Here is a 144,179-nt window from a genome sequence, read left to right as displayed (position 1 = left end):
TGTCATAGGGATAAATGCTTATTTGTTGCAGGAGTTGAATCTTTCATACTTCCCATCACCAAGATGAGACAACAGATGGAGGTAAAAGTTGAAAAATGTCTTATACCCTATATGGATGAATCAAAAGGAAGATGACTACTTCATCTATATTGTCTTCAGCTTTAAAATGGGTCTTGTGGTTCAAATCTACACAGGGAAGGAAATTCTAAAAAGTGTGGTTCCAGTTTAGCTAACTTGACTCAGAACAAAAGCTATGATGCTTTTGTATTAGCTTTCCATTCCTATAATACACATCTGAGCTTGTGAATAAAAGTGGTTTATTTTGATTCAGTTTTGGAGGGTCCATTCAATGATACCATTTTTGGGTGCCTGCCATGATGGACTCTTCCCCTCTGGAGCCATAAGTCATAATAAATTCTTCCATAGTTGAGTTCTGTCATTATGTTTTATTAGAGCAACAGATAATAATATAAATAGCAATAATACAAAGAAGTAGAGTCCAACACAAAATCCAATGCAAAGCAGTAGGATCCAATACAAAGTAGAAGGATCCAATAAAAAGTAGTGGGATTCTGCTGTAGGACACTGGTCTTGTATCCTGTCCACTTGTATTATTTTAATAAAATACTGACTAGCCAGTAGCCAGGCAGGAAGTAGAGGCAGGGTGACCAGGCAGGAAGTAGAGGCAGAGTGACCAGGCAGGAAGTAGAGGCAGGGTGATCAGAACAGGAGAATTCTGAGAAGAGGAAAGTCAGTCTGCAGTTGTCACAGAGGAAGCCACACACAAAGGAAGCAAAATGAGAATGCCTCCCTCATGAAAGGTACCAAGCCACGTGGCTATCACAGACAAGAATTATGGGTTAATATAAATTATAAGACTTATAAAGAAGCCTGAGCTACTACGCCAACTAGTTTATAATTAATGTAAGCCTCTGTGTGTTTCTTTGGGACTGAATGGCTTTGGGACCGGGCAGGACAGAAACCTCTATCAATAGGATACAATACAAAGTAGTAGGATCTAAGACAAAGTAGAGGGATCCAATACAAAGAAGTAGTATCTAATACAAAGTAGTGGTATTCAATACAAAGCAGTGGTATCCAATACAAAGTAGTAGTATCATACAAAGTAGTGGGATCCAATACAAAGTAGAAGGATCCAATACAAAGTAGTGGGATTCAATACAAAGTAGTAGTATCCAAAAATACCCTTCTAGGTTATGACTTCAATGACCTTCAGACTTTCCACCAGACACTCTTCTTAAAGGTCCTGCCTCTTCTTAGTAGCTCAACCTAAGGCCCAAGGATTGAGCACTTTTCTTTAGGGACAATTCAAGATCCAAATACAGCCACTTGTGAAAACAGATCATAACTCTCAATGAAGAAATTATCTTTCTAGTAGCAATTGATTTAATCAATGATGTAAAAAAAATCTCGACTCTGTAAGGTTCCTGTTCCCGACAAATGGCTAAGAGCAGAGCAGCTTCAAGCCTTTCTTGCTTCCACTGCTTCTTTATAGCTGAGATCTCAACTGGAGCTCGAAAATGCATTTTTAACTTAATGTGATACCCTAAATAATTAAAGAAATAAAGCTGAAATAATGCAATTTCTCAGTTCAGTGACATAAAGTAGGTCTATAACTCATGAGACTAACCTTTTATGTTTTCATGGATTGTGGTACAGATTCATACATTTTTACTACAACAGTTCTCCTGTGAAAATTTCCCCTTAAGTAATGGGAAATGGAGAAATCAAAAGGGAGAGAATTGCTTTGCATAAAAACTGGTCTTCCTTCATGGATATAACACCAACTTTCTAAATTGGACTAACAGAGCAAACAAACATGGGATTACTGATACTCATCTTAAGGCAGTTTCCTTAAGGTGGTAACTTAGGAATTATGTATACTGAAAAAAATGAATGTACTTAACATTACCTTTCTCATTTCCTTGTTTCTTTTCTTTGTGGTCATTGTTAATGAATAGAAATATAAACATAGCACCACAGCAAAAATTAAAAGTATATAGCCCTGGTTTTGGATGATTATATAAAACTAGTGTAGGGTTTGAAAGGATTCCAAGAATGAAAAGAATTATAGGCTAGCCTTGCAAATTGTCAGATGCCTTAGGCCAAACATGATTTATAAGTGCAGCCGAGGATTCAGAATTCAGTTTATTTCTCATTCTACCCTAGGATTCCATCTCTCTTCTAGTAGCTGATACAGCCTCCTTCCATACACACAAAATCTTCTCTGTCACCAATAAGTTTAAAAGAGAAAGGCCGAACTTTACAAAGCTTAAATTCAAGAAATATTTTAGGCTTATTTCCATGAAACAGCCTGGAAGAGCTTTCTCAACAATCAGTCCAAGCCTATTTTGATGTTTGTCAGAGTGAAAAACACAAGTAAAATCATAATTTACTGATTTAAAAACAAATATATATTCTTCACTAAAATCTATAACAACATAAAATCTAATTCAATACCCTTAGATAAAACTGATGCTTAATTTTCTACAATAATATTTTCTTTAAGCACCGATTTGTTCTTAGTAATAAAAAATAACTTAAAACCAGAACTTTGTTTTACCCTTTTACTGAATGAACATTTAAAGCGGTGGTTAAACTTTAGTTTTGTATGTTTTCCCATTGGACAAAGCTTCTACTTTTTTAAATAATAAGGTGTTACTTTAACCATAAAAATCTGTTAGAAAGTTATGCCTGTTTAGAATATTTCTACTAAATTGTAAAACTTGTTTTAATGAACAACTATTTAAATATGTTTACTAAATTTGGGCTCCTAAGTTAAAAAAACACAGAGTTTTGTAAAAGACTTTTAACTATGATGACTAAAATTCAAAATTAGTTACAAAGACTTTCTCAGAGGATAAAGAACAGATGATTTTATCATTTTTTAAAAGGTATCACATCAAAGAATCCATTCTAATTGAAAGATCAGGACTGTGTCTGATCTGGACAGTATCCAGGCACTTCTAACTCTCTCCTACGTGATGAAAGTTGAGGCAGTGAACTTTCTCACTTCCTCACATTATCTGATCACATGTGTATGGACTTTGAAAAAGCTGGATAATATTCATCTTCAATGCCACAGATGACAAGTAGCCTCAACGTTTGTGCTTCTTAAATATTTTTTGTAATTAGATTTAATTTGTTTATGATATATTTCAAAGTGATAAAATAATAGTAATTTCCATTTTAATGAAGTTATAAATGAAGATATTATGTCCTTTTGTTTGATCATGCACTCTTGGGTTTTTGTCTTGTTTTGTTTTGTTGATCATGCCCTTTTGTTCTATTTGCTGATCCATTCAAAACTAGTGTTTAAAAGATTCAAGTGTTTTCCACCTGACCTGAGCTAGTGCAGCTCACTGACTCCAGACTGACAGCAGGGGAGCCTGCATAGGCCCAAACTAGGCCTTCTGAATGTGGGGGACAGGTGTGTGGCTTGTCCACTGGCATTGAGACCAGGACTTACCCTAGTGCTTGAACTAGATTTTTGGAGCCCATTCTCTTTTGAGGGATACCTTGCCCAGCCTAGATATAGGGAGGAGGGCCTTGGTCCTGCTTTAAAGTTATGTGATAGATTTTGTTGACTCCCCATGGGCAGCCTTACCCTCTCTGAGGCATGGATGGGGGTTGGGTCAGGGGAAGGTTGAGGCAGTGGGAGGAGGGGAGAGAGTGGGAACTGGGATTAGTACATAAAATGAAAAAAGATTGTTTTAAAATAAAAGAGATTCAAGTGTTTTCATAGTGTGTGTACCTATGTATATATATATATATATATATATTATACACATTCATATATATATAAATATATTCTGATTATTCTGTATAATTTGGATAAAACAAAAGAATCTAATTCTTAAGCAGCCAAAGATTTGGGTTAACTTTCATCCAAATTATACAAAACACATCAATATTTAAAACAACATTTATGATATTTTATACCTTAAGTACTGATGTTTTTTAGTATCCAAAATATCTTATAGTGCGACTAGCAGTGATTAATAATTAATTAAATAATATTTGTATCTTACTAATAGAAAAGGGTGTGGCAATACTGAAGTGATTCCTTCCAAAGTTCCATTTCTAACCATTTAAATTAAATTAATTTCTAACCAATTAAAGCAAGACAGTTCATAGATTACAAATAACTGTAAATATCGGGAGAAAACATATAGTCAATGCAGTTAAAATATGTAAATTTTGGTTCTTTTAAATATGTTTTTCTTTCATCTGTTAACTTCACTCCACTAGGGCCACACTGCTGTGTTCTTGATTGCTGAATGTTAGGTATAGTATGTGTCCTATGTAAATGTCACATCAGATACATAAGGATAAAAAAATTTAGACCTAGGTCATGATGGCGAGTAGTTTTGATATGATCCAAAAATTTCATTCCTGATGGCCTTTACCAGTGTCTTCTCTCCTGCAGACTGTTGTCCTGACCACTGTGCAGCATCCGCTACATCATATTCTAGAAAATGAGCCCTCCTAGCTATGAGGGAACGAATCATATTTTATAAATAATACATCCCATCTCCATGCACAGAATGTGGCACTTGTCCTACTGGAAGAGCAGTGAATGGCACCTACTGGAAAGACTGTGTGCCTGCAGAGACGGAATTACTAATTAGAACTGCAGCACTGTGGAGAAGCTGGAACGTTGCGGGTCCAGAGGCTGCTTATGTTGGGTTATTTCTAGCCCTACAGAATGGCCATTTCTTGCCCATCTGTGTCCAAACTAACATCCTGTGACTAACAGAAAAAAGTCTTTGGAATTTATTAACTTAGCAAACCCAGTGGCTTCCACCAACCTAAAAGCTAAGAATATCATCAAATAGCATCTTAGGTCTATAGAAAAATCTCCCCATCTTGCTGTAACCAGCTCTCTGATGTACATACCAATGTATCTTGAAGTAGATTGGTGCTGCCAGGAGCAGACGTGTCTCATTGTCATGAAAAACCCTAAGTTATTAAAACATTAAATGCCATATTCTGCAGTCTTTGAAAGATATGAAGAATGTCTATCTAACTGAAATATATCTACATATCTAGAAAATCTAATAACATGACTACAAGCTTAACCATTATCTATGATTAACCATTAACAACCTATATTTCCTAATTATACATTACAGTTTTTAAAATGAACTACAATCACAATAGCTTAATCAAGATCAGAAATACATATACATATAACAAAATTGACCTTAAAATCTATACCAATGCAAATTCATATCTATATCATCTCCCCCTTTAAATGTAAAAGAACATTTATAAACAATATTTGGGAAAATGGGCGCAGTTTTTTCTCTCCAAACTGCTTCCTGCTGAATGGGGGCGCTGTTATTTAGGTCTTTCATGGTGTAACCTGTGTGCTAGGTTCCTCTCAGTTGGCAGTTCAGTGAAGTAATTTTTTGAAGATGTTCATAGCAACCTTTCAGGAGGGCGTGGTCTATCATACCATATTGGGATAGAAGCAATCCACAGAGTCTCGTCCTCTGTGAAAACAAAAGAAGAAACTCTTTTCCAAAGCATCATGTTCTTAGATCCAAATCCTGAAGTCATACCATTAAGATGTCCATTCTGGTCTAGCCTGGCAGCCCATATAATGAAATGTCTCTCTGTACTTAGCTCCTTTACAGTCAAAAAAATCAAAGAAAACACAACAAAATACATAATCCAGACTCTCTGTGAATTTTCCATTTTTATGCGGCTTATTTTCATTCTATCACTTTACTTTATTCTGTCTCTTTAAAGACTTTAGCCTTTTTTTTAGGCATTAACTTTATTTTTTATATTTTCTTCTTCTCTCTCTCTCAAGCCTACATACATTCATCCAACACTGTGACTCATTTAAAAGTCTTTTATGTCTGAATCTGTCCTATTGTGAATCTGTAATTTTTTTACTGTCGAGAAACTTGTTTGATTTGAGCCTTTACATTGCTAAGCGCTTAAGACTCTAAGCTGTGACATTCCTAGGTCAAAAACAGGTACTGTGAGCTTGCCACGCCCAGTCCAACATGGTGGAGCCGCTTATGACTCTGAATCGGTTGCAGCTCTGAGCTGCAGAACAGCATGCTGCTCTGAATGTTGGCTCCACCTCTCTCCAATTTCAAAATGGAGGACGTACCATTTTCTTCTAGCTCTGGGGCCTCCAGGTAGGAGCCACACTCAGTACTTTAATTCTGAGACTGAGTGTGCGGCACAGAAACTCTTTTCATCCAAGTTACAGCCAAATCTGACGCGCAGAGCACCACAGCCTGGAAACATCGGCAGAAATCTGCCATGTTCTCCCGCTCACCTAAGCCTGATTCCGCCATCTGCCCAGGTGCAGGCGGGGAATAGGGAGCCATTGGCATGGTCTCAGAGCACTTTCTTTCCGATCCCAAGCAGGCACACAAACATCCAGTCCATAAAAGCCACTGAAATGCTTTAAAGCCAGAGTTCGCACTGGCGGCACAGCACCAGGAAGCGGCGTTTTAAAATGACTCAGCTTTTTCTCTGCCGCTATTGCCGAAACAGGAAATCTCTCTATGGCACGTGCTAGCAAATAGCAAAAAGCTGTGTTAAACTCTCTCTCTCCTTTATCTAAAGCCCTCTCGGGTTTTTAAGTGGATTTAGTCACCACATTCGCCATAGTGAGTCTCCATGCTGCTCCTCTCCGAGATGGACGCAGGTTAAGATCTCTCCTGGTAAGCCACACCTCGTGGTGCTACCCAGATTACTAAATATGGGTTAAAGGAAGATGTGAGAATTAACCAATAAGAGGCTGAAACTATGGGCCAGGCAGTGTTTTAAAAGAATACAGTTTCCGTGTAATTATTTCGGGTGTAAAGCTAGCCGGTGGACGCAGCCCCGCCGCTTCACACTACACTTGTTACCTCACAGCTCCTTTTCTCCTTTCCAGATGACAACCTCATCCTATAATGTCAGAAGATTGCACACCTTGACAGACATGGCTCGAGCTCCTGGGTTTCTAAATGCTTCTTGTGGCTCTAAAGGGATGCTAAAGTCAGGAAACACTACAAGGTACGGTACCATGAGTAAGGACTTTTGCATGTGTGCCTTAGGCTTATGTCTTGGGATACCTGTTTAGGTTAAATGCTGACTGGTAAAGATGTCAGCACCCCAAACTTCAGTAGACTCAATAACAGGAGGGGAAGGATTTAAAATAGGACTGGATAACCTGAATGTAAATCTAAGCTATATCACCCTTATGCTACATGACACGAGGCAGTTCATGTCTATGTCAATGTCCAGAACAATATGAGAGCCATCATTTTTATGCACTGACTGTAGACTAGTAATTATACATTGTATAGCCATCTAGCACATAATAACAAGGTAGACAAAATTATACTGTCTCACAGCAAAGGAGACAATGCTGGGGAAAACCCCTGAGCTTCGGCTTTGGGTTTTGTCCTCCTAACAATACGGTCACCTTAAGCAGTTTACTTAGCATCATATTAAACCATACAATGGAACTATTATCATCTCTTTCTGTAGGATTGTTGTGGATTACAGATAATGGACTTGAAGAGCCGGCGTAACTTCTGACATTACAGCTTAATAAAAGCAGCTACTGCCATTTTCAGCTATTCACATCTCAACCGACTGTGCTTCCCTCTATTAAGATTAAGCACTATTGAACTTGGAACTTAGCATTATTTCGATACGCTCAAGATTCAGTATAAGGTCTGTCTTATTAAAAAATGTAATTTTCACCTTGAAGTCTATTGATAAATATCCTGGACAGGATTCAGGCAACCTCCCTCTGGGCACTGGCTCAGCAACTAGCATGGACAGGTCAATTAACTTTTCTGGGGTTCAGTTGTCTGCAAATGCGAGATTTGAAAAAGACGATGTGTAAGGTCTCCTCTGGCTCAGACATGTGATAATTGTATAAAGCTTGCTTCTGAAAAGAAGATTGCTGTATTTCCCATTATAGAAAATAACATTTTTTTTCTGCTTTGGGTACTTTATCCTGACTTAGTAAAAATCAACTCAGCCTTTCTCAAAAGGAAAATCATGAATGCAGTGGAGGAAGGTGGTGATAAAGATGGCCTTAAAACAGGAGGGAAAGAGTCACAGTAGAAAGTGAGGTCTGTGTTTCCTTTCTTTTCTCCCTCTGCCTTCACACTGTCCTATTTATTTTTTAGGGCAAGAGATGAAAGTAGGTTGGACAAGGAGCGGATGGGCAAAGGGGCATCCTGCAGCTGTCATTTCCTTTCATGGCCCCCTTAAACCTAATGACAGAATGAAGGAAAATCCAAGAGAGGTGGGAAGACTGCCTGTGCCTGAGGGTCCTAAGCCCTTTCATCTTTTCTTTCCCTCTGAATGCTTAAAAAATCTGCATAGTGACAAACACAAATGCTACAATCCTGACCAGGCTAGTCTGAGCATCTTCTACTAAAAACTCATGATTTTTAGGCTCTGAGGCTTGCAGGAGTTTGTGTATGTGTGTGTAAGAGGGGAGGGAGGGAGGGAGGGAGGAGAGAGAGAGAGAGAGAGAGAGAGAGAGAGAGAGAGAGAGAGAGAGAGAGAGAGAGAGACTCCTAAAAGAGATAACAATTGCAGTCCCTGAGAGATGCACTATGGGACTGTCTGAACTAGTCCCAGAAGGTTCAAGTGGCATTCCCTCCTTCAATTGCTTCTTTGAAGGCCTGAAGCTCTGTCATACAAGACAATATTCTGCCGACTGAATGTCCAGTTGAAGTGGCAAAGGGATCTCTGGGTTCCTTAGCAGGCCAGAGTTTGCTTTTGTTTAAGCACTGACGAGCCACCTAGCTTCTCTCTGGGTTATGTGGACTTAGGTCTGTATTTTGTTTTGTTTTGATACTGCATGTGGTTAAGTGGGAATGCTCTTTGAAAGGGGCCCCCAGAGCTCCCAGTTTCTTCATTACGTTGGAAAGCTTGTGAACAGAAGACTCTAATAAGTAGGTGGCTCCGGTCACTTGTAATAGCATCCACTGCAAATGATTACCCTTGACCTCTTTGCCCCAGACTGGATTGGCAGTTCAGTGCTAGCAAAGTACTTCTTTTTCAAAGCTCAGTTTCCCTGCAATTAAAAAAAACGTGGCATCGAAAGAGCTGTGAAGTAAACAGTAAAGCCAATTGGCAGATTCTTACCCTTCCCAGCACCATTTCTCTCTTGGGACTTGTCTTCCCCGTCCCTTTACAGGCCCCTGACCACCTTTTCTTAACTTTCATCATTTTAATTCTTTTAGATAAGTAAGAAATTCACATGCTAACAGCATGGAAAAGTTGTAAGAGTGTTTGGTGTAGAGTCTACCTTTTATTCTTATCCTCTAGCCTTTGTGAGCTCCCCTCTAGAAGTTCCCAATGCCACTGGTTCCTTATAAATGCTCCTAAACATACCACACACTTATACAAGCAAATATGTATATAGGTTATTTTTTTTTACTCCTTCATAAACCTTACTGGCAACTTATTATACATAGCTGGACTCTGTACTTGATTGATTTATGTGTCTCAGAACTTTTTCAATTGTTAATACTTTAGATGGATTTCATTGCTTTTTATACCTGCGCAGCACCTCACGTCTTCAGAGGTGTCCCACTCTCTGTTCCCACTATGTCACTATGTTTTACCAGCTACGAGGAAGGATAGCTTTAAGTTTGAGAAATCTGCTCATAAGACGTTGCTGCAAGGAGAAGCATCACTGTGGTTTCCTCTTCACCTGCTCAGGTAACTAATACGATATCTGTGCCATGTCCCAGGGCCCTAAATTTGGTGCTGACCTCCCTATAGCCTGAAGCCTGCATGCTCCTCACTTCTCTGCCACCAAACTCTTGATGCCTGCGATCCATTTTATTTTCTCTGGTGAGAAGGCTGCATTTCTAACCCCTTAACCTAGAATATTTTATTAGCAATACCTACCTTTATATAGTTCTCGCGCTATGCTCTGGGAATGATACAAATTTGTTTTATCATTTCTAGGTCACTAAGACTGTGGCATCTCACTAGGTTGTAACGGCAAATAATTGCCACGCTATCCTCTTCCCCTGTGTCATGCATGTGTGTCATCTTGCATCTGTGTTATACCAGAAACACATCGCAGATTACAGGAAAATCCTGGTGAGAGAACATTTATTCTGGGAGCTGGGATAATGCCATTTATTGTATGCAACTGTGCATATTGGGAGCTTAGCATGTATACTGGGGCCCAGGCTGAGCTTCGCAGGGCAGGAACCATCTGTCTTATTTATCTTGTTTTCTTCAGTGCCTGCCACAGTGATTGGCATCTGGTAAACATTCGCTTGACACTAAAAGATTAGAACATTTGGAAAAAAATGTTATATTCTATCAAAGAAGCAAAAGCATAAGCAATTATGCAAAATAATGAATTTATTACAGAAATTTCACCTCACACAATCTGGGAAGCTTGTGAAGCAGTTTTTGTACAGCTATTTCTGGCTGGTAATAGGTCTGAAGTCATCAGGAAAGGTAATTGGGAAGGAAAGAGAGGTGAGAAGTAGGGGAGGACAGGGATAGACTGGAATTCAAAAGGACAAGCCGGAGATCTGATATGCGTCATAGCAGCTCCATAGCCCTCAAGTTTATTTTCCTTTGTGACACTGAAGATCGAAACTAGGGCCTGGAGTCTGCTAGGCAAGCGCTCAATCACTGAGCCACATTTCCACTCCTTCCAAAGAATTCCATTTCAGTGATACAGCGATGTGGAGGAGAACTTGGGGTCCTTCACACAAAGCTCAACTCAGAATGAGTGGGGGGGGGGACACAGGTGCAGCCAAGAGACTGCAGATCTGACTGCTGTTCCAGAAGCTACCCATGATTTCACAAGTCAGAGAAGCTTTAAAGAATCTAGAAGGAAGCCGGGCAGTGGTGGCGCACCCACGCCTTTAATCCCAGCACTCGGGAGGCAGAGGCAGGCAGATCTCTGTGAGTTCGAGGCCAGCCTGGTTTACAAGAGCTAGTTCCAGGACAGGCTCCAAAGCTACAGAGAAACCCTGTCTCGAAAAACCAAAAAAAAAAAAAAAAAAAAAAAAACCCAAAACCTAGAAGGAGCCAGAGGAACTCTGGGCCTATCCAACAAAGGAGTATACAGCCCCTGTATTGTTCTTCCTGGATACTCTTTTGCTTTTTGTTTTCACTGCCACATCTTATCCAAAATATCTAGAGTAATTCAAGGTAACAAAACAGTATGCAGGGGGGTGAATGCAGGGAAACACGGGCCCAGGTTAGCTAAGTTGACACCCATCTACTATTGGATAATGTTAACTTTCCTTAGCTATCACTCAAAATTGGGAGTTCTGAAAGGAAACAGTCACAGACTGTAAATTAGCCTCCCAAATAATCTTTAGTATCTACAGGCACACAAAGACGAATACTATTTCTACTACTCCCTAAAGATAGTATTTTTAGTCTCATAGGAAACCCATGAATTTTCTTGGAATATGATAAAAACACTTCCCCTGGAAGAATCTATTTCACAAAGTACAAGTGTTCGTTTCAAGATTCTATCACAGAGTTCAGTTCACGTAGGAGGGAAAAAAAAGACATGTTTCTCAAGTAGTTGTTCTTCTCAGTTCAGAACTTTCCCCCAGTCTCAATGAACAAAGTTAAAAAGAAATGTTATAGATGAATTATTTTCTGAATTTACATTTATCTTAATCTTAAATATTCTAAAAACTCTAGAATATCCTACTAATAAATCTCAGAGACTGTAAATGCTTTTAAATGCAACCATTTTTCATCTATTCCAAAGTTGCTCAGCTCCCTTCTATTCTGACATGTTGACAGAAACAGCAGTAGCTAGTTCTGAGTCCATTCTTAAAAGAGCATTGTATCTTTTATTTGCCCACTGACACTGTGCCATCCTATGAAAAGAGCTATTTCTGGGTAGTGTGACCCCTTGCTCTGGGTCCTAGTATAATTAAACATGGGATAGAACTGTTTCAAATGACCTAAAGATGTGAACAGAGAAATTAAAACCAATGAATTTTCACATAATTTGCTGCATAATACTTTTGTGTACGTATTTTGCTATGGAATAGAGATAAGTTGTGTAAGGAAGGAGTCAATGTCACAGAATCTAGAATCACCTGAGAGATGGGCCTTTGGGCATGCCGGTGGGGATCATCTTGATTACATTGACTGAGGTAGGAAGACCTGGCCATGGTGGGCCACACCAATCCCTGGCTGGCATCTTGGGCTATATAAATGGCGAAAGAGAACTAAGTAGCAACATGCACTCCTCCCTCTCTGTTTCCTGATTGAAGATATGAGCCAATCTCCTGCTGCTTTGACTTCCTTGCCACAGCAGACTGCACTTTGAACTGCAACCTAAAATCCACCCTTTCTCCCTTAAGTTGTCTTTGTCAGAGTATTTATTACAGCAGTAGCAAAAGAAACTAAAGTAGCAACTATCACCATTAAAAAACCACAAGACAAAAAGAAATTTTATGACTTGCAATAGCATTTGTTTCCCACAGTCCAATAAATAAAGAAGTTCAATAGGAAGGCCTCATCTCTCCTATGCATGGTACAGCTGAAAAGGTACTGGAAGTTCCAGTTCCAAGACAGCTCACCCATTTGACTGGCAGTTTGCATCTGGCTTGCAGCTGGAGCTCACTAAGATCTTTCTATAGGGACCTCTTCTTAGGTTGCTAGTTTCCTCACACATGCTGGCTGGGTGCCAAGAAGGAACATCTTAAAAACAGGAAGTAGGAAGTTACCTTTAATGAACTATATCAATTAAACATTCACTGTTTTCAGGGGCAGAGAATATAGACTCTCTTTGAAGAATGTATTCTCAAACTGCTACAGTGTTTAACTAATACAGACACCCTTCTGGTCTAAACCTTTCTCCCAGCTGTGGAACATGTGTTTCTAAAGAAAAAAAAAAAACGAGAGCATGAGAAAGGCATACGGGGTTTCTTTGGGGCTTAGGGGTTTAGAGAGTTAGATTCCATGATGTTGAAACAAAGACTGAGAACTCACATCTTGACCTGCAAGTAGGAGTCAAAGAGAGGGAACACCGGGAATGGTGTGAGTCTTTTGAAAGCGTAAAGCCCATCTGCAGTAACACGTCTCTTCCAACAAGAGAACGCCTCCTAATCTTTCCCCAATACTTCCAGCAACTTGGAAACAAGTGTTCAAACATATTAGCCTATGGGGGTAATACTCATTCAAACCACCAAAATTACAAATCTCACATCTATCTTCTTCAGAGTTTCCCAGTTTCTAATATGGGAACAAAGCAAACCCAAGACCATTGCATGAAAAGAACTTTGGAGTTAAGGAAGTAGGAATTTGAAAATCTGGGTCATTGTGATGTCATAGAAAGAAAAATAACTTTAATCAGGTAATCTGGCTATGCCCCTATTTCTCACTGCCTTACTATGGCTTCTAGCACATTTCTGAACTTCTCTGTGACTGAGGTCTCTCATCAGTAAAATGAAGTGAACAGGGTGGTACTTAAGATTTCTTTTTGTTCTGACACTTTATGAATCATTGTCTTTTTTATGATTCTGACATCTAGATGATGGCCTGGACTTTCTATATTTAACTTCCCAGAATCTATTTTTGCTTCATGTCCTCGATAATGAATGGGATTCCTTAGTAAAACTAAACCTTACAAGGTCTGAACAATAATGAATTTCAGAATAACAGCGACCAAGCTGAGTGGAACAGCAATCCTAGTGACTAACTATTCAATTCTCCCTGTGATTAGAAGAAAATGGAAACCTTTTCTAATTCCACTTGAGCATGGAATATAAAGCCAATATTTTCAAAAAGAATTTTACTAAAATCTGGGAAACAAAACAGATGAAAGTGCTTCCTCCCTCAAAGCAGTGTAATTAATACCCCACTTCCCAAATTACAGGAAATAAAAGCAATGAATTATTTTACTGTGCTGGAATCTTTTGTTTTGGGGGGTCTTTTTGCTGTAATCTTCTTATGCTAAGTAGCTACCTCCTTTCCCTGTGGTCTAGTGTGTTCAATGTGATCAAGCCTAGGTTCAAATACCATATCTGCCTTTTTAAACTATGACATGGGCTGTTATCTAAGCACTTGTTTTAATATTAAAAGATGAGAATAATGATATACATTATTCACAGCTGTTGGGGTTAAATTAAATGGTGTAGGCAAAACAATGGGCTTGGGAGCTCCTCAAAAGTAGACCCATGCTTGCTGAGGGAGTGTAGAAAATATAGGGAGGAAATTGAGGAAGTAAGAAAAGACAAAGTAGCCAAGACAGTGAGAGACTATTAAGACTGCTGGAGTGAGGCAAGTTGAGTGACTTTGAGAAGCTCTGGGAACTCATAAACAATCACAGTTGATGTAGGATGCCCCTCTGCATGCTGTGAGTATGTTTTATTACCATTGGTTAATAAAGAAGCTGCTTTGGCCTATGGCAGGGCAGAATAGAGCTAGGTGGGAAAACTAAACTGCATGCAGGGAGAAAGAAGGCGGAGTTAGGCAGATGCACCAAGAAGCAAGATGTAAGCAAACCACGAGCATCATGGTAAAATATAAAATTATAGAAATGGGTTAATTTAAGATGTAAGAGCTAGCTAGGAATATGCCTAAACCATTGGCCAAACAGTGTTGTAATTAATACAGTTTCTCTGTGATTATTCAGGTCTGGGCAATGGAAGCACAGCCTCCATTTATGTACAGTCCAGGACAAAAGTATATACCCATGTCTGTGAGTCATGATCAAGGGCTACTCTTGGGATTAATAGTTCCCCAATGATTACAACACACCATGAGAAGGTATAAGGGCTCTCTGGACAAAACAATGAGGTTGAGGTTATCCAGAGCATTTTAATTCACAAAGTCTGAAGAATGAGAGTAGTGCATGGGCAGAATCTGTTGTAAAAATAATCATCAAATATTAATTCGTGGTTTTGTTACCCAGTTCCTAATACACATTGGTAGCATTAAGCTTGACATCCATTCTTGCATTACTTACATGCTTTCTGCTCAGAGAGATAGCCCCATTTCACAGCTTAAAAGTCAACGGTGACTAATATAAATTTGTTGAACTTGGTTTTGCTTCTGTCCTACTACCCCAGTCCCAGGCTCATGAGCCTGATACAGCTGAGCTAAACCTGCAGACTGACTCTATAAATCCACACAAAGCACTCCAATGTACAGTTCTGATGGATACCCAAAAATTCTATGTACCTTTTCTATTGGTCTGTTTTTGAAACAGGCATCCTCATGTAACCCAGGCTGATCTGGAATGCATAACTCTCTTGCCTCGGTCTCCTGAGTGCTGTGGTCAGAAGCATGAAATACCATGCCTGGCCAAGAATTTCACTTCCAATGCTAAGCAGTGGGATGTGTACCGTGGCTGCTCTCTTGTCCATGTTAACTTCCAAATGCCTCTGTGGACCCCCATTCTTACATGTGCTCCCCTTATACATGCTTTTCTGCTCCCTCTCCCCTGGTCCTCATAAAAGCCATGCAGCCTGGTATTACTATGACTTCCTGGTGGTCAATGTACAAATATCAAATAGAGGGCAGATACAATGACCCAGTAGCTCAAGGTGCTTGCCATGCAAGCTTGGCAACCTGTGTGTTTCATCCCTGGATGCACATAAAGCTAGATAGAGAGAAGAAACTAAACAAAGTTGTCTTCTGACCTCCATATGCACTGGACAGCATGCCCCCCTACCACACACTGTGTGTGGAGAATAGATCCTTAGCTTAACTCTGCCAGTTTGCTGGGTCTTCCTGGTCCATGCAATTTTTTTTCATGAATGTTAATTTTTTCATACTCCCGACTTTATCCTTGACCATTATTCTCAGCAAATAATTTTGCTTTCAAATTTCCAAAGGAATAATAGGTCACTGATCAAAACTTTGTCATATGTCTTTTCTTCAACGCAGGCTTCATCCGTTTTCCAGATGTGCTGCAGGAGGCTATCAGTTGTGTCTCCCTATTGTCTGGATCTGTTCTTACTGACCTCAAGAATCATACTTCTTAACCCTGTCTTCTTTCTCCTAATTTGAAGCTTTCCATTACCATTTATCTGCAAGCATACCCTAAACCTAAGTCATTCGAAGAAGATAAATAAACACACAACAAAATGGTATCTCAATCCCACCGCTTGGTATTTGCCTTTTAATAGTGAAGTCTGGCCTTTGTCCCCGCCTTCTGGGAAGTGAGCTTGAAACCACTGGAATTTCTGGAGTGACAGGAATGTCTTTGCTGTGAGAGATAGGTCCCTGAAAAGAACTTTCAGGGAGGGAGAAACTGGAAAATGATCTCAACCATGTGCACAATCAATCAACCAATCACACCTCTATAATGAAGCACTAATACAAACTCTCAGCAACACAGCTTGATTAGCTTCCCAGTAGGCAACACTCTAAATATTTTTACACATAAATACTGGGAAGGCAACACACCCTAAAGCAGTTGAAACTTTATAATTAGAAATTGCCTGTCCCTGAGTCCCCACCCCCCCCTCTCTCTCTCTCTCTCACACACACACACACAACTTTGGTTTATTTTAATTTAAATTCTTTCAGATAATGAACCATAGCTGAATATAATAGGTATTAGGGAGTTTTGCTAACTTTTCTAGAGAATATTTGAAACTCCAGGGTTCTTTTGGGAAACCTCTAAACTTGCAGTTGGCACTAGATCACCTATGAACTCTTCCCATGAAATTTGCAGTTCAAGGGTGTCTGCTCTTTGCACTCAGATTCAACGTTATCCTCACATCTACTCGGAAGTGTTTCCTTTCATTAATTTTCTTTCCCGTTATGTAACTTCAGTTTCTCCTCAAATTTTCCCCGTTTTCTTCCATGCTTATAAAGAAGACTTAGTGCCTCCAAATGGAAGCATACCTTCAAATGCAGAAAAGCTCCACTGACTTATTAAAGAAGCTTGAGTTCCTTCACATTTAAACTTCTGTTGACATTAAATTCCCTGTGCAACAACTGTATCAGCTCTTGTTGACCTTTGGAGCACTCATTGTTTATACTTTGCCACTTTCAACTCATTGCTCATCGTTCCTCTAGTCTGTCTCCCAGTGTCTCCCTTCTGCAGTTATCCAGATCAATACAGACTCCTGATAGCTCTTACTGTCTTCATGATGATAAAATTATTCTTTCAACAGTAGCCCCCTACATTCAGTTATCAACTACTACTACATTGGCATCAGCATCTTTTTTCTTTTGCTGTCCAAACATCTATATCGCTACTTCCCTGGTTTGAGCTTTTACTGTTTCTCAGCTGGAGATTCTGAGTCTTATAGTGTCTTCTAGCTTTCAGTATTGCAGTGTTAAAAATGCACTCAGACTTCCACCACACCTAAAGGTGTTATCTATCATAACATCTGACTAAAATCTCAACTATCTCCACTGTGCATGGAAAATAAAGTTTGAGCTTCTGATTATGGCATATAAAGTCTCGTATGATCCAACCCTTGCCTGTCATAAAACCTTTCATCATTTCCTTCCTCATACTTTGTTCTTTAAAAAGTTAAATAGCTTGGAAGCACATATATACAAAACACACAGTCTATGACTTTTAACTATATACCTTTAATAATACTGTTTCTCCCATCATCAACCTTTTTCCCTTCTTACTTCACTTAAGGACACTTTTCTCAAGATTCAACAATACTTTGACAATATCCCCAGATAATATTATGTTCCATCTTAATAAAATTACACATCTACTTTCTTGTGCCCCCACTAGATTATAAAATCTATAAAATCTTTAAGGACAGGCATCCTGTCCGAACAGTTAGAAAAGTACCTGAGGTCTGTTGAGGCCCTAACTTTTAAGAAAATGACTATGGAGAAATTGTATCTCTTAGGAAAATGATTATGTAGAAATTGTATCTCTAATAGTCATTTAGTTATTCTTAAGCAGTGACTCTTACCCTCACAAAATGCCTGCTACAACAGGAACTGAGATAATGCAGTTAACTGTGGTGGCAGGTAATTTCCATCTCAAGTGGCTTTATTGTCAAATGCCTTATAGTGCTTTCACTCTAAATTGATATTATTTTGGCAAGAACTGGTTTAGGAATGTATGTTCATATGCATTTAAATTTTTTACTTAAATGTTTATTTTTTATTCCTAGCAATGTCTTTTTGAGAAAAAGTTTCTCAAAAATTTAGCCCAAAATAACGAAAAACAATTTATTACACGGTCATAGTCACCATGAAAATATTCACAATATAAGAAAGCTAGAAGAAGTTTAAATAATTGTTAAGTAAACTATATTGCACATATAAAACTTCTTAGATTATGACATTTTCAGTAAAAATTTAAGATATAAATTTTTTCAAATTCAATATAATCTTAACTATACAAAAATGTTTCAGTAAAAGCACAGGAAAGAAATGGTGGTTAACTGTGGCTATAATCTTCTCATTTTATTGTTCAAATTTTCTACAGTCTGCGCGCATCTTTTATATGAATAATTGCAGCTTTTGTTTTGCTCTGATTTTTGTTTGGTTGTCATTATTGTTGCTTTAAAAAACTCTTTCTCATATGAAATAAGAGGTAGGATGAACTCATTTAATTTCAGTAAATTAGTTTCAAACAAATGTGAACTGGGCTTTATCCAAGAGTTGAAATTAAGCTGTAGATAGGACAGATCTACTGAGGTATCTACCAAGACAAACGAATATCACAGAAACTACACAGAAGGATCCGAACTTTAGAAACTAGTTCATCAGGAAGCCTCACCCTCCGAACATACTTCCATTACTTCACTGTAGAGGCGATGACAACAGAAACACAAGACTCACTCTGACTTGAACTGTTTGGATTTCTCATAATAACCCTTTGTTAGTCTTTGACTTCTACATTCCCTTGATTTACAGTGACTCACCTCTCTTTCCTACCACTTACTTCATTTCTCTCTTAAGCATGACCCAGTGGATCCAATCTATTTTTTTTTAAGACTGGGGAATGTTGAGTGTGTTAGCATATATGCATAGACATATGCATGGGGTTGCCCATGGAGTCCAGAAGAGAATGTCAGGCGTCCTGGAGCTGGAGTCATGGAGTTATAGTCAGTCCTGAGTGTAGTTTTCTGTGTATTCTATTCTCTCCTCTCCCCTCACTTCCCTTCCCTTCCCTCTTTCTCTCTCCTCTGCTCCCTCCCTCTCCTCTCTTTCCCTTCTTGCTGGTAAGCTGTGTGCCTGTGAGTATGGGAGTATAGGTGACAATGAACGCAGCTGAAGTCAGGGAACAACCTCAAGTGTTCATTGTTGACTTTCACCTTATTTGAGACAGGGTCTCTTGCTCACACTAGGACCCAGGGGCCACAAGCTTCTGGGACTTTGCCTCCCGTCTTCCCCTAGAAGCACCAGGATGAGAGATGAGCACCTTCACACTTAGCATTACATGAATCAGAACTCACCTCCGCAGGCTTTACACACTGAACCATCTCCCAGCCCAATTGCTTATCTTTTTTGTCTCATGCCTTGTCATACTTGCCTCTTTTGAATTTGGAGCATATCAGCCCCATTTCTCCTATGAATGGAAATACATAGTTTTTTGTTGTTTTTTACCTTATAAACAGATATGGGTAAATTACAGTCCCTGCTCTAAAGGTTCATCATAAGAAAAGCCAGTCAATATATATCCAAGATGAGAAGACAGTGGAGCCTAATGTTCTTCTGGGACATCAGAAAGGCTTCTCTGTAGAACTAGCAAAGGGATACTTCCTCTGTGATGAATTACAGAATTCTATTGTTTTGCTAATATAGAACTATGAGGAGTTCAGAAAACACTTTTAACCCACCATCTTAATTTATAGGTGGGAACATGGAGCTACTCGGAACATCCATGATACACTCAAGGTTTCATAATGGATTTGTCAGAGGCTCAGAACTAAAACTCAGGCCTTATTAATACCATAGCAACAGTTTCTAGTATCTACAACTCAATTTGCTAAAGAGAAGACAGCTGCTTTCTTAAAGTGTTTAAGTATTACAAGATCTTCAACTTCAACTAATAAAAACAGGTTCTGTTTTGGAGAAAGATTTAGGGACCCTGAGAACTACTTTGACCCTGAGGTTATTCCCAAAGGATGTGTTGGAAAAGCAAATAAGAGTCAATTACTATTTTGACTTAAATTAGCTGGGGAAAAATTGAAACCATTGCCTCCTTTCAGCTCTTAAATGCTGTTGACGAAAGGAGAAGCTGATTAGAGCTCTTAGTCTGGAATGCTGAGCAGCTCTGGGCAAGAATCCTGCATTCCAAGCTGACCCTGCCCCACCAGGAACAACAGGGTATAAACAGGCATTGATCACACATTCCCAACTCTTTACTACCTCTTGGCAAACAGAGTGTGTTTACTAAGTCGCTATAAAAGGTATTTATCTAATTAGAGAGTGTTTTTCCCTTTTACTAGTGAGCAATTAGACCATACTTTAGTACATTAAGGAGTTTTTGTAAATCCAACTGCAAGCATATAAATTCTGTAATTGTGTAATTGTACATTGGGCACAAAACCATGTTTTCTCTTCTATTTTGGCTTGACCATTTTTAAAAGCAATTTAGGGTTTTCTAAGCTAATGCTTATGTAGTGAGTGTTTTTAAAGCTTGGGGTAATACATATAATTTAGCCATTCTTAGGTCTTAAATCTGAACCAGAAAATGACATAAATTCTGCACAAACATATTAACTACTTATTCTGTCCTTTATCTCAATGCCTGGAGATAATTCGTTTGTTTTGTAATATTTTTAAGTATGGCAGTAATATCATATTATTCATTAGCATAGAAAGCACAAAACTATTATGGCCAAATAATTTCACACACCTTCATTTAAGCTGCGTACAATTAAATTTATCTTAATTAAATTATATTTGCGCTATAGGAATGGTGAAGGAAAGTAAAGATCATGAAAAATTCTATACTAATATGAATCAAAGCAAATAAATGAATGTGAAATATGAAAAGGAAAGTTCATATCAGTTTGAATATCAGATTGTTAAACTAAATATGATAGTAGGTCCAAACATATGCTATTGCCAATATTTGGCCTTCTTTTTTTCTTAGTTATAAAGGTAGAATTGTAGGCACATGGAATGACAAAAAGGGGAGAAAAGAGGGCAGAGGAATAAGAAACAAACTGAGGGCATGAACACAAAATACCCTAGCAACATTTTGTAATGAAATTCTTTACTTCATACAAGTAACATATGCTAATAAAAAGTAATGCCCAGTTTAAAAAAAGAAGGTCCAAATGAGGAGCAGAAGGAGGCAGAACATGAGCAAGGAAGTCAGGACCGCGAGGGGTGCTCCCACCCAACGAAATGGTGAGGCTGATGTAATCGGAGCTCACCAAGGCCAGCTGGACTAGGACTGAAAAATGCACAGGATAAAACCAGACTCACTGAACATGGAGGACAATGAGGGCTGCTGAGAAGCCAAGGACAATGGCACCGGATTTTGATCCTACTACACATACTAGCTTTGGGGGGGGGGTAGCCTGTTTGGATGCTCACCTTCCTAGACCTGGATGGATGGGGGAGGAACTTGGACTTCCCACAGGGCAGGGAACCCTTACTGCTCTTCGGGCAGGAGAGGGAGGGGGAATGGAGGGGGAATGGGGAGGTAAATGGGAGGCAGGGAGGAGGCAGAAATTTTTAATAATATATATATATATATATAAAACCAAAATGATTCAAATTAAAAAAAGAAAGGACTAATAACGCAGAGAAGTCCTCCTAAATTGAATCATACATTAAAAGTGCCAAGAAACTTTATCCATTACATAACTGACATGCTTTATTATTTGTTTTACTATATTTGTAATAGTGGCTAGGTTTAAAAGCTAGCTCACAAAATTGCTGAAGATTTACCTTTTCATGGGTCCTACCATATATGAGACTGATTTTGCTATGTATTTTCACTGTAAAAAGGGGAATATTCATACACAAACGTTAAGTAACTTGTAAAAGTTATATGGCAGTAAATTAAAGTTATGACTTGCCAGACTAGAAACTTTAGTCCTCAATTTTGAAAATAGCTTTCATATAATCTAAAAAGTGCATTTTTAATTGTAGATAAATTGGTTCCAAGCAAGGCTAACAGTAAAAAACAATTTGTATATTTAAAGTTATGTCTTCTGGGAGAATGCCGGCTGGGAGAAAAGATGCGGATCCTTGGTGGAAGGTTTCTGTTTCATGACATTGTCTAAGATAGGAGGAACTAGTAATTGAAAAGGGAGAAGTCAGAACATGAACACACTAATCTATTCTTAGACATCAGCCAGGCTCACTGAAGGGTGAAAGCCCTATGGGAGGGCCTTACTAGTTCAGAACATTCAAGGAATTCTGTCTTCTTGATCTGTCTGCAGAGGAGTCCCTGTAGACTGTGACAGGATGACCGACAACACATTCTCCCAATTGTTTTTTTTTTTTTTTTCAGGTAAAGGAAGTAAAACCCTTTATAATCCCTAGGTAATTGTTATCACTTCCTTCCTTCCTTCCTTCCTTTCTTTCTTTTCTTTTCTTTCTTTCTTTTAGTCTCAGCATGGGTGGACATAAGAGGGCAACTTTCAAGAGTCTTTTCTTGCCTTCCACATTGTTGAGATAGGGTCTCTCTTGTTTCTGCTGGCCTCTGTACTCTCAGGCTAATGGGCCCATGAGTTCTGGGCAGTTTTTTGCCTCCACTTCCCATTTTCTCATAGGAGTGCTGGGAATACAGATCTGCACCACTGCATCAGGATTCTTATGTGGGTTCTGAGAATTGAACTTGAGTCTTCAGGCCTTTATGGATAGGGCTTTTACACACTTAGTCATCTTCCTGACTCAATAGCTATACTCTTATTACAGAACAGCTGTGTGTCTATTTCCCAGAGCAGAGTTCAAAGCAATGTTTTATGAAAATGATTTCTCTGGAAATAACTTCTATCATCAATTCTTGTTTTATAATGGGCTTCAAAAATTCATTATGGTACTTTTTCAGTATTTACATATTGTATATTACACATTCAATATTACATATTCAGTATTGTATAAACTATTAGCTAAACTTATGAACTATTTTAGAATTGAAAAATAGAAATAGCTTTTTTGCATAATAGACAATAAGAATAGTAACTAGCCTAGGGAAATTGTCCTTAGAGTTTTTGCCTCAAACTGAGAGACCTTTCAGATATATATGGTATTTTACTATTATGTTTTATGATTATCCCTTATAACTTGTTATTATATATAAGAACATATTATAATTTGATAATTCTATCAAATTCATGTGTGTCCGTGCAGAATTTTTTTTATTTTTGTATGTCATATGCATACATATGTGTTCATATTTGTGCAGATGTGTGTGCTGCTGCACACAGCTGTATATGTTTATGGATGTCACAGATTGATGACAGATCTGAGATGAGGTCTTTCTTTCTGCATGCACAGTAAGCTCTTTAGCTACTGAGCCATCTCCACAGCCCTGACAATTTTAACTTTGCAAACATATACTTTCTGATCTTTATAACATCATAGTAGCCATTTCAGATAACATCCTTTCAGAGCTGGTAAAGGCTCTTGGGTTCACTTAACACAAACTACAGAGGGCTGGGCAGTGGTAGTGCATGCCTTTAATCCCAGCTACAGAGAATCCCTGTCTCAAAAGACCAAAAACTCAAATGGGAACAAACAAACAAAAATCAAAAACTACAGAGAAATCCAGGGTCAAAATGAGGTTAATACCTTACACATAAACTTCTTAGTAATTTTGAACATGACATTTATATGGTATGTGAAATATCACCTATTTGTAACATAAACAAAGTTCTTGTGGGCAATTTAAGCTTCCTAGAAATAATTTTTCAACCTGGCAGAAAAATGACATCAGTGAAATAGTCATTTTCTCTTGATAGGTAGCAAAGCCTTAGGTGGGTAGTGACCCACTGATGAGACAAGATGAGAAGGCACAGTACTTTCTATCTACATATGTATACTTTAAATTTTAAGTTACCTAAACATCCAGTTAAAATTTATTTCTTCAATCCTGCTTTTTATATTTCATATTTTCTTTTTTTCTTTTTGGATTTTCGAGACAGGGTTCTCTGTAGTTTTTTGTGCCTGTCTTGAAACTAGCTCTTGTAGACCAGGCTGGCCTTGAACTCACTGAGATCTGCCTGCCTCTGCCTCCCGAGTGCTGGGATTAAAGGCGTGCACCACCACTGCCCGGCATTTATTTATTTATTTATTTATTTATTTATTTATTTATTTATTTATATTTCATGTTTTCAATAGCCACATATGACTGTCATCTTAGAGAGCAGAGAATACATAGATACAATGCTTCTATCCTCTCAGATAGATTATTTTTGGATACCACTGGAAGGTATTTTGTTTTGTTGTTTTTTTGATGCTGGAATCAAACTCAAAACCTGGTATATGCTGAACAAGCTTCCTATCACTATATCTCAACATCCAGGCTCAAAAGACTGGGTTTCCTCTCCACTGAGCTTCCACTTTCGTTAGTCTTCTCAACGATTATGATCCTTTCTTCAGTCTTCATTGAAATACACGTGGGTATTTCAAGGATGAGTAAATGCTTTCTCCATTAACAGTTTGCTCAGTTCTTACATTGCCCCATTGCATCCTTAGAGAAAATTAGTCTATTTGTCTCTGCTCCGAGCCTATATCATTCTTGCCCTGTTTGGGGAGTCAATATGCAGGAAAAGCATGAAGGAGAAAAGCCCCGGATTTTGCATATTGAGACCAATATCCTAAACTTTCATATTTTTGCTTAACTTTCAACTTGTGAATCCTATTTTTTATCACCAACCCCCCAGTTCTTCCACTCTCAAGGAGGTATAGCTTTGATGAACTCAAGCCCTTTCCTTTTTCTCTCCCTAATGTCCTAGCCTGGCTTTTTTTTTTTTTGACAGATTTAGGAAGGAGAGGTATATGAAGGCAGGAGGCTCCTTCAGGCTTGATGAGGTCCTCAGCATATTCATCTTAACCAGCAGGAAACAACAATAATGATGACCACTTTACAGTATTTTTGTTTCCTCCAGGTGCCCTTTTCATTTTGACTCCTTTGGCCTGAAGGATCAAGGTTAGGCTTGGCCATCTAAATGTTGCTGCGCTGCTTCACTCTGCAGCAGCTAGTCTTTCCCACCCTCTAGTGAAACACTCGTAGAGTTTACGAGAAGGGACTGGTGAGTTAGTGGGGCAGGCTTACCAGAAGTATTTAGATTTCAAAACCCATCTCTATGGCTCCCCTCTCCCACCCCCTTCCATGCTCCCACTCTTTACTGTGCAGTGAAACTGTAAAGTTTGAACCAACTGATTTAGAAGTTCCTCCTTAGTACGCAAATTGTTTGGCTTGCTCATTCCGGCAGACAATAATGCTTTCAGCTCAAAGGAAAGCGAATCCAGGCAGTTAGCTGAATCACCTGGTAGTAAAAGTGCCTTGTGACTTTTCAGCTGCACTCTCATTCAAATTGCAGACTTCTTTATTGTCTTTCCCTCCATGTTTATGTAGCTTTCAGAGTTAAAAGATGAAAGGTTTAGGTTTTGTTTGTTAAAATATGGATCCTGTGTCTAGGGGTGCAGCTAGGTTGACTGTTTGCTTAGTATATATGAGGTCTTGGGTTTGTTCTTCAGCATAAACAAACGAACAAGGATTTTGAAAACACATGAGGAATTCTTAAGGAATGTGGAGTTTTGGGGGGCGGTATGGAGAGTATTTAGTGGGTATTGGGAGGTCATGGGAAAGCAGTGGTATGGGAGAGAGAGAAAGACAGAGACAGAGACAGAGGAAAGGGGAGGGGGAAGGAGGGAGGCAGAGGCTGCATCGTCAGCAGAAGATGGACAGAGAGAGAGAGAGAGAGAAAAGAAGAGAATAGTGTGACTCTTTACAAACCTCCAGCTCATAGAAATTTCATAGAAACACTTGACACCCCAAGTGTTTCTCTCAATAACAATAAAAGCTGTCATTTACTGCATGACTATTTCATGCCAGACATGCCTGCATGACTCATTATACACATTATCTCACTTTCTTCAACTCTAAGACTATCTCCAGTCAAATGCTGAAAGGGTCCAGAGAGTCCCTAGTAATTTGCACTGACTCATACAGCCAATATTTTGGAGCCAGGATTAGCACAAGACTTCATCGATTGCTTCAGTCCATCTGTTTTACACTATGTCATTAATTTTCAAATTATGTTCCAAAGGAATTCTAAATGTCTCCTGGAGCTGATCATTATCTTGAGGAGGGGGAGGCAAGAAGGAACAAGTATAATGGGCTGTACCCCTGTCTGTCTCTTATTCGTCCTACTCACCTGTCAGTTTTAAGTCTTGATGCCATTTCCTTAGTTATGTTCTGGGATTCTGTGAGGCCATTCTGACACCACTACAGCCACAGAACTTCTGTGTATGGGAATTGACCATGCAACTGAAAACTGGCTAACAAAAAGCAAATCATTTTGCATCATTATGCTGTCCGGGTTATATAGATTCAGAAACGTTCTGGTAGAAGCTGATTATTCAGAGGCTTGGAAAGGAGAATCATCCCGAAAATGAAAAAAAAAAATAAAGCTATCTGGACCATGCTGCTGCTTGCTTCCTCTCAAAAAGTGAATTAGGTTTAGACAAGATGATCATTTGATGTGTGATGGCCCTAGGCTGAACAAAATATCTTCTTTCATTTCCTTCCAAAAAGATCATTTTCTCAATCAAAGGTAACAGGTCTGACTTTCAAAGAGAGGATTATTCACCTTTTTCTCATTTATTAAGAACCTAGAGAATTCACAGTTGCTTTTTTTTCTATTAGGTATAACTACTTAGAAACCTGAACAGAGATCAGTTTCAATTTGTTTTTTTTTTTTAATTTCCTACAGTGTTCTTTAAAAGAAGTGAAGACATTCCTTAAAGGATTTTTTACTTTTCTCACACATTCTTTGAGAGTGACACGTGCCTCCCATCCTTGGTACAGTCAAAGAGAACTCTGGAAGATACGACCTCCAGTGTTTTAGATGACCATCCTGGAATAACTGCCATTGTGATGGGATTCAGAGCCTGTCACCATAAATGTTTCACCTCAACATATTGAATAGTTTGAATGGAAAGAACTGGTAAAAGCCACCGAAGCTTCCGCTGATGTTTCTTGTCCCCTTCTGAAGCGGCTTGTAATAGCTGGGAGAGGTTTTCTGGCTTTCCCCTAAAGGAAGTCAGAAGATATTCTTGTGAGATGTGGTTTCCTTACACCCAGAGGAGAGCAGTGTCCTTATTGGTGGATGGTCATGGAGGAAGAATCTGAACAACCAGGTCTTCCTAATTTTTCTCAGTCTTTCTATCACTCACGCTGTACTTAGCCAGGTATACAAACCCACAGCATCAAATCCAGTAGAAAAGCCACTAGAGTTTAACTGTTTCTTTGAGTCTCCACATCTTTATAAAGTTTCCCAAGTCACACAAGCTCACATTCATAAATTTTTAGGTTTTCTATTGTTGATCTGTCTTTCGTTCTACAGATGTCAGTCATGAATCTAAGATTGGCAGATAAAAGAATTATTTTTTTCCTTACAATTGCCAAGTGACATAGAGCAAGAGCAAGTTGCCTTTGGGGAATCTGCTTGTTCAATCCATTTACTAAGTAACAATCATGATATTAATCCAAAGTCTTTTATGGATAACAAGAGAGGAAATTAGAGATATTTAAAAAATTGAATGATTTCTTGGCAAAGACATTATAAAACAGATTCCAGCACAGAGTATAAAATCATAGCTTTAGAAAGTTAGACTCCTGTTGATTTTGGCATTCTGTATTAGAAAACCTAAGATTTGGATCCCATCCAGTAATGCCCAGAGAGAAGATGAGATGAGACGTTTAGCTCACGGGAGTAGTTGGCTGTTTCATTAGGAGTGACTCTGACCGGTATATTTAGGAATTGGATCTTTATTAAGAGCAGAAAGCTACCAAATAGAGGGATCTATAGGGTTTTGTGTGGTGTGAGATTCTCAATCTTATGTGAAACCGAAAATACATTTTGAAGAGACAGGAATATACTTTATGTAATGTGTGTTCATGGTGATTTTGTGGGATGGGTATCTCAATATTCCATATAGGGAAAGAGGGGGGGGAATGGCGGGGCACTCTGGAGGGAATGAATGGTCACCGAAGAAAGGCACCAGCCTGACAACCAAGTTTGTCAGGACTGTCATAAGAATATCAAAGAGACAACCTCACAGTCTTACCTGCTTCCAAAGATGCTCTGAGAACATCATACGGCAGGGAACTGATAGACTATAAAAGCAGCAACACTCCTTTCTTTGAACGACACTTTGTATGGCACATTTTAAAATATATGTGAAACCTGATTGTAAAACTAGAGCAGTAGGTGTGTATATGCTTTTCCGTATGCAGGAGTTGGGGGTTCTCAGTGCCATGGAAATAGTGATATAAAGTCATGCCACTTGTCTTTTTCAGTAACAAGTTAACTAAATGACTGAGAAAAATTAGTCACCAGTGCCAATGAATGAGTATACTTCAGTGTGGAATATTGTGGATAATGAACACAGGTTCACTTACACTGACTACTTATAGTTTTCATCTGATCCTCAAAAGAAGTCTCACGAGGGAGAAAAAAAACCTCAAATTTCTGGAGATAGAGTTACTTGCTCATACTGACCAGCTTGGGATTACAATTGAACACGTAAATGACAGGATTCATATTTCAGAACCTCTATTAGTTTGTTATTAGCCTTGGAATATCAAGGAGGGAAGACATAGGAAAGTTTGAAGTAAAGCTAAACTTCATGGTGGCATCAAAGTATAAGGTTTCCTTTGATTTAGTACTACAGAATTAGAAAATTGTTCTAAGGCATTCACTCATTTACCATCAGAAAAGAAAAATACGTTTTATTTATAGGCCTACAAAAAGTATTAATTTATTGAAAATTAAAATCAATATTTAATAATCATAACCTATAATGAAGATTTAACTTTCAGATAATTATTCTTTGCTTAACCCTGGCTAAAGAATCAATATTCCCCCTGAGCAAAGGGGCAAGGAAAGCAAAATTATCAAGAACCAACAGCAACTTAATTTAATATCGTTTCTATTTTAGTACAAAACACTCACTTTGCCCAGTTTTTAATTTAAGTTCAGAGAACATTTTCTTCACGAGAACAAAGCGTACTTGAACTCCTTTTAAAGACTGGGAAGGTATCTGATACAGTAGAAAGACTGTTTGAAAACGGACAGAACTTACCCGTATTTGACAAGTTCTCAGTGGGCTGTACTTCATCCTCAGCTCTGGCTTATCTTCAGGAGCCTGAGAAAACTATATGGCATAAAACCCCCAAAAGAAAATTGAGGGTTTGTGTTTTGAGAGTTCCACCTTATGGATAAGGAAGTGAAGTTCCACTCAGAGCAAGTGACTTGCTGGCTATAATACTTGCTGGTCCATAGCATCGTGAAAGAGCACTTGGTTTAGAGATTGACATCCCAGGTTTCAGTATCCTTCTCCAAGAACTATACATGGACTCAGGTGAAACAAAGGCTCTTAAGAAGCTCTGATTTTACAAACTGTAATTAAAATTCTCATACCCACTATATCATAAGTGTGCTGAAACTAGTAAAACAGCACATATAGGTAAATGCTTTGAAAACTTGAAGTTCATCAGAAGACTAAAGCAGTTGTGCTAATGGCGCTGATAATAGTGATGATTATTAAGTCCCACTTGCTCTAAAGTTCTAGTTGAAAGAAAGCGCCTCCATTGGAAGAAGTGTTAAGAGTGATACTGTGAAATGATGAGATGTGAACTTTGATGCATTTTAAAAGATAAAGGCGTAGTTGGCAGGGCTGTTGAATATGATAGGATGCCCGGTTAAATTCAAATTCCATGTAAATAGAAGATAGTATAAACATATTCCAAATATTACAGGAGGCATATTTTATGCTGGCAAAGGATTTGGAGTTTATATTCCAGTGGGCTTCCTTGATTTTTATTAACTCTACCATAAAACCCCAACAATGGGAAAACATCTTGGTTTCGTTTGTGTTGTCAGAACGAAAAATGCCATGAAGTCATTTATAAGCATCAAAAACTATTAGTGGTAATTGTGGAGTCTGAGGCGGCCAAGACCAAAGTGCCAAGAGCTTTAGCGTCTGTTGAGGGCCCAGTCTGTGAGTTCAAGATTGTGTTTCTTTTTGTGTTCTCATGAGGTAGAAGAAGCAAACAAACCCCTTACACTTTTTTAAAAGTGTCACTTAAGGTAGCTCTGAACCCATGATTTACTGATTTCTCTCGAGGTTCTACCTAATAATACCAGTGGCTGAGTTTAATACATGGATTTTAGGTGGTAGGGGATACATTAAGATTACAGGAAGGGAATTCTGAGAAGTATAGAAAAAGTTATGTGAAGGCAAAGCCTTAAGGTAATTTACTAGTCTTTATTGTAGCCATGTGGGACTGTAAAGAAGCAAAAGCAAGAAGACTATTTTAATGTGGATGCCTTAGAAAACAGAACCTATAAAATAAATTACTGCTTTTAAGGCAATTATCTCCCTGTATGGTGGCAAATGCCTATATTCCCAAGAGTTGTGAAGGTGGATCAGCAGTTCAAGACTAGCTTTGATTAAATAAAGAGTTCAAGGCTAGCTGGGATCATATGAGACCCTGTCTTGAGAAGAATTAAAGAAAGGAATGAAAGAAGTAACGAACAAAGGAAGGGATGAAAGGAGGGAGGATGGGAGGGATGAATAGACAAGCAGTAATTTGTGTAGGATTTGAGGTTAATTAGTTTGGTGGGGAAAGGAAAACATTGAGAGATACTAGTTTCCCTGACACCCCTATACCATATCTCCTAGAAGAGAGGGAAGGACCATTTATCCTACAGCTTTCAGCCTTATACCCATTAAGAGTTGTCCCTGGAGAGGGGAATAAACTGTATTACAATATGCCATTCCAATTTGAGAATTTAATATAATTCAAAAAAAAAACAGTCCATAAGGAGAAAAGTTCTCTCCCCATCTTTTTGCTAGGCTAAAATCAGGGCATAAACCCCCCATTTGAAGGTGCTTCCCCTCCCCTCTCTCCTAGCAGGAAAAAAAAGACTCTTAATCACAGGATTGTTAATCACCAAGACAACTCAAGGCTCTTATCAGCTCAAAAATAACATGCAAAACAAACCTTACTAAATAACCTTTATCTTTCAATAGGCCTCGGTATTTGTCTCTGCACAATTTACCAAGCCTAGATACTCAAGTCCTTTCCCTTTGTCTTGTCACTGCTCCTCAAACTCACTGCCTTTTGTTCAAATTATATTTGAGCCCGTGTGTTTGACTGCCTCTTTGTGGGTTTCAGTTCCTTTTCTATGAGATCTTTATGCCATGTAAAAATATTAACATCAAATAAAAAGTGTCTTTTCTTTTGTTAATCTGTCTTTTGTCTGCTGAAATTGCAGGGCCCTGTGTGTGAAGCATCAAAAGGTACAGGAAACGGGTTTTCCCTACCCCACAGTCTTATTAACTAACACTTGCACACTGAAGCCACAAACCCTCTTCAGATGAACTCTTTCTGAAAGCTTCAGAAAAAGTTCAGAGGCAGTAAGAGAAGCTTAGAGCCCCTTAAATGTAATGCGGTGGCAAAACTATGACCCCTCACTTGCTGTGGATGGTCTGAGAAAGGGATGAAAGAGATGGACGAGTTGTGATATCAGGTACCCCCAGCATCTACCAAGACGGTCACTCCATGAAGCTACTGGCATGGTACAGAAATGACATAATCATCTTAGAATAGGATCAATTATTATCCATTGGCTCCAAATGACTTATTGACCACTTACCGTATGGCTCTACGCAATAGAAGGCTAAAAGAATGGTGCAGCTCCTGCTACCCAGAATGCAGTGTTTATTAATTAAATGCACGGGTGCATTTAGAATAATACCAAATGGGCCAGTGAGATGGCTCAGAGAGTAAATGTACTTCTTGCCAAACTTGATGACCTGAGTTTGATCCCTGGACCCACATGGTGAAAGGAGAGAACTAACTCTCTCATATTGCCCTCTGACTTACACACACACACACACACACACACACACACACACACACACTGTGGCTTGGCCATCACCACCATACACATAACAAACAAACAAACAAATGTAATAAAACACTACCAAAATAAGGATAAGTACCAAAAAAGAAAAAAGAACAAATAAATCAACTGAAAAACAAAACCAGGAGTTCATAAGCATCTTCAAGACCAACCAATGGGTGGCAGGGCATGCAGGCAACTAGGTAAATCCAGAAACATTCGCAGATGAAAATCATGGGACTAACTCAAGTATCTGCTATATGCAAACTCGATGTGCAAGGTTGGACTTGAGAAATTTAGTCAATGATAGCTTTACTAAGATGAAGGTGGGGAGAGGAGACCGATCCCTTGGGATATCTGAGGTCTAGAGGAAAACAAACCTTACTTCTTTTGTGAAACTTCTTAGTAATAAACATCATGTGTTTGGATTAGTTACAGGGACTATAAGGCAGTTGAGATAAGATGCTTGAGATACCTCTAGTATTTCAAACTTTGTGACTAATTCCTAAAAATTATTTATTAGCCATCCCAAGGTAGTCAAAATATATTTAGTGCCTGAGTCTACTCCTATATAATTCACTTGACAGATCATATAGACTTATTTGCTCCTTGCATGAAGTAACATGACATCCCTTTATCTCTATATTAGAGTTCTTACAGACAAATAACTAGTCTTTCTTGGTTCCTCAGAATTTGATACAGTACTATGTAGGAAGCCTTTAGTAAACATTTGTAGTTGATGAAACGTCTGATGTCTACAAGTATCATCAAGTTCTGAAAATGCTATTACACATGATCAATCCTTTTTTAAAAAATTGATTAGCCAGTCAAATTAGATCAATCAATAATTGTGTCCTGTCTTTTACGGCTGACAACCAAATGTGAACCCAAGATTTTGAATGAGGAAAGCTGAAGGATAACAGAATAAAAATATAACTAGGAAGTCAGAAGTAAGTTTGCTTACTTCTTTATCATTAAGAATGATAAAGAAATGTTTCTAGATGGTCTTAAGTTGGATGCAATTAGGTCCTCCAAAAATATCTAGATGTCCTGGAAGATAAAGTGCTGGTGTTTGGTGTAAACACTGGTACTAGAAGTAGTCTGAGAATCTAGTAAGCGTGGAAGAAAGTCAGAACATGGCAGGACATGCTATTTATACAAACCCAAGGCAGCATCTTTGACACCAACTTAGAGAATCCCTGTGACTAAAGACTAAAAGTGAGCAAAATGACAGGAAAGGGGACTGAGATGAGAATCGGATGTGAATGAGAAGCTGATGGAAGAGTTTTAAGAGGCAGAAAGTGTTGGAAGTTCAGCTGATTCTTTTGTAAACACCAAACCAGCTTGATGACATTAAACACGGCAGATGACAGCATATTAGTGATACTTGGGTGTTTATAAGACAGTTTAATAACTGAATATAACGATTCAGTTGTTAGCCTTCAGCAATGAGCAAAGGGAGGTTAAACAAAAGCAAATATGGCAAAAATACATGAGTGGAATCACCAGTATAAACTGCTGACTACCAGGAGTTATCAGTCTCCAAGCTGTATTTTATATGGGTAGAGGGCAGACATTTGGCCTTTGAATGGTTCCAGTAACCACGTGTAATAGATTCTGCGATGCACCCTACCGTCCAGTTTCTCTCTAATGAAGAGCTTCTCTCAGTTGCTGAGAGTGCTGTCGGCGTCAGGGTTTGTCTAAGGTTCTCAAGGTCATGTTTTACCCAAAGAGATAATTCTGAGTGAGGTAACCCAGACCCATAAAGATGAACATGGGATGTACTCACTCATATTCGGTTTCTAGCCATGATTATAGGACATCGAGCCTATAAGTTTGGGATCCTTGAGAAGATAATAAGAAGAACCTCCACCTGACGATAGATGAAGAAAATGACAGAGCCCCACCTTGGAGCACCGGACTGAGCTCCCAAGGTCCTGATGAGGAGCAGAAGGAGAGAGAACATGAGAAAGAAAGTCAGGACCGTGAGGGAACCTCCAGCTGGCGACAGATGGGGAAGGTGACTGAGCCCCACATTGGAGCACTGGACTGAGCTCCCAAGGTCCCGATGAGGAGCAGAAGGAGCGAGAACATGAGGGAGAAAGTCAGGAACGAGAGGGGTGCGTTCACTCATGGAGACGGTGGGACAGAACTAATGGGAGATCACCAACTCCAGTTGGAATGGGACTGATGGATCATGCGACCAAACCCGTCTCTCTGAGTGTGGCCAACAGCGGGGGCTGACTGAGAAGCAAAGGACAATGGCTCTGGGCTCTGATTCTTCTTCATGGACGGGCTCTGTGGGAGCCTTCTCAGCTTGGTCGATCACCTTCCTGGACCTGGGGGGAGTTGGGAGGACCTTGGTCTTAGCATAGAATGGGGAACCCTGATGGCTCCTTGGCCTTGAGAGGGAGGGAGGGGAGGTATGGGTGGAGGGGAGGAGAGGGAAGGGGGAGAAGGAGGGGAGAGAAAGGGGAGAAGGAGGGGAGGGAGGGGGGAGGAGGAGGGAAGGAGATGGAAATTTTTAAATATAAAAAAAAATAAACCATGAGGAAAAAAAAAAAAAAAAATTCTGGTTCTCTTGGTCCACCTTTTGACCCCTGGCTCTCACATTGCTTAGTTTACAGTTTCACTTCTACCTGGATCTGCTTCTTTCCTCTGTCTTCTCCAAGATACTTCTTAAGAAACCTCCCGTGAGCCTAACTCCTTCCTAGTATCTGCCTCTCAGAAAAACCTTTCTGTGGCCTCACACAGTCTCCATCATCAGTTAACCGTCTGTAAGTTGCAGACAGATGCATGAATCTCAACAGCTTTGACAAGGGCCTATTGTAATCTCACATTCCATAAAAGTCTAAGGTAGAAAACTTTTAGGACTAGTTCGACCTGAGTCTCAGGGTTTTTCTCTTTTTGCTTTGCCATCCTCAGCATGGTGGCTTTGGGGCCGATGTTGGTACTTTTCATAGTCACAAGATAACATCATGTGTTGGAATGAAAATATCCCGAAGAAGAAAAAAAAATACACTTCTCATGTGGATCTCTTTTAAGAGCCAGACACCCTTCCTCAGAAGCCATCTGGCCAACCTTTCCTCAGTTATTGGCCAGAGCTGACGCTCACACTTCTCTCCAAACAAGGCACTGGAAAGGAAATGAGATATTTGAGATTTTCAGATACCATTTAGAATCTGCTCTTGAATCCTCTGAAGGATGGATGTAACCTTAAAGAATTCAGGGTAACTATATCGCCCCAATCCTACAATGTGTTTATTCAACATTTTCCTTCCAAGCAAATCATTTTATATAACCTAAAATCTAGGTTAGGTAGCTGGAGGGAGCTGTTATTTTTATATACAGCACCTGGATGGGCCTTCTGTGAATCTTCTCGCAATGACAATGAAATGATGTGCTTTGGCCACAGGGTGTGAGATGCGTGTTCTTGCTCTCTAACCACCGGTGAACCGAGCACTGGGCACTGGGCATGCATGCCGTCTCACTAGAGTTTGAACTCAGTACAAACCAGCAGTACCTCGCGCCCCACATTAATTTAATTGACTCGAGGAAACACAGTTATGATGCCCGATTTCAAAGCCAGCCAGTCACAACAGGACACAGACTGTATGGTTATACTTCTCTTACGGAGCTGGAGCAGTGGGCTTGGGTTTTCTGGAGAAGGAATTAGAATGGTGGCTGTCAGGCACTGGGGTGGGACGATTGAATAAGAAGTCACTAATAGGCTCAGGATTTCAGTTTTGGAAGATTAAGAAGAAGTTCTGTGTGATGGTAATAGTTGCACAATAGTGCGGTGATTCTCAAGCACTGCTGAAATGTACCCTTAAATGGGGAAAGTAGTAAAACTTATCTACTTTTTTTTTCCAGGATGAGAAGAAGCAGGGACAGGTGATGTAGCTCAGTGGAAGATCATTTGACTAACACATGCAAGGCTGGGTTCGAGCTCCAGGACTTAGAAGAAGAAGTATTTTTAGAGAATGACTATGGGAAGAAGACCCCAAAAGCTTGGATTTATGGCAGTTTTTACAAATGGAAATATAATTATACCTTTTCCTTCCTCCCTCTCCTTCCCCTAGCCCTTCTCCCTGACTCTTCTCAAATTCATGGCCTTTTTTTTTGGCTTCAATTATTATTGTTGAATACACACACACATAAATAAATGAAACATCAATCTGCTGAGAGTGTGTAGTGCTGCTTGCACATATATGATTTCAGGGCTTACCACTGGTATTAAATAACCAATTAGGAGGCTTATCCCTGGAAGCATCTCTTTGCAGCATACAGAGACCATTATAGAAAGCCACAGTTTGTCAAAATGTAGTCATTTTAATCACCCACTAGAATTCTTTTGACTTATAAATATTTACTTCAAGAATATTACACTGTAGTAAATACTTCAAATCTTTTTAAAAGGTTATTTTATTTTATTTGTTTGTGTTTGCGTGTTTGCCTGCATGTATGTATATATACCACATGCATACCTGGTGCCCACTGAAGTCAGGAGAGGATGTAAGATCCCCTGGAACTTGAACTAACAGTGGCTGTGGGTCAGCATGTAGGTGCTGGGACCCAAACTCATGTTTTCTACCAGAGCAACAAGTGCTCCTAACCATTGATTTTAACCACAATATTAAATGGCTGTGGCTTTAGCTCAACATATAGAAAAATTACTTCTAACAAGAAATTTGACTTGAAATGGTCAACTGTTTTCTAAATGGTGATTGCCTTAATAAGAACTGGACCAGTTCTAGTTAAGAAAACAAGATGCATGGCTACTTTTCTAAGTTGTTATCTTACCTATGTACAGATTAGTGTTGTTTTCTGAATTAGGAGATTTAATAAACTGTGTGGGGCAGTAGTGATCAAAATTGTATGTGCATATAAATGTATTTTGATAGCTTGACAAAGAATGACACAAATCACATCCCTAACCAAAGCATGCCAGCTTGTCTCCTGTTAAGCAAAGAATATTCCCCTGAAATATTTTTAGTTACTTAAAGCCCAAACTTAATGTTCATTTATTAATGTTGAACAAATTTACATTAGGGAAAGAGTGTGTAAGACTATATAAAAGTAATTTCCAAGGACATTTTTCAACTTCATGATTCTATGGTATGCTGGATATCTGAAAATGACTCATTAACATAGCATGCAGAGATGCATCTTAAGGAAATTTCAACACCATTGTGGTTCATATCAATACATTATTTCTCACCAGCTATAAATTCAGAGTTCACTATTGTGAAGTCAAATGTCCCTATTAAAGTGATTTGTCCCACTTTATCCCAAAATGACACCTCTGGAACACCTGAAATGCTACCTGACCTGCACAGTAAATTTGATTGGTGCCCATTCATATCTTTTTGTATTCAGTATTCACATCAGTAATGTCTTATGGCAAGTGCAATGGATCTTCTGCTGGAGGGCTTCCCCCAAGTCACAAGAATGTGCCCATCTCTTGCATGGGGCAGACTGAGAATGACAAATAGTTACCATTCCTACTCTTCACCAATAATGATTGGAAGTGGCAAATAAATATCTTAGCTTCCATTCTCCTGGAGTAGATGACTCTCAGCTGTCCTTTATCCTATATCCCAGAGGCTCCCACTATGTATGAGCTCTGTTGCCTATATCAGGAATATCCTCACTAACACTGAAATATTTTTCAATCTTCCTTCTCTCATTTCTCCACTCCCTTACTAGGATGTGCTGGCATAATCTCCCAAATAATTCACTTTTATGCAAATCTGTGTCCTTAGGTCTGCTATAAGGGGAGGGGGTAGAATTCATACAGGATAATAAGTAATATAGAAATGATATCATTGGAGTCCAAGAAAATGTACGCTGGAATGAGACTTGGTATCACAGTAAGTGAGATCTCATAAGTATTCACTATGAATTTTTATTACGCAAAGCTTGTTGGTTTTCTCTGTGAGCTTCTTCTAGTTCCTCAAAATTATGGTAATTCCTCATCACCTCATCTGTAGATCTTGACTCGGATTTGGAAATCCAACTTCTTCATCAATTTGAATTACTCATAAGGTTGATTCATCCATGGCCTATCATGACCCTCCCACTTCTCTCTCCTTCATGAATTTTTCAGTCTCTGTTAATCATAGAAGTCTAATTTTATTTTCTGCTCTAATGGGGAGAGTGAAAATTTTACTCTATTCAGTTTTTGAGCAGACAGTAAGTTAGTGATACATAGTTAGATATCATCTAATGCAAGGTAAGACGTATGACACTAAGAGGGGGAACTATTAATAATTAAACTATGGCAGGGCTAGTAATATGGCCCAGGGCAGTGCACTTGTCTAAAAGATGCAAAGCCCTGGGTTGAGTCTGAAGCTCAAAGTAAAATAAACTTGGAAAATATGAGTTACTGCTATTCTGGAAAATTTATGCTGGCTTCACTGATATTGGATTCATTAGGACTCTAATAACACATGGCCTCTAAGCATTTGCATGGGTAGGAATAGTAGCTATCACATGATTTGTCCATAGAGGAGTCTGGTGGTTTGCTAAGGAAATGAAATGAAAATATGGCCCTTGTTAAGTTATAAAACACTCCCATTGTAGGACTTCAAAAATACTTTTAATTATCAGTAATCATGGTAAGCCCCTAAAATTCAACATGCCAGAGATCCAATCTTTAACCTCCTATAATCAAATGGCCTCTTACTATACTCCTTATTCTAGTGAATGACATAGTATACATTCAGAAATCCTCAGAAACAGATATTATCCTAGACATCTAGTTTCTGACGTAAATTTGTCCTTACTGTCATACTCTATAAATTTGATCTTCTAATATACCCTCATTTGTTTTCCTTCTCTGTCTAACCTGGGACCAACATAGACCAGACTGTAGTCATCTCTTGCCTGGATTATGGTACAATTATGGATTATGGAGTATAGTGAGAGGCCATTTGATTCTAGGAGATTAAAGATTGGATCTCTGGCATGTTGAATTTTAGGGGCTTACCATGATTACTGATAATTAAAAGTATTTTTGAAGTCCTACAATGGGAGTGTTTTATAACTTAACAAGGGCCATATTTTCATTTCATTTCCTTAGCAAAAATTTTCTAAGTCCTCTCTCTATTTCTTGAACTCTTTTCATCCATTCTTCATAGGTAGAACATATTTACATTTTCTAAAGCTAAATATGACTTTCTTATTTATAAATAAATATTTATAATAAGTAGTAAAAATATTGTAACTAGTAAAAATATTTCAGACTATATTATCCTCTGTATAAAAAAATAAACTACTTTGCATGGCCTGCAATGCCCTATGTGTTTGGTCATGTCCTAACTCCTTCTCTAATCCCATGACATCTCAGATACTCTTCTTAGTAATTTAGTTACCATGTTCTACCATGGCATGACTTTTGGATGTGCTGTTAAATTTGTTTGAAACACACTTTCTGTCTAAAACAACTGTTTTGGTTACTACCCGATTATCTTTCAGGTAGTTGTTCAAGAGTTGGTACTGTCCAGAAACTAAACAATTCTTATTCTAGACCACCCCCTCCTCCTCCTCCTCCTCTTGCTGCTCCTCCACTTCTTCTTCTGGAACTAGTTTCATGTAACACTCTTTTATAATTTTTTTCCTTTTGTTGAAAGTGGATTCTTTTCTCATACAATATATCCTGATTATAATTTTCCCTTCCTCTGCTCTTCAGAGTTCCTCCCCCATCCCCCCCCCTCTCCAACTCCACTCCTTTTATGTTGCTCATTAGAAAAGAACCAAACCTGACAAAATAAAATATAATAAGCTAAAGAAAAAATATATCACATCGAAGATGGACATGGCAACCCAACAAAAGGAAGAGTCCTAAGAGCAGGAACAAGACTCAGAGATCAACTCATTCTCACAGTCATGAGTCCCATAACAAATAATAAACTATCAGTTACAATATATACACATAGGACCTGGTGTAGACCCTTGTAGGCTCTGTACTTGCTGCATCAGTTTCTGTAAGCTCATATGAACTTTGCTTCATTGATTCAGAGGGCCTTGTTCTCCTGGTGTCCTCCATCCCCTCTGGCTCTTATTATCTTTCCACCTCCTCTTCCAAGGGATTCTCTAAGATCTGATGAGAAGGATTTGATGTAGACATCCCATTTAGACTCTTTCCACATTATGTATGGCTGTGGATCTCTGCATCTCTGTTCCCATCTGCTGCAGGAGGAAACCTCTCTAATGATGACTGGATAAGACACAGACCTATGTGTATAGCAGAATATCATTAGCAGTCACTTTATAGATACCTTTTTTGTAGTGTTTGATTTTTACCTAGGTTTCTGGGCAATCTGTCTCTAGTTCTTGGTTACTCAAGCAGTTACATTTTGTAAGCAGAGGCTGCTCATTCATTTCCGGCCGTGAACACATGATGAATAATCACACAGAAACTATATTAATTGAAACACTGCTTGACTTATTAACTTGAACTTCTTATTAACCCTTACATCTTAAATTTAACCCATTCCTATTATTTTATATTTTACCACCAGGCTTGTGGTTTACTGGTAAGATTCCAGGGTGTCTCTCTTCTTTGGCAGCTACATGGCGTCTCCTAGACTCCACCTACTCTCTCTCTCTCTCTCTCTCTCTCTCTCTCTCTCTCTCTCTATATATATATATATATATATATATATATATGTTTGTATTTCCTGACTGGCTTATTCTGCTAAGCCATTGGCTGAAACAGCCTTATGTATTAGTCAATAAAAGTAACACATATACAGAAGGACATCCACATCAGTTCCAGGTATGAGTTGTTTCTCATGGAGTGAGCCTAAATCAAATGAGATATTGGTTGGTTACTCCCACAAGTTATGAGCCACCATTGCCCTGGCATATTTTGAAAAGCAGAACAGACTGTAGGTCAAAGGTTTTGTGGCTAGATTGGTGTCTATGTTTCTCTTTCATGACGTCACTTTTTATAACAGCTGAGTAATATTCTCCACTGTATAAATTTACCACACATTCTTTATCTAGTCTTCTGTTAAGGGACATCTAGGCCATTTCCAGTTTCTAGCCATTATGAATAACGTTTAAATGAACAAGGTTGAACAAGTGTCCTTTAGGTGTATGCCCAAGAGTGGTATAGCTGGACCTTGAGGTAGACTGATTCTCAAGTTGCTAAAGAACTGCCATATTGATTTCCATAGTGGCTGCACAAGTTTTCACTCTTTCCAGCAATAGAGGAGTGTTCCCCTTGCTTCATATCTTTGCCAGCATGAGCTGTCACTTGTGGTTTTTGATCTTAGCCATTCTGACAGGTGTAAGATGGAATCTCAAAATAGTTTTTATTCACATTTCCCTGACAGCTAAAGATGTTAAACATTTCTTAAGTATTTCTAAGCAATTTGAATTTCCTCTATTGAGAACTCTGTTTTGATCTACTGTCCTCCATTTTTCAATTGGATTGTTTGGTGTTTTAATATCTAGTTCTTGAATTCTTTGTATATGTTGGATATTAGTCAGCTATTTGATGTGGAACTGGTAAAAATCTTTTCCTATTCTATAAGCTGCTGTTTTGTCCTATTAATGGTGTTTTTGGCCTTGCAGAAGCTTTTCAGTTTCATAAGGTCCCATTTATTAATTGTTGATCTTAGTGCCTCTGCTATTGGTATTCTGTTCAGGAAGATGTTTCCTGTATTAATGAGTTCAAGGCTATTCCCCACCTTTTTTTCTATGAGGGTCAGTGTAACTGAATTTATGTTGAGGTTTTTGACCCACTGGTACTTGAGTTATGTGCAGAGTGATAAGCATGGATCTATTTGCATTCTTCTACATGCAGACATCCAGTTTGACCAGCATCATTTATTAAAGATGCTTTTTTCCAGTGAGTTTTTTCTGGCTTCTTTATTTAAAAAAAAAAAAAAGCAGGTGTCCATAAGTGTGTGAATTTATGTCTGGGTCTTAAATTCAATTCCATTGATTAAGGTGTCTGATTTTGTGCCAATATTATATAGTTTTTATTACTATAGCTCTGTAGTACATCTTGAAATCAGTGATGCTGATATTTCCAATAGTTCTTTTATTGTTCAGTACTGTTTTAGCTATCCTGGATTTTTTGTTTTAGGATTACTTACATATACTGTGATATCATCTACAAATAACAATACTTTGACTTTTTCTTGTCCAAATTCATATCCCCCTGATTCCCTTCAGTTGTCTTATTGTGTTATTCAAGTACTATATTGAATAGATATGAAGAGAGTAGACAATCTTGTTTTGTTCCTGATTTTAGTGAAATTGCTTTGTGTTTCTCTCCATTTAATTTGATATTGGCTATAGATTATAGTAAATTGCCTTTATTATGTTTAGGTATGTTCCTTACATCCCTAATCACTTCAAGTTTTTATCATGAAGAGGTGTTTGGTCTTGTTAAAAGACTTTTCTGCATCTAATGTGATGATCATGTGTTTTTTCTTTTAGTTTATTTATTTAGTCAATTACATTTGCTGATTTTCACATACTGAAACCATTCCTGCATCTCTGGAATGAAGCCTACTTGATATGGAGAAAAATCTTTTGATGTGCTCCTGGATTCGGTTTGTAAGTATTTTATTGAATAATTTTGCAGCTATGTTCATGAAGGAAATTGCTCTGTAATTCTAGTTCTTTGTTGAGTATTTGTATGGTTTGGGTATCAGGATGACTGGCCTCATACAATAAATCTGGCAGTGTTCCTTCTGTTTCTATTTTGTGGAATATTTTGAGGAGTATTGCTGCTAACTGTTCTTTAAAAGTCTGGTAGAATTCTGTGCTAAAAATCTTGAGCCAGATTCTTTTATTTGTACTTTTTAACAATAGTGTTTTCCTTTATCAGCTGAAATCATTCTTCTGTATGTCTGTTATAATACTTGAATGCCCCAGTAATTCTAATCTCCATGGGAATGAGGTCATGGCAAATTTTTATTTTCCAAAGATAATGGCAACAATACCTTTTATCTTACATAATTTAGTATACTGTAACCTTGTGACTTTCCCCATCACGAGGTAGATGCTGATTTCTGACTGCTTTGGCTAGTAGAACATATCAAAAGTGACATTCTGTGATTTCCAAGACTGTAATAAAATCAGAACTGCTGCCTCTGTATTCACTAGTGCATTTGCACACTTTTACTTTGAACATTGAACTTTAATGTTATAAAAAATTAAGCTAACCCAAGGTTTCTGAGCTGTGATGAAGTTCAAGAATAGGGGATAGCAGATTTGTTCTTCATGTTATTCCAGCCAGGCACCTCCTCATGTTAGCATGTTTTTCAAAAAAGAAAAAAGAAAATCTGCCTTGTCTTCATTTCTGGCTGTTCCAATTAAATGCTGAATGATAATGTGTATAAAAGAAGTTAAGGCAAAGAAAAACTCCCAAACCCAATAGGGGTAATTCAGCAGTGGTTCACTGTGTAATAGCTCAATCTGAGGAAAGTAAAGGTCAGGCTGAACTGGAACAGGTCGTTGTGAAGTTTGGAGGAAACCAATCTGCCAGGAAACGAAGATCTTGGTGAAGGTCATCAGTAAAGCAATAAGCTCTCACCTGAAAGCAATGTATGAAATACCTTTGTTATGTGGTTTAATTGTGTGGCAATCACATATAGAGAAATGACTGTGAGAGTCTAGTCATCTTCTATACACAAAATTAAGGGAAATTCTAAAACTTAAAGTCTACCTTCTACTTTTCAATGCAGTTTGCTTTATTCTTTCTAAATTATAATTCTATTTAAAAAATGAAACAGTCAATATTTATTACTGAACTGTGTTGTAGCTGAGTTTCCTATATGCTACCCCCCCCAATAATCACATGGAAACGGCTACAGAAAATGACAGTGGGGTTTGAAAAATCATTCAAGAAACAAGAGGCTGCCACATATTCTTCTCTTTTCATCTTTGGCTCCAGATTTCTTTTCATTTTTCTCTAGACATGTTTCTTGTCAATTACTTTCCAACACAAGAAGCTATCTAGCTGGAGATAGTGGTAGAGGCTTGGGTGTTAAAGGAGGGAGGAAAGTTCCCATTCTTTTTCTAGTTTGTTCATTTCCTTTGGCAGCAGCTAATTTTTTTCCTTCTGTGGTTCTGGGTCCTATCAGCAATTTTCTCACTCCCTAGTCCCTTATGTCCCAATCACGGATGGCCATCAATAACCTGTTTACAGTCTCTGCTGGATTTCTATGACTCCTGACCTCTAGCAGGCAGTACCACTTCCATCCTCTACTAACACTGCCATTCCTCAGCAGAAATCTCTTGAGTTAGCTCCCCCTCCCTTGTTTGCTTCCTTGCATGTTGATCAATTCTGTGGGAAAACTCCCGAAATTGAATTCGTCTTATTTGAAATGTCCAATATTGTTTGTATTTTCTTTTTCATGAGACTCTCTGATACAGGTCTTAACATAAGAGCAGCCCCATAAAATGAACCCTCAAAAAGAAACCCCAAGATTAAACATAATACTCTGCCCTAGGAATAAAAACTGAGGGAGCTGTGATCCTGGTTATCATGACACAGCCAGAAATTTAAGTAAAATCTTTTGCTACTTGAAATGATAAAGTTCAGACATATGCTTGATGCCATAGACTAGATGTGAGTATATTTGTGTGTTATATATTTTAAATGAGCTTTTAGTTTATACTACATTAAGGCAACTCATAAATGCTTGGTCTTTTATTTTCTTCTTAAACTAAAGAGAATTTTTTCAGGTGAAAATGGTAGTATTAGAAGGACTTTATTTTTAGAACACTTAAGGCCTATTCTTTAATTCTATTTTAACATGAGAAAATCCTGGCCCCTGTATCTCAGACATGAGCTGTAAGAGGTATATAAGAATAGGGCAAAATGTACTAACATAGCATGAACATCTTTATTTGAAATGCCATGCTTTGTCATCTTATTACATTAAAGAAGTTTCTTTAACCTACATGCCTTTTAAGTGTAGGAATGCAGAGTGAATGGCTTTTCAGCTGAGTCAGTGAAATAACTAGTTTTGAGAACTATATTGATGGCCAAGTGTGGTGGCTCATGCCCATAATCCAAGAGGTTCTCTGAAATAAAGCAAACAGGAAAATGTGATCCTATATGATAATATAGTTACAAAATCTTCCCTAAAGAACAATATCCAGTGGATAGGTTTTTTTTTTCAAATTAAAGGGTTAAATGTTTAGACATACCCAAATCAGGTTTCTCGAGCATATGATAAAATGGTATCCTTTATATCAGGAATAGGGCATCTCTACCCATCATTGGGCCTCACTTATCAATTCTGAGTCATGACAAATTATTTCACTTTTATTGCAAAATGACTCATAAACAACCTAGATCCCAGGAGATTGTTTTTGCAAGCTACTTTAAGTTCATTTAGCTATCTTCCTTATTTTAAAAAATCAATATCTATATGGACCTTGAGAAAAATCCCTTCCCAAACAGGTAATGTTGGCAAATAGCCCATGAAATTAGAGCATTTGTAATGTATTACATGACAGAATTTCTTTTTAGTATGGCTCCGATTTTTGTTCAACTGTAACTGCCTCTAGTTTCCTTAATCTTCTCTTTGAAAATCAGACTACAGGTATGCTGGGGTATAGGAATCAATGAAAATGTCCTGTAGACTATTCTTAGATTAGTCCCTAATGTAATTTAATAGAGGATGAGGGTACAGTGTAGAATTATATTTTATGTGCTGTAATATTAAATATTTATGTATGTGCGGGAGTCTTTCATACCTCAGATAAGAGCTGCAATAGGAAGTTCCTATCAATCTATTGCCTTCAAGGTTAATGAGAAGGAGAAAAGAAAGGGAAGCCTGTTTCTCTGTTTGCTGAAGGTGAAGTGATATTTAAAGTTTGAACATTCATTATCAGATTTACAAATATGAGCAAAGCTAACAAGGCTCGGTGTGGGGTTTGAATGAGAATGAGAGTGTCCTCTAAAGGCTAATACAGGAAGAATTAGGAGGTGTGGTCTTTTTGGAGAAGTGTCACTGCAGATAGGTTTTGAAGTTTCAAAAGCCAATGCTATGCCCAGTCTGTCTTTGTCTCTCTCTCTCTCTTTCTCTTTTCTCTGTATTTCTCCTGCCTGCAGATCTGTAAGTTCTCAGCTACTACCCCAACACCACACCTGCCTGCCTGCTGTCATGCCTCCCATAGTGATGGTCATGGACTCACCCTCTGAAACTGTAAGGAAGCCCCCACACAAATGTTTTCTTTTATAAATTGCCTTGGTAATGGTGTCTTATCACAGCAATAGAACAGTAACCAAGACACTCAATGTATCTTGAGACACTGACAACTGCCCTAAATGACAATTTGATGTCTAAAAACAATCTTGAGGGTTTTATCATAAAAATAATCTTACAAATATGATAGACCCTCAAATATTTAGCAGGTCACTAATAAGACACCAGTTAAATGAAATATGGTAACTTATTTCTAATTTAGATCCTCCAAATCTATGTTGTATAAAATTGTGGTCACTCAACACATACAGCTAGTAAACAGTGAAATGTGGCTTTACCTCCTATTTCCTCTGTCCCTACATGGCCATACATACCCGATTTTGAAGATACAATATGAAGAAAATGTAAAATATTCTATTGATGATTTTATTTGGTCCTATATTGAATGACATTTTATACACAAGGTTAAATTAAATATACTATTGAAATTAATTAATTCCTCTTTTTTTACTTTTCACTTGTGCATGTGTGCATGCAGGTGCCTATGTGCACACACTTGAGGGGGCCAGAGGATGATAGAAAATCTCTCTCTCTCTCTCTCTCTCTCTCTCTCTCTCTCTCTCTCTATCACTCTCCACCTTATGTTTTGAGACAGATTTTCTTACTGAACTTGGAGCTTGCCGATTTGCCTAGACTGGCTAGTCAGTCAGCCTTGGGGTTCTCCTGTTTCCACCTTCCAATACTGGGATTACAGACACGGACTGCTGGGCCCTGTTTTTGACATGGGTGCTAGGGAGCTCAGGTCTTCATACTTGCACAACAAACACAACTTGCACATAATACCCATGGAGCCATCACTGCAGCCCTTCTTCTATCTTTTGCTGTGACCGATAGAAGATTTAAAATTATATACACGGCTCATGTTCTTGCCTTGTCTTTTATTTCTAGCCATAGCACTGCTTGAGAGCTGAAGCTTGGGGAAAATCTGTATGCCATTGATTTATTGAAAGAAGACTTTCTAGAAAAACAACTGATAAAAGACTGGGGAGAGGAGGATAGGAACCGGAGGCAGGGGAATGATTCAAATGATGGCTCAGTCTCAGCCTGGTCACATGAGACCTTTTTATTTCAGAGTTTGTCCCATGTTGAGGCTAATGTAGCTGGGTTTTCAGCGCATTCTCTTTGTGAATCACTCTTTGGCGACAGGGATATCGAAGAGCACACACAACACTGGGCATTCTAGCTCTCCCTTACATTGGTGAAGTAATTCCAGTAGCCTGATAGATGGATACGCCACCAAAGAGTACAAGTTCAAACCATTGGAAGTAAAACATAAGGAAGTTATAGGGATCTAAGGGAATGATACAGTCTATTCGCAGTATAGTTATGCTTTATGTGAGAAAGCACTATATGATGGTTTTGTAGATTTGGGTTTATGAACAAAGAAAATTCTCATAACTTGCAATAGTTGAAACAACAATTTTATTAGATGTCACAGACAGTGTGATTCTAGTTCATCCAAAATTGAACACGTATTTGTATCTGCTCTGCTTATAAGGTTGTTAAGAAAATCTCATCCTAGAGCACTTAGGTTTTCTAAATTTTGCATTATGTGTATGTGTGTGCATCTGTGAATCGATATGTGCATGTTAATGCAGTGCCTATGGAGGCTAAAGAAATCAGATCCCCTGGAGCTGAAGTTACAGGTAATTGTGAGCTGCCTCACTCTGCTCCTCGGAGAGCCATAAGCTCCCTTCCATGCTCAGCCATCTCTCCAGCCCTAGTGTTGTTTTTGGAGGAATCTCCATGTAGATCTTACTTTCCTAGTCACTGGATAAACTTATATTCCCACCAACAGTGCATGAAGCCTGGCCAGCATTTGTTGTCTTCTTTATAATAATAGCCTTTCTGACAGGCAAGATGGAACCTCAGTGTATTTTGAATTGCATGTCACTGACTGCCAAAGGTGTTGAACCCTTTTTTCATATATAGATATAGATAGATAGATAGATAGATAGATAGATAGATAGATAGATAGATAGATAGATAGGTATAGGTATAGATAGATATAGATATAGATATAGATATAGATATAGATATATAGATATATAGATATATAGATAGATATAGATTGACCACCTGCTTTTTAACCTTTGACAGCTGTATGTTTTTCCACTATTATTTAGATTATTTGCTCTTTTAGTGTTTAAATTTTTTATATTGTTGTATAGTCTAGACATTAATCCCATGTCAAATGAAGAGCTGGTAAAATTTTCTTCTATTCTGCCTCATTTTACTGATTATTTCCTCTGTAGCACAGAAGAAGCTTTGTAATTTCATGCAATTCCATCTACCAGTTCTAGCTATGATCTTATAAAAACAGTAATAAAATTTAAATCTATATTGTGAAGGCTGGAGAACAATGACTACTCTTCCAAAGAACCAGAGTTCATTTTCTAGCACCCACATGATACCTCACAACAGTCTATAACTCCATTCCCAGGGGAATATGATGCCACCCTTCCCTGTTTCTCCAAGAACTGCCTGCATGTGGTACAGAAACCAACATGCAGACAAAACATACACATAAAATAATGAAGTATTTAAAATTAGAAAATAAATCTAGATTGTAACATTTTACTGTTGTTTTGTTCTTTGTATTTTAAATTGGGTGACATGTCTCTACAGGTATTTGAATGATCATATTTGTTCTTTGATTGTGTTGAGACATAAGGACTTCCAGACCCGTTAGAAACCATTGACAGAGCAATAAATAATTTTACTGTCTTAAAGATAAAATAAATATACAGTCATATGTATGTCAACAGTGAGAAATCAAAAGTGAAAAGCATCAAAAAGAAAAGTTGTTCATATAGACCTAGAAGTGATTTTGTTTTTTAAGAGATAGTGGTCATGAACTACAGTAAAGTAGCTAGAGCAAAAGGTCTTTGCTAGAAATTCTAAAAGTCATTCCTGATTTCGTGACATCTGTGACATCTTGCATTAAGTGTGATAAAAATAAAAAATCAAATGTCAGGGCATTTTTGCTATTGTTTATGATTTTGTTTTTATCCAGATAGCTAAGTTCCCTAAATATGGAGTAGGCAGAGAATTTTAATACATTGCAATTTGCTGATCGCATTGCCTCACTTAGTCTCACAAATACTTCTTGCATAAAATCCTTTCCTTAAATAGTTCAAACAATCAGTGTTAAAAATAGCACAGGTTGAGGATGAAAGTTGTCTCTATATGCTGACTTGCTCTTGAAAACTTTGTTAAACTTTATGCAGCTATACAATAATTATTATCCCAATATTTTTATGTCATTTCCACTCAATTTTATAAGAATGCATATTTCAAAGCTGTTTTTCTAATGTAGATTCTAGATCTTAAGCAGATCCTTTGTTCTAAATAATAGTGATTTGTTCCTTTGTTTACAAACAGAATTCAATAGAGCTGATTAGTCATGTAGGAAGTAATTTAGAATATATATTGTTTTTCCACAGCAGAAATAAAAGAAATGTTGAGTTACATTTGTGATCTTTGTTTCTGTATTATGATCTTAAAGGGACTAATTTTGAATTATGTAACTCTTAGAGCAGAACAATGATTATATACCTATTTAACAAGATCAGTACAAGCATAAAATATCTTGGGGTAACTCTAACCAAGGAAGTGAAAGACCTATTTGACAAGAACTTTAAGTCTTTGAAGAAAGAAATTGAAGAGGATACCAGAAAATGGAAGGATCTCCCTTGCTCTTGGATTGGGAGGATCAACATAGTAAAAATGGCAATACTACCAAAGGCAATCTATAGATTTAATGCAATCCCCTTAAAGATCCCATCAAAATTCTTCACAGATCTTGAGAGGACAATAATCAACTTTATATGGAAGAACAAGAAACCCAGGATAGCCAAAACAATCTTATACAATAAAGGAACTTCTGGAGGCATTACCATCCCTGACTTCAAACTCTATTACAGAGCTACAGTATTGAAAACAGCTTGGTATTGGCATAAAAATAGAGAAGTCGACCAATGGAATCGAATAGAAGACCTAGATCTTAACCCACAAACCTATGAACACCTGATTTTTGATAAAGGAGCTAAAAGCACACAATGGAAGAAAGAAAGCATCTTCAACAAATGGTGCTGGCATAACTGGATGTCAACCTGTAGAAGAATGAAAGTAGATCCGTGTCTATCACCATGCACAAAACTCAAGTCCAAATGGATTAAAGACCTCAATATCAATCTGAACACACTGAACCTGTTAGAGGAGAAAGTGGGAAGTACTCTACAACATTTGGGCACAGGAGACTACTTCCTACATATAGCCCCAGCAGCACAGACATTAAGGGCAACATTGAATAAATGGGACCTCCTGAAGCTGAGCAGCTTCTGTAAAGCAAAGGACACTGTCACTAAGACAAAAAGGCAGCCTACTGACTGGGAAAAGATCTTCACCAACCCCACAACAGACAAAGGTCTGATCTCCAAAATATATAAGGAACTCAAGAGACTAGACTTTAAAATGCTAATGAACCCAATTAAAAAATGGGGCACTGAACTCAACAGAGAATTCTCAACAGAAGAAGTTCGAATGGCCAAAAGACACTTAAGGGCATGCTCAACCTCCTTAGCAATCAGGGAAATGCAAATCAAAACAACGTTAAGATACCATCTTACATCTGTCAGAATGGCTAAAATCAAAAACACCAATGATAGCCTTTGCTGGAGAGGATGTGGAGTAAGGGGTACACTCATCCATTGCTGGTGGGAATGCAAACTTGTGCAACCGCTTTGGAAAGCAGTGTGGAGGTTTCTCAGGAAATTTGGGATCCACCTACCCCAGGACCCAGCAATCCCACTCTTGGGAATTTACCCAAGAGATGCCCAATGATATTACAAAAGCATCTGTTCAACTATGTTTATAGCAGCATTATTTGTAATAGCCAGAACCTGGAAACAACCTAGATGCCCTTCAGTGGAAGAATGGTTGAAGAAAGTGTGGAATATATACATGCTAGAATACTACTCAGCGGTAAGAAACAATGACATCTTGAATTTTGCATGCAAATGGAGGGAAATAGAAAACACCATCCTGAGTGAGGTAACGCAGGCCCAAAAAGATGAACATGGGATGTACTCACTCATAATTGGGTTCTAGCCATAAATAAAGGACATCGAGCCTATAATTCGTAAAAATCCTAGAGAAGCTATATAAGAAGGTGAACCCAAAGAAAAACATATAGTTATCCTCCTGGATACTGGAAGTAGACAAGATTGCAGGACAAAAAATGGGAACATAGGGGTGGGGTGGGATGGGGGGAGGGGGGATGGGGAGAGAAAAGTGTGAAGTGCAGGATGGGAAGAGCTTGGGGGAATAGGATGGTTGGGATATAGGAAGGGTGGATATGGGAACAAGGAATTATATATCTTACTTAAGGGAGCCATTCTAGGGTTGGCAGAGGCTTGACTCTAGAGGGGTTCCCAGGTGTCCAGGAAGACGCCCCCAGCTAGGTCCTTGGGCAGCTGAGGAGAGGGTGCCAGAAATGTCCAGATCCTATTGCCATACTCATGAATATCTTGCATATCACCATAGAACCTTCACCTGGCACTGGATGGAGAAAATGACAGAGCCCCACATAGGAGCACCTGACTGAGCTCCCAAGGTCCCGATGAGGAGCAAAAGGAGGGAGATCATGAGCAAGGAAGTCAGGACTGTGAGGAATGCGTTTACCCATTGAGACGGTGGGACAGATCTAACGGGAGACCACCAAGTCCAGTTGGAATGGAACTGATGGAACAGGGGACCAAACCGGGCTCTCTGAATGTGGCTGACGGTGGAGGAGGACTGAGAAACCAAGGACAACGGCAATGAATGTGAACTCTACAGCATGGACGGGCTCACTGTGAGCCTTAACCTTCACCTGGCGATGGATGGAGATAGAGACAGAGCCCCACATTGGAGCACCGGACTGAGCTCCCAAAGTTCTGATGAGGAGCGGAAGGAGAGAGATCATGAGAAAGAAAGTCAGAACCATGAGGGATGCGTTCACCCACTGAGACGGCTGGACAGAACTAATGGGAGACCACCAAGTCCACTTGGAATGGGACTGATGGAACATGCAACCAAATCAGACTCTCTGAGGGTGGCTGATGGTGGAGGCTGACCGAGGAGCCAAGGACAATGGCGATGGGCTTGGTCTCTACGACATGGACGGGCTCTGTGTGAGCCTTGTCAGTTTGGTTGCTCACCTTCCTGGACCTGGGGGGAGTTGGGAAGACCTTGGTCTCAACATAGTGTAGAGAACCCTGATGGCTGTTTGGCCTCAAGAGGGAGGGAGTGGGGGTGTGGGTGGAGGGGGAGGGGAGGGAAGGGGGAGGAGGAGGGGAGGAGATGGCAATTTTTAATAAAAAATAAATAAACTGGAAAAAAAGGAAAAAAAAAACAAGATCAGTACAGCATGAGTGCTAAATGACACTTGGAAATATGTGTGCTAACATTTATTGGGTGACTCTTTTTAGCATTGCTCATTTTGAAGTTGAAAAGAACCTACACAAGAGACAATGAGCTCTGTAACAGATGTGATTGGTGTTCAGAATACTGGCCTTTAGCACATATTTTCTGTGAGTGTCAAGGCCTAGCCAGTGACAAACAAGAGCGGGAAAATGACCTAGCTTCTTTGCTCTATGGGGGTGGAATAGAGAGTAGACAGCACAGAGGATTATTCTACATTGGCTCCTGAGTGGATGTGAACACCACAGTTCTCTAACGACAACTTGTTTGATTAAGAACCCTGCATCCTTAATGTCTGTGCAGCTGGGGTTATGCGCAGGAAACGGTTCCCTGTGCCCATTTGTTGTAGAGTACTTCCCATTTTCTCCTCTATTAAGCTCAATGTGTTCAGACAGATGGGGAAGGTGACTGAGCCCCACATTGGAGCACTGGACTGAGCTCCCAAGGTCCTGATGAGGAGCAGAAGGAGCGAGAACATGAGGGAGAAAGTCAGGAACGTGAGGGGTGCGTTCACTCATGGAGACGGTGGGACAGAACTAAAGGGAGATCACCAACTCCAGTTGGAATGGGACTGATGGATCATGCGACCAAACCCGTCTCTCTGAATGTGGCCAACAGTGGGGGCTGACTGAGAAGCAAAGGACAATGGTGCTGGGCTCTGATTCTTCTGCATGGACGGGCTCTGTGGGAGCCTTCTCAGCTTGGTCGATCACCTTCCTGGACCTGGGGGGAGTTGGGAGGACCTTGGACTTAGCATAGAGTGGGGAACCCTGATGGCTCCGTGGCCAAAAGAGGGAGGGAGGGGAGGTATGGGTGGAGGGAAGGGGAGGGAAGGGGGAGAAGGAGGGGCGGGAAGGGGGAGGAGGAGCAGAGGGAGGGGGGAGGAGGAGGGAAGGAGATGGAAATTTTTAAATATAAAAAAAAATAAACCATGAGAAAGAAAAAACAAATAAAAAAATAAAAATAAAATAAAATAAAATAAAATACAAAATCAAAAAAAAAGAACCCTGCATCCACTTCTTTCCCTTCTCTGCTTCAATTCTCACTCTCCTGTTATGGCTTCCGGATTTTCTCTCACACTATATGACCTTGAACAATTGACACAGTCTTTTCCTGGTAGGATTGCAAACTGAGACCACCTCCCAAAGGAAAATCAATAAAGAAATAAATCTAGTAATGAATTCAGATGGGTCACTCTACAGCTTCGCAAATGCTTATGTGATAAAGTTTTCCCAGGACATCCATTTCCCGTGAGCTCTGCTGTCTCTTATCCAAAAATAAAAAGATAAAGAATAAAAATATTATAGATTTTCTTCCCTTCTTCCCAAAGTTCTCGGTACTTGAAAGCTCTCCAGTTTAGGAGTACATAATCTCGAGTTTTAAAAATTTAAGCACGTACTTTAAAAAGTGAGTAATTTTGAACTAAAGTTCTCAAAACCTTTGCCAAACAACAGCTTGATGACTCAGTTTTGACAAATAAAAAGATACTCTGCAGTCCAAGTGTGTACATTCACAATAAACAATTGAATAGCTCAGGAAGGAGGAGGTGTTTTTTTTTTTTTTTTTTAAAAAAAAAAAAACGAACCGGCCCACTGAAATGAGTGTGTTAACAGTCATTAGAAACCTTTGGCATTTCATTTGGACTTACATATGTTTGCCAGTGGGACTGCATTAATATTTGAACATCACATTAGACAAATGTGGGTGCAACACTCTGAGGAAAAAAGTACTGAGACACAGTCTTTGGCTGTGTCTCAGTAGCTCAGGAATGCCGAAGAGTCTAGATACGTCTGTGTCCTTCCTCAGCTACAGCACACAAATGAAACTCATTGCTGTCAAAACCAGAGATCTATGCAGAGCCCAAATTAATCCCTTCAATTCCTTCCTTTGAATTTGAATGGCCCACCCATATCCCCCCATCATTGTTTTTGTAACATTCACCACTGGAAATATAGGGTATTATTCAGATGTCAGCCTCAGTATACTTTAATTCATACCAGAAAATAACAGGTGTTATGAACATGAGAATTCTCTCATGATAGCAAAAAAAATCCATCAGTGACCCAAGTATCTATCACGAAGTAAATCATGGTCAATACATGCAATGAACTGGTACACACGATGAAATGGTATGTCATAAATAAATGCCAAAAACACTGCTTTTAAGGGAAAGAATTCAGATGTAAAAGGTTGTATATTGCCTGTTCTATTTAAACAAAATTCTAGAAAAGGAGGATCTAATCAATAATAGAAACACATCAGTGGTTGCCTCGTGTCAGGGGAGGATTAATTGTAAAGAGGCATGAGAGAAAATGCCGATATGTTCATTGTGATTTTGGTTACATAAGCTAACATATGTCCACTTTCATTGAACTTGGTATTGGAGTTGGCACATTTGATTGTATGAATATCAATTCCCAATAAAGTGCATTTAAAACAAAACTTTTCTGAATGTTCAATCACAGTTTTATTTAACAATCAATTACTGCTTTGAAGTAAGTAGGACATAAAAACAGAAAGAATTAAAAAGTTATATTTTGTCAGGATTTAGACAGAATTGAGTGCCTGCTTACCTATGAGGGACCTAGAGAAGGCCTGAAAATTAAGAGGTAATTGATACTAGGAAGGATGAATTTGGAATACAAGATAGAAGCAAGATGGGTATGAGGGAATGAGCAGAAAGGAGGTGAGGAAAGCAAGCATACACCAAACCCATCACAGAAGTTTGCCATATAACACACTGTACTCTGTTATCACTGTATGGCTATACCCAAGGACATCACTCTACCTTGTATGGATAAGTGAAGAGGGGCAAAGGTACCAAAATATGTCTCAGTAGATCAGGAATGCCGAAGAGTCTAGATATGCCTGTGTCCTTCCTCGGTTACGGCACACAAATGAAACTCATTGCTGTCAAAAACAACAACAACAACAAAAAAATACAGAGATCTACGCAGAGCCCACATTGATCCCTTCAGTTCTTTGAATTTTAGTGGTATGTTTAGGTCCAATTTTTTTCTTTTGCTGGGTGTGGTGGAGCTAAGCTATACCAGTATTTGCCAAATATCAATGGACATTGGAATCACCCACAGAACTAATAAATAAGCAGGTACCTTGGCCTCACTGTAGGAATCTTGATTTAGGAAATATGGAACTGAAATCCTGCATTTCCAACCATCTTATCACATGGATCATACTGATGTCAAGAAGCCATGCTTTGAGTAGACCCTATTTAAATTTCTAGCAGGATTCAAAAACAAAGACCAATGTCCAGACTTAGTTATTTCTGAAGTTAGTTTTGTTTTCATAGCTAGACCGTGAAGGTTCATGAGTTTTGTAGTAAAGAGCTTCAAAGTCTTAATTCAAGTGATTTTTTTAATTTGTCCCTTGTTCCAAATTTGGACTGTCTTGAAAGAAAACCCCTAATGGTTTGTTCATGAGAAAATGTAAATGAGTGTGTGAAAATATATCTTGCTTTCATATCATTTCAATCTTAGAAATTTCCCAGTGTCATCTGTCAGTGTGGTTAGCCCCCTCTCATCTTGTATGTAGTCAGAATATGAGCTGACTGAGCCTTTTCAGATATAAGTTAATGGTTTAGCAGTCCCAAGAATATGCAATTAATGAGTTTACCATACTGACATTTTTAATGTTAACATTACCAACAACAGATGGGAAATGTCTGCATTTGGTGTCTGTTTCCAATTAAGAGCTTTAATTTATGATAAATGAATACATTTCAATCACGTCTGCCATACATTCAGTGTCTGCTTGGTTGATCAACAAGAACTTCTGGGAATGTTTTGGTACATAATGAGAGACTGAGTCAGTCCACAGCAACAAGGTTTACTGTTTTAATAATTTCTTAAGCATTAGCAGTAAGTAAAAAAGGAACTCAGTAAAAGGTAACAACTGCTTTATTTCTCTGTGTGTATGTAAAAATTTGGGAAAATAATGAGCAAAAGTATCTAAAGATATTGCCACGTTTACACAAGCTTCATGAGCATATAGATGCTTTCTTCTTGTCTCCAAATCATGCATAGAATCATTTAGATGGCATTATTGCACATCGACTCCTAGTTTTTCACTTTTGCCAGCCTAAGCTCTATTTTCCTCGTTTTCATGTAGTCTTCTTCAGCTAAACTAATGCTCTATAACAAGTCACCTCAAAATTTAGTGACTTAAAGCAAGAAGATTAATTTTGTTTAACAATCTGCAGTTTTGGCAGGACTTGTGAGGGACAGCTGGACTCTTCCTCTCAGTACTAACTGGGGCATTTCAATGACTGGAGGCTGGAGTCATCTGATGCCTTGCTCACTCAAATGGCTCCTGATCCATGCTGCTTGCTGGCTGAGACTCCAGTTTAGGCTGTTAGTAGAAACATCATATGTGACTTTTTCCTGTGGCCTGGACTTCCCCAAACTGTGATGACTGAATTTCCAAGTATAGTTGTCTCCTAAAAGTAAGTGAGTGGGATCTGTATAGCATATTATAATCTATCTTCAGAAGTCACATAGCATAACTTCTCCCACTTAAAAAATTGGTTGTGTAATAGTCTATCGAGTGAATATAATAAGTTTAACATTTAACCTATGGTTCCATTTTGCCTGTTTGTATTGTTAGACTATCATCAATGGTTTTATCTTATAAAACCTACAGAAATTGCTATATATTGTATTCCACCAGCTTGTTTCCAAACGAGAATTTGTGTTAATGCATATGGCATCTTATAAAGGTCCTTTGATTTTTAAAGGTCTGATATAAATAGACCTTAATGAGGAAAAAAAGCTTTGCAATAAATAGGGCTGCCTGAACAAGTGATATAGAGATGAGGAAGCAGATAGATTGAAGTAGATGTTCCTAGTTTAACAATAGGCAAGAGAACGGACTATATTCCAACCTATTAAATTAATGCTATGCGTCATAGCATTTTCAAATTTAAGACAGTCAAAGCCAGTGTTCTAAGCTTGTTTGGCATTGGCATATATAAGGACTGAAAATGCAGTATGGTCTCCTGGGAAGGAGTGGGAAGTACAAATGCTTGGTCACAAATAGAGTTTCACCTAGCATACATGCGACCTCTGAGGATATATTTTCCAGGGTCCTAGACAGATTATTTTTAGAATCCAAATACATAAATAGTTTGGTTAGAATTATATAACAAAGGGCTGGGAAGATAGACCAATTGGTAAAACACTACCAACACAAGCATGAAGACTTTCATTAAATCTGCAGACCCCCCCCCCCAAAAAAAAACAGCTTCATGTCAAGGACCTGGAGACAGATGCATACCTGTGGCTTACTGGCCACCTAAACCAGCTTCATCAGCCAGCTCCAGGCCAATGAGACCTCATCTCAAAAAAGAAAGTGGGCAGCTTCTGAAGAACATCAATAGAAACTGATGTCTAGAAGTTACCATTTGTTGTCTAAACAAGACACAATAAGATTTTTTGTAGTATCTTGGCAAATCTATTTCAAGGTAAGTGTAAAGCCATCTTTTCCTGTTCTTTGCGGTAAAATGTGCCATTCCTGGATAATTTCATACATCTGATAAGAAAAAGTTAGCGAACATTATTTTCTCAGAATCATTTGTATTAAAATAATATTGACCTATTACCTATAGCTTTGTAAGACCTTTTATCGAATGGCGGTTATGATATTTACTGAGGATCCTGCCCCTTCATAGTGCTGTCACTGCAAACTGACTTCCAGCGGTTCCACCAATGATGTCCATACTCGCAACTCCTGCCAAAGTATGTGGTTAAATATGAATGATAACTCATTTTCTGATATAATAAACACCTCTGTCAGATATTAATAGATGCAGAACAATTCATATTCCAAACATGTCTTTTCTTGCATCTTTATTCTGTAATTGCTACAAAGGATGCTCCAGCAGAAGGAGAGCAGAAAGAATATCTGATTCTTGATCTGCCCCAGAACAGACTGCTGATTCCAGTAAGTTCCGGCTACCAGGCAGCCTTTTAGAAAGTTTATAAGGTTGGGAATAATAAAGTTAGTAAAGTGCTTGCCATGAAGGCAGGAACACACACACACACACACAGAGAGAGAGAGAGAGAGAGAGAAGAGATGAGAAGGAGAGATGAGAGAGACGAGCGGGAGGCTGAGCTAGAGGGAGGAGAGAGAGAGAGAGGAGAGAGAGGAAGAGGAGATGAGAGAGGAGATGAGAGAGAGAGAGAAGAGAGATTCAAAGCACTGGGCATGGAAGCCTACAGCAGGGACTCAATGTCCAGGCTTAATGATAGTACTAAAACATATCACAGTTGAAAAAATGTTCAAGAATTCCCACAGAAGTAGACTCCAAAAAAACATTCAGATTAGAAGAGTCATTAGCAATCAATCAGTGAGGTAGGTTCAAAACTGTTCCAACCTCTAATATCTGTGGATTTTCATGACAGCTGATCTATAATCATCTCTCCTGATATAGTAGTAGCATTTGAAATAATTTACCAATATTTCTACCTAAAACATTTCCTTTACATTGATTTCGGATCACTAAACTCACCTAGTTTAGCTCTTAAATTCTGACTGGTCTTCCTCTGACTCCCATATCCACTGCTTTTCAAGGCTTCTAGCCCTGTAATCCCCCAAACTCAGACTTTACTGTTTGCTCTCACCTCTCTCAAGTTTTCTAGTGTCACAGACTTAAATACCATTTCAAGGCTTTTGACTTTCGTGTTCATGTTTCTATTCAAGATGTCTTGCCTGAACTTCAGAAGCACGTACCCTGCTTCCTTAGCTGTCATCTCCAGGTGAATGGCTAAGAATACATCTTCTACCTAGTGGTCCCAAACTGAGATTCTGGCATTCAATCCTTTCTAAATTCCATCTATTTACAGTATTCCCCAGTTTATTTGAGGACTGCACCATTTCTCCGGGTGCCGAGCAGGGATACTTTGACACCACAGTTTACTTCTCGTTTTCTGGCCTCCTGTGACAGGACACAGAGAAGTTAATGGTGTACATCTTTACCAACTGTGTACGCAGTGATGTTACAATGTAGGTTGATGTTAGCTATGATAGGAGCGTGGGCATCATGGAAATCGATGAACTTTACACATTATATATTAGAATACCTACACTCTGTATTGCCAGTCTGATTGGTAAATATTTCCAAGACACTAATGCATAAATATCCCACCTAATTCCTCAACAAAGCCTGCTGGATCTGACTTCTTCCAAATATATTCACATACATCAACTAGTGCTATCTCCCATAGATATCATTCTGTATGGAGTCAAACAAACTTCCGTGCATATTTAACATATAATATCCCAAATGGTTTCTCCACTTATGCTCTTTCCCCAACAGTGTATGCTCCACATGATAATGTGGGTGATTTTGCTAAAATGAAAGACAAATCATCACTATTGTAGTCAAACACTTCTTATACACACGGCTAGGAACATATAGGAAAAATGGGTTTATGAAGCTCATATTTAGGGAAACTGGAATTCCAAACAGATTAAAGGCATGAACCACCACTGCCTGGCTCATATTGAGATCTTTTCTGACATTTTCCTAAAGCTGTAATCCAACACACACACACACACACACACACACACACACACACACGCACGCACGCACGCATGCACGCACGCACGCACGCACACATGCCTAAACACAAACACAATGTACCTGTAGAACTCAGAGACAAACTCAAAGATAATGTATGGAAAAAATATGTCAAAATGAGTATATATTGGCAAAAGAGGAAGTCAAAGGGGAACTGTTTGGAATTCCCATCATTTTCTGACAATGGGCTCCATTAACAAGTGTACTTCCCTGTGTGATGTTTTGTGTATTGTATTTCAAATATAATTCAATTTGCTAAAATGTGCATTGCATGAGTAACAGTAATCGTAGTAATGGTAAAGAATGAAACATGCCATTCTAATCCTATACTCTAATTTCATGTATGGTAGAAACAGAATAACCTAGGTGAAGTAGCATGCCTATGGTTTCACAATTAAACCTCATACCTCCCAAGACTAATATCTAATATAGCCTAAGCAGAGAGGAAGGAGGGGGAGAGCATCATAGCTGTAGTTGGGATAGCACTAAGTACTCTGCCAATGGTTATCCCAGTGGGATGAAGAATTTGATATGAAATTAAACTTCTTGAGAGATATGTTAATACACTCCCAAATTATATATATTAATGGCATGATTAGGAGCACGGGCAATAGACCTATTGCTCAATGCTAATTAGATGAAATATCTGACTCCTCTAATTAAGAAGACAGAACAGTAACCGAATATGTAAGTAAACAAAATTTCACAAGGATTTTAAAATTTAAAAGTTTTAGCCGGGTGGTGGTGGCACACATCTTTAATCTTAGTACTCAGGATGCAGAGGCCAGAGCATCTCTGTGAGTTCTAGGCCAGACTGGTCTACAAGAGCTAGTTCCAGGACAGCTAGGCTGTTACCCAGAGAAACTCCGTCTCGAAACAAAAACAAAATTTAAAATGAAGCATATTACTATGTTGTATGACTGGAAAGAAATGGTTATATGAATAAGGATCAACATGCCACATCTTTAGTGATCAGATAATTTAGACAAAATGAGAAAGTCAATGGATCCTCTAAGCTTTGTACAATCTCTTTCATTTTACAGTGAATTATAGCACTAGTCAATTATTGATGATACTCTCTAATTTGCCTAAAAACCTAAAAATTAGTTGTTGTTTTATGGCACATCTTACCTATCAATCAGATATTACACAAGATGAATTCTGAAAAAGATATCTTTGTGCCTGTGATGCAGAGGCAGGTGGATCTCTGTAAGTTCAAGGTCAGCCTAGTCTGCATAGTGAGTTCCAGGACAGCCAGGAATACAAAATAAGACCCTGTCTCAAAAAACAAAAACAAAGACAAAAACAAAAAAGATAGGTTTTATAAAAATATTTAAAAGTTACTAATGGCTGGTTTGGTTTGTATCCTAATCATTTCTCTTAATTCTTTTTTTTAAGTTTTAAAAGATGATTGAACTTACAGTTATGAAAGTACGTGAGGTTTTTTTTTTCAATCTAATAATCCAAACTTTCCCACTCTTCACATTTTTATTATTGCTTTCAAGAAACCTCCTAAGGGAAAAAATTGCTTGTTTAACTCTTTCACATTAACTTCAGTTTATCTTTAATTTCCAGGAAAACTACTACCATTGTCTCTCTGTATGGCAGAATTGGGAATGATATTATTTTTTCCATTTCTCAAAATTTCTTAATACTGATCAATATTTCAATCAGTATTTGTTATTTTGAATAACTTAAATTAACATAAAAATCCAATTCATGGAACAGTGTGGTGGTACTGCAGGTAAAGGTGCTTTCTGCTAAGCAGAAATCCCTGGGACTCACACAATAGTGTAGGCTGAGAATGCTCATTCATTTTGTTTCCCAGATGCCCAGACCAGAATAAACACACAGAAACTATATTAATTACAACACTGTTCAGCCTATTAGCTCAAGCTTCTAATTAAGTAACTCTTACATCTTAAATTAACCTATTTCTATTAATCTGTGTATCACCATGAGTCTGTGGCTTACAGGGTAATGTTCCAGCATGTCCTTCTCCTTAGGCAGCTACATAGCATGTCCTTGACTCCGCCTACTTTCTCTCTATATCTCTATTTGGATTTTCTGCCTGGCTTTGCTCTTCTAAGCCATTAGCCAAAACAGCTTTATTCATTAACCAACGGTAATAAAACATTCACAGCATACAGAGGGGACTCCCACATCACGATGGAAGTGATTGAAGCAGAGAATCAACTCTGCAAGTTGACCTCAGTCCCTGAAGGTACTGCATGTGTATACACACACCCCACATACACACGATGTGGGATTTGCCTCTGTATGTTATAAATATGTTTTATGACCATTGATTAATAAAGAAACTGCTTTGGCCTCAGGAAGGGTCGAACATATGTAGACAGGAAAACTAAACTGAATGCAGGGAGAAAGAAGGCAGAGTCAGGGAGACACCATGCAGCTGCTAAAGGAGAAAGATCTCAAAATCTTTCTGGTAAGCCACAGCCTTGTGGTGATACACAGATAAATAGAAATGGTTTGATTTAGGATATAAGAACTAGCTAGAAATATGCCTAAGTCATTGGCCAAACAGTGGTGTAATTAATATAGTTTTGTGTGATTATTCACGTCTGGATAGCCAGAAAATGAAGAACACTCTCCGTTTACAAATGGCACCCAAACATTTGGCAAGAATATCCACATAAAGTCTGAGAAAACTTAAAAATAAAGGGCCTCTAGACCCACAAAAATAGAGACAATTGTACCTTCTTCATAGTTGCAGTTTTTTCAGATAGGCTCTACTTGCTGGTGGTGAGCAGGGCCATGAGTCCTTTAAGAGTAAGTTTTCTAACTCAGCTTTAGCAGCAAAAATTGTTTGGCTCCTTTATGAGACAGCTTCCTGGTTTGTATTGGTGGCACAAATGGCTCTAGCTATTTCGGGAGGTTCTACTCCAAAATATTTATGGGGTTTGTGAGCAGCATACAGCAAGTTGCTTAATGGTGACAACATAGACCTTCTGGGTCCCTGGAGCTGGGGCAGTAAACATGGCTAACAGAGCTGGTGGTAAACCATACCTCTACCATGTTGAAAGGCTGAGAGAGGCAGAGTCAGCATCCAGTGCTACAGCAACCATACTGCTTACCATTTTTTAAAAATGCTCCTTGTCAGAAAAGGATTTCAGATACACAATAGGACAAATTCAGACATCAAAGATCTTTAAAGGAATTAGTGTGTTTAAAAAATATATATATATATATATATATATATATATATATATATATATATATAGGTTTGAGAGAGAAAGAGGGAAAAGAATATAGGCATTTATAAAAAGAATTAAATAGTTGTAAAAAACAAAGTCTTCAGAGAGACAGTAAAATTAATATAAAACAAATAAGTCACATAAAAATGGAAAATACACAGTCTGGATTATGCATAATATTGAGTTCCCTTTGAATTTTTTAACTGAGGAGAGACACTTGATTCTGGGGCTGCAAAGCTAAACCAACATAAAGTATCTTGACTTCAAATTTTGGATCTAGGATATGTTACGTTGAAAAAGAGGTTCTGCTTTTCCACAGAAGATGAGAACTTATGGATTCCTTCCAGGCTAATGTGGTTTGATAGAACAGGACTCCTTGAAAAGTCTCCTTGAACCCTAAAAGTACGTCACCCAACAAACAGCAGGAAGCCGTTTGAAGAAAAACTATGCCCAAATTCCCCAAAATGATTATTTATAAATATTATTTTCATTTTAAAATGATTAATTATAAATGATTAATGGTCACAGTTAATTTCTAAAAAAAAGAATAAAAAAGAAGGAGGATATGATGTAGAAATGAATACTTTGCATTGGTATGGATTTTGGTCTATTGGTAAAATATATATTTCTTCTCTTGTTTAAAAATGTAATGTATAATTAAGAAATACAGATAAATAGATAGTCATCTATAATAATAAAACTTTTAATTATGTTAGCTAGCTTTTCTAGATATACAGAGATATATTTCAGTTAGATAGATAATCTTCAACACTTCAAAAATCTACATAATATGACATTTAAAAGGTTTTTAAGAATTTAGACTTTTCTTGACAGTGAGACATGTCTGCTTCTGGCAGCACCAATTACTTCAGAGATGCTGACGGGCGTCAAAGAAACTCATTATGGAATTTGTCTTCAACATGACAAGGCTAGGCATTTGGGCAAGAAACTCCCCTTGTCTGGACTGCTTAACGGTATCCTGGATGAACTGGACATATAGGACCCACAGAAAGATGACTGCTGAAGTTGCCTAAAGAAAGTGAGATAGTCCTTCAGGGTTCCTGCTCCATGAAAGAGTCTGTGAGACATTCTGCAAGACACAGAAGAAAGTGATTGACAGACTTCCAATACAGGCAGAACTGTCTTTGAAAGTTCCTGCTTTGTGGAAAAGTCTGCTGAATACTATGGGTCTGTGAGCTAAAGATTGGATGCCCCAACAGTACAGAAGAACTCTGGGTGACTGTCTAGGCAGCAAGATGTCTCTGTCAATTCTAGAGTTTTGGAAGTTGCTTACAATGTACTTCCTATTTACTTAGGTAATATTATATCCTTCGGAGGTCTTTAATGGAGTTGAAAACAGATAGTTATAGTTTTTCTTAGTTATGATAAAAGATAAATTAGATAAGAAATTTTAGACTCCCAAAGAAATATTGCAACTGTAATTCTTGCTTGATACCTGTTTTGTTATTTGCAATTTTCTGATGTTAAAGTTAAAATCTTCCTTTATATTTAGACAGAAAAGGGGAGATGATGTAGGATTCCCCATCTGTATGCTATGAATGTTTTTATTGTCATTAGTTAATAAAGAATCTGCTTTGGCCTATGGCAGGACAGAATATAAGTAGGCAGAAAAACTAAACTGAATGCAGGGAGAAAGAAGGCAGAGCCAGGCAGATGCCATGTAGCTGCCTAAAGAGAAAAACGCCAGAACCTTATTGGTAAACCACAGTCTCATGGCAATACACAGTCTAATAAAAGTGAGTTAATTCAAGATATAAGAGTTAGCTAGAAATATGCCTACCTAAGCTGTTGATCAAACAGTGTTGTAATCATTACAGTTTGTATGGTTATTCAGGTCTGGGTTGCCAGAAAATAAAAGAACAGTCTCTATCTCCATTTATACACACACATATACTTCAAAATAAGTAAATGAGTAAATGAATAAATATCAAAACATTAATTAATTAAACAAAAATATCAGAATGGGCTGGAGAGATGGCCCAGTGGTTAAGAGCACTTGTTCATTTGTGAAAAGAATATTCAGTTCCTAGCACCCACATGGTGGCTCACAACCATCCATAACTCCAGTTACAAGGGTTCCAACATCTCTTCTAACCTCCTTAGGCACCAGGCTCATATGTGGTAGGCATACATAAACATAGACAAAATGTTTAATGCATATAAAATTTAATAAATCTAAAAATATTTTTTAAAATATTGGCATATATGTGCATGTCAATAAGAAAATGAATTTTAATATTGTTTGCCACTTCTGGTTTTATTTGACAAAGAAAATCTACCTCTCCTGATAGTAATATAGATAGTAGCAGAAAGCAGTATGTGGGGGGAGGGATGCTTTCCTTTGTTAAGAAAGCTTAGAACTGTCCTTTCCTGCCCAAGAAATCTATTAAGATCAGTGAACTCTTCCACTGCTGTGATGAGCTCATTTACCTTAACAGCCACAAGACTGGAGAGGAAACTTAAGCAGCAACAGCTTCAGGGACTGCTAATGCCACAAAGAAGCAAAGGATGCCATGGACTGCCCCAGCCCTCTTGTACAGAGCTATACTTGATGAGAAATTTTCAGGGAGCGCCTGATTTCAGCAAAGCAAGCTTAAAGGGCTGATACTGATTCCCAAAGAGATTCACCTAGCATTTCTCTTTTTTTGTTGTTTATAAGGAGCCAGGACTTGCCCCCCAGGTGCATGGGCTGACTTTTTGGAGCCCATTCCCTATGGTGGGATGCCTTACTCATCTTTGATGCAGAAGGGAGTGGCTTGGTCCTGCCTCAACTTGGTACACCAGACTTTATTGACTCCCCGTGGAAGGCCTTATCCCCTCTGAGGAGTGGATGGGGGAGGGGTATGGGAGAAGTGGAGGGAGAGGGAATTGGGACTGGTACATAAAATTTTTAAAAATTTAAATTAAAAAAAATGAATACATGAAAAAAGTAATTTAAGGCCTGCTAAGGGCAGAGAACCAACTTAAGATATGTGTTTCAATAAGAAAATATGGAAGACCAGAAACTCCGGAGCCTTAAATGAATGCCCTTAAAAGAAGAAATTTGTGGTATGGTAGTCCACATATGAGGAAGGTATTCTGTGTTAGCTATGTTACATAGGCAGTTATTGAACTTAGGCTGTTACTATTTTTAAAGAAATAAAAGAATTTGTTAAAAAATCATCACAGAAAAGTAGAGCAAAATACACAGAACCATTAAGTACGTTGTTTGATCTCCAACATGCCCACCATACAGCCTTACCTTTGCCTTGATCTTAGGGAGTTTTGTTTGTTATTACCTCTATGTTTGGTTTTAGCATTTAATGCTTTATAAATAATTTATTTTTCTTTTTTGCTTTGCTTTTAATCTGGTTCTCTTACTGTTATCTTTAAGGATCATACAAGTCTATGTCTGACACTTCTGATTACTAATAACAATATATTTCAAGGTTTTGGAAGACTGACAGAAGTAAAACACTTTGTAACAAGAGCATAGCAGATAAAAGGAAAATTGATAAACTGGCTTTCATTAAATAAACCTTTCTTCTGGTTAAGGTGGCTTGTTTTGCTTTGTGCATTGATGCCAAATTTTGCAAGAATGATTTTGCTGCAAAGTTGATCTTTCTTCCTCTGTTAAATTGTTTTTAAACCTCTGACTTCTGTCAAAATTCAATAGAGTATATTTATAAGTATTTGTTTTCTACTTTGTTCCATGTTTTATCTTTGCTCTCTGTTACTATCTACCCTTAACACCACAGAAGGCAAAGATTCTCCATTAGACCAAATCAAATTAAAGCTCAGTTTCTTATTGATATACGTATTTGTGATTTTTGTTTAACTGAGTTATTTTTACTTACTAGCACATTACTTGAAATTATGTCAGATATGAAATTATATAGGCTAATAAATTTCTTGATTATAAAATTAATAAGTTAAGTGGTGAGTATGTGTCTATTATTCTACTAACACCACAATGTTTGGTTACTGTAGCAAGATTTAACACTAGGGAGAGTTAGTCTTTATACTTTTCTCTTTTTAAAAAAGTTAATTAATGTTTAATACTTTGCCCTGTAAATTTTACAATAGCCTTGTCTGTTTCTGTAAGAATAAAATACTTGCTTGGATTCTACTAGAAATTTCATTAAACTCAAGTGTTTGTTCAAGAATTGACATTCTCCCTATGTTGAGTCTTCCAGTTCATGAACATGGTAAGTTTTTTCCCTCATTTCAAAGGTCCTATTTGATTCATTTAATTAACATTTTATAATTTTAAGAATACAGATGCTCTAGGTTTTGGTAACTTTATAACTAAATATTTTATATTCATGAAATAGTTGTAAATGCCATTTGATTTTTTTAAATTTCATCCTTTGTGTGATCCTTTGTCCTGTAGCGTTTCTATAATTGCTAATTATTCTATGTGGGGCTTAAGTTTGGGATATATATATATATATACATATATATATATATGTATATACCTTATAGATTATTGGAAATTTCTTAAATAGTTAGAACATCTATAAATAAGGATAGCTGGATTTCTTTCTCTTCATTTTACTTCAAACTTATGATAGACAATAATCCTCACTTCCTAATAAGAGTACTAGAGACTCAGAATATCAAAGGGAAGACAATGGGCATCAATCAGCATACAATGGCTGGTTCTAGACTGAGCCTGTTATAGAACAGTCTTTAAACCCCAATGCATCACCCTTCCTCTCTTTCCTCTTTCTGAGTAATCTTATATGCCATCTAGGAGTTACCTTTCCCTCTATAACAAAAACACATGTGTACTTTCATTCTATATTTTGCATATAGTGTTTGTTTTAAGGCTTTTCAGGCATGTGACCCTTCAGGCAAGATTGACTATTAATGGATTTCTACTCTAAACTTCTAGTTTTTTTGGGGGGGGGTATCTTAGCAGAATTGGGGGGAGGCACCTAAACTAACAGGCATTAGCAGGGGTCTGTTGCTTTCTACTAATCTGTAGCTGGATTTAACCTGGATCCAAAAACTTCGTAAATTATATTTACGAAGATTATATTTCTTACAATATTCTTGTACAAAACCTGGAACTGTTTTTAATATGGTAGTTTTCAGTATTTTCAGTATAATTCTATGTAGTATGAAGAGAGGCTGCTTGTTGGTTCCTGGCCACTTAGCCCCAAAATAATCACACAGAAACTATATTTTTTTTTAAAACACTGCTTGGCCAATTACTTAAGCATATTGCTAGCAAGCTCTTACATCTAGAATTAACTCATCTCCATTATTTTATAGTTTATCATGAGGCTTGTGGCCTACCAGCAAGGTTCTAGCGTCTGTCTCTGATAGGGCTACATGGCTTCTCTTTTACTCCACCTCCTTTCTCCCAGCATTCCATTTAGTTTTTCCTGCCTAGCTCTGTTCCATCTGGTGTTTGTCTCCAGCAGGGGCTACATGGCTTCTCTTCTCGCTGTCCTTCTCCCAGCATTCTATTTAGTTTTCACTGCCTACCTAAGTTCTCCCATATCAACAGGCCAAGCCAGTTTCTTTATTCGTTAATGGCAATCACAGCATACAGAGGGAAATCCCACATCAATTCTAACTGCATTTAAAAAACTTATCTTTATACCCACAGATAAGTATAGCTTTTACCCCTCACCAAAGAAACTTCTCCTTGGAATAGATGCAGATCATTACTGAAAACCACAACTTGTCAAAAAAAAAAAAAAAAAAAGAGGATAAGTGTCACGAAGTGCCCAGACCCAAAGAATACATCTATAATACAACTGCTTCACCTAAGGTTCACGGAAAATGTATGGGGCAGAAAGATTATAAGAGCCAGAGGACCCGGAAATCTCTCATGAGAATGTATCTCCTAGATATGACAGGCAACTATACCCCTGGTACCTCACTCAACAATATGCCTGTCTAAACAAGACCTGAACAAAGAGGACACAACAGACATGCTAACCTGGAAGAGGGAAATCTCAAGACAAAGAATTACAGGCATCTAAGGAATGCTGCGAGTGTATGAATAGTTTCCTCCCCCACTCCCAAATTGGTTATCTAACACTAAATGGTCACCCTTGAAATCATATATACACAAGTAATACCAAACATTAAACAGACTTGGCAGGCTGTATTTATATATTTAGGGGGTGTATGTGTAAGAGTTGTGATTTCAAGAGGTAACAAGAAAGGTACATGGGAGGTATTGGAAGGAGGAAATAGAAAAATGACATATTGTTGTAGTGTATAATTTTTAAAAACAACATATATATACATATATATTTCATATATAGAGAGAGAAGAAGTAAGCAAAATGTATAGCTGCTTACAACATGGTTAAGTAGATAAATAAAAATGTAAGTTTTCCTTTTTTCTCTTGTTTTAAATTAAACTTGACATTTTCATACATGTTTACAGAGCATCATATCTCCTTCTACTTTCCCACTCTCCCTGTATCCCTCCCTCTTAAATAAACCCTTTCTCCTCCCTAGTAATCCCTCTTCTTTTTTCTTTAAAACTAGTTTTTTTCTAATAATTGTTTACTATTTTATAAATAATACCATCCAAAATTTCCACTTCCTCCCCTCCTTCCACTCTCCCACTCACCTCCCTCCCCCTCCAGTCCTAAGAGAGGTCAGGGGGGCTATTCCAAGGCCCTCCCCCTCCATCCAGGCTTAGGAAGGTATGCATCCCAATAGAATAGAATCCCAAAAAGCCAGTACATGCAGTAGAGACAAATTCCAGTGCTATTGTCATTGGCTTCTCACTCTGCCTCAATTGTCAGCCACATTCAGAGGGTCCAGTTTGATCCCATGCTCATTCAGTAATCCCTCTTTCATATTCATGTGTATTAAGTATTTAATCCCCTATTGCTGAATTCCTCTGCCAGTGATGCAATAAGCCAAATCAGACTGAATCAATACGTCCAGATTTAATAAACAGGGCAGTGCAAAGCCGAGCACTCCCAGGTGGCCCTCAGGAAGGCAGAGGACCCATACACAGGGCTCACACAGCTGATCTATGGGGCAAGTCTTAAATAGACAGTAGGCGTGGTCTGGAGTAGCCCTGGGGAGGGACTAACTCTTGGGGACTTTCTGAGAAGCCGCTGTTTGGTGAGCTTTCTGAGGGGGCAGTTTCTGGGGCAGAGAGAAAAGTGGGGCTTCCACCCTGTCATCATGGTTGTATTTTGTTTCGAGATTCAGTGGGGTTAACAGGACTGTCTGTGTGAATGTGGGTTTGAAATGTTCCATTGGAGCTTGATGAGGCAACCATAATCGTTCAGCTAATAGTAGTGACTCCCAATTCCCAGCACTTCTCAGTAGCCACTAGTTCAGTGGGAGTAGGACTTCTTGAGCCCCTCCCACACCCATGGTTGGCTGTTGAAAGACCTATTCTTGTGCAGGTTTGATGGGGGCAATCCAATGCTCCTTGTCATGTCAAAAGCTAGCATTTCTTAGCTCTTTCTATCTTCTGGCTCTGAGATTTCTCTTTCTTTTTCCTTTTCCCCCCCAAGACTGGGTTTTCTCCGTGTAACAATTCTGGCTGTCCTGAAACTCCCTTTGTAGACCAGGCTGGCCTCAAATTCAGAGACCTGCCTGCCTCTACCTCCCAAGTGCTGGGATTAAAGATGTGCACTGCCAATGCTCAGCCAGTTAAGGAAACCCTTAATCAGGCCCCAACTCTGGCATTCTTATTCAGCAGTGGTAAAATCAACAGATCAGAAGATGATAGCCATTCAAAAGATGGTTTCTAGTAACAGATCCACTAGGAGGGTACAGAGTACATGGAAGGGATGGCACATGGAGATTTGCAGTAGTCTCTCAGGGGGTGAAGTAAGAAAGGACATGAGCCAAATACCTTTATTGTGCTTTACACAGAAAGGAACGTGCAAAGCATAGTACACAAGTTCAGGATTGAGTGGGTGTTTTGGGTTGGCTCCGGTGCATAAAGATTGGTCCTAGTTGTCTGATGCGTGTCTTAAGAATGATTAAGGTAGTATATTCTTGACTCTAGTAAGAGTGTGGCTGGGACTGCAGTTAGTTTGCATGAAAAAAAAATCTTTCACTACCTCTCCATATTGGCTAACCACGTTAGGGCTCCCAGAGTCAGCGAGTCCCCAAGGTTAGGGAGATGAAACACAGAAACTAGTACAGTTGTTCCCAGAAGCTCCAGCATGAGTTGTGAATGTAGAGAATATCCTTGCCTTGTTTTTGATCTACAAAGTGGTAGACTTGCAGATCCTCTTTTATCAAGGAAGTTCTCTCTCTTGTTTAATGGTTCTCAACCTTCTTAATGCTGTGACCTTTTAATGCAGTTCCTCATGTTGTGGTGACCCTAACAATACATTTATTTTGTTGCTACTTCATACCTGTAATTTTGCTAATGTCGTGAATCATAATGTAACTATCTGATATGCAGGGCATCCAATATGTGGAGGTTGCAACTGACAGAATGAGAATCATTGTTCTAGGTGGTTGTGGATTGGATGCTAGAGTTTGTTGAATATTTTTCTGCAAAAATTAACATAATAATCTTTACCTTGTTAACAAAGTGGATTCCATTGTCTGAATTTTGAATGTTGAAGGACACAAAGAAACATCAACATTTGAAATAAATCCTTTTTTACACATATCTGAATTTAATTTATTGATGTTTTATTAAGGATGTTGCCTCAATGTTCATAAGAATTATTTGTCTATAGGCTTTTTTTCTCACCTTTCTGCACTGTGACTGGTTTTGATGTCACAGTAATCCTAGGCTCGAAACATGAGTTGTAAAATGTTCTATTCTTTAGAAAAGATTATATAAATTGGCATTAATTCCTCTTTAAATATTTGTTAGAATTCTCTAGTGAAACCATCTGGCTTGGAGATTTCTTTTTTGGAAGATTTTTAATAATTAATTCGCTTTCTTCCATGTTTATTAAATGAATCAAATTCTCTGTTTTATCTTGCTTGATTTTGATAATTTGTAGTTTTTGAGGAATTGGTCCATTTCCCCCTAGGTTTTAGAATTCTTCTATGATCATAAAATTTTTAATAATATTCTCTGCTGGATATATAATAATATCTCCTTTCTTTTCTTATGTTGGTGAGTTTTGCTTTCCTTCTTTTACTTATTATGTGTCTTGAATTTTGTTAATGTTTTTCTAAGAAATAGCCCTGTAAAATTTAAATTTATTATTGTTACACTGTTTGCGTGTATGTGATTGTGCATGTATAAATGCTCAAGAAGTATCTTTACAGGTGCACATGTTACTGTGCAGATATGGAGGACAGAGGATAACTTGTAGAGTTGCCTCCCTACTTCCACTTTTACGTAGAGTCCAGGGATTGAACATAGGTTATCAGGCTTGTGCAGAAAGTGCATTTACCTGCTGAACCATTTCACTGGCCCCAGGGTTTATTTTAATTTTCTATGTTATTTTCAATTTCATTTACTAATGAATCTGTAGCTATTACTTACCTCCACACACTTTGGGCTTATTTTACTCTATTTTTATGGTTCCTTGAGGTAAAATGTTAGCTTATCGATTTGAAACATTCCGTCTTTTCTAATGTAAGTATGTGTTTCTGAGCACTGATTTAGCTCTATCCCAAACATGACCTTATGTTACCTTTACTCACATTATACTAATGTTACATTACCAGTTCTGTAATATTAAGTAACATTTGTGTGTGCATAGAGCTTTTTAGCTATAGTAGTATTATCCATTTATCTTATCCATTTATTTGTTGATAGGCACTTGAGTGACTACCTTGGCTATGGTGAATGCTCCAGCAAACATCTAAGACACTGGTGTCATTTCCTTTCTATATATACCCAGTGGCTGATGAGTTTCAGTCGGTAAAGGTATGAGCCAGCAAGCCTGAGTTCAATCCCTGGGATCCACATGATGGAAGGAGAGAGCCAGTTCCTGCAAACTATGGCATGCGCATGCCCACAAACATATGAACAAACAAACAAACAATGTTTTTCAAAAGTCAAGTAGAATTGTTTTAAATAATATAAATATTATTTTTTAAAAGGTAAAGTAGATACATAGCCAGAGGAGGGACTGTGCAACAATATAGTAGTACTAATTTGAATTCTTGGGGAATTTTCGTGTATTTTCCATAAATGTAGTAACAATGTATATTTCAATTAATAATATAGCAATGTTGCCTTTTAGCCACATCATTGCCAGAACTTGCCTTTCATCTTTTTTTGAGAACAGTTATTCTAGCTTAAGTGCGATGATTGAGATGTAATTGGCTTTAATTTGAATTTCCTTGATGATTAGTGATTCTGAACACTGTGTAGCTTGAAGCTGCTTCCTCTGCATCCTGCCCTGAGGCTACCCTGTAAGAAAAGTCACGTTGTCTACTAGAAGATGAATGTCTCTGTGGAGTAGGAGAGGTTAGCACCAACTGCCAGGCATATGGCTAAAATACTCCTGTCCAGCCAACCTTCCATTCGAATGCTGCTTCAGGAGTGAGTCCAAGCAAGACCAGCTGGACAATCCAACCGGTTCATCCAAGAACGATGAAGAGACAAATGTCATTTTATGTCAAAAGGAAAAGAGACTTCCATTACTTGTCCTTTGGCTGGTGCATTTAATGAAAAGATCCAAGCATATTAATCATCTTTTCTAAGGTCCACTGGGATATGGTTCATTCTAATATAGACCCTGAGAGGTTCAAAATAAAGCTTGCATTCTACATGTAATCCTTGGTAAATCTTGCTCTTTTTCCTTAAAGAACAACTGGAAAACATGGATAGTTGTTTAGGCTGCTGTCACGACTCACATAATTTTAAAAATTCAAATAAAACAGCTGCCAGTGTGCCAAACAGCTGCCTATGCAAAGTCTGGGAAAGGGAGTCTATCTTATGCAGGGTGTGTTTGACTGAGAATTCTTAGGGAACTGCGCTGGGGTTTGTAGACCACGCTTTTAGAGCTATGTGCCATAAGCTATTACCAGCAGCTGCCTTAGCTGCGGTGTTTGTTACAACACATGAGCGAGTGAGAGAAAGAGCGATAGGGACACAGAGGGAGAGGCACAGATTGAGATTTTAAAATGTTTCCACAGATAGAGAATTTCTGGTTGATATTTGTTTGAGGATTATCTTAGGCAGTGTATCCAGCCTATCTTTTGAAAAAGGGGGTCATGTGGTAAGCATCCCATGTACCACTATCTTCTGCTATAGAGTATCCATTTGCAAGAGTAGGTTTCATGCAATAGGTTTTCCTTTTTAGGCTATGTCAAGATATAGCCCGTTTGAAAAGGGAGAAAAAGGATGCTCTAGTGAATAATCAAAGGCTTCATGGTTTGTTCAGTGCCACTGCTGTATTCCCCTATCAGTTACCATCTTACAGCTAAGATCACATGCGCAGGGGTGGTTACTCAATGCCACTTTTGCTCTCAGAGATGTTGCTGTGAAGGGTTTATTGAAGAATGAATTGGAAATGAAACCGTAGGGTGAATTTTCTCAAATTTCTTTCTCTCTTCTTTTTCAGTAATCAAATCCATCACAAAATTTGCTTATCCAAAGACTAATTTATACAGAAAATGGAAGAATCAACAATCTTATATTCCCTGGAATTATCCTTATATATCTATACACATTTGTCTACAGCCACCAGTCCATGAACCCACAATTTAGGTGTTTCTACTCCACCTTTTTGTGATATATTCTTTTTGTTTGTTTCTTTTGTGGCCTCAAAAGAAATGTCATGAACTGGTTCACAAATTTGTAGTAATGGGCAAAATCTCAACAGCTTTAAGTCCATTTTGCCAACTTCTGCATGTCTGTAGTTTCATTTCTGATCATGACTGGCAGTGCAGTCTGCAAGTGGGCTCATCTGAGATATATTACCATGATCCTTCAGTACTGCTCGACAGCCTAGGTCACTTCTCTACGCTCGAATAATTCTCTCATTATTTAAGATGTTTATGACACTCCATTGCTCCCTACTCCAAAGTTTGTATTTTCTCTGTTCATCATTTGTCTGATGATCTGACTTCTTATCGCATTCACAAACCATCAGAATGTGTTCTACTATATCCTTAACTGCCACATTTTCCAGCAGATCTCTGCACCGATATACTTTGTCTTCTCTGTAGGTAAAGCAGAGCCACAACTGCCTGGTTATATGTAAGACCAAATTCCCATATCATCAGTCCAAAAGTGATACTTTTTAGCTATTCTCTTTTTCTCCTTGTAGTTTCTATTTTGCTACCATTTCACTAACGAACATGCCAGAATAATTCCAATTTTAAAATGCTCTTTTCTTTTAATATTCATTCAAATTTTTGTTATTTTGTATTACAATGAAAATCTCTGAAGAGGTAGACTATTCAACCATGACTTCTTTCCCTCAAACTATTCCTTGAATATACTACAATATGATTTAAATAATAAATGTTGCATTGAAATTTGGATCATTGGGTCTTCTTTAGTTTGCCTAATCCAATACCAGTTTTCCATTTGCATACTCCTGGATCATTCAATACCATTCATCAAAAGTTGACAATTTTCTCCCATGAACTGCTATTTTCATTTGGTTTCCAAAGCTGGCTTTCCTTCCCCTAATTGTTACTACTTTAGTGTCTCCTAAATTTGTTTTGTTCCATGTTTCTATACATTATAATGTCTAAAGATTAATCCTTAGGTACCTGCTTCTTTTTGATTGCTTTTATTGAACTATCCATTTTCCTCTGCTCCCCTCCCTTCAACCCTGTCCCCTTCTACCCTCTTCCATGACCCCCATGCTCCCAATTTACTCAGGAGATCTTGTCTTTTTCTACTTCCCATGTAAATTAGATTTATGTATGTCTCTCTTAGGGTCCTCTTTGTTGTCTAGGCTCTCTGGGACTGTAAGCTACAGACTTTATTCTTTGCTTTATGTCTAAAAGCCACTTATGAGTAAGTATATATTATATTTGTCTTTCTGGGTCTGGGTTACCTCACTCAATATGTTTTTTTTCTAGACCTATCCATTTGCCTGCAAATTTCAAGATGTCATTTTTTTAAAACCTCTAAGTAATACTTCATTGTGTAAATGTACCACATTTTCCTTATCTATTTCTCGGTCAAGGAGCATCTAGGTTGTTTCCAGGTTCTGGCTATGACAATTAAAGCTGTTATGAACATAGTTGAGCACATGTCCTTGTTGTATGATTGAGCATCCTTTGGGTATATACCCAAAAGTAGTATTGCTGGGTCTTAACCAGGTGCCAACATTTAGTATAAGGTATAGAATTCAGATTTCTGTCACTATAACAAAATGACTGAAATAACCATGTTAAAAGGATGAAGGGTTTATTGCGGCTCATAATTTGTTTTACTAATTAATTTTCCCTAGCCTGATTACATTTTCCTTCCTCCCTCCCTCCTCTCCTCCCAGTCTCTCCCCCAATCACTTCATCTCCTCCTCTGTGTCTCTTCACAAAAGGGTAGTCTTTCCATAGATACCAGCTAGCCATGGCAGAGCAAGTTGCAGTGAGAGTAGGCACCTCCTCTCCTGTTAAGGCTGGATGAGGCAACCCAGTATAAGGAATAGGTCCCCAAAAGCAAAGCAGGCAACAGAGTCAGAGACAGCCTTTTCTCCCACTGTTAGGAGACCCACAAGAAGACCAAACTAAGGAACTGTACCATATGAGACACCTACTTCTTTTTGTTTATCCCCTCGCTTAGTGATTTCCTTATTTAAACACAATAAAGTAACATCAGTGAAGGTTTCAACTATCTTATCACCTGACCTTACATTTCAAGCAAAGTTCTTAAAATTAGCAAGCCCGAAATTAAATTCCAGTTTTCTCACCCCCTCAAACCTTCTCCTTCAGTGCTTCCCATTTTAATAAGTGGTAGAAATATTCGTATATTAGCTTAAATCATAACAGTTTGAGGAATCTCCACATTGATTTCCATAGAGACTACACTAGTTTTTACTCCCACCAACAGTGAATAAATATTTCTCTTTTCCCACATTCTTACCAGAATCCATTGTAATTAAAAAAAAATCAGCCATTGTGACTAGGGTAAAAGGAAATCTCAAATTACTTTTAATTTGCATTTTTCCTAATGGCTAAGAATGTTGAAAAAGTTTTGAAATATTTCTCAGCCATTTATATTTCTTCCTTTAATAATTCTCTGTTTCATTATATATCCCAATTTTGAATGGAGGTTTTCTTTTTTGGTGTTTAATGTTGAAAAAATATTTATTTTTGATTATTTGTTAATCTAGGCACAAACCCTCTGTCAGATGAATGTCTAGTTAAATGTTTTTCCCATTATGAAAACTGTCTTTTCACTCCAATGATGATATCCTTTACTATATAGAAGCTTTATAGAAGCTTTATAGAATTGACAAATGGGACCTTATAAAACTATAAAGCCTTTCTTTTTTCCCCCAACCCTTATCATTTTAGTTTTAAGATCACTGAAACCTAATTCTGCTATCAAAACACATCATTTAATGTAAAAATACTTGTCTGCACACATAGGAAATACCTATTGTTTTTAAAAATAATTTAATATGCTAAAAGGTATTAAATTTGTTTCCCTGCCAAAAAAAAAAAACTATAAAGCTTCTCCTGTACTATGGAGAATTTTGTTCAGAAAGTCTGTTCTTGTGCCTTTAAGTTAAAGCTTATCGCTATTTTCTCCTCTAACAGATTCTGGGCATCAAGTCTTATGCTGAAGTCCTTGATCCACTTGCAGATAAAGGGGCTTGTTTCTTCCAAAATGTAAGTTATCCAGTTTGACTAGCACCACTTATTGAAGATGTTATCTTATCTTTAATTTTTGGCCTCTTTGTTAAAAATCAGGTGATTATGTGTGCATGGATTTATATCCGGGTCCTCAATTCTTTTTCATCGATCAATGTATCGTTTTTGTGCCAGTTTCATAGTTTATAGCTTTGAAATATTACTTGAAATAAGGGATAGCAAGACCTCCAGCAGTGTTTTAATTGATCAGAATTATTTTGGCGTGTGTGTATGTGTGTGTGTGCGCGCGCGCACGCGTGCATGTGCTTTTCCAAATGTAATAAAATTTAAGCTTATTTTTTCAATTGTTATAAATAATTGTATTGAAATTGTGATGTGATGGGGAATTGCACTGAGTCCATATATTGGTTTTGGTAGGATATCATTATCGTAGTATTAATCCTATCATCCCATGACCACAGGAGGTCTTTCCATTTTCTGGTGTTTTCTCAATTTCTTTCATCAGTGGCTTCAAGTTTTCATTGTATAAGTCTTTCACTTCCTCAATTATATTTATTCCAAGGTTTATTTGAAATTATTGTAAGTGGTATTGCTCCCCTAATTTCTTTCTTGGTATGTTTTTCATTGGTACATAGGAAGGATACTGTTTCTCATTGTTTAATTTTGTATATCGCTACCTTGCTGAATGTATTTATTAGATCTAGAAATTTTGTTGAAGTCTTTGGGGTCTTTTATATATAAAATCATCCTATCTGAAAATAAAGATACCTTGACTTATTTCTTTTCTATTCGTGTCCCTTTTATCTCCTCTTATTGGCATAAGACTCCTAGGACTATATTGAATCAAGAAGGATCCTAGTATTATTTCTGATTTTAGTGAAAATATTTTGAGTTTCTCTCCATTTAGCTTGATATTGCCTGTAGGCTTGTTGTATACTTCATTATGTTGAAATATGTCCTCTGTATCCTTAGATTCTCCAGGACTATTAACATAAAAGAATGTAAAACATAAAACTATTAACATAAAAGAACTTTGTCAAAAGGCCTTTTCAGCATCAAATGAGATGATCCTGTACTTTCTGCCTTTGAGTCTATTTATATGGTAGATTAAATTTTATTGATTTATATATTTGGAGCTATCCATGTCTCTCTGGGTTGAAGTTGAATAATTCATGGTAGAAAATTTTTCTTACATGTTCTTGAATTTAGTTTGTGAATATTTTACTGAGAAAACTTGTGGCTATGCTCGTCAGGGAGATTGGCTTATAATTTGCCTTTTTTGGGGGGCGTCTTTGTCTCTTTTTGATATCGGGGTAATACTAGAATCATAAAAAGAATGTTGAACTGTGCCTTCCCTTTCTATTTTATATGATAATTTGATGAATATTAGTATTCTTCCTTGAAAAATCTAGTCGAATTCTGTCTGTGCTGAATCCACAAGGAAGAAGGAAGCTACTTCTTTGACTGCTTCCTCTTGCCTTGCTAGAAAATCCATTCCTTCAATGGAATTAAAGCCTATTTCTTTGGGATTCAAGAGAATACTGAAGACAAACTGAGAAATTCAGCTTCATGAGCCGATTAACTACTGAATTATTGGACTTTCCCTTTGTAGCTAGCCATTGTGGACTGCAGCTTGTAAGTCATTAAAATAAATCCCTGATATATATATATATATATATATATATATATATATATATATATATATAGAGAGAGAGAGAGAGAGAGAGAGAGAAATTTAGTTTATAAGTTTTGTTACTCTAGAGAACATTGACTAATACATACTACATCTTTATTTAACTTCAGTAGGTTATATGCATCTAGAAATTCATCCATTTCTTTTGGATTACCCAGTTTAGTTAAATATAAATTTTAACAATATGTCCTTATGACTCTGAGTTTCACCAATGTCTATTGTAATGTCTCACTTTTATCTACAATTTTTATTAATTTGTGTCTCCTCTCCCTTTCTTTTGGTTAATTTGACTAAAGGTTTGTTAATCTTAATAATCTTCTCAAAGAACCAATTCTATTTATTTTTAATTAATTACAGTCCTGATTTTAATATTTTCCTGTCTAATGCGGGGTGTTGTTTGGAAGAACTTTCAGACAAAGTATGTTTAAACAACATAAAGAAGACATAAATATACACAAAAGAACAAATAAATGACTTAAAAAAGGAAATAAATCTAAGATATAAAAGTAGACACCAACAAAGAGAATTGCTAAAGAGAAGCCAAACTGAAGTGATGCTACAAATGAAATACTATATAAGCCAAATAAAAACCTTAGTGAAAATCCTCACCAATATGATTGATTAGATGGAAAACAGAATCACAGCCTAATATGGGAGAACTCTGGGACAACATAAAAGAACTTGACCTTTGGAATATGAACAAAGAAAGAGAAGAATACTATCATGAATACAGATAGAATATTTTCAGGAAAAGTCAAAGAATAAAATTGCCTCAGAGATGCCCAGTCAGGTACAAGAAGCCTACAGATAGACAAGAACAGAAAAGAAACTCACCATGACATATTATAGTTAAAACGTTAAAAACACAGAACGACAAAAGGGTATTAAAAGTTGTAAGAGAGAAAGGTCACATCATTTATAAAGACAGACCCATTAGAATAATATTTCATTAACTGACAGAGACTTTTAAAGCCAACAGGGTCTGGAAAGATGAATTCCAAGGTCTGAAAGCCAGAGTTGTCAACTCAGACTATTATACACAGTAAAACTATATGTTAATGTTGAAGGATAAATAAAAAAAACTTTCCACAATGAAAAGAAAAATAGAATAAATAAATTTATTACATGTAAGTTAGATCTATACAGGATGCTGGAAAGGATACTTTCAGATACAGGATGTTGGAAGGGATACTTTCATCTGAATACGATTAACAGTCCAAAGAAGACATGGAATTAATAAACAATTCCAGAACAGTTTAATTAAAAGTGGGGTCTAAGCTGGGCAGTGGTGGTGCATGCCTTTAATCCCAGCACTTGGGAGGCAGAGGCAGGCAGATCTCTGTGAGTTCAAGGCTAGCCTGGTCTACAAGAGCTAGTTCCAGGGCAGGCTCCAAAGCTACAGATACCGTGTCTCAAAAAGTGGGGGGAGGTCTAAGAAAAGACCACAGAGCAGCAAAAAGGGACAAGAATTAATATATGTTTCAATAATAGCTCAATATTAATGGTCTCAATTTCCCCAATAAAATGACACAGATTAACAGAAATCAGGATGTATATTTTTACTGCTTCCAAGAAACATACCTATCAATGATAGATACTGCCTTATTTAAAAGGATGAAAAAAGGTATCCTATTCCATCCAAATTAAGAAATAAGCAGGTTTATCAATTCAAATACCCAGCAAATAGACTTCAAACGAAAACTAGTCAGAAGAGAGAAGGAAAGTCACTTCATACTCATTGAAAGAATAATCTAAACAAATGTACCAAACACAGAGGCACCCAATTGAAAAAACACTATTAGATCTAAGAACTGCTGATTAGCCCCAACATAGTGATGGGGGTGACTGTAACACCCCATTCTCACCCTTAAACAGGTCATTTAAAAAAAAAACTAAACAGACACACTGGAGTTAAATAATATCATAAATAAATGGACCTAAAGGACAACTCCAGAGCATTCCACCTAAACACTAAACAATACACTTTTTTTCAGCAGCCCATTGAATTTTCTCTGAAATTAACCACGTATTAGAATACAGAGTCTTAACACATATTTCAAAAGGAACTAATATCCTGTACTCTATCATATCACAATAGAATAACTCTAGATGTCAACTACAATAGAAAATATAGGAAGAACACAAACTGATGGAGACTGAAAGAGCAAACTAGTGAATTATAATTGGGTAAAGGAAGAAATCAAGAAGCAATTTACAAATTCATAGGTTTGAATGAATGTGAAAACACAATATACCAAAATCTATGGGACACAGTGAAGGTAGCTGTCAAGAGGAAAATAGCACTAAATGCCTGCCTCAAAACGTGAGAGATGACAAATGAATAATGATGCACCTGAAGGCTTTGGAACAAATCAAAACAAAGACTCTAGCTTAGACCCTCCTATGTCACCACTGCTGCCAGCCCACTCCAGGTCTTAGCCACAGTGAGCTCATTCAGATGATCATGAAAGTCTCCTGCCCTCTTTTTCCCTTTCATATTTACTCCCGTATAGTTCTCCCTTTTTATAGTTTTCAGGAAGAACAATCTAAACTATGTAAGTATATGCCATTCCCATATTTAAAATTTTCCAATGGTTTCCCGTCACATTCAGAAGAATATATACAGTTATACAGTCTTTGTTGTGGCCTTCATAGTCCCTGACCTTATGTTTTTGAGACTGTTTCTCTGACCTCATTCAGTAGCACTGACATTTATTTTTAAACTAAACTTGAGCTGCACACTGGCCTTCTATTTTTTTTTCTAGTACAACAAAGACATTCCCACCTCAGAGACTTTGCATTCTGTTTTTGCAACGTTTTCAGAGCTTAGTTCATTCAGATATCAGCTTAAATGTCACCTCCTTATTGAATCATTCACTGAAAACTTTATCTTCAATGGATTTAACCAAAATTCTATTCTCATAAACTGATGAATTTACTTTTCATAGCACTCCTAAAACTAAACTACCATCTACTAATCACCTTTGTTTATTTTGTTCACTCTGCATCCATTGTCTAGAATAGTAATGTAACTAAGTACATAGTTAATAAATATTGTTGAATTAATTAACCAATAGCCTCCTGAAATTTTTTCCAGAAAAAGGGCTGACTGCTTTGGCCTTAATAGGCCTAGGATAGTCTGTAGAGAATGGAGGCATATGTTTTCTTTTAATCCTAAAATGATCTTTTTAAGTCACAATGAAAATTTCAGAATATCAGCAAGGGCACATTTTAATCTTTGTAAATTAAAGTATATAAATAAAATTTAGAATTCCTTGGGATTACCACAATGAGAAGCAGTTCCTATGATTCCCGTTTGACACAAGTTGTTACCTGAATGAGAAATATGGTTGACAATTTTCAACTTAGTTCAAAAGTTATGAATATTTCTAATAGTTCCTGATTTAAATTTTTAAAATGCAGCTATATCTTTAAAGTAAGAAAATTTTGATCTAATATCTGATCATAAGGAGGTTCATACCCAAAGTGCAGGAACTTTTTAAAGAGCTGACATTTTGACGAAATGTACAGGCATGTTTAAAGTTGCTGTCATTCTATGAGCAGAGCCTCCAGGTCATTCTTTTCAAGGACCTGTTAGTCATTTAAGTGAGAGATTACTTTTTCCATCAGACCAATTGAGAATCTATTACTAAATGTCAAAACTGATGTTCCTTTCTTGGTTCATGATTGAAAAAGTTAGGCTAACACATGTGAACTTTTAGTCTTAGAATTCCATCAATGAACTTTCCCCACAGTGTCTGCTAGTAGGTAAGAAAATGATTGAAGTGGCAGGAAGTAAAGACTAGTATCATTTATAATTTCTTTCATGCACATGTGTGGCTGGGGTTGTATATGACATAGATATGCAATATTTTCTTTGAGTGAAACTGTTCTTGGCTCACAGGATTAAGTTATGTGTCAGAATTTTATGGTGTTTCTCAAAGGGCTCTGATTCCCAGATGCTTCATCATCTAAACCAGATGGACAATCTTCCCTCGCAGAGAAATAAACCAAAATTTACTCTAAGAATACATTGTCCTGTTTTTTTTTTTAAAAAAAATCGTCTTTTAAACTTCCATCAGATTTTTAAAATTTTGATCCAATATGACTAAAAATGACATGGGTGTTTACAACTGTAAATTAGAAATTCATAATTCACCAAGTTAAAACCATTGTGGCTCTTTTTAAATATATAGTTTTAAAATTTGAGGTTCTTATATATTTATATTCATGTCAGTAGTTTAATTTTTACCTTATATAGGGGATAATGCTCCTTCCAAGAGCCATAGGCTACAAATTTAAAAGCCTAGCATCAGATGTCAGATATTTCAACTTGAGTCAGTGATCAGAAGTGTCCCAGAGATCCACAAAACAGTATGCGCTATTGCCATTAATTTTTGTTGACCACCAGAACTTGATAAAATTCTATTGCTGAAGAAAACAAACCCTTTGCTCACAGGGTGTGGATAAATCAAGTCGATATTGACAAGAAAGCTTCCTCCTTGTTGGCTAGTTTTTGTAGTACTAGAAGGTGGAGGTTGCTGCTGGAGAAAACAGTGAACAATAGACTTACACAACCATGAACCCTATGAGCTATGATAATGAGCAGTGTGGCAAGGCATGCCCATGGGTGCAATATTGTAAGGGAATGTTGACTGGATTGATCTTATTCAAGGCTTGTGAAAACAATTACATCTTTTTGAGGTCTTGAATACGTAGGTCATGGGATTTCTGGAAGACCCTGTTTTGCCCTGGTTCTCTCCCACCTCTGGTTATTACAATCTTTTGATACCATCCTCCACAATGGATCTTAAATTCCATGAGAAAGAGATTTACTATCCACTTAACTATTGCCAGCAGACAGCTTCTGGGGGAAAGACAGTTTCTTTAAGTGTAAGGCTCCTAGTAGGTTGACTGTGCTCCAGTGTATGGCCCAATACTCATATGAATATAGGCAACACAAATTAGACACAGTGGGTTATTGAAAAAAATTAAAAAGAGACACAAATTTGGGAGAAGGTAGGAATGTGGAAGATGAATCTGAGTTAGTGGGAGGGGGCGTGAGAAGGTAAATATAATAAAAACACATTATATTAAGCTACAAAAGACTCAATAAAATAATATATAATGTTTAACATCTAATAGGGAATTTGGATTTGTAAGATTAATATATTTATTTTATGACAATGCATTCTCATTTAAAATATAATAAATCATTTTCTGTTTTGTTTTACTTTAAACAGCAAAACTATCAATGTGGTAGAGTTTATTTCTTATGTAGGCATGACAACTGTAATATACAGCAGTTCATATAATAGTAAATTACTTTGCAGAGAATCAGTGATTAAGACAGAAGTATAAATGTTGGTCATTGTTACACTGTCTAAGTCAGCATTATATTTCTGTGAAGAAGCACCATGCTCATGGCAACTCTTATAAAGAAAAGCATCAAAATGGGGCTTGCTTACAGTTTCAGTTTCAGGGGCTTAGTACGTTGTCATCTTGGCAGGAAGCAGGGTGGTACACAGGCAGACATGGTGCTGGAGAAGTAGCTGAGAGTTCTACATCTCAATCTGCAGGCAATAGAGAAAGACTCTGGGCTTGGAAATTATCTTAAAATGTAAGAGCTAGATAGAAATATGCCTGAGCCATTGGCCAAACAGTGTTGTAATTAATATAGCTTTTATGTGATTATTTGAGTTTGGGTGGCCGGGAAACAAAAGCACAGTCTCTGTTTACAAAGGAACCTAGATTAAAATGGAGCATTTCTTCACACTTTTGCCCTGTTCTCACTCTTAATAACTTTTGAATTCCTTATAACAATGACATTTCAGAAATATAAAAATCAAGGGTTAAGAATAACAAAGGATTTGCTTCAGTTTACATGGGAGTAAGCAATAGAGAACACAGTATGCAATCAAATGCATACGGGTAAATAGCTATTCAAGTCTTCATTTTGTGATTCTGGTTTGTCATTCTAACACTGACACTCAGTACTCTTTCTAGGCATAGTATTTCAAAAAGACAAAAAAAGAGAATATAATGAAGAACTGTGCATCAGCTACTACCTACCTACCTACACACACACACACACACACACACACACACACACACACACATGTATATATCCAGAAACCTTCATTTGTCTCTCCTTTTATTCTTCCTACTTCTACATTTGTTACCAACATATAGAAATACAATGGATTTTTTCACATAATGGTCCTGTATTTAGTAAATTTTGCGTACATTCTTGTGAATATTTTCTCTATAGAGCCAGGTTTAGCCAACCTGTGGCCCTTGGGATACATATAGCCAAGGAGAGTTAGTAAAAATAATAAGAACACACAAATAGAGAATATTTTGTAGTTATAGATTGAATAATATTAGAATGCATAAATATCTAAAATGATATATAAATTCAATGCCATTTCTAGAAAAAAAATCAATGAAATAGTCATTGAAATAGGAAAAAATCCTATGGCACATAGCAAAATACAAAAGATCCAGAAAAGCTAAGTCAACCATTTTCTTTAAATTGTTTGAAAATTTTATACGGTAAATTTATTTCATCATATTCTTTCATATCCCACAACTTCTCCCTCCCTACCTAACTTCGTGGGGTTTTTTGCTCCTAAAATAACTATTAAAACGACAAGGAGTCCATTTTGCATTGATCAGCTGTCATTGAGGAGAGAGCCTGCCCTGAAACGTCATTGCTATGCCAGAGATATTCCTTTGGGGAAAACCAATTCTCCCTTTGTAGCACCTATCAATTGGCTAGGAGTGGGACTTTGAGTTCACCTCCTTTCCTCTGTGCTAGGATGTTTATCTGGCTTGAGTTTATGCAGTCTTATACCTGTTGCCACAGTCTCTATGAGTTCACATATACGTCTGCCCTGTTGTATCTGGAAAACTCTGCTTCCTTAAATTTATCTACAACCTTTGACTCTTACATTTTTTTCCTTCCCCTCTTCCACATAGAACCCTGAGTCCTGAGGGGAAGGATGTGATAAAGACATCCCATTTAGAGGTAGAACTCCAATCTCTTACTCGATGCATATTGTCCATGTGTAGTATATGCTAATTACCGTGAGAAGAAGTTTCTCTGATGAGGCTTAAGCATTGTACTGATCTATGGGTACAGCAATCTGTCATTAGGAGTTGTTTAATTGCTATGTAGCTAAGACAATCACAAGCAATAACAGAAAAGCTGAAAGCTATACACTACCTGGCTTCAAATACGCTGCAAAGCTCTACTAATTAAGCTTCATAACACCGGCATATAAACAGACACAGACATCAAAGGAAACGAATAAGGAGCCCAGAAATAAATCCATGGATTTATGCGCAATCATTTTTTGACAACGTTGCCAAGAACACATAATGGAGAAATTACATGTCTTCTGTACATTGTGTCGGGAACCCTGGATATCCACACGCAGAGGAATGAAACTGAACCTTTATTTCAAAGCGCATAAAAAAATCAACTTGAAAAGAATACTTAAATGTGAAACCAGAATCTATACAATTACTAGTAGAAAAACTTAGAGGCAAAATTTCATGACAATTATCCAGGTAACACTTTTTTTTTGGTATAGTATGATGGGTGGTTTATGACTCCAAAAACACAGATAACAAAGGGGAAAGTAGATAAATAGGACTATTGAAAACTTAAGAGTTTCTGCACAGCAAGTGAAAAAAAACAAACTGATGTAACAACTTAGGAATGTGAGAAAATATTTGAAAGTAGAATATATGATAAAGAGCTATTCTGCGAAATGTACAAAAACTCAAATAACTTACTAAATAAACAATGAACTTGAGTTGAAAACTGGGCAAAGGACCAGCACAGACATTTCTTCAAGGATGCCATACATATAATGAAAAAAAGTCAGCATGATTAAGGAAACAGCAAATAAAATGATATCAGAACATAATCTTGTGTCTGTTACAATGGCTATTCTAAAGGGTAAAAAGAAACAGTCATTAGTGAAGTGTAGAGAACAGGGGAAGCTTGTATACTGCTGATGGGAATACATGTTAATGAAGGCACCATGTAAACACTAGGTAGTGTGTCGAAAACTTTAAAACTAACCTAAATGCCCCTCAACCAAAGAATGGATAAGGAAAATGTGGCACATTTACACAATGGAGTACTACACAGCAGAAAAAAAATAATGACAGCTTGAAATTGCAGACAAATGAATGGAGCTAGAAAACATTATTTTGAGTGAGGTAACCCAGACATAGCAAGACAATTATCACATGTATTCACTCATAGGTGGTTTTTAAACATAAAGCAAAGAAAGCCAGCCTACAAATCACAATCCCAGAGAATTTAGACAACAATGAGGATCCTAAGAGGGACTTACAGTAGATCTAATCTACTACATGGGAAGTAGGAAATTGGGAGCATGGGGACCTTGTGGGAGGGTTGAAGGGGTGGGGTGAGAGGCAGGGAAGGGAGCAGAGAAAATGTAGAGCTCAATAAAAATCAATAAAAAATAGAAAAAAAAACTAGCCAGGCAGTGGTGGTGCACACCTTTAATCCCAGCACTTGGGAGGCAGAGAGGAGTCGATTTCTGAGAGTTCAAATTCAGCCTGGTGTACAGAGTGAGTTCCAGGACAGGCTCCAAAGCTACACAGAGAAACCTTGTCTCAAAAAACAAAACAAAATTAAACAAGACCTTTAAAACTACAGATCTGGAGAGATGGGTCAGTGGTTAAAAGTACTTTCTACTCTTGAAGAGAACCTGAGTTCATTGGCTCACAGCTGTTTGTTTATGAACAGCTGCACTCATGTGCACAACACCCCCCACAGATACATACACACATGAGATTTAAAATAATATAAATAAATAAGTTTAAAACTATACTTGTCATATGATCCATCAGTGCTATTAACACTGATTTCACATCTGAAGGAAACAAAATTAATATGTCAAAGTGATACCCTCAAAAGTTCATCACACTACTCTCAATAGTCAAGAAAGGGAATCAATAAAATTGCTTATCAACAGATGAATGAATTAAAGATGTTTGTATAAATAATATAACATACTGATCCTTATACAACAAAATCCTGTCATTTACAGCATGGGCGCACTGTGTGTATGTTATGCCAAATGAAATAAGTCATACAAATACATATATACATACATACATACACACACACATGCAAATGCTACATGGTATCACTCACATGTTGAAGCTAAAAATGTTGAACTCAGAATAGAATAGTGATTACTAAAGGTTTGGGGGAGATTCTTGTCAAAGAATATGAAATTTTGTTTAAGGAAAACAAGTTTGGGAGCTAAAGAGAGATGGCTCCGTGGTTAAGAGGGCTCTCTGCCTAATCAGAGGACTAGAGGATCAAACAACCACATACCAATCTGGGTGTCCCACGAACTCCTGCAACTACAGCCCCCAAGAGATCCAACACCTTCTTTTTGTTTCTGTGCATGTATAAACATGTGCATCTATACACACATATCCACACTGACTAACAGAGATAAACACAAACAAATATGCAAATACACAAATAAATATGCAAAAAATAAATCTTCAAAAAGATAAAGAAAGTCAACACATCTATTTGTGCAACATGGTGACTATGTAACCCTTGCTGTCCTAGAACTTATGAAGATCAGACTGTCCTCAAATTCAGAGATCCACCTGCTTCTGCCTCCTGGGTGCTGGGATTAAAGGTGTGCAACATTATGCTTAACTCTGACAGTTTCTTAATAAGACTGAGAATTGATTTTCTACTGCTAGAAAGTTTGTTAAAAGGTTTGTATTTTATCAAATTATTATTCTACACCCATTAAGATGGAAATACATTTTTCTTCATTGTTTATTAAGTTGAATGGCACTGGTAGAATTGACATTAGTAGACTAACGTAGAGAAAGATGATTTTAAAAAGGTTTTTAGTTTTCCTTTTAGAAATATGGGTTAAAAATATCACATTCCTGGGAGATGTGAGAGCGCCGTATTACGAACTGGTTGTGTAGCTATTAGCTGACTGGCAAGCATCACCTTTACCAAGAGCTAGCAAGTCTAAGAAATAGCCTGAAAATTAGCTGAATGATTGGGAGGACATTTTGTTAGTTTGAAGTCTTCTTACTTTACCTTAATTCTAGGGAAAAGAGCTTTACAGAAACTACTTAAATGCAAATAACATGTCACCCAAAAATCATGAAACACAATATACTGGTTTGCCACCCTTCTTGGTAAATATGAGGGACAGAATGGTCCCTTTCTACCCACAAGAGTACCCCACCAAAAATGATTTTAAACATTTGCAAGGCCCAGACAATGTTAATGATGGTTCATAGCAATAGTATGAAAAACGCACCTTTCTTTCTCTTGCCTGTCCTCTTTTGTCCAATTCAGAAACCCTTATAAGAAAAAAAATAGCAGAAGGGAATTAGAAACACTTTTAGAAAAATGATAATGATAAGCTAATGTCTGCATCCCCTTTTCTAGTTTTGCAGCCACTGCAGACCTGAAATGCAAGGTGGAAGACTGAACTTTAAAGGAACATTAGAGCTCGAATTACTGCTGATATTTTAATCAAACTGAGACTTTTCTATGATCAAACATAAGTGAAACACACAAGAGTCATGGCAACTGCCTTAGTTCTGATCCAAGGGATAAGTATGCGCCCTTACAACTAGCAATAGAAACATCAGTTCTTTTCCAATCATACCTCCTGTACTCAACAATAAATTCTCCAATTTATTGGTTATATTTTCCCTAAATTTAACCTAATGAGATTATATTACATATTTTAAATACTTTTGAGTTCATATTCTGTATTTTGACTATATGCACTCCCCACTCCTCCCTCTAATTCCTTCCAGATCCACTCTACCCCTTCCTACTTACTCCCTTCCAACTCTGTGTCCTCTCTTCTTCTATTCAATAATCTATCAAGTTCAATTTGTGTTAACTGTATATTCCTAGGAGTGAGGACCATTTGCTGGTGTGTGATCATCCTACTATGGGCCACATCAGAAAAAACAAACCTGAATCTCCCTCATCTAGAAGTTATTAATTTTCGTAGCTCCTCACTTGGGAATGGGAGCTCATGAATGCCTCTCCCATGCTAAGATACTAACCAGCTTGATTGTGTGCAGGCCTTATACAGGTAGCCATAGCAGCTGTGTGTTTATGAGTGTAGCATCTCTGTCATGTCCAGAAGATACTGTTTTGCTCTGTTCCTCCCTGACCTCTGCCTCTTACAATTCATTCACCCCCTGTGCTGCTGTGGTCCATGAGACCTTCAGAGTGGGAGGCTGTGATATAGATGTCCCATTTGTGACAAAGCACTCGCTCTCTTTTATTCTCTACACTTTGACCAGTTGTGAGTTTCCATCTTAATTGCTGTGAACTACACAAAGAAAATTCTCTGATGAGGTCTGGGAGCTGCACTAATTATGGATGTAGAGATGCAAATTTAAAGGGCAGCTTGATGTCATGTCCATTTAGCAGAAAAAAATATTAGTATGTTTATCCCTGGGGCCTGAGAGTTCCTCAAAGGGAATAATAGGAAAGGAGGTTTAGATGGGGACAGGTATGGGAGAATTGGACAGAGGAGGGGACAGGGAAGGGATAATTAACACTAAGGTGTTTTTAATACTTTATAATAATGTAAGGTTAGCACAAAGTGGACTTGGTGGATTATTGAAGTGAAAGAGAGTTCATGGAGTTGGAACAGAGTGGGAAGGGGTGGAGGTGGACCTGGAAACAGTTAGTGGAGTAGTAGGGTGTGCATATGAACAAAATGCAGTGTTTATACATATAAAAATCCACATATGTGTCCACATATGAGAGTTTAATGGGAGTTATCCTGTACAGGAGATAATGTGCCTCCTAGAAGTCACAGATTGCCAAATAAAATGTCCAAGGGCATGGGACACTCCCCTTCAATTGCTGATCAGAGGTCTCCCTGAGACCCACAAAATCCAGGCTATTGCCACTGCTTTGGGTTGCCCACTAGAACTTGATGATAAGATCATATTGCTGAAGGAACCACATATTTTGTTCACAGCATACGGGCAAATCAAGTTGGTCCGGGCCAGAAAACTTCCTCATTGCTGGCTACTTTTCATGGTCCTGAATGGTTCTGTGTAGGCTGCTGGGGGGAAGTTACCAGTCTCATACAGTCTTATACCTTGTGAAACATTATCATCACAGGAGTGGGATAGCCAACTGCTTTCTGACTTGGCTACAGGGGAAAACACATGCCTGATACAATAAATCTGGCTATTTTACGTAGTTTGAATGTTAAAAGTACAATCATCACAAGTAAAATTTTATTGAGAGTATTTTGATACCTATTAAATTACTAAAATCTTAAAATTTGGAATGTTAAAATTTATATTACTTAGTCATTAGCAGTTTTACTCCCTTAAAACATCCCTGCATGATTTGGCATCAAAATAACAGAAGCCTGGAGAATCTACAGATTATTGAAGTTCAATGTGGCTTGAACAGTTTGTAGAATTTGCCCGTAAGTTCACTTAGGTCTGTTGTTTTGTGCTTACATAAGAGGGAATTTTCAGCTATTGACTCAGGTTCTTCAAAGCTTATTTACTCAGATGTCTTTTCAGTCAGGTTTAATAAGTTATATTTCCTAAGGAATTTTATTTGTAAATTTCAAGTGCCTGGACCCTAAGGCTGATCATAAAAAATCTATTATTTTTAAAGTTTCTCATTTACTTAGTCATTTATGTTTTCTACATTTTTACTCCTGATATTGTTTAATAGTGTTTTTACACACACACCCAACACACACACATTTTTTATCTTTTTCTTTTGCTGTGCTGCTTGTTTTGTTTTTGTTTTTTGTTTGTTTGTTTTTCTTTTTTGGTTTTTCAAGACAGGGTTTCTCTGTAGCTTTGGAGCCTGTCCTGGCACTAGCTCTTATAGACCAGGTTGGTCTTGAACTCACGCCTGCCTCTGCCTCCCAAATGCTAAGATTAAAGGCGTGTGCCACCACCGTCCAGCTGCTGCTTGGTTTTTAATTAACACAGAAAATAGTAGATTTCATTAGGGCATTTTCACACACGTCTTCCTTGATTCTCCTCAACTGTTTCTCCCATTCCCCTGTTTATCCCACATGCACCTTCCATCTCAAGTAGTCCCAGTTCTGCTTCCATGCCATTGTGTTTCTATGCCCTCTCTCCCTACCTCTAAACTGTCTTGTTACTTTCTCCAAACAGCTTGGGCTAGCATGAGCAGCAAAATGCACCTAAGCAAACTCAAACTTTCCTAATTTGTGCAGAAACAAATAAGAATAACTGCTGCTTTCCTACTCATTCCCATGTCTCTGAAGAGACAGAGAACTGGCAAATCTAACTGTGCTTTGGGTGGGGGGCAGTATGTTTTTAGAAATCGCACAATGAGCTGTCTTTTCACCACATTCAGAAACTGCAATCAAATTGATTGTAATTTGGACATCAAGGAGCTTAGCTGTTGCAATAGGTCTATCATTCTCTGATTTTTTTTAACCACTCAAATTTTGTAATAATGTCCTGAATAGAACCACAGCATAGTTCTCTTGTGGTTGCAAACCAAGACATTACAAATACTTGCTAAATTTGCTTATTTAATGGTAGAATTCTAAGTGAAGGTTAATTGTCAATTTCTCTCTCTCTTAAAAGACATTGGAATGTAAGATTGCCTATTATCTTGTTACTCCCCTGTGTTATTGTAGAATAGAAAATTGCAGAATAGTTTCCCAGGATCTAAACTCGAAAGTCATCCATGATACTTTCTTCTCACTACATCCCTTGCAAACATCTTTTTACTACTTCTTCATTCATATTGTCTCATATATCGGCCCTTCTTTTCCAGATTCACTGCCTGGTTCTGCAGCATACAAGGAATAGCGTTTGAATACATAAGCAGTATACCTCCACTTATTCTCTAGAATACCTTGTGATTTATTACTCACACGGAACATAGACCTATATTTCTAGGAGTCATCATTTCAGTCCCATATTCATAAAGCCTCAATAGTTGCCAAATAAAATATAAAGTTCTATATTTCTGTTCTATAAAATAAAGCTAAAAATAAGGCAAAAGAGTTTTTTGGCTAACTCCCATAATTTATAGGCCGTCAACATTTCAACACTCTCAAGCCATGCCAGCTATCTTTTGAAAGGAAAATAACTATAAATAATATTCTGGCAAAGGAAATTCTAATTTCACACACAGTGAAATTATCTGATTTTCCAGGTTTAGGAAGATTAAAAAGAACTTAACCTTAGGCAGAAGTAGTTCTCAAATCCTTTGTTAGTCAGTCTATGACATACTTCAATTGTTTATTTTTATTGTCTAAGAAAACCCAATTTTTATTCATGAAAACAAAAATTCCTATAAAACATAAAGATGGAACAAACCAAAGAAACAGTATCATAAAAAATGAAACTATAATTTTCATATGGAATTCTCAAAGTATAATTTAAATGAACTAATACGGTATTCTCCCCCTACTCATAGGAGATATGTCTTAAGACGCTCATCAGATGCCTAAAACAGATGATAGTAGCCAACCATATAGACACTGTTTCTTCATATATCTCAGGCAGACTATGCAGTATCATTCCAGTTACTATGCAGTACCAGTTAATCCATCATTTCATGTTTTATACCTTGCTGGGTTTTGTTGTCATTGTTGTTCACTGTTGTTATATCACTAGTCTTGTGTTTGAGGATTACTCAAAGAGAAGCCCTATAATACCATGACAGTAAATCTAACAACCAAGATAACTATTCAGTAGTCACTTATACTAAATCACTGTACACAGTATGACTATGCTAGATGTGGAATTATTGATGTGAGACGGAGTAGGATGATTTGAAATCTCACCATGCTTCTGGGAGTGTCATTGAAAATATTCGAATTGTTTATTTCTAGAGTTTTGCACGTGGTAATTTTGAGCTACAAGTGATTGAAGTTAACTAAAGGTGCAGAAAGTGAAATGTTAAATAGGAGGAGCCTACTGTATGTGCATAGCACTTAAAATTGTGGCCCACAGAAATACTTACTCAAATGTTTACAATGATTACTACATGACAATTAATAGAAAGTGTGTGATATCTCTATAAAGACAGACATGGATTTGGATTCTATGTCTCGAATCAGTGTTTGGTAGTATAGGACAAATCATTACATCCTCCTGGGCCTTGGTGTCTTCTTTTGCGAGAGAGAGATAATAAGAACTACCTTGAAGAATTGGAAAAACCAAGATAATGGAATGAACATAGCCTGTATGATGGGCACCAGACTTGGTGCATAGCAAGTACTCCATAAATTCTTACTATTATTATTCATTGCTATACATTTCTCTCTCTATTCCCTAGACTGAAATATCTATCACTTTCATCATTCTATCCTTATTTGAACTCTATTTACTCTCCTGAGAATCACAGCAGCTTCGTCTTCCCTCACACCCTAGAATTTACCTCTTTAATTTACACATACAAAGTATCTGCAGTAGAACACTATTTTAAAACAATATTATAAAGATATGTCATGTGCCATAATTTGTTCATTTAGAAGATATTATGTTCAGTGTGGACTCTCAGACACAAAAAGACAAACATCACATGTTCTCTCTTATCTCTGGCTCCTATGTCCAAATTTTCAGATCTGAGTATGTGACCTGGTGTAACTACCAAAAATCAGGAAAGTAAAAATTGATCATGGTGGAAGGGGCCTAGAGAATGCAATAGCAAGATATGAGTGATATGTAAGGAAAGGTGAGAAAATTGAGGAGGAAGAGGGCTTGAATTTGGAAGAAGAGGGTAAGGCCAACACAGAAGGAGATGGAAAGAAGAACAAAGAACACTACTAATGGTTGAAAGTCTCTATATATAGTTTTTGAATTAAATAAAATTTAAAATACAAATTATATATATACATATATGTGTGTGTGTGTGTGTATGCTTGTGTGTGTGTTAAATGAAATATACAATTTGGGATGGCAATGGTTTCACCAAAAGCCATAAGCCAAGTGTTGGCTTGAATGAGAAGCCCCCATAATTCCATGCTTTGTTCCTAATTGTTTGAACCGTTAGGTAAAGATTAGGAGCTGTGGCCTTAGTGAAGAAGGTCTGTCAATAGGAGACAGCTTTGAGGTTTCAAAAGATTCTGCCAGGCCCAGTGTCTTTCAACCTGCTGAGTATGGATCAGGATGTAAAGCTGTCTGCTACTGTGCTATCACCATGCCTAATTCCTTCCTACCATGATGATCAGGGACTAATCCTATAAAAGTGTAAGCAAGACACCAATTAAGTGTTTTGTAAAAGACTGGGCTATTGCTGTGACAGGCCTGACCATGCTGTTGTTTGGAGTAATATGAAAGACTTGAGAATTTGGGGCATGAATGTTTTAAGTGAGGCTTAATGGGACATCGTAGCACAAGCATGAAAGACAGTAGTATTAGGGCAATTGAACTATGGGAGCCCAGCTCAAGAGGTTTCACAGGGAAAGAAAGTTATTGGCTGCTCTAGAGATCATTTTTGTAATATTTTGGCAAATAATGTTGTAGGCTAAAAGGGCTGGCCAAAGAAACCTACCCAGGGCCCTAAAACTAGAGCCAGTGAAAGAAACACACCCTGACCCTGAAACTAGAAAAGACCCTGAAACCAGTAAAGAAACCAGTCCTGGCCCCGGAAACCAGAACCAGTGAAAGAAACACTGAACACAAAACCAACCAATCCCTGAGTAGGAAAGCCAATCAATCCCTGAGCACAAAATCTAGCACTCTGACCCTGAACCCAGAGTCAGCAAAAGATACACTTTAGCCCTGAACACAGAATCTAAGAAACACACAATGATCCTGAAACCAGAGCCAAAGGAACATACTTTAGCCCTAGAACCAGAGTCAGTGAAAGAAATAGGCCATGGCCCTGAAAATAGAGCCAAAAGCCAACAAAAAAGGGCCAGTGAAAGAAACACAATTTGGCCCTGAAACTAGAGCCAAATCTGCCCCTGACCAACTAAATCAACCAATCCCTAAACAGGAAAACTAACCAATCCCTGAGCAGAAAATCTTCCCCCTGGAAAATTCAGTCTGTTCAGTTGTCAGCTGTCCTTTCCCACCCTGGCAGAGGCAGCCACTCTTCTAGGCTCCTCATTCCCAAATAAATCTCTTTCTTAAAAGTGTTTTTTTGGTGAAAATCTTTTGCTGGCATAGAGCACAACCTTTGCAGAGACATTCCCTTAGGGTACTGAGCAGAAGAAGTAACAACTTCTCACCAGAGCCAGAGAAGATTTCTACATTTCTGCAGGGGTTTCCCCTTTAGCAGAGTGAGGCAGGAGTAACATCTTGGGCTGGAGTTGAGAAGAAATGAATACCTCTGCTGGAAAGCTTCCTTTGAGGAGGGACAAAGCTCAGCTATAACAGTTTTCTCTTAGAGTGAAGCAGGATTGCTATAACCTGTGGGGAGAGCATCCCCCACCACACCCCAGCTGCAGGTATAGCCTAACTTCCCACAAAGTCAGGGTATCTTTACCTCCAGAGCTGTCCCTTTGTAGCTTCAGGTATAGTCTAACTTCCTGACAATCAGGATAGTTTTTCCTCCAGAGCTGTAACACAAATATAGCTGCTTTTTGCCCTGTGCAAATAGACATTGCTCAATTGAAGAGTTTTGGATTAATATCAGTGGAAATTTCAAAACTGTGTCACATGGTCATCAGTGATCATTCTTAGGCAGTTCTACAATGAAAGCAAGTTGACTAAAAAAGTTATACAAAATGTACAGTTTGTAAAGAGAAAGAGAACAAAGAAGTGTAATATTATAGTTATGTGTTCAAGTAAATAAAAGGTTTAAAGAAAGGCCTGATTCTGAATGGCATAAAGGGAGTGGTAACCTCAGGGCAAAACTCCACCCAGTTGTTGGTGAGGGAAGTCCAAAAGATTCCCAAGACAAAATGGGCTATTGCTTTTTCCCCTTGGCTGCTTCCCAGAGGTTGAACATATGTCTCTGTTGCTGAAGATATTGTACTATGAAGACAAGATACGATGTAGAAGCTTTGAGTTGGGTCTGACCTGAAAGACTTATCCCTAAAGACTAGCTTTTATATATCAGAAGGTGCTTTACAAACTGCCATGGCAGGGTCGATAAACAGTTCTACCCAACTATGACACCTAATAACCACAATAATAGTGAACAAGGCAAGATATCCCTAAAGATGTAATAGGGGCAAAAATACTTTGGGGATAACTAACACCTGTTTAATTGGACTTAAGTCTTCCTCAACAGAAGGAAAGTCATGCCTGGTACCAGAAACTTATCCAATTACCAAGTGCCAGTGAGGTTATGGATCTTAGAAGAGAACCTACTATTCTTTACTAGAATGGCAAAAGTCCTAACTGCATTCTAAATATTTATCTTATCCTTATGCCCATAGACAAACGTAACTCTCACCCCTCATGAAAAACTTTTCATTGCAATAGATAGAGGGCACTGTAATGATCTGTCCTGTCCCTTTAAGAGACAAGCCACTCCTCCTTCCACCACATATAAGGAACAGTGCATTCTGGTAAGGATGTGGAGCAAGGAGAACACTCCTCCATTTCTGGTTGGGAGTACAAACTTGTTTAGCAACTATGGAAATCAGTGTGGCAATTCTTTAGAAAGATGAGAATAATTCCAAGATCTAGGTGCAGCACTCTTGGGCATATATACCCATAGGATGCTCCATTCTACCACAAAGACACTTGATCAACCATGTTCATTGCTGTCCTATTCACAATAGCCAGAAATGGAAAACAATCTAGACGTCCCTCAACATAAGAACAGATAAAAATGCGGTACATTTACACAATGAACTATTACTTAGCTGTTAAAAAATTAGATCATGATATTTGTAAGCAAATGGATGGAACTAGAAAAATCATCTTTAGTTAGGGTTTCTATTCCTGTGAAGAGACACCATGACCATGACAACTCTAAGAAAGGAAAGTATCTAATTAGAGCTGGTTTACAGTTCAGAGGTTTAGTCCATTATCACCATTGTAGGGAGCATGGTGGCAGACATGGTGCTGTAGAGGTACAGAGTTCTACATCTGGATTGGCAGGCATCAAGAAGAGAAAGAGACACTGAGCCTGGCTTTAGCTCCTGAAACTTCAAAGCTCACTCACTCCTAATGACACAATTCCTCCAATAAGGCCATACCTACTCCCATAAGGCCACTTTTCCTAATAGTGCTACTCACTATGGGCCTATTTTCATTCAAACCACCACAGTAACCCAGACCCAGAAATAGAAATATATGCAATAGTCACTTATATGTGGATATTAGTCATTAAGTAAATGATAACAAAGCTATGGTCCATATACCCAGAGAGGTTAAGTATAGAGAAAAAGGACTAAGGGAAGCACATGAGTCTCCCTGGGAGAGGGACATAAAATAGATTTTATGGGTAGATGGGGGCAGGGGTTGGGAATAGGAAGATCTGGTAGGGAGGAAGAGGGCAGATAGGGTTAAGGGGGGGAACTTAGGGAGAGACAGCTAGAATTGGGGGGCATTTGAGGGGTGGTATTGTCACGGACAAGCCTCAACCAAAACACCTCTTGCCAGGGTAGGGGTGTGGGGATTTAGAAATATTAGTAAAGAATATGAAGATGCATGTGAAAATAATGAAACAGAAAAACATAGAATAGTACTGGGAGGGAGTTCCAGTGAATACTGAAATTGGCCATGTTTAATTTCCAATTGCTTAAAATACCCTGACACTAAGAGGTAGAAGTAAGATTTTTAAAAACTGCATTAACATGATAGAAGGAAATGAATAGGCCAGCTGAAGGTTGCAGGTTACATCCACGGTTAAATATTCTGTTGCTAGCATAACAAGTCATGCTCATACCCTAGACCAAAACATTCTGTAGGCAAACAGCTCCCTGGGTGGAATCCAATGTTACATCCTTAAAGGAACGGGAACCTCAGTTGGATCCTTAGACTTTTGTTTGAGGTAGAAATATATCTACTTCTCTATTTCTGACATACAACAAGGTCTAGATATTAGCCACACCTGTTGACAATAACCTTGAAAGAGCAGAACTCTCTGATCTGAATCTAGGTGGGACCTTTGTTTGAGGTAGAAACACAATAAGCTTGAAGGAATAGAAGTAAGTTCCAACTTTGGTCAAGGTGGACATAGGCTCACATTTTGGGGCCTCCACATGGTATAGGAATCTAGTACAGTGGAAACTTTCTAAAGTATATGATGGTGACCCTAATGAAGTCTCAAAATTATAGGGGAGACAGAGTTCCAACTGGCCATTTCTTGTCACTGAATTAAGCTTTCAGTATCATGGATTGGTGGCATACATTTGAGCTGTTAGCCAAAGGGTTCCATGGAGATCCCCAAATAATCCATGCTGTTGCCAAGACAATAGATTGCTCTCCACAAACTGACAGCAAGGCCCCATTGCTGAAGACAACACCCACACAAACTCATGAACATGGAAAGGCTGAGCTGGAGCCTACATAGATTCTTCACCCCTATATGCTAGTGTCTTTGGTGCAGGAAGGTACTCTGCAGGCTACCAGAAGAGTAAAATAAACACCAACCCAGACACAAACTCTTTTATAATGTAGTAGTGCCTGAAAATTATACTAGGGCAACAGTGTTACAAAGCTTGTGGGAGTAACCAACCAATGTCTGATTTGACTAAAGGCCCCCTCCACAAGATGGAACCACTTCTGTCACTGCTTGGGTGACCAAGAACCACAGACTAGATAGCCCAGATATCTAGGGTAAAAGCAAATACTGCTGGTCTTTTTAAAAAAATGACTCCTAATAATATTTTGCTACATTCATAGATCAGTGCCGTAGCCAACGATTATCACAGAACATTCTTCCTACAGCAGATGGAGACAAATACAGAGATCCACAGCCAGACATTACACACACAAAAGAGACCTTGGAACACACAGTTCTAAATGTAATGTCTCCATCAAATCCCTCCCCTCAGAGCTCAGGGAAACCCTAGGAAGAGGAGGCAAAAAGAGTTTCAGAGTCAGAGGGGACAGCTAACACCAGTAGACTAAGTCCCTCTAAATCAACTGAGCAAACTTCATAAGAACTCACAGAGACTGAAGCAGCAAGCACAAGGCCTACATGGGTCTGTACCAGGTAAAAAGTTTCTGTATCCCAATAAGTCTCTCCGTCAATGCAATAATCCAAATCAGACCAAATAATCCAAATTAGAAAACACCCAGGTTTAATGGATACAAATGTTCCCGGATGGCTTTCCAGCTCTTCAGAGAGGAGACAGGGAAAGAAGACCGGAAAACTATGCTTTTGTTCTCTGGGAGGCAGTTTAAATACCCTATGGGAGTAGTCTTGAGCATCTCGGGAGAGGGGTCATTGTTTGGTCGGCTTTCTTGGGGGGGGGTGTGGAATCTGGACTGAGGCAACTCACAGGGGAAGGGGCTTGGGATGGAACTTCCACTCAAACATTCTAGACTCCTTGGATATATGGATGCCAGTGACTGGGCTGAAGCCTGAACCGAAACATTCCAAACTCTTTGGGTATATGGATGCCAGAGGTTGGGGTGACGCTTCTACCCAAACATCCCTGACATTTTGGATATATGGATGCCAGGGGCTAGGGTGATGCTTCCACCCAAACACCAGGTCCTCTGTATATATGGTATAGCTTTCAGTTTAGAATTTTTATGAGACTCCTGAGTATGTGAACAAATGGGTCTTTGATTCTTGTGCCTTTTCTTGGGACTCTTTCTTCTGTTAGATTTCCTTGTCTAACTTCAATGTCATAATGGCTTTTGTTTTATCTTGTTACTTTTTATTTTGTTAATTTTGTTGTTATCTCTTAGAAACCTATTCTTTTCTAATGAGAGACAGAAAGGTCATGGTTCTGTAGGGGAGGGGGAAATAGGAGTAGCAGAGTTAGAAGCATTGTGGTTCTTCCAACTGAGAAAGGTGAAGCTCAGAAGGTTGAGGGACTTGCCCAGTTCCATATAGTAAGTGACCAAGCTGAGAACTCTCCCTTCCAAGACCAATTTCTTTCCATTTGAGTTTCATAGAGAAGCTGATTACTCTGTGTATTCTTACTGTTTTGACTCACAATGGCTCTAATTAATTTTAAATAAGGGCTCAAATTCTCCTGTTAGAATGACAAGCTTCAGCTTCTTATTCCTTCTCCCTGGGTAGAAATTTCCCAAGGTGGAACGGAGAAAAAAGATGAGGTTGGAGGGGTGATAAAATTTTAATGACAAAGTCTGAGCCTCCCCTTTTCTGAGGTCAGTATGCTTTACTTGACTGTTACCTCAGTTGTCCTGCAGACCTGGGGCAGCTTACAGGGCCCACTGCACAGACAAAAACACTGAGCTTGCATCTCCTACTGATGCTACTCACATCAGTTGTTTTTCTGAAATGCTGAACTGGTAACACCATTCTTCTGCTTCAGATCCTTGGGTGTCTTTCTCTACAAGGAGAGCAGAAGCCGGTTTCCTAGGGAAGGCTTGATAAGCCTGCATCAGCTACACGTTCACCAGTAGCTCCATCACTGTATCCGCTTTCACTACCTCTATCACACTGAGTGCCACTGCTTAGTGGGCCTTCCCACCACAGCACGTGTTTCCTGTTCATTTCATATCCAGAGGCCTTTGACCATGCTGCTTCTGCCCTGAGTTCTTTTACATTTCTGCTTGTTGTAACAAGAGATGCCATGTCTGTGCAGTCATTTGCTTACAAGGTATCTTGGGCATCCCTTCCCAATTTCAGAAGGATAGTTTATTGTTGCCCTTCTCACTACTCTGCTGGATTTTGAGCTCTTAATGGACAAGAATTGTGTCTTATTCTTTTTGTTTTCTATGGAACGCAGTTCGGAATCAGGCATGTGGTAGTAACTGAAAGGGTGTTGAATGAATGAGTAATGAATGTGACTGGCATGCTGGCAAGGGGCAAGAGCCTTGAATAATATTTTAATGGATTCTCATCTGCCACTGCCTCAACCTCACCTCTTCCAATCTGACTGATATTTCATCTTATCTGGAGCCTCTGGAGGGACCCTATAGATGAATCACAGCAGTGGCCCTTGGTATTTTGGAGCTATCATATGCAGATAACTCTACAAATGTATTCTCCCTTTGAGATAAAGCTCTTGGCCTGCTACAAATCCTTAGTGGTAATTGAACAATTAACAATGGATAACCAAGTTATCATATAATGTAAGCTGCTGCTGTTGTTTTCTGACCCATTATATCATAAATAGGATTCACACAACAGCTACTGCAGAAATATTATGTTTATGATCAGTCCACAAGTCCTAAAGACACAAATAAGTAATGAAAAGTAGCCTAAATGACTATAGTCCCATACTAACACTGCAATGCATTCTATCACCAAGCAGAAGCTATTGGGTAATGCATTATGACTGATATGCTAATGAATAGAACACTATTTATAGTGTTTATACATTGTTTTGTAATTTATGCATGCACAGATAGAGTGGATAGTTTCAATATTATAATACCTTTCTGGGACTACCCTGAAGGACAGTGGTGAAAGAAAACCTTGCAGTGGGCATAATTTCAGACAGGCACATCATGATCCACTTTGCTTGGAAAGAAAAATGACCAGATGCGTGATTACATAATGACTCACAAGGCTGTAGCCAATGTTTTGGCTGGATGATTGCAGAAATGGAAGGGATGTGATTGGAAATTGGCTGAAAAGACATTTGTGGAAGGACTATATAGATAAGATTTTTCAAAATTAACAAAGAATATATTCCATATAAATCTTGCCAAAAGGTTTCTTAGCAGAGAAGGATTTAAATAATCAAATAGATAGGTATTTTTTTTTGTTTGTTTGTCTTTTTACTCTTTGCTCTTTGGGGGTCCTCTGCCCAGCTCCCAAATAAATACATGGAGACTTATTCTTATATATGAAAGCTCAGCCTTAGCTTAGTTTATTTCTAGCCAGTTTTTACCTTTTGCCTCTGGGCTTTTGCCTTTCTCTCCTCTATATTCTTTTCTTTCCTTCTTACTCCATAGTTGGCTGAATGACTGTGTGATTGACCTCTGGTGTCTTCTCTCCTTTTCTCACTCCTCCCTCTTTTCTTTTTCTCCTTCTATTTATTCTCTCTGCCTGGCAGCCCTGCCTATCCTTCTCCTGCCTAGATACTGGCCATTTATCTCTTTATTAGACCAATAAGATATTTTAAACAGGTGAAGTAACAATAGCTTCAGAGAGTTAAACAAATGCAACATAAAAGAATGCAACATATCTTTGCATCATTAAACAAATATTCAACAACATAAACAAATGTGACGTATCTTAAACTAATATTCCACAACAGATAGATTTATCTATTCTATATATATCAGCTTGTTTCTTTCCATGTCCATTCTTGTCATTGCTCAATGGACTTGTGAATAAAGGGGCAATCTTAGCAAGAATATAGGCTATGCATGAGCTTTTTCTCACTAAGGCTGACCCGGTAGCCTTGAGCCAAGAGTCATGGAAATACTTCAAAGACCTACAGAATGTGGTATCTAATTTGTTTAATGATATTTTTAATAATAGTCTTTTCATGACAGTAAAACACATCTGATCCTGGCAGCACCAATTTACTTCAAAGACAATGGGTATAGAAGAAACGCCACATGGAATTTGTTTCCTTTATGGCAAAAGCTAACCATGTGGGCAAAGAAACTGTCCTTGCCTCAATTGCTGACAGTTGCTGTCCAAACTGGACTAGCAGGATGCAAGAAAGGGGACTGCCAAACTTTGTCAAGACAAGGTAGGAGAGTCCTTCAAAATTCCCTGCTTCACAGGAAAGTGTTACAGAAGAAATTTGAATGACTATCCAGGAAGCCTAATGTCCCTGTCATTAGGTAATATTTCATTCTTTTGGAGTTGAAGACTAGATAGTTATATATTTTCTTAGTTATGATAGAAGATAAATGAGGTACAAAACTTTGGAGTCACAAAGATAGATAATGGAATATTTTATGTGATTTTGTCAAGTACAGATGGACTGGATATTGTAACTGCAATTTTTACTTGATAACTATTTTGTTATATATAATCTTACTATGTTAAAGTTAAAACCTTCCTTTTAATTAGACATAAAGAGGGAAATGCTGTGAAATAATCCTTTTGTATACTGTGAATATTTGTCATTGTGATTGATTTAATAAAAAGCTGATTGGCCAGTAGCCAGGCAGGAATTATAGGTAGGACAACCAAACTAGGAGAATGATGTGAAGAAGGGCATAGTCAGAGGAGATGTTATTCAGCTGCCAAAGAATCAGGACATGTAGAAAATGAAGCAATAAGCCCTGAGTCATGTGGCAAAGCATAGATAAGAAATATGGGTCAGTTTAAATGTAAGAGTTAGGTAGTAACAAGCCTGAGCTATCAACCAAGCATTTATAATTTATATTATTTATATTAAGTCTCTGAGTCAGTAATTTGGGAAGTGGCTGGCAGTTGTTTGGGATCAGGCAGTTAGGACAGGAAACTTCTCCCAACACAACAGTCTAGCAAATGTTACAATGTTATCAAGGACCATTTGACTATATTACCAGAGGGAAATTCTACTACTATTCCACAAAGAAGCAATGAAGAATCTGTCTGTAATGCCACCTCTAAGTTACCATGGCTTGTGATTAAGGCCATTGGAAAACTAAAACAATTCAATTCAAGCAGGATGATGAATGTTCTAGACTCTTCAGGAAGAAAAATGTGGATAACTTCTCCAAGTAATGAACTAAGACTTGCTGAGATACTTGCTGAGGTGGGAGAAAATAAAGAAGATTGTAGTCATCAGGTCTTTTCATCAGGACCATAGGCTCTCCAATAATGACTGCTATTAATTATAAAAGCTTGGTCAATAGCTTAGACTTGTTTCTAACTTGCTCTTATAACTTAAATTAACCCATATCTTTTAATCTATGTTCTTTTACATGGGCAGATTACCTTTACTTTGTATTGCCTATGCTGCTTGCTGTGTCCTCTGGTGTCTCCTCATGACTCCTTCTTCTTCCCAGTGTCCTCTGTACCTGAAAATCCTGCCTAGCTATTGGCTGTTAGGGTTTTTATTAAACCAATCAGAGTGACACTTCTTCACAGTATACAAAAAGATTGTTCCACAACAGAAGATTCTCTACAAAACTATTATGTCAATGTGAACAGCTGTTACATTTTTAAATGATGGGAAATAATCAAAAAATCATACTTTGTTGTAACGTGAGGGGGCTGGCTTGTTGGGGTTTCTGTCCTGCCCAGTTCCCCACATCTGTCAAGCCCCAAAGAAAATCACACAGATATCTATAAGTTATAAAGCTGATTGGCCCATTAAGTCAGGCTACTTATTAGCTCTTGTAGCTTATATTAACCCATTATTCTGATCTAGTTTAGCCATGTGGTTCAGTACCTTTTTCAGTGGGGCAGATCACATCCTGTTGCTTCGGTGGTCTGGGCAGGAGTGGGAGAAATGAGCTTCCTCCTTCCCAGAATTCTCTTGTTCTCATTGCATCATTTCTACTTCCTGTATGGTTTTTCCGTCTATACTTCCTGCCTGGCCAATCAGCATTTATTTAAAACATGATTGACAGATTACAGACAATTCTCCCGCACCACTTTGTAAAGCAGGACTATTATATGATATTCAAATTGTTGTGTCCATAAACAAAATTTTATTGGGCTACAGCTATGATTGCCTGTTTACATATTCTATAACGGCTTTCACACCACAGAATAGAGTAGTTGTGACAGAAAGCACAGGATTATAAAACCTAAAATATTTTCTATCTGTTACTTTATAAAAAAGCACCCTAGCTTATAAGACCCAGGTAGGTAATAAAGCATTTTTAATCAGTAGGAATAATCCAGTAGTTAGGAGAGGAACTATGGACAAATATGTGAATGTCAAATATATAATATATATATGTACTCATATATATATGAATATATTCAAATGTTGTTGTCACCTTTCACAACCACCCATGTTTTCAAGCAAAACTTAACCACAGACTGCTAGTTTACTGCTTAGTTTAATAGGTATAAAAGGCAGTGTGAGACTATAATCATTAATTAGTTTAAACATTTTTGAACACTTCCTATCTTAATTTGGGTTCTCTGTGAATAGTCCTTGAGACAAGAATTTGCATGTAAATGGTTTATTTGGAAGGCGATCCCAGGAAAGTGAGGAAATGAGACAGGGAAAAGCAGGCAGCTAATACAAGATATGTGTTTCAAAAAGTGGCACTTTGGGCCACTATAGCTTAATTGCACTAGGAAAGTTAGTGTAGAATGTTCACCTCAGAGTTAAGCCAAAATGGTAAGGGAAAACAAGAGCTTTAACCCACCAACTCCTGTCAGTCTGCCATGTTAAGGGTTCTTCCAAGAGACTGTTGATCCTTTGCCCTTCTGGTCTCTAATGTGTTGCAGTCCAGAATAAGCTGTAGTAGTAGTAGTAGTAGTAGTAGTAGTAGTAGTAGTAGTAGTAGTAGTAGTAGTCAAATTAATCCCTTAGGTAAAGAGATGCAATCACTGGTTAAGCTGGTGTTTTCTCAAGGGGTGGGACTGAGAGGGCAGATGTGGGGAATGGAGCCTGTTGCATTTCCTATCTGAACACTCAGACAAAAATGCAGCAAAGAAATAAATATTGACTGGATGTTTTCTCTGTCCCAAATACTATTCTAAGCCCCGAGAATACAGCTGTGAACAACACATGAAAATCCCTGCCCTGGGGTAATTTATATTCAGGTGGGAGAGAAATAGTAAACAGTACGAATCAGCTCTGGAGTTTCTGAGAAGAGCTGAGAAGGGCTAAGGAAGCAGCAGGATGCTTCATCCAGAAGGTGGTCAATGGGAGAATGATGCCTGGACAGAGCTCAGGGTTCTTGTTATATTTGCCATTCTCCCCTTAGAGCTGCTGTAAGAGAATCATTGAGTTTGAAGGAGGCATTTAAAAATCAATTCCGGTTCTGCATCCTTGAGGAAGGAGTTCCTATTAACATTCAAAGACTCCTAACAAATCAACATATGAAATAGAGATGCAAGGAAAATGCTACAAAGGGCAAGGGGAGGATAATTATAGCCAAAGGTTGAAGCTGGAAGGCAAAGCCTTCCTCCCATCCCCCACCTACTTCTATTTTTTTTTTTTATTAGTCAAAAGCACATCTTCAGTGTGGCCTTTCATAGACACTGCTCATTCCCAAGCTGCTTCAGGAAGCCAAGGGGACTAACAAAGCTCCTCGACAAAAGGGAAGAATTCCTTAGGGGACATAGAAACCATAGCAGAACAGCCTTTGTTCCTCTCCTCTCTTCTGCACTAAAATCATGTCTGCTTTCACACAATATATTTGTTTCTGGCCCTAAGGGACATGTTCTTATGACTCCTAAATCTGCAGTGTGTGGGTTTGTATACTTGTACAGATAATACACACTGATAACAGTTTCAAAACATAATCAAAGAACTGGAGAGTCAGCTTAGTTGCCTTCCACGCAGGAGGGCCTGAATTCAGTCTTTAGTACTATATTTTAGTTTCAAAAACGAAAAAATTAAGAGTATTTGACATTAAAAATGCTGGGCATAATGAAATATTTTGCATAAACCGGTTGTTTTGTGCTAATATTACAAAGGCCTGAGTTACATCTGATAGGAAAATAGAGTTGAGACGATTGAAGGAAGTGACAAGAGCTGGAGAAATGAGTTTAGGGCAATAGCAAAGCTAATCATCAACCTCCACCTCACAAGATACATGCCTTTGCCCTAAGATTCCTCACTTCCATACAATACTCATGCTTAAATATTTCTGTTATTATACATAAATATATATTTCAGGTCAATAATTAGTTTTCGGTTTTCTTTCACTCATTAAACTACAATACAATTCCAAATATCAAGAGCACAGTCCCAGATCTGAAAACATTTAGAACAAAGTTGAGGCTAAATGACATGTTGACAATACCAAATTGTCAGCAGAGGCTAGACTGAAACATAAAATACTAGAAATGAAAGACCTCATAAACATGGAGACGTTAACAACTATGCTTATGACCTAGATTACTGTCATCTGTCTGTTCTGTATAAATCAATGACTTGGGAATGCATAGCTTATATATGCAACTGCTTGGGTTCCGGCTTCACCCTAGCCACTGGCATCCATATATCCAGAGTCTGGAATTTTGGGTGGAAGTTATATCCCAAGCCCCTGGGAGTTGCCTCAGTCCAAACTTCACCTCCAAGAAAGCCTGTCAAATGGTGACCCCTCCTCAGAGATGCTCAAGATCACTCCCACAGGGTATTTAAATTGTACCCCAGAGAACAAACACGCGGTTTTCCGGTCTTCCTTCCCTGTCTCCTCTCTGGACAGCTGGAAGGCCACCCCGGAACACTGGTATCCATTAAACCTGGACCTTTTCTAACTTGGTGATTTGATCTGATTTGGATTATTGCATCGGCAGAGAGGTATATTGGGGCGCAAAAACTTTTCAATTGGAGGTTTCACCAAGGGACTGTTTTTCTCACCAACAAAGGACCATGTGAAAAAAAAAAAAAAAAACTACCCTCCCTTGCACCTGCTCTGTGCCAGGCAAAGATTGGCTTTGTCTGGGTAAGTTCTGATTTCCAAGTCATTGCCTTAGAGGCCTAGGGCCTCGTGCGATTTTCGGGCTGTCTTGCTGAAGATGCGGAAGATGCGGCTGCACCAGGTATCCGACCAGACTGGGACAAGGGCCTGCCTTGTCCACGTGGGATTCCTTTGTCAGAAAACGTCCTGTTCTAGGTATTTCTCACACCCTTCTGTTTTCTTGACCCAAAGTCTACCACAATGAATGGATTAGGTTAGGCTATGTCTCCTGGCATAGAATTATAAAATGGGTACCCACAATTTGAGGCCTGATCTCTGAATGTCCTTGGGCTGCCTTTTACAAAATCTTTTTAAATTGGGGCTCTCTGACACCATATGTTCTTAACGCCTAAAATTTTTTGCCGGTGTGAGAACAAGTAAATAAACTCCCCTTATGCCCATGGTTTCTGGATGCTGTGTTCCTGCTCCCCCCTTCCCAAATCCTCCTCCCTGCTTCTCTTGCTCTTTGTCTGCATTCCTGGCATGTGATCTGGTCACATTGGGATTCTCCCTACAATGAATCCACTCTCCCTTCCTTCCACTCTAAATTGCATAGGTATTCTGAAATTACCTGGCGCAAGTGAGAAGGAAACACGGAACACACAACAAACCCACTTAGGAGTTTATTAGAGGGGGCATGTACAGGCCTGGGGAAGTCAGTGTGCAGAGAGAGAGGAAGATGGCATGTCCATCTTTTAAAAGCTGCCTGATGCATGGGCACAGGGGGGTTTGACATGGCTACGTCATACACAGATGGGGCTCAGGCATGTGTGCAAGGGCTTAGCTGAGTCATACGTAGATGATGTAATTCACAAGGGGGGGGGTTAACATCCCCTGGGGGGGCATTAGGCACTTCTGCCTGAGGGCTTGTCTGCACCTGCATGACCCCTAGAACCAGGAAGTATCAGTCCTATGTGGCAGAAATCAGTACATATTCAGTCCTTATGTTCTCCTTTACAGCATCTGCTGATGGGGCCCTCAGTGGGATCAGCTGTGTGCTCGCCTGGCTTCTGCAGCCTACTCCAGGATTTTTAAGTTGGTCAGCTGACGGTTTCCTGGAAAAAAAAGTTTTGTTTGTCGGTTTGTTAATGTATATGTAAATAATGTGACATCAGTATGCTTGTATTGTCTCTCTGTGTGTATGTGCTCGTTTTAAAATGTGTAAAACTTGTAACTCCAGATTACAACAGCTCTGGAAAAATACAAACACGTGGATAGCCGCCGTTTTTGATTGAGGTCAAAGTGTAAACCTCAGCGCCATCTTTGGTAAAAGTACCTAAGTGTGCTGGCTCTACCGAGGAGACTGTCTCCTCATACCAAGTTAAGGCAGTTTTTTAAAATCTTACTCCTACCTCTTAGTGTCAGGGTATTTTAAGCAATTGGAAATTAAACATGGCCAATTTCAATATTCACTGGAACTCCCTCCCAGTACTATTCTATGTTTTTTGTTTTATTATTTTCACACATGTCTTCATATTCTTTGCTAATATTTTAAATCCCCACGCCCCTACCCTGGCAAGAGGTGTTTTGGTTGAGGCTTGTCCGTGACAATACCACCCCTCAAATGCCCCCCAATTCTAGCTGTCTCTCCCTAAGTTCCCCCCTACCAGATCTTCCTATTCCCACCCCCTGCCCCCATCTACCCATAAAATCTATTTTATGTCCCTCTCCCAGGGAGACCCATGTGTTTCCCTTAGTCTTTTTCTCTACACTTAACCTCTCTGGGTATGGACCATAGCTTTGTTATCATTTACTTAATGACTAATATCCACATATAAGTGACTATTGCATATATTTCTATATCTGGGTCTGGGTTACTGTGGTGATTTGAATGAAAATAGCCCCATAGGCCCATAGCGAGTGGCACTATTAGGAGAAGTGGCCTTATGGGAGTAGGTGTGGCCTTATTGGAGGAATTGTGTCACTAGGAGTGAGTGAGCTTTGAAGTTTCAGGAGCTAAAGCCAGGCTCAGTGTCTCTTTCTCTTCTTGATGCCTGCCAGTCCAGATGTAGAACTTTCAACCTCTTCAGCACCATGTCTGATCATTTGTTACTTTTTATTGGTGTTTTATTTTGAGACATGGTTTCTCTGTGTAACAGCCCTGGATTTCTTGGAACTCACTATGGAGACCCAAGATGGTCTTGAATCTGGCGATTCACCTGCCTCTGACTCCCAAGTGCTGGGATTAAAGATGTGGCACCCCACTGCCAGCATTATTTGCTACTCTTAAAGATTTACTTTTGAGTGGACCCACACTTAAAAGTAGAAACTCTCTGTGAGGGCAGCCTACATCTCTTGGCAATCTATTCCTGTCTTTTTTCTTTGGCTTCCTTCATTCTCTTGGCTAAAGTTTATCATATTCTGCAATTTCCTCATTTGTTTCTTTAGAGCTATAGGTGAGCGTTTGTTTGTGGGACACTTGGAGTAATAAGACTTTGAATCTTAGGTGCTTTGATCCTGGGCTTCTTCCTGTCTTTGTGTAAGGGCTTTCTGACAACATATTGGCAGTCATCTTCATTAGAGATACTGGAAAGTTTCTGGAGTCTGCTAGCCCTTTGTGTAGCAACCACTTAGTATCTTTCAGTCTAGGAATAACCTTTCCTTCTTCTTTTTGTTTTTACTTTATTATTTTACAATAACCAAGTTGAGAACACTCAGATCAGATCCACAATGCATCTGCAAACAGATCTGCACTTCCTCTTTCCCTTTCTCCTTGATCTGTAACAAGAAGCTTTTATTTAACAATAGGCACTCTGCTTCATGGAAAACCTTGTTTGTCATTGCCATCACAACTTCGAAACTTGCAGTCCACTCTTAACCCAGAGCATCAGCAAGTACTTCTGTGGCCCTGCACTTCTCCCAGAAAGTGCAAAGCTTGAGTTCATTGTCCACTTGATTTTCTGACAGCTGGGAGCTACAGAGGCGATATCCAGCTTCATCTTGCTATAGCCGGCAACCTAGGTAACCTAAGCTGTGCCATGACAAAAAGCTAATGACAATAATTTAGATTTTGCAGAACATACAAGTTATTTTTCTCACATTCTACTTTGTTTTGTAAGCAATATTTTGAAATATGAAAGCATTTCTTATATAAAAAATAGGTCACAGACCAGAACTGGAATATAAATGACAGTTTGTCAACTTCTGTCCTAGATTGCAAGCCACCTAGTATATTAGTCATTATTGACACATAATATTATATATAACAGACCACCCCCAAATTTCATGCTATACAGCAACAAATCTTTTCCTTTTAGTGACATATCTATAGATCAGCTAAGAGAGATCTGCTTACTTCTCACCTTGACATACATACCCTACTGATGTGGGATTCCCCTCTGTATGCTATGAGTATGTTTTATTACCATTAGCTATTAAAGAAGCTATTTTGGCCATTGACTTAGTAGAGGAAAGCCAGGCAGGAAATCTAATCAGAGATATAGAGAGAAAGTAGACGGATTCAGGGAGATGCCAAGTAGCTGCCAAAGGAGAAAGACGCCAGTCGCCAGCCAGAATCTTACCAGTAGGCCACAGCCTCATGGTGATACACAGATTAATAGAAATGGGTTAATTTGAGAAGTAATAGTTAGCTAGAAATATGTCTAAGCTAATGACTAAACAGTGTTGTAATTAATATAGTTTCCATGTTATTATTCAGGTCTGGGAGGCCTGGAAATGAATGAGCAGTCTCCATCTACACCCTACACACACACACACACACACACACACACACACACATCACATCAGTAGGGGGCCTCTATTTTGAGTATGTATATGTGTGTTTGTGTGTGTTATATGTACATGTGGGCAGAGGCCAGAAGTCATGGGTGCTGGGTATATTTCTTGATTACCTCTGAATATTATTTTTTGAAACATGTTTTTTTCACTGAACTTGGAACTCATGGATTCTGCTAGCCTGCTAGCCAGTGAGCACAAGAGATCTGCCTGTCTCAGCCTTTGACCTAGCCCTAGGGTTACAGACATACATTTTCAGCCTCAGCTTTTATTTGGTGATGGATATCCAAATCTCATCCTGGATAACCTTTTTTAATGGAATTTAAACCTAAGAACTATTTCTCTTTAAAGAAATGCATTCTTAGTTTCAAAGTTATGCCAGCAAGCTGCCTCTAATCATATAATAGTAGCACTTTAAACTTGGAGGTAACTAACAGTTAAGGGTGCTAAAAACTTAGCCAACTGACAGTGACTAGAGAGGGCATAGACCCTAAAGCACAACCTATTACATGATATTTTCCTAAGCCAATATAGTTGCTAACTGTATTCTAAATATATATCCTTATGCCTACAGATAAGCATAACTCTCACCCCTTATCAAATAATTTTCTTTCTGAATAATATGGAGACCATTACAGAGATTAACAACTGATCAAAATTCAGAGAATAGGTGGTTATGGGGTACAAAATTGGTATATCTACAATGTAACTAAACCGAACAGAAGAAGGACAGAAGAATCTAAGTGCCAGAAGAAAAGGATGCCTGTTGCTAGATGGTCTTCTACATATGTCAGGGAAGCTGTAACCACGAAATCTCAAAAATATGGTTGCCCAAACAAGACTTGCATAATGACAGTGCCAACTAAAAACACCAATGTAAATGGCCTCACCTTTAGATGAAGAACTACAGGCAATTAGTCATTGCCAACATAGAAAGAATTAGTTTTTTTCTAAGGACTAACGCTCTGATAAGTTATCCAGTCCTAAATGGTCAGCCCTAAACACATAAGAAATATGAGAAATACTAATGATTAAATAACAATAATAATTATGAAGGAAGTTGTCATAAATTTGAGAGAGAGGGTTAATAGAAGAAATTGGAAGAAGAGGATGATTGGTGGAATTGAAGTAAATATAGTAACTATGCATGAAATTATTTAACAATGAAATTTTAAAAAGAAAAAAACTGAAATGTGGGTGAGGGTTGTAAAATGGGAACCCTTACACACTGTTGATAGCATTATAAATTAGTATCACCATTATGAAAAACAACATAAACTTTACAAAACATAGAAAGAAGATATCCTGCTAGTCAAATTTATTCAATACATGCCATATGATTTATGAAAAGAATTAACTTGCATTAGCACATGTTATGTGCCAGAAACTATTCTAAGCCCTATAAACATACCGATATGTTCAGTCCTTGAAACTATTATTCCTAAATGAAGGCCATTGCCCAAGGTCGTATTTATAGGAAATTAAAGAATATGTTAATGGCAGACTATATTTCTTTTCATGATTTTTTCTTAGTCCCTGCGGCATTTAAGCTGTGCAGAACAACAAGATAAACAAAAACAGGAGTCTGTATTCAGATTTTAAATCTTGAAATTTCTTTTTCTTAGAAATAGCATTCTTGGAATGCAAGGTATGTATTCTCATAATTTAGACTTATCTTTTAATAAATGTTCATATCATGAGTTTATTTTGTAAAGCTTTTGAATGACTTGAACAAAGGATTGACTATGTAATCACCAACCATTTTTGTTATGCTAACCAATCAGACCTACGGGGGCTGATCATTTTAGATACACACACATGTGTTGAACATTTAAGAACATCTGGCTTTGCTATTTGAATGCAAATGACTTAAGGAAAATTGTTTCTATGTTTTTATGACCATCTACATTGGAGTAGTTTTCTTTGAGATATAATAGACATAAAGTTAACTCTTTAAGTACATGAACCTTAACTGTGAAATCTGGTAACTTTTAACATATACATACACAGCTTCCTCTGCAAACTCCCCTTCCCTATAACCGCCAATCAAATCAAGATATAGAATATTTCCAATACCCTCTTAAGTTCCCCCTTTTACTTTCTTAGTATATACTCATTTTGATGCAACAAACATTTGAGTTTGGGTTCTGATTACTAATATTGGCAAATAATGTTTGATTACTTGTTGATTTAAAATGAATCTCTCAAAACCTTTTATTAAATTTGTTTATACTTATATATAATAATCAGTTTTCTAGGCCCAAGAACTAAACTTCTACTAGAATATTCCTGTACAATCTGTTGGTCAGAGATGGCACATATCTGTGCTATAGTAATATTGTGGAAATAAAAGAGGGAAAACATCAGAATCATTCAGTAAGACAGCATCCTGTTTAGCTAAAGAGCAAAGATTCTTGCTATTGTTGAATTGAACATGGAAACTGTCCTGGCCTAAGTTGTGGGATACTTGACCTTCCCTCAGGGTCAAGTTGTTTTTTAAGATAGACTATCTGGCTTATGTCATCCTAAGTTAGGAAAAGCAAGACAGGGGCAAAAGTCAGTACCTGGCAGGAGATTTCTTCTAGAGAAGAAGCGAGGCTATATTAGGCAGAGCAACCAGGAAGGTCAGGTGTAAAAATCAGTTCCCACCTGAGTGGTATTGAATGATGGTTTGTTTTGTCTTTCCCTACTAGAAACCATGTTTATACATAAGTCATCTGGTTTAGCTTTGGTCCTCCTCTTCTCTCAAAGCTTGTTTTATAGTTGAGCCTACCTTCCATGATGGATTCATGAAAGAAACACATCCTAGACTCAACTGAGAGCCAGGATCCTTAGGAAACAATTCTAGTTCTCTTTTCTTTTCTTTTCTTTTCTTTTCTTTTCTTTTCTTTTCTTTTCTTTTTTTCTTCTTTTCTTTTCTTTTTAATATTAATTACAACACAGTTTGGCCAGTGACTTAGGCATATTCCTAGCTAGCTCTTACATTTTAAATTAATGCATTTCTATTGATCTGTGTATCACCATGAGGCTGTGGCCTACCAGGAAAGTTCCGGCATCCTTCTCCTTCAGCGGCTACATGGCATTTCTCTGATTTTGCCTATTCTCTCTATATAGCTCTGTTAAAATTTCCTGCCTGGCTTTAATCTGCTAAATCATTGGCCAAAATAGCTTTATTCACCAACCAATAAAAGCAACACATATACAGAAGGACATCCCACATCATCTTCCCGTTTCTGTCCAAATAAAAAGAAAGGTTTTAACTTAAACATAGTAAAATTACATATATAAAACAGTTATCAAACAAGAATTATAGTTACAATATTTAGTCTATTACATTTGGCAAATTAAGAAAAATACTTTATCATCTATCCTATTTTTGTGACTCTAAAGTTTTATATCTAATTTATCTTTTATCATAACTAAGGAAAACTATAACTATAGCTATCAGTCTTCAACTCCATCAAAGACCTCAGAAGGATATAATAATATCTAAGTAAACAGGAAGTGCATTGTAAGCAACTTCCAAGACTGTAGAATTGACAGAGACATCTTGCTGCCTGGACAGTCACCCAAATTTCTTCTGTAATGTTGGGGCATCTGTACTCAGCCTACAGGCCCATAGTATTCATCAGACTTTTTCACAAAGCAGGAAATTTGAAGATCCGTTTTGCCTTGTAATGGCAAAATTCATCAGTTGCTTTCTTCTATGTCTGGCAGTTTCTTCTGTGATGCAGGAACCATGAAGGACCATTCTATTTCTTGGAAAGTTCAGCAGTCACTTTTCTATGGGTCCGGCATGCCCAGTTCATACAGCATATCATCAAGCAGTCCAGGCAAAGAGCAGTTTCTTATCCAAATGGATAGCCTTTTCACATTGAAGGCAAATTCTAGAGCAAGTTTCTTCAGTGCCCATCAACCTCTCTTAAGTAGTTGGTGCTACCAGAAGCAGACATGTCACTGTCAAAAGGTCTAAGTTTTGAAACCTTTTAAATGCCATATTCTGTAGGTATCGGAAGTTCTGAAGATTATGTAACTGAAATATATTTCTGTATCTCTAGAAAACCTAACATGACTCTAAGTTTGACTATTATTTAATTATACATTATATTTTAAATGAACTGCATAAACATAATACCTTAAATGAGAGTAAAAATATACATATAACAAAATTGACCTTTAATTTGTATCAGTAAACCAAAGCCCATACCAATATTAAGTATTCATTTCTATATCATATCCCTCTTTATTTTTTTCTTTAAAAAATACCAATCCAAATTCCCACTCCCTCCCCTCCTCCCACTCCCTCTACACACCCTGCTACTCCATCTCCTCCAATCCTAAGAGAGGGCAAGGCACCCTGCCCTGTGGAAAGTCCAAGACCCTTTCTGCTACATCTAGGCTGAGCAAGGTATCCATCCAAAGAGAACAGGATCCCAAAAACAGAACATGCAGTAGAGACAAATCCCAGTGCCACTGTCAGTGGCCCCTCAGTCTACTCCAACTGTCAACCACATTCAGAGGGACTAGTTTCATCCTATGCCTGTTCACTCCCAATCTAGTTGGAGTTGGTGAGCTCCCACTAGCTCAGGCACACTGTCTTAGTAGGTGAACCCCTCATGGTCTTGACCCCTTTCCTCATATTCTCACTCCTTCCACTCTTCAGCTGGACCTTGGGAGCTCTGATGTGGTTCTCTGCCTCTGTTTCCATCTGTTGTTGCAAGAAGGTTCTATGGTGATATTTAAGGTAATCATCAGTTTGACTACAGGGCAAGGCCAGTTCAGGCACCCTCTCCTCTATTGCTTAGGGTCTTAGTTGGGGTCATCCTTGTGAATTCCTAGGAATTTTTCTAGAGCCAGGTTTTCTAACCCCATAATGGTTACCTCAATCAAGATATCTCTTTCTTGCTCTCATATGTGTCCTTCCTCCATCTTGACTATCCCATTGCCTCAAGTTCTCCTCAACTCTCCCATTCTCACCTTCCTTCTATCCTCCTGCCCCCATGCTCCCAATTTGGTCAGGCAATCTGGTCTGTTTCCAATTTCCAGGTGGGTCTATATATGTTTTGCTTTGGGTTTACCTTATTATTTAACGTCTCTAGGATCAAGAACTATAGGCTCAATGTCCTTTGTTTATGGCTAGTATCCACTTTTGAGTGAGTACATACTATATTCATTTTTTTGGTTCTGGGTTACCCCACTTAAGATAGTGTTTCCTAATTCCATCCATTAGTATGCAAAATTCAAGATGTCATTGCTTTTTACCACTGAGTATTTCTCTAATGTGTAAATGTGCCATACTTTCTTTATCCATTCTTCAGTTGAGGGGCATCTAGGTTGCTTCCATGTTCTGGCTATCACAAATAATGCTGCTATGAATATAGTTGAGCAGATGATTTTATAGTATGATTGAGCATCCTTTGGGTATATTCACATGAGTGGTATTGCTGGATCCTGAGGTAGGCTGATTCCCAATTTTCTGAGAAACCATCATACGGATTTCCAAGTGGTTGCACAAATTTGCATTTCCACCAGCAATGGATGAGTGTTCCCCTTCCTCCACATCCTATCCAGCATAAGCTATCATTAGTGTTTTTGATCTTAGCCATTCTGACAGGTGTAAGATGGTATCTCAGAGTTATTTTGATTTGCATTTCTCAGATAGCTAAGTAAGTTAAACATGTCCTTAAGTATCTTTTGGCCATTTGAAATTCTTCTGTTGAGAATTCTCTATTTAGTTCAGTACTCCACTTTTAATTGGGTTATTTAGAATTTTAATGTCTAATTTTTTGTGTTCTTTATATATTTTGGAGATCAGTCTTTTGTCTGATGTGGGGTTGGTAAAATCTTTTCCCATTCAGAAGGCTGCCTTTTAGTCTTATTGACTGTGTCCTTTGCTCTTGTATAGGAAGGATCAACATAGTAAAAATGGCAATCCTACAAAAAGCAATTTATAGATTCAATGCAATCCCTATCAAAATCCCAACACAATTCTTCACAGACATTGAAAAAACAATAATAAACTTCATATGGAAAAACAAAAAACCTAGGATAGCCAAAACAATCCTATACAATAAGGGAACTTCTGGAGGCATTACCATCCCTGACTTCAAGCTCTATTACAGAGCTACAGTAATGAAAACAGCTTGGTATTGGCATAAAAACAGAGATGTTGACCAATGGAATTGAATTGAAGACCCGGATATTAATGCACACACCTATGAACACCTGATTTTTGACAAAGAAGATAAAATTATACAATGGAAAAAAGAAAGCATCTTCAACAAATGGTGCTGTCATAACTGGATGTCAACCTGTAGAAGAGTGAAAATGGATCCATATCTATTGCCATGCACCTAACTCAAGTCCAAATGGATTAAAGACCTCAATATAAATCTGATCACATTGAACCTTATAGAAGAGCAAGTGGGAACTAACCTTCAATGCATGGGCACAGGAGACCACTTCCTAAATATAACCCCAGTATCACAGACAATAAGAGCAACAATAAATAAATGGGACCTCCTGAAACTGAGAAGCTTCTGTAAAGCAAAGGAGACAGTCTAGTTCTCTTTTTGCTGTCATGTCTAGTTTACTGATAATTTCAATTCAAGTTCTGTCATTACTATAACTCCGTATTTTTCTTTCTTCAACTGATACCATGACCAACATTAGCTAAATAATTTTAATTTTCTCAAAACCAAGATGAGATGACTATGAAGGTGATGGAGAATCTGCTAACCCACTTTGAGTCACCTGGAAGTGTGAAGATGATTGGAGAGAACAGAGAGCAACATTTGGGTTTGGCCAACCAAAGTTACATTCCTGATCTGAAAAGTCAGCAAACCTGTAGGTCAGGTTAGGACACATTTGAGGAGAGCAGCTACTAGGGGATAATTCCCTAGACTAAGCAGAGGATCACTAAATCAATGTCCCAATCTATTCAACTTTATAATAGTGCTAGTGAGACTTGGAATTTTTATGTGTAATAATGCCCTGAAATATGCTGTAGAGTGGCAAAGAGTATTAAATTGGCAATGTCAAAAGTAAGTAATATATTTCAGGATTACCAGCAAAATGGAAATAAATGTCAATAGCAAAGATGATGATAGAGTATCCAAGCAGAAAAGGCAGTGACAAGTCTTGCTTAAACACTCTTGTTTATATTTCTTCTCCGTGAATTACTAAAAATAAATGAAATAAGCTACTTTCTGTGAAATAAAGACTCATAAAAGAGAATAATACTTCTTAAATAAAATGTAGTTTTATTATAAACCAGGATATATTGGCAAGGGAGCAAGAAGATGAGAAAGGGAACTATGGTTATTATAACTCTTTAGAAGTAGGCAACTAAGGCTAGGCAGAATCAGAAGCCCCTCCAATTTTTCCACTTGAGCTTTCAGGGAGCTAAGGTGTTTGTAAATAAATAGCAGAGAGATGTTAGATGAAGGCTACTTCTGGGTGCTAGTTTTCCACTCTTTAGCTTGCCCTGGGCACCTGTAACTTCAGAAGAAGCCTGTAATTAAAGAGGAACAGTTATCAGTACCTGAAAACAGGTCTGAATGCAAGAGTGAAAAAAATGCCACACCATCAATCACTAGGTCAAAAATCCACTAAAATCTTACAAACTTCCTCTTTGTGGGTCATCTTTCTATAGTGGGTTTTCTTTTAAGTGTTGATTAACATAATGGAGTGTCTAATTGTTATACCCTGAGAGGGTAACTTGCAGTATTTTGGCTCTGGTGTTATAATGTGGGGATAATTAATTTCTGTTATCCTTAGATTTGGAACTTTATTGAAAATTCAGTCAGGATCACTCCTATTGGTATTAGTCAGATAAAACTATCAAAGAGGAAAAGACAGTAAAAACTATGTTTGGTGGAGTAGCACTCTTAGTAATTTGAAAAATGAAATGCAAATGACTTCTATAATTACTAGTAAAGGTAAATAATTACTATGTATCCGCAATAGTAATATGTCAAGTATGCAATACCTTCAGGAAGTGGGGTGAATGTATTAGACATGTTTCTAAGCAAAGCATACAATAATAGGTGAGAAAATAGAATATAAAGTTGCAAAATAGAAACTATGTATTATGGTACATGCTTATAGTCCCAGCACTTAGGAGGCTGAAGATGGATAATCAAAAATGTAAAGCCAGCCTGGGCTACATAGTGAGACCTTGACTCAAAAAAATTAAGAAAACAAAAGGTATACAATATAGGATAATTTTATGATGACCTCTTGTACCTACTTATTATTTTAACATGTAATGAGCATAAATATGTAATCCATTATCTCCTCTCCTCTCCCCACAATCTCTTCAAGCTTTTACCCTTTTATATTTATGTCAAATCCTGGATTGTTATAATTTTTCTTTAGACATGATAGGTAGAGATGTCAAGAGAAATTTAAAGACTGTCATTTCATTCACATTAAGCAGAGTACAAAGTGTGGCATTACCTGGGGACAGAAGGAAGTGAGTGTGTTGTGTTTTTTAACAGACATTGAACTAAAAGTGAAGATAAATAGGCAGGCAGAGAGATAGATACATAGATAGATAATACATGACTTTGAGGGAGAAAATTGTCTACAGATGATTTTGGAGAAATTTTGTTCTTTTTCTCTCTGTGTATGTGTATATAGAGAATATAAAAATGCTACTCAATACTCTCACTCTCTGCTCACCAAGTTTCAATAAAATTATATATCATAGTCAAAGCTTTAGAAAGCTAAATCAGGCTTTCTTTCAGATTCAATATTGTGATAAGATCAGCTGAGCATAGCAGCAAATAAGTCCTATGTAAAATTTGCAGGACATAAAAGTATATATGCACTGAGAAATATGAAACATTCTATACTATATCTTATATTATGTATCATATATGGTTAGGGTTATATTTTCAACTTTCACACCTATTTTATATGCACAGAAAATATCTTGAAAACATGCAAAAACTTTAATAGGCATAAGTAGGTATTTGTGATAACCATATTGGATTCTGATATTAGAAATTAATAAAGTCTTAAGTTTTCATAGTATGTATTTCTCCTATACAAAGTTAAATTTTCAAGGTAAGGTTAAGTTCTTTTTACAATGAAAACATTAACATGTTAACAGAAAAATGCATGACCTGTTCTTCAGTTAATTAGCTAGGAGTCATATAAGGTATGGATATTAGGATCATAAAGTCCATAAGATGAAAAACTGTTTTGGAAATGAGACTAACTAAAATGGCTGGCTGAAAACAAGCATACCTTCTCCTTCTCACCGGGGATTTATAATCTAACCCTTTTGGTAACAGATGATCTTTTTGCCTTAAATAACTTGATGAGAGTTATGACTTCCCTAGAAAACAAACTATCTCATTACAATCATTTCCACATATTTAACTTATTAGCCTTTTTAACTTAACTTGTTTTATTTTGGATTCCACCAGCTTTTCTAAGTAGTTATCTTATGGAGATATTAACTTTTCAGAGGCCTGAATAAATTGACATGTGGAGTAAATTCTTTGTAAACTGTAAAGTACTTGTCATTTGTGGTAATTTTACTGTTGTTATTATTATAAGCCTCCTTTAATTTATTGTTTACATATTTGAACAATCATTTGTGGATTAATTTCTGGGATGCCAATAATAACTATATTGCATAACTGCTCATAAAGCTTTCTGTATACTCTTTTTGGTATCTCCCACTTTAGCTTCTCATTACAATTAAAGTTGTCGAAGTTTTAAATAACAATTCTGTCAACACCTGTTTTTTTTAACACCTGTACATGCAGATATATCTCTGACTTACACTCTAATAATTGTAAAATCTTACTATATTTTTTATTATTAGCCATTGCTGAATAGTGGTAATTTTATCAGAAGGAAAGAGGATGAACAAATACTAGACAGAACTTTCTGATATTTGCTATCAGAGATTTGTACCAGGAGAAAGAAGGAAATTAATCAAACCACTAACTCTTTTAAAGAAAGAAAGGCAGGAACTTAAGAAGATGCTGTTTCCCTCTGGTTTAATGAGAATTTGTTTTACCATCAATTAAATCCAACTTCAATATTCACTGCATGGTACATACAGAGGCTCACACTAGATAATAAGTTTGAGAAGTAATTTAATTTGCTGGATTCTTCTGACAAAAATCTCATTCAGTATTAACCTTTTGGAGAAAAGGCAGGTGAAATTTTCTCATAGAGATATTAATGACAACATTTGGGGCCTTATTTATATTTCTAAGGGATTCCTGTTAGCCTAATGATTGACTATGCATGTGTGCTCTTTGAGCCTTGTTGAAAGCTAGCAAAGATTTTTCCATTTATAAATTTTCTTCATCAAAACTCTGTTTATGATTATATCGATCTCTTCAAAAATCATTTAAAATATGACTGTCATATTTAATATATTGAATATATGCCAATATAATCTTCAAAGTATTCAGGGGTATAAAATTTGAATAAAGACTAATCTTTAAAGGGAAAATTAGTGGAATAAATAGGAGTTGAAATTTATGGGTGCAGTGTTTTCTGGAAGGCTAAAGAATAAAAATACTGAGTTTATTAAAACATACATAAGAAAACAAAATTTGGCAGGTTTCCATTTGAGGATATATGTTAGAACATATAGCATGAACTACCCTTTCTATTGAAACCCTAAACTGCTGAAAAAAGTAGAAAGGGCATTGTGGTGGTTTGAAAGAAAATGACCCTCAAAGGGAGTGGCACTATTAAGAGGTGTGACTTTGTTAGAGCAGCTGTGGCCTTGTTGGAGGAAGTATGTCATTGTAAGGGTGGGTTTTGAGGTCTCTTTTGCTCAAGTTTCCCTTAGTATGACTGTCAGTGAACTTCCTGTTTCCTGGAAGATATAGGACTCTCAGCTCCTCTAGCACCATATCTGCCTGCATGCCACCATGCTCCCCATCATGATGATAATGGACTAAACCTCTGAAACTGTAAGTGAGCCAACCCAATTAAATGTTTTCTTTATTAGAGTTGCCATAGTCATGGTACCTCTTCACAGCAATAAAAACACATAAGTTGAAGGAATTTGGACTTTGGTACTTGGGGTTATGAAAGCAGTAGAATACATTAAGCATTGCTTAATGGGCCATACTAGTAGGAGCATGCATGGAAGATGGGTGCCAAGAGTTATGTTAACTGTTAGAGGCTCACTCAAGAAGTTTCAGAAGAAAAGAATTGCAGTATGTTGGAAGTATGTAGTCTGCTTTTTTTATTTTGATTTTATAGGTGATTGCAGTTAAGAGGTTGCATGAATCTCAGAAGAGAATATGGACTTAAAAGTTTGGGACTGCTATTGACTATGGGGACTTCTGAATTCAATTGGACTGAATGCAATATTTTCTTATGATATGGCTATAACCTTTGAGGACAAGGAGTGGAATGTGGTGAATTGAAAGAAAACGGCCCCCAAAGGGAGTCACTATTAGGAGGTGTGTGGCCTTGTTAAGGAAGTGTATCACCATGGGGCAGGCTTTGAGGTCTCTTTTGCTCAAGCTTCCCTCAGTGTGACTGTCAGTTGACTTCCTGTTGCCTCTGAGTAAAGATGTAGACCTCTCAGCTACTCTAGCACATCTATCTGTATGCCATCATACTCTCCATCATGATGATAATGGACTGGACCTCTGAAATTTTAAGTAAGACCTCTCAATTAAATGTTTTCATTCATATGAATTGCCGTTATCATGGTGTCTCTTCATAGCAATAAAAACTCTTGGACAAACATCATCATTGTTGGGTTGCATAAAAGTAGAGAATCAGTGAAAACAATTTTTTCTTTTTAAAAGAAAAGTCAAATCAAGAATTCATGACAGAGGAGGAATGGGGCAAGTGCCAAATGTAACATTGAACCTTGGGGTTTTGCAAAGCCATGAAGTTGTTGACATTCCTTTAAGCTTGTACAGAGTGTGGATAAAAGAACTGTAGTCAGTCTAAATGGAGTCTGTTATAATTCATCACCTTCCCTCACTTTTTCTCTTTATGTGAGGATCTAAAGGTCCATACCCACCACACCCATGGAATAGGATAAATGGAAAAATGAAACCATAGTGAAGAAGGATATAGAAAACTTGCCTGTCATAACATGCTACTTATGTAAGCACATAAAGTGGTCTTTAAAGATCAAAAACTTAATTGAAAACTAATTTAATGATAGTCCTGATTGGGTACCACTTCACAGCAGGCTGGAGAAGCAAACAGAAATGTGCTCAGAAGAACTAGACTTTTAATCCAGACTTTGAAGAATTTTTTAAATTATAATAAAAATTATCATCTGGGTTTAAAAATTACAATATGCCAATAACAAAGCATGCTGAAGGAGAAATTGAAAATCTAATAGCCATGGAACAAGCACATAAAACTTAAGACATTAAAAGTGTCAGGTATGAGGCAAAATATTTATAGCAGGCTTGGAAAGATGACTCTGAATAAAAGCACTCACTAATCTTTCAGAGGACTTGAGTTCAGTTTTTAGTACACATGTTTGGCAGCTCACAGCTGTCTGTAACTCCAGCAACAAGGAGATATGGCAATGTTGGCCTCCACAGGCACAAGCCCAATCCCAACATACATACAGATAATTAAACTTTTAAAATAAATCTTATAAAAGAAAATAAACAGAATAGGACGAGAACACATATGAAAATAATCAAGTAGAACAGTAATATGAATTTTTTAAACTTTAAATTTGGAATCATTATAGAAGAACAGGAAGTTGCAACGGTAGTATAAATAGGTTCTATGACCCTTTACCCAATTTCATACCAAAATTATACCTCATAATTATAATTTAATACTAAAATCAAGAAACCAACATTGTTGGGGCTGTAGGTCAGTGTCAGAGCACTTGCCTTACACAGTCAAGGTGGTAAATTCAATCCCCAGCAAACAAATACACAGTAAAAAATTGACATTACTATAAAATATAGTTTATCTAGTTCTGCCATTTTATCAAATGCCTTTTTTTCTTTATGGTTGAGTTTTGAGTGTTATTAATGTATTATAGGTATGAGTCCTTTTTGAATATTATAATTTGAAATATTTTCTCAAAAAATCTCATGTTAGAAGCATCTGTACTCCAGAACTCTATTTTAAGAAAAAGGGAGAAAAACAAATACATTTGCATACACATACATGTTATCAAAATTGAGGAGCTTCCTTATCCTTTACAGGGCTAATTTATGGAGGTAACAGATTTTGTAGTAACAGTAAAGAATGTTAAATATTTGGCAATAGAAAAATGGTCAGGAATAACAAACATTTGTTTCATTAAAACCGCTAGCTATAGCCATTTGACAAAACACTGTCAAAACCAGAAATTAAGAAAGTTTACCAAGCAAATCTATACCAAAAATATGCTTTAAGGAGAAGAAAATAATGCCATAAGGAATGTTTGAAGAATAAAGAGTAATGATGGGTAAGTATGGATATATAAGTATATATAATAAAATTCATTTCTAAAATAAACATAATCATCTATAAATTGATGAACTAAAAATTACAAAGCTAAATTACTAGAAAATCATATCAATTAGATCAGGAAGGATATGGTAACATTTAACTTTAAATGTTCTATTTATTATTCAAAAGGAGAAATATTGAAAAGTGTCAGGAAAAACTTTAGCAAAGAAGGTTTCTGTGTGTTTCTATGAAGATGTTTCCAGAGATTATTAAATAAGGATGGGAGACTTGAATATGGACATCACCATTCAACAGTCTGGTTCCTGAATGAAATAAAAGGAGAAGAAGGGAGTCTTTAATTTAGATGTTTTCCCTCATCTAAAGCTGAGAAATATGGAGCTCAAGTTGTTGTTTCCAATTCAAGGTAAAATTTCCAAAGTAGCCTCCAAGAATAAGAGATAGAGAATAAAAATGATAAAAAGAAACCAAATAGAAAGAATTACCTAATTTTATTTTATCAGAAAACAAGCCAAACAAAATATTGTTCAGGTAGTATAGAAGACAATAATATGGCATCTCCAAAATTCTATTTTAGAAGAAGGATTATTTTGAGATTAAGGCAATTAAGAAGTGTAGAACTCCCAAAAAAAGATATAGTAATCCTCCTGGATATTGGAAGTAGACACGATCGCCAGGCAAAATTGGGAACTTGAGGGTTGGGCGAGACTGGGCCAAGGGAAGATGGGGAGAGAAAAGTGTGAAGGGGAGAATGGGGGGAGCTCAGAGGAATGGGGTGCTTGGGATATAGGAAGGGTGGATATGGGAGCAGGGAAGCATATATCTTAATTTAAGGAGCTACCTGAGGGTTGTCAAGAGACTTGACCCTAGAGGGGTTCCCAGGTTTCCAGGGAGACACCCCCAGTTAGTTCCTTGGGCAGCTGAGGAGAGGGAGCCTGAAAAGGCCAGTTCCTATAGCCATACTGATGAATTTCTTGCATATCACCATAGAACCTCCACCTGACGATAGATGAAGAAAATGACAGAGCCCCACATTGGAGCACCGGACTGAGCTCCCAAGGTCCTGATGAGGAGCAGAAGGAGAGAGAACATGAGAAAGAAAGTCAGGACCGTGAGGGAACCTCCAGCTGGCGACAGATGGGGAAGGTGACTGAGCCCCACATTGGAGCACTGGACTGAGCTCCCAAGGTCCTGATGAGGAGCAGAAGGAGCGAGAACATGAGGGAGAAAGTCAGGAACGTGAGGGGTGCATTCACTCATGGAGACGGTGGGACAGAACTAAAGGGAGATCACCAACTCCAGTTGGAATGGGACTGATGGATCATGCGACCAAACCCGTCTCTCTGAATGTGGCCAACAGTGGGGGCTGACTGAGAAGCAAAGGACAATGGCGCTGGGCTCTGATTCTTCTGCATGGACGGGCTCTGTGGGAGCCTTCTCAGCTTGGTCGATCACCTTCCTGGACCTGGGGGGAGTTGGGAGGACCTTGGACTTAGCATAGAGTGGGGAACCCTGATGGCTCCTTGGCCTTGAGAGGGAGGGAGGGGAGGTATGGGTGGAGGGAAGGGGAGGGAAGGGGGAGAAGGAGGGGAGGGAAGGGGAAGGAGGAGCGGAGGGAGGGGGAGGAGGAGGGAAGGAGATGGAAATTTTTAAATATAAAAAAAAATAAACCATGAGAGAGAAAAAAAGTAAAGGAGAAAAAAAAAGAAGTGTAGAAAATATTTTTTACTCCACATCTGATTAAAATAGACACAAATTACAAAGGAAAAAATGGTTTGTTATGATTGGCTATGCCATGTCCTCCAATAATTCATATATTAAAAACTTGTTCCTTGTACAGCAGTGTTCAGAATCAGAGCCTTCATTTGTAGTGGGATCATGCGAGCTCTAATGCCCTTAATAGATAAATTTAATGGGATAATAGAAGGTGGGTCTTATTTGGAGGACAGGGACCATTGGGGAATTATAGACTAATTCTTGTGTGCTATACTTTAGGGAATAGGGTGGTTTGAGGGGAAATTGGCCCCCATAAGGAGAGACACTATTAGGGGTGTGGCCTTGTTGGAGGAGGTGTTACCTTGTTGGAGGAGGTGTTACCTTGTTATAGGAAGTGTGCCACTGTTGGGGTGGGCTTTGAGATTTCCTATGCTCAAGCAATGTCCAGTGTGGAACACAGTTCACGTTCTGTTGCTTACAGATCAAAATGTAGAACTCCCAGCTCCCTCTCCAGCACCATGTCAGCCTGCATGCTGCTATGTTTCTCACCATGATGCTAATGGACTAAACCCCTAAAACTGCAACCCAGCCCCAAATAAATGTTTTCTTTATTGTAGTGAGGGGCTGTGGGCTGCTTCCCGCCACCTGACTTCCGGCCGCCTGGCTCCCGCACAGCTAGCTTTACACCCGAAATAACAACACACAAACTGTATTCATTTAAACACTACCTGGCCCATTAGTTTCAGCCTCTTATTATCTAATTCTCACATCTTGTTTAACCCATTTCTAATAATCTGTGTAGCACCACAAGTGGTGTCTTACCGGGAAAGATTCAGCACGTCTGACCTGGTGGCTGGCTTCATGGCATCTGTCCCAGAGAGGAGAGGCAGGATAATTGCCTGAGGCATCTGCCTCACTCCCAGAATCCTGTTCTGTCTACTCCACCCACCTATGTTCTAACCTATCAGGCCAAGCAGTTTCTTTATTAATTAGCAAATGAAACAACAGATAGATAGAAACACTCCTACATCACTTTATAAGAGTTGCCATGGTCATGGTGTCTCTTCACAGCAATAGGAACCCTAAGACTGGGAACTTTAAACTGTGGGACTTCATGAAACCTTTAATGTTTATGTGAGGGCAACTTCCCAAACCCACACCCCTAGCATGAAGAGCTACAGGTAATCAATGACTTCAGAGAGAGGAAGAATCAGTTTTCTCTAGGGATGAACTTCCTAATAGTTCATCCAATGCAAGTGTTTTGTTCTGAACACTTAAATTTATAAGCAACACTAAATGAACTCAGAAGGTTGTATGCATGTATAAATGTATAAATATGAATAATTTATAAAGGAGAAGTCATGAATTTGAGGAGGATCATAGAAGAAGTTGGATGGGTGAAAATGATGTAAATATAATACTTGTGTATGAAAGTCTCAAAAAGTAAATAATTTAAATAAAAATTCTTTTCCAAGAAATATAGACATAGTTGTCTTTAAATAATCAATGTCCAGATTCTCAATTTTTAAAATTTGTTTAACAAGAAGTGCTTTATATTTTTAATTATTGAATCATACTTTTCCCTCTTTCAGAGAAAGAAGCCATTATTTATCAACCGTCTTGAACCTGACTAATGGGCCTAGATTTCTCTAGATATACACACTTCCTAGTATCAAACAGGAGAGCAATTTAAAATGTTGACTTCAACCCTGTGCCTTCAGCATAATTAACTGAGTGCTTAATAAAGCAGTTGGTAGACATATCAGTAATAGTTTTTGATGATGTTACCTGTTTCTTTCAGTGTAGAACTCATATAGGACATTAAAAGATTCAGTGACATTACTGAAATGAAACTCTTCTGTATTGATTTCTGTTTATATGTGAATAAGTTTGTTCATTACTCACATACAGAATATTTAAAACTGAGAAAGAATTGGTGGTGAATCCTCTGTCATTCTAGCCATAAGTGATAATCATTCCTAAGCCCATGAGCAAACCTTCATTCTCATCACTAAGTGGCTCATTTTCATTGACATTTTATATTTGATGTTTGATGGTTATCAGGATATGCTAGGCCTCCCACAATATAGGGCGTGACTCAGATTATTTTACTTAAGTAGTTAATGGAAACTAATTTTCCACCTTTGAAGACTTTGTGGTGTATAACTACAGGGATTTCATGAACCCTTTAAATTAAATTACTTATTTATACTTTAATTAATGATGTCATTTACATTTGATGATGATTATAGATATAAATTTCATTATTTTTAAGTACCTATATATTCTCATTTTCAAAAATGTTACCATGGTGACTGGAAAGATGGCTCAGTGATTAAAAGCACTAGAGTTTTGAGCTGGCATTATTTTATTATATGATTATATTGAGGATGCTGATCATGCCATATATTATCCCTGTCTCTTTTTGTCTACTTTTCCTGATAATTTGTATTTCTTTATCAATTCTTTTGCCTTATTTTTCTCAAGACTGACTACTCCCACATGTTCCCTTCTTATCCTCTGTAATCCATCATCCTAGAAAACTATAATAATCAGCATGTATGACATCCATCCTCAGAACTGTGGCAAGGAAATGTGTGTGTGTGTGTGTATGTGTGTGTGTTGTATGTGCACATCTGCTTTTTAAATACCACTAACATTTTTGTGGTTTTATGGGCTTTTAGTTTGAACAAAAGAAAATGATTATAACATCCAATTTGGGTTACTTCTCCAGAAGACTTGCCCTTTTCTTCCTTTTAAGTAGGAAATGGTTACATGGCACTTTCACATTGTTGCCTCAGTACTCAAATAAGGCTGGCACCACTCTCAGTCTCTGGTTAAATTGATCAGTCCAAATGCTAACCCATCCTGTTCAGCGACCCGCAAGTATGATTAGAATGGAAAATGTTGTGATAGGTAGTATGTGAGCTTATATCTTAGAAATGTTTCTTAACTCCTAAAAACAGAAACAAAAATACCTGTTTTTTCCTTCCTCTAAATTTCTGTGTGCCAAAAGATAGTGGTATAATTCTACAGTCATCATATAACCTTGAAGGGAACCACTATATAGAACATTAAAAACCTGGTTCCCAGGTAAAAACATCACAAAAATGAATGAATGAATGTATTTTTCCCTCTGATGGTTGTTGACTGATGTGTCATGGTTAGTAGGAAATACAATGGTGCTTAAGTCCTGGTAATTTAGGTTTTCTCATACTTGTAGCCTTTACCATTCAAAGGGATATGAAGATGTAGCTCATAATGGAGAACTGATGCTGGTTGTCATGCTCTCTGTGAACTATACATTAAATTACACTAGTACACTGGATTTCTTCTGTTTTTCAAAATTGTCTTAAGAAAAGTTCTGCCACAAAATAGACAAGCTAGTACACAAAGCTAACAAACTTTTAAGATAGTGAAAATTTTTCTTCTCTCTCCATCAGTTTAGCAGTCTTATTTTTTTTCTTGTTCTAAACTCTTTTCCATTTCTCCCACATAACTGAAATTTAGGTTAATTCCTAGGCTACTTTATCTCTAGTTTTTTTTAATCAAAGACCTATTTGCTAAGAGACATCTTGAGAGCTGTAGCAAACATGGCATGGTCAACCTAAGGAATGTTGGTAGCAATAGGCACTGTTTAGATACTTTCCAGGAAACCTACTACAGAGAATCAAGGCTGACTATTGGGAGAGTTGAAGGATAATAAAGCATGACTCAGCCAAAATTTCACGTAACATCTGAGCTTTCCCCTCAGAGAGTCATTTTTACTAGCAAAGAGTACAATTCAGGGCTAAAATTTCAGCAAAAAGAAAAAATGTATAAAGAGCTCAGCATAAACTATTTAAGACTTACAGATGCTTTAAAACTTGTCCTTGGAGGAACAAGTCATTTTGGGTAAGAAAAGTATTTCTAATTGAGTCATTCCTTCACCCCTACAGATTGATTTCAATTCAGAAAGCTTTCAGTGGGAGCCGAACATAAGCTCAGTCCTGCATTGACTGGCTTGAGCAGAGAAATATGAAAAAATTGTTCTCTTCACGAAAGCATCTCACACCTGACTCTTCTTTCAGCTAAAACTGTGCCAAATTGAGATATAAATATGGCTCTTTGTAAGCAAAACGGGTAAATTTCCAGTGCTAAATGGAGTACCTGGGAGGCATTGCACAAAATAGGTAGGATTTGAACTATATCATAAAGGATGAGGAAGAGTCATAGGAAAGAAGAGACCCCAGATGAGTAGATTGGAGTGGGAAAAAGACACTTCTGAATTGACAATGGAGCTGCGAATAAGTTGTATATTCTTTATGACTTTATCTTTGAATGTTAGCTAAACAGCAAGAATCATTTTCCCATCTTCCTTTTCCTGACCTGCCAGGTGTTAGGATTTCTCTATCTTTGGCTATTGTTCAGCTCCTCGGTTTGAGCACTGCAATTTTAGGCATAACGTCTGCTCTTTGTGTGACAGTTCTTGCATAAAACACATTCTCAGAGCTTTCTGTGATACTTATTCTTGATGCAAGGAACAGATGGCAAATCCAAAGTCATTTCTCTTTATAGACCATTCAAGATGTAAGTGACGGTCCTGGATGCTGTGGAATAGGATGGTTACAGATCTTTTATGCTCTGTTCAGTTAAATGGTCTGATTGTTTTAAAGAAGCAATAACCATTCCTCATGTATGCATTTAAATACTGGAAATTTATGTTTATTTTCAATCCTTCCTTAATTTTTCACAGATTTTAAATGTAATTGCTCAATTTAAATATGTAACACAAATGCAATGTCCATGTTATAGTATCCTTCAGCATTTGCTCAGTGTTAGTGAGCAAGTTGGGGAGAAAAGGGTTTATTTGGCTTACACTTCCATATTGCTGGGTATCATTGAAAGAAGTCAGGACAGGAATCCAAACAGGGCTGGAACCTGGATGCAGGAGCTGATGCAGAGGCCAGAGGCTGCTTATTGGCTTGTTCACCATGGCTTGCTCAGTCTGCATTCTTAGAGAACCCAGGACCATCAGACCAGGGACACCACCCCCAGTGGGCTGGGCTCTCCACCATCAATCATTAAAAAACGCCTTACAGCTGAATCCTATTGACACATTTTTTCAATCGAGGTTCCCTCCTTTCAAATAACTCTGGCTATGTCAAGTTGACATAAGGCTAGCCAGCACACTAGTCTTTTAATCACACAGTATACATATGTGAACATACATTCAGTCTAAGAAATACAACAGTGACTGTTAAAAAAGAACAGTCATTAAGTGTATAAATCCAAGCAAGATTTTGATAATGTACTGAGAGTTCAGATTAAAGATCCACTACTTGGTACCAGTGATCCTGTGTAATTTACTGCAACTCTTTTCATGTTAATCCTGTATTATTGCATTTATGGATACTAATATTCAATGTTTTGGAATATTTCTATTCTTTAAGATTTTCATATGTTGTATTTTGGTCATAACTACTCCCTCCTCCATCTCTTCCTCGGGTCATCCTCCATCCCATTGTGATCCAATTTTGTGTCCATTCATTTCTTTAAAAAAATCCTTCAAGGCCAATTAGTGCTGCCTATGCACTCTTGGGTGTGTGGCTTCCCACTGAAGTGTGTTACCTGCCAGGGGCCGTGCACTTGGAGAAAAGTGACTGATCTCCCAGCAGCTTTCAAATGACAATAGCTTCTAAACCTAATGGTGGAACTTTATGCTCCATGCTCACCATCCCCCTCTAGGCTAGGATTTTAGCTGACTTGAGCTTTGGCAGGTCTCGTACATACTGCCACAACTACTATGAGCTCATATGTGCAACTGCACTAATTTTGTTCAGAAAGCAGTTTCTTTATGCTCATCCACAACTTCTTGGCTCTTGCAATCTTTCTGGCTCCCTTGTGTACAATGATCTCTGAGCATTGGGAGGAGGAAGTATGATACAGACGTCTTATTAGGACTGAGAACTCCACAGTACTCAATTCCCTAAGATAGTGTATGTAAGAAAAATGACAGAGAATAAACGATGTTATACTTACTATACTCATCATACATGGAGTACTGCATTCATAATGTGGCCTGAAAAATAAAGAAATTGTTACTGGCATTGTCTAGAAAAATAAAGAGGATTATCTAGAAGATAGAGACATAAAAGATCTTGAATAAAAGGAGTGCCACATGAAAAGGAATGAGGACAAATAGTGGCTTCAGGTCATTTTAAGAATCAAAAGTATTTCGATGTTACAAATCTAAAGTAAACACAAAAGAAAGACAGGCAGCACAGAGGCATAGATAGATGAAACAAAAGAAGTAAGTTACTGGCTCAATATGCTTTTCTATGCCATTCTGAAATACCTGGTGCTTAACTTATTTCTGATCAATAATAAATTGTATTTAGTATTTAAAAATCACTTTTACATATCAACCTGATAGATCACATGTTAATTTTGGATTAAGCTAGCAATTGTAGTTGGCATGGAAAGTTATATACTAGACACTATATTTCAATAAGTTAAGATACAATAGGAGATTTACATGAGGTCGTATAATGATGACAATAAAGTTTAGCAAAGACTTTATCGCAATAGGAAGGAGCATAGAGGGGATGAGAAGAAAAAAAAACCTTCAGAATATCTCCCATGTTTTGAACTTAGAAAACTAGGTGGATTCAGAGGTCATTCGCTGAGCTGAAATAAGAATTTAGTTTTGAATTGATTGGGCTTATCCGACATCTAAGTATCAGCCTGAAAATTTTATCATTTAGAAGTCATGGATGGTGGGCTAAAGCTATAGATTTCAAAATTCATATATAGTCTAAATCAAAATGATTTAAGAAGCAAGTCTCTAATAAAGAGTTCAGTTCTACTTTTGCAGCCTGATTGATGAAAGCTTGTAAACCTCACCACATTCTCTCTCACTAATTCTCAGAAAAATGATAAGAAAGCTTGAATATTCTCTACTTTAGTTCCAGGAGGGATTTCAGTTCATTCAAGACCAAACCTACCCATGCAAGGAAACACTGATGCTTACTTTACAATCTAACCATAGTAAAGTCCAAATCGATTGCCATACCCCACTTTATTGAGTAAAGTATTGGCTTGTTTAAAAGCCCACATTGTTTCGCCTAAACAGTTTTACTATTGTCTTAGGGTTTCTATTGCTGTGATGAAACACCATGAACAAAAGCAACTTGGGGAGGAAAGGGATTATTTGACTTACACTTCCATCTTGCAGTTCATTATCAAAGGAAGTCAGGATAGGAATGCAAACAGGGCAGAAACCTGGAGGCAGGAGGTGATGCAGTGGCAATGAAGGAGGGCTGTTTGTTGACTTGCCTCCCCTGGCTTGCCCGGCCTGTTGGCCTGTTTTCTTATAGAACCCAGGACTACCAGCCCAGGGATGGCATCACTCACAATAGGATGGGCCCCATCAATCACTAATTAAGAAAAATACCCCCACAGGCTTGCATATAGCTTGATCTTATGGAGGCATTTTCTTAACTGATGTTCCTTCCTCTCAGGTGATGCTAACTTGTGACAAGTTGACATAAAACTATCCAGCATGACTATGAGAGTAATCTCTTAATACATACTAGGTACATGTGTAGTATAACCAGAAAAAATTTAGATATGTGTAGAGAATACATTCTTCCTTTCTGTATGATAAAAATAGACTTAAATTATGTCCATATATAAATTTCCAGTGATGTGTATCTTTCTCATGATAATACATACTTTTGTGTAATTAAATGATTATGATCTTGGCACAGGAATTATTCTAGTTTGACCTGTATTATGTGTGCCTATAAAGCCAAACATGGTCACAACATGGAGAATTATAGGATAAAATCAGTATTTAAACATCAGGCATAAGAAGAGGAGCTCGTGAAAGAGTCTGAAAAAGACTTGGCAGAAAATGAGAATAGGAGGAAGTCCAGCAAGAAGAGCCTTTTAAGATGGAAAAAGAATTCCTTATAGTCAAATATTTAACAGGATTCAAATTAGATTTGAAAGCTACTACTGGTTTAGTAATTAGGATGCCAAGAATAAAATACTGTTTGATTTAAAGAACATCTATGTGGAGAAGAAATATCTCTCAAAGTTTTGGTCGTTACTATCTTTGATTTATTTTTAGAGAATCAGTCATGGGATTATTTTCATGTTAGCTCCTTGGATAAACATCAATACCTACTTCTCTCCATAAAAAAATCATAGACTAATTAGATACATGCTTTAAGCCAGATTTTACTGCAAGTCTATGGACAACAATAGATAAAGTAATGTGAAACTACAAATGCATGTTTCAAACGTATATATATATATAATCCGGTGGCCAAAACCCAGACTAATTCCTGTCCTAAACTGCATTCTGTCACTGAGTATTCAATGTGAATTTACTACATACCAGGAAGACATCATTACTCCTAAAATTCTAGAATTATTAAAGTCAGATCAGATTTGCACCAGAATTAATACTTGTTACATGATCAGAGCTTCATGTCATATGTCTATCTATTAACTCAAATTTTGTGCTATGTTCCAACCTTGCTTAGTAGCTGCGGTTGCCTGAAGCTCTAAGTCAAAGAAAATTCTAATATCACAATGGAATTTGGTGTCATTTCTGACCATGATTTCTTACAGTGCATAGAGATTTGTTCTATAGTCTGATGAGTGTCCATCGTCATGCCTTACAGTACTTTTTGGTTCATTTCTCTGTCATTATACCTTATACTCTGTTGATCCCAGTTTCACAATTACAAGATCTATCTCAGTTACAGCCCAAAATAAGTATATAGCTTATGGTTTTTGCACAAAATTCATTTTCACACATTTCCAAACCGTTTAAGACACTGGCAAAATAAGCAAGTACTACCAAAACTATAGATTATGATTGGGTCAAAGCATAGGTTCACAATTACTTCTTTATTTTTATTAGAAGTTATAATAGTTACTTTATTTAGTGGTTTGAGAATCATTGTCCACGGCAGTGGTTCTCAACCTATGGGTCACTACTCCCTTAGGAATCGCATAGCATATATTTACATTACAATTCATAGTAGTATAGCAAAGCTAGAGTTATGAAGTACCAACAGAATAAATTTATGGTTGAGAGTTAACACAACGTAAAGATCAGTTTTAGAAAGGTTGAAAACAACTGGTCTATAGAACTAGTATTTTGTACATATCTGTTTCGCCACACCCAAGACACATAATTCTGAAATATTTAAGTTTTGTTTGTATGAGCCTAATCTCTCCATATATTAAAAGTAGGCTTTAATAATGCCTAACTCACAGTGTCTCTGTGGGTATGCATATGTATGTTTATGTGCACAGAATTGCTTATTGAAACATATGCCACAGAGAACATTTTCACAATTTATAAACATAATTATTACAACATGTAAAACATGCATGTTAGCAATTATAATTAATTAGACCCTAGTTATAGATTAAAATTTTAAACTATAAGATTAATGTACATCAGCAAGTATAACTGTCCATAACCATTCAACCAGGACAGTTGAGATTCTTAACTATTTCATTTGTCTTGAGGAAAACACTATCTTCTGGATATGACATAGTCCTTGCACTCATGAAATTTAGCTGGGGTTACTTGCACAAATCAAAACTTGAGAGGGGCCGGGCGGTGGTGGCACACGCCTTTAATCTCAGCACTCGGGAGGCAGAGGCAGGCGGATCTCTGAGTTCAAGGCCAGCCTGGTCTACAAGAGCTAGTTCCAGGACAGACTCTAGAAACTACAGGGAAACCCTGTCTCGAAAAACCAAAAAAAAAAAAAAAATTGAGAGGGGATAATAGAGGGGGCTTACAAGAACCCAGTTCTATCTGAGAAGTTTTGGGTAGTTGATAGCTTCAAGGAAGGGAGAACCTTTGGAGGTGTGCTCCCTAGGAGATTACCCATGCTCTGGTAGATGGCCCCATATTCAAACAAATTAAATGTACTCAGTGATTCACCTCAGGTGTGGGGAAGAGGGGGAGAAGAAGAAGATAAAGTTGGGAGGGGACATGTTTTAGAGGGCTCCAAGGAAGTTGAAATGGAAGACTGGGGTAGATAAGGCTAAACTGTATTATACACATGTAAAAGAAAGAAAATGAAAGAATAGGTACAATATAGCCTACTATGATGTAGAATAAAGAATTTTGATGACTATTATGTGTCTATATAAGTTTGTTATATTTAGCAAAAGTGCCAATTCAATTTTTGAGGGGTTGTTGACAAGTGGATCATGTTGTACTTATGTGGGGATGGAGGTGGTTATGAGAAATCTCTACTGCCTCGTTTTCTGTTCTTTCTTTGACATGAGAAGATGAAGCCAATTATTTAGTGACATACAGAGTTTTTCACTGCCCTGAAAATCCTCTGTGCCTCATCTATTTATCCCTATATTCCCTCATTCCAGCCTACAGCAACCACTTTTTCAAAAAACTCTGTCGTGTCAAATTGTTTAAGTAATGCCATTTTCCTCTTCCTTACATGGTTACATCCTTAAGTAACATACTTGACATTTCATAGTTAACATTTGGGGGAAGCTGATATTTCTTATGATTTTTCCTTTTATTCAGAATCACACAGAGGTCATATTTATCTTCCTTTTCAATTTCTGTAAGAACACTTATGTAATAAAGCCCTTGAATAATGTTTATTTGAACACTAGAAATTATCTTCAGAATGTGGTGATGAGTTCAGGCCAAGTTTTAATTATTCACAAACTGAATGGTAGATGAGGGTGTCCAGGAGCTTTGTCTATACGATAGTTGAAAATTCTGGGCCACTGAACAAGCTCTCCTGAAAAGCTGTTTTTGCTCTTCGTTGGTTAGTGAATAACTGAATCTGCAAAATGCACCTGAGCCAAACTTGTGTAAACAAAATATAATTAAATTAAATTAAGGATTTACATAAATAAAAACGCCAAAGGAAGAGCTTGTTATAGGCACAATTGGATTCAGTGCTCAAGAGGTGTCATTGAGACTTGATTTCTCTCTGTCACTGGTCTTTGGCCTCTGATTTTATAATCTCAGTCTCATCCTTCATGCACTAGCAATGTGAGGACAGTAGCATTAATGTAGTGCCAGATTCAAGCAATGCAGTAAAAGGACTCATTTCCCTAGAGACCTTGTAAAAGGCTCTTTGCGCTAAATAGGCTTGTATAAGATTGTGGGATCATCACTGAACAAATCGCCGTTTTGTCCTAAAAAATGCACATACTAATTAGCTTAATCTCATCCATGATCTCCATCCCAGTTTTGCCTTCAGTTTCATGGGATGTAAACAGAGCTACAGCTGTAACTACATCATCTCCACCTTCCTATGAATATTGTGATGCATCAATCCCCTAAAGGGCACCATGAAGGAGAGCAGTTTATCTCTTTATTTAATTTCTGCTAATAGGTACTCTTTAAGAAAAAAAAAAAACAAACAAACCTAAGTAGCAGCTTTCAGAATATATACTGTAGGGTTGGCTAATAGGCTTCTTCTGTATTCTTCTGCCACCTGTCATGTTGGGACCTCTCACCATTCATTATCCAGTAGCAGGCCTTTATTGTGCAGATGGAAAAATCACCCCAGAGGGAAGAGAGCTGTTACACTCTACCCCCCTTCTGGTTGCACTTCTGTGCAATGCTAATTTAATCAGGCACATGATTCACTCATTCACCTTAAGCTCAAGCCAGACCTTATTCTTATTTAATGTTTTAGTTTTATTATTCATCCACAAATGTATCCTTCTTAGCTTAGGTATATTTCTGAGCAGTCAGAAATTTAAGCGGAAGGAAGGGAAAGGTCTTTTTAAATCACTCCTATTCTGGTCCTCTTTGAGTCATTCCCAATGCATTAATTTTGACCAATGTACATGTGCTGTGAGAACGTCAGAAATTTACACTGAGGTAAGAATTATAGTTGATTAGCACACAGATTGGGGGAATCCAAGTGGACGACTAAATGGTTCTTCCTAAAAAACTCCATTGGAATATGTGGGCAAAACAGGTGGGCAAACTTAAGCAAATTCATATAAGACAAGGTTGGCAATGCTTGGAACATCCAGAAACTAAAAATCTTTAGTTCTATTATCAGATTCTTATTGATCAACCTCAGAGTCCACAAAGGATAATGAGCATGGAGAAATGGTAGCAGGAGAAGGGAAGGTGGTAAAAGACCAAGGGGCCATATTACTACTATTGGATAATAGGAGTTCCAAAATAAAAAACTTAGAAGGAGAACTTTGAAACTAAAACGTGAATTGAACACGGAGATGTATTTAACGAAAGTATCATACAGCTAATTAAAATTCCTTTTGCTACAATAGTGACTGTGGGTTGTTGGGAGCTTAATGTACTGCATGCTAATAGCCATTAAAACTTGGCCAATAGCACATGAGTCACCCTCTTAATACCAAACTGTATGTGACTCAATTATAAAGAAACACTAGTTATACTAGAGAAATATAAAATATATAGATCCAGCCTTCCATTTGATTTTCAACTTGAAGTTAAAACACAGAAAAATCTATAAAGAATATTTGCTGAGATGTGTGTAGATGTGTTATACCATCTTCAGATTATCCTCACAATGTTCTAATTTGTGTGAGTAAAAAAAATATTGAAGATTTTAATTTTGCCAGCAAAATTAACAGGAGGCGCTATCATGTACACAGCATTCTGTTGATATTTCTCTTGCATAATACATACTACAATGCAGAATTAATGATTAGTCAAGTACACAAGTTATTTTAGGTATGTAGGAAAAATGAACTCAGCTTCTCCTTTTGTGCTTTCAAGAACATTTCCAAGAAGAAAATGTGGGAATAAGTGAGCAAGCAAGCAATTCTGTGGTGTGTACAAGTTGAATGTCCTGTAATTAAATTAGATTCTCACATAATGTATCTGGAGATAATGTAGGAATCACAGTTTAAGGGCTTGGTAGTCCCACAAGATTGCTTGCACATTTGAATCAAATTGTAAGTAATAGGATGTCATCTGTACTACTGATCTGCTATAAATAAAGGGCTTTACTATTCCCTTATCAAGTACAATTAACATGCTATAGCAGCTCACAAAACTTGGGGAAGCAATTGATTCACATTTACTGGTCTGTTACAAAGGTGTATCCAAAAGGATACAAATGAAGTGTGGAATGAAATAAATATGGGAAAAGGGGATGTGGAGAGTTAATGTTCTCTGTGAGCTCATGTTACCCTCCAGGAATATACCTGTGTTTAGCTATCTGAAATCTCTTCCGAACTGTACTTTGGGGCTTTTGTAGTAGCTTTGTTACCTGGTCATGCCTGATTATATCATTGCTCAACTTAACCTTCAGCCCATCTGCTTTCCCAGATGTTGGAGGTGGGACTAAATGTTCCAACTTTTAATCATGCTTCCTTCTTTCTTGGTACTAGCTTCTAACCCTAAGCTATGGAAATGTTATCAGCCACCAGTAACTCACTATTATACTTAAGGACTTGCATGTCTGTTGATTCCAAAGATCTAGGCAGTAGTATGCCAAGAAACAAGGGCAAAGACCAAAGTACATAGATGACAATATCATCACTTGCTCTGAGACTCCTTTGAGCTCTCCGAAATGTTTAGTGCTGCAAGTAATATGTAATGCCATTTAGTGTGTTTTATGTATTGACTAAGTGTGAAGGTTTTATTTTTTAAGAATGAAGTAGATTTCCTGGATGTTTTGTGTCATCCTCCTGGATAATGGAAGTAGTCAAGATTACCGGGCAAAAATTGGGAACTTGGGGGTGGGGTGGGATGGGGATAAGGGGAGATGGGGAGAGAAAAGTGTGAAGGGGAGGATGGGGAGAGTGTGGGTGAATGGGATGGTTGGGATACAAGAAGGGTGGATATGGGAGCAGGGAAGTATGTATCTTAATTAAGGGAACCATTTTAGGGTTGGCAAGAGACTTGACTCTAGAGGGGTTCCCAGGTGTCCAGGGAGATGTCCCCAGCTAGTTCTTGGGCAGCTGAGGAGAGGGAGACTGAAATGGCCCCATCCTATAGCCATCTGATGAATATATTGCATATCACCATACAACCTTCATCTGGTGATGGATGGAAATAGAGACAGAGCCACACATTGGTGCACCGGATGGAGCACCCAAGATCCAAATGAGAAGCAGAGGGAGGGAGAACATGAGTAGGAAGGTCAGGACTGCGAGGGGTGCTCCCACCCACCGAGATGGTGGGGCTGATCTAATCAGAGCTCACCAAGGCCAGCTGGACTGGGACTGAAAAAGCACGGGATAAAACTGGACTCCCTGAACATGGTGGACAATGAGGGCTGCTGAGAAACCAAGGACAATGGCACTGGATTTGGCTCCAACTACACATTCTGGATTTGGAGGGACCTAGCCTGATTGGATGCTCACCTTCCTAGACCTGGATGGAGGGGGGTGGAGGAACTTGGACTTCCCTCAGGGCAGGGAACCCTTACTGCTCTTTGGACAGAAGAGGGAGGGGGAGTGGAGGGGGGGGGGGGAGGTAAACGGGAGGTGGGGAGGAGGCGGAAATTTTTAATAATATAAAAAAATAAAGCTATCAAACATGAAAAAAAGAATGAAGTAGACTACCCTGAAGATATTAAGTAACTATATTTAAAACATCTCACTATAATTTTTTCACAAATGAAAATAGTAATTAAATTTATGTCTGGGTTTTTATCTGCATAAAGATCCATGCCTGGTGCTCACAGAAACCAGAAAAGAGCACTGGATCCCTTTGGAACTGGAGTTACAGACAGCTGTGAGGTAACATATGAGTGCTGAGAATTAAACCTGGATCCTCTGAAGGAGCAGCCAGTGCTCTTAACCACTGAGTCATCTCTCCAGGTCCTGAACATAGTGATTTTTAAGTCTTGATCCTTATTTGCAATAAATTTTCCTTTTTGTGAAGTTTTTTAGTATCTTAAGCTGCTCACAACATAGCTTTGATTTACATTATTTTTCTCATTCAATTAAACCAGCATGATTTGGAAAACAAATCATTAGAGCCTTTGGAATCTACAAGAGTATTCTAGATGGTTGGAAATTATTGCAAGAAAACAGACAGTTGCAAAAGTAACACAAGACCACAGTACAGTAGAAATACCATTATTTTAAAACTAAATCAGTGCAAGTGATATTGCCATATTGGAGGTTGTCACATGTCACTGACAACAAGAAAAGAACTCTGGATGGAAGCTCTTAAAAGTAAATTAATAGAGCGACTTCCACAGGACCAGGCCCTAGCCAGTGACCTCTGCTGGAGCAGGCCCAAGACAGTGAAATTCATGGGACCAGGACCAGGCCCGCGACCTTCACAGGAGCAAGCCCAAGACAGGGACACCCGCGGGAGCAGGCATGAGCCAGCAACCTCTGCAGAAGCAGGTACAAGGGAGCAACCTTTGAGGGAGCAGGCCTTAGCCAGCAACCTCTGTGGGACCAAGCTGAGCCAGCGACCTCTGCCAGAGAAGGCCAGAGTCAGCTACCTCCAGAGTAGCAGGCCTGAGCCAGAGACATCAGCAGGAGCAGGCCTGAGCCAACGACCTCCACAGGAGCAGGTACTAGGGAGTGACCTCTGAGGAAACAGGCCTGAACCAGAAACCTCTGTGGAACTGCACCTGAGCCAGCAACCTCCCTGAAAGCAGGCCTGAACCAGTGATCTTTGGAGGAACAGGCCTGAGCAAGAGAC

At 37.9% G+C, this 144,179-nt stretch overlaps 1 long non-coding RNA gene across 2 annotated transcripts; it reads right to left on the bottom strand.

Annotated features, from left to right (window-relative positions):
* Nucleotides 1–43,295: 43,295 nt before the first annotated feature.
* Nucleotides 43,296–97,618, bottom strand: LOC119805137. Of its 2 annotated transcripts, none has more exons than XR_005283873.1 (3): nucleotides 97,518–97,618; nucleotides 90,343–90,385; nucleotides 43,296–43,623 (listed from the first exon to the last, which is right to left on the bottom strand). It is a non-coding gene; the product is annotated as an uncharacterized LOC119805137 (long non-coding RNA). The 2 variants fall into 2 exon arrangements; XR_005283874.1 differs by lacking the exon at nucleotides 43,296–43,623 and adding an exon at nucleotides 85,464–85,560.
* Nucleotides 97,619–144,179: the final 46,561 nt, after the last annotated feature.

This window comes from Arvicola amphibius, chromosome X (assembly GCF_903992535.2).
Source record: "Arvicola amphibius chromosome X, mArvAmp1.2, whole genome shotgun sequence".
NCBI lineage: Eukaryota > Metazoa > Chordata > Mammalia > Rodentia > Cricetidae > Arvicola > Arvicola amphibius.
The sequence above is the reverse complement of the archived record's forward strand: the minus strand, read 5'-3'. Positions and strand labels throughout refer to the sequence as shown.